This window comes from Ochlerotatus camptorhynchus, unplaced genomic scaffold (genome assembly GCF_037179485.1).
Source record: "Ochlerotatus camptorhynchus isolate MF236.1 unplaced genomic scaffold, CSIRO-AGI_Acam_v1.1 ptg000036l, whole genome shotgun sequence".
Taxonomy (NCBI): domain Eukaryota; kingdom Metazoa; phylum Arthropoda; class Insecta; order Diptera; family Culicidae; genus Ochlerotatus; species Ochlerotatus camptorhynchus.
The window spans coordinates 2,238,074-2,382,252 of NW_027040527.1; the positions used below are offsets into that span (position 1 = coordinate 2,238,074).

The following is a 144,179-nucleotide window of genomic DNA, read 5'->3' on the forward strand; positions in this document are numbered from 1 at the left end:
CCTAGCCTGGACCTCTGCTTCGTTAGCGTTCAGGACACCGCTCCTTTCATCTCCACGGCACCTTCTCCACTAGTAAACCAAGTACATCATCACCCTCCCTTGGTTGTCACTGTTGCTGACAATAACGATCGGGTCTTTGACGACATTCCCACGACCGTGTCATACGATTTCCGGAAAGCCGATCACCGTAGTATCGTCAACGTGCTATCTAGTATAGATTGGGAGAGCATCCTCGATCCTGATAATGTTGAAACCGCTGCGCAAACATTTTCACATGTCTTGGCTTATGTCATTGACAGGCACGTTCCGAAAAGAGTTCACCGTAAAATTTCTCATCCTCCCTGACGAACACGTTACCCTAGCAGCTAGTAATGTTCCACTGTACGGTCAAACACTGGGTGCGATGGATGTCAACGTCGAGATGATTTCCACTGCCGCATCACAACTCAAGTCGTCCTTTAATCCTGGACCCGATGGCGTTCCATCCGTATTCCTGAAAAAGCATATCGCCAGCTTGCTGATGCCCATGCTTCACCTATTTCGATTGTCCATCTCGAGTGGTACATTTCCATCTTGTTGGAAATTCGCACATATGTTTCCTATCCACAAAAAGGGCAGCAAACGGGATGTGGACAATTATCGTGGAATTACGTCGTTGAGTGCAGTTTCGAAGTTATTCGAGTTAGTTATCATGGAACCTCTACTCTCTCATTGTAAGCAGTTTCTAAGTTGTGATCAACTCGGCTTCACTTCCGGTCGTTCTACTTCCACAAATCTGCTGTGTTTGACATCGTATCTTACGGAAAGCATGGCAGAGAGGACTCAAACAGACGTCATATACACCGACTTGTCAGCTGCCTTCGATAAGCTAAACCATGCCATCGCGATTGCCAAGTTGCATAGACTTGGGGTCAGCGGCAACCTCTTGCGATGGTTTCGTTCATATCTCACTGATCGGCAACTGATAGTTGCCATTGGTGACAACCGGTCCAATATCTATCTAGCTACGTCCGGAATACCTCAAGGAAGTCACCTGGGACCTTTGATTTTCTTACTCTACTTCAATGACGTGAACTTGGTCATCGAAGACCCACGACTATCGTATGCAGATGATCTTAAAATCTACCTACGAATCCGCTCGATTGATGACTGTCACTTCCTTCAACGTCAGTTCGAAGCCTTTGCCAGCTGGTGTAATTTGAACCGAATGGTGGTTATCCCCACTAAGTGTTCAGTGATCACTTTTACTCGGAAGAAAGAACCAATAACATTTGAATACAAACTTATCGGTACTGTAATCGACCGTGTCAACCATGTGAAAGATCTGGGTGTTATTCTGGATTCTCAACTTACGTACAAGCAGCACATCTCGTACGTTGTCGACAAGGCGTCTAGGACATTGAGATTTATCTTCAAGGTAGCAAAGAATTTCTCTGATATCTACTGTTTGAAGTCACTGTACTGTTCCTTGGTGCGATCCATTCTGGAATATTGTTCTGTGGTCTGGAGTCCAAACTACAACAATGGTGCTGAGAGAGTTGAGTCCGTTCAACGCCGTTTTTTTTCGATTCGCTCTGCGGAAGCCGCCTTGGAGAGACCCATTTCATCTGCCCAGCTATGAAAGTCGTTGCCAGCTGATTGATCTGGAGCCTCTCCGAACTAGAAGAGACACCTCTAGGGCCCTGTTCATTGCGGACACTTTACAAGGTAGAATTGATTGCAGTGCAATCTTGGGGCAAGTCAACATTAACGTCCAACCCCGTGCGCTACGTAACAACGTTATGCTGAGATTGCCACTTCAGCGCACAAACTATGGCATGAACGGTGCAATAGGTGGGCTGCAACGAGTGTTCAATCGAGTCTCGGGCATCTTAGATTTCCATATGCCTCGACAGCTGCTACGACGATACTTCTCATCGTTCTTTTCTGGCACAGTTAACCGTGAATGATTGTGTGTTTTATGTATGTATTTTATTCTTAGTTTTTATTTTTTGACTTACCTATATAAGCTACTTAAATCATCATTGGGGCTATACACAGTAAAATAAAATAAATTTTTATTCACCAGTTCGTCATCAGTGACCAGTCAGAAGATAGTTGGCCTAATAAAACATTGTCTCTGAAGAATCAACTGCTATTAATTTTGATGAAATTCGGGCACAATTTTGATTACACTTTTTTAGCAATTCTTTTTAAAATTCATCATATCACTGTGTCTGCAATATTCCGATATTGGACTGATTTGATGCACGATAAATTAAATCGTGTCGTTTTTTTGGAAACTGCGAGTAGATGCAGAAGATTTATTCACGGTTATTCTGGATTACACCAAAATACCAATCCAGAAACCAAAATCCCCAGCAGAGCAACAAGCTACATGAGGGTTGTGCTTCCATTTATTAACGTCCTTTTAAACAAACCACCTTGAGAAGGTGGAAATAGTTCATTCAGGACGGCCAAGTCGTAACCAGACCGAGCCGGTTAGCATCCCCAGGTAGCGATAATCACAGGCTACTTAGAGAGTTGGCTATAACCTTATTGCTCTGTCATCGTCATCACGGGCACTACCGATGTATTGGCAGTAGTGCTTTGGCGACAACGATGATCCCCCGTTCTTGTTCGCATTACTGACGGCAAATATCACCGCCAGCAATCCCACCGGGCACCGCGTGGAGGTAAGAATCGGAGTTCAGGTGCACAGAGGTCGCAAATCGCCGGTCAGGGTAGAACCCAACAACCATTGATAGGCGTTCTTATGCACCTGCTTTACCCGGCAAGCTACATGAGGGATTCCATCCAGAATGAGCTGAAAAAAACCTGAAATCGTGCTCGACCATCTTCGATTTGGATGATACTTTGCCCATATTTTCAGTATGATAGACCAAGTATTTTCCGCAGGAGAGGAGACCCTTTTGACCCAAGGGTAATTTTTGAAAAGGGCCTATGTGGTTTTGAACACATACTTTAAAAAAAAATGTAGTTCGAAAACAGTTGATTGTAGAAAAAAATTTACTAAGAAGGAGTTGTAGGAAACTAATAAGGCTTTATAAAAAATATATACACGGAAATTTTTTTTCGTTTTTTTACAAAAAAAAAATTAAAAATAAACCTCAAAATTCAAATAACAAAAAAAAAAAACGTATTTTTGATTTTTTTAATATTTATTTAATAAAAACTTGAATAGAAAGCAGAAGTTTTGAAAACAACTCCAGGATGGACAAACTTTTAATAAAAAAGTTTTTCTAAGAGCAACTTTTAAGGCATTTTTGAAACTTTCATTATTTACGTCAAAATGTTTAGTTTGATGTCAGTATATGATTATAAAAATCATTTAAAACGATAGTGCCCATATCGATAAACTTCCTAAATGTAATCGTTTTCGAGATATTTCAAATTTACTTTCATCATAATCAATTTTTCGTAGAAAATATGCCCTTTTCGTAAGTTATACGTGATTGTCCATCAAATATGATAAGTTTTGCAAGATATGCATGTACTTACCTTCAACTTACACATGCACCAATAGACTATTGGAAAATTGGTTTTAAAGTTATAAGATAAATAAGATAAATAAATGAAATACCCCTGCGTTTTTATTTGCATCTTATATTTATTACTTTCGATCGTCTTTAATAATAATAATTTGTACATAAACCTTTTCGTTGGATATATTTTTAATTGATGAACTTTTGATTGGCATGTTTTTATAGGTTATGAATGGTGCGTTCTTCGTCATTCGAAAATAGTTTCGCTGATATTTTATTTTCGGAAATCGGAACAATACAGTGATATTTTCTTGTACCTGGGATCGTTTTGGCCTTTTCAAAAATGCTTTTCCATTCTGCAGCCCCCTGTTCGTATTCCTTTTGTGACACAAAACAAAATGACATTTTTGTTAAATAATCATTACTCTTCTGGTTAGCCCATGCATATAACTCTGCTGCACTTGTGATTGGATGTTCGTGTTCTACAGCCACACTTGCGTTCCTTGCCATTCGTTTTAATGTGCCACCAATCGCGTCACATGGTCCCTTGCCATGCGAAGTTGCAAAAAAGTGCCATTCAACATAAATATTGTACTTCGTTTTAAATTTACAAAGACTTGCAAATTTTTTGCAATTTTTATATTGGGATGCAGCTTCATCAGACATAAAAATCGCTTTTTTACTTGTATTTTTGTTTGCAAAAATGTCAGTTATTTTGAAATAAATACTTGCTCCGCAATTGTATCGTGTTTTAAAACTTCAGAGATTACGATCAAACTTAAATTTTTAATTATACCTGATTCTGGATAATAAATGTAAAAAGGATGAATAGTAGCTTGTTGATTATTCCAGTAACTGCTTTGAGCAGCATCTTGAAGAACAAATGAATAATTTTCGGAAAAATCACAAGTTACGACAACTTCTCCATTTTTAAGAGTATTTTTTGTATTTCTCAAGAAACTAGACTGCTGAGTTTTAATATAATCATGGGATACCAGTTTATCAACTTTTCGCAAAAATAAGGAACAAACCCATCTACTGGTTTTACAAGTTTCTCTAAACTACATCGATCAGTTGAAACCCATTGTTCAAAACATATTTCAGACATACCCTGTTCCTCGAATTTTTCTGAAAAACTTCTTTCAAAATCTGAGAGACCTGGACAACGTTCGCATTCGCGGAGATAGCAATGTTTAGTTCTGGATGATGAGCTGCATAATATTTCTTTAAAATAATGGTTGAAATCTTTTTCGAATGAATGTTTTCTAAGACAATGAAGCATTAAATTCATATTTTCGTGGATGGTACAAACACAAATATTGTGAGAACCTGAACTACCCAGTAATTTGCAATGCTTTGGTTTTAGTGCTGCAAATGAACTAAATCCAATGCTATTTTTACTAACTTCTTGAAATTTAATAAAAGCTTCTCGCAATGTACAAACTAAATGTCGCTTTTGAATATGAATATTCTTACCTTCCTTCTTCACTGAAACGTAATCGTTTAGTCCTGGCGTGGCTCTGCTTATCTGGTCGCTTTCGAAGAACTGCAATACCTCGTTTTTAATTTCGGGATCCAAACCGTGTCATAACCTTTCGTTGGGGGTGGCCAATACTCCTTTCCCGTTTGCCAAGAATCGAGCTTGCAATACAATGTATTTATGTGTTTCAAACTCGTCCATTACCGTTTGCGTTGACCAAGATTTCGGCAAAATCGTCAGAATCCTTATTTGATCGTCTCTCGATGAACCTGGATCAGCAAATCTCTCCTTCAGTTGTCCGATCATCTCATTGTGTTCCGCAGCTTTCAATTTTAGTTGCTCGAGGTCATCTTCTTCCGCTTGAAAACCGAAGATGCGTTTCTTAATGCCATTGGTAATGTCCATATACTTTCTCCGGAAATAGTTAACATTCTGGAATTTTTTTTGTCGATATTGGTGATACGTTGATACCAGCTATGCCCTTGTTGAATAGCTCAATATTATGCGTCCTGGAAAATTGTTGCTCTCCACTATCCTGAGATGATGCTGATGTTATTGACGTAGTTGATGGTATTTCTTCGAGGCCATGTCGAGTTGTAGATGGCTGCGGCTCCGCGATGTCCATGACTGACGGTTGCACTTCTAGTTCCAGATTTTCAGCACATGGTTCGATTCTATTTAAATTCAAGCGACACGTATCACAGATTGATAGAGATTTATCCAAATTAAATTTCCACTCTAGGAACTTATGTTTTTCAATCAAATTTTCGGATAATTTACGAAGCTTTGACGAACACCGTTTATTAGAAAACGACTTGCAACACTCGACCTTCTTGAATTTCATATTCAAATTATACTTGTTCACTCAAAAAGATTTTTTTAGTGATGTCTGTTTTCAAAAGGATGGTCATGCTTATATACAAACGTAGGTACCATTTGGATATTCAGGTATACATATTGTTTTGGTATTGAAGCTACTCTAACAGAGAAGCTCTTTTGGAATGCCATGGAAGACATTATAATGTACCTAAAATAATAAGATGGACAGGTACATCAATATTAACAACTTAAATAGGATGAAACTACGCTTGATAATGAAAATAAGTGCAACTTAACTTGTGTTGGTTTCTATATTTAAAATAATAGTGTTTTCATTTCCCCTGTAAATTCTAAACGGGTTGTCTGATCGTTCAATCGTCAAAAGACAAATTGAAGGTTAATATATGTGTATCTTGCAAAACTTATCATATTTGATGGACAATCACGTATAACTTACGAAAAGGGCATATTTTCTACGAAAAATTGATTATGATGAAAGTAAATTTGAAATATCTTGAAAACGGTTACATTTAGGAAGTTTATCGATATGAGCACTATCGTTTGAAATAATTTTTATATTCATATACTGACATCAAACTGAACATTTTGCCGTAAATAATGAAAGTTTCAAAAATGCCTTAAAAGTTGCTCTTTGAAAAACTTTTTTATTAAAAGTTTGTCCATCCTGGAGTTGTTTTCAAAACTTTTGCTTTCTATTCAAGTTTTTATTAAAAAAATATAAAAAAAATCAAAAATACGTTTTTTTTTGTTATTTGAATTTTGAGGTTTATTTTTAATTTTTTTTTGTAAAAAAACGAAAAAAAAATTCCGTGTATATTTTTTTTATAAAGCCTTATTAGTTTCCTACAACTCCTTCTTGGTAATTTTTTTTCTACAATCAACTGTTTTCGAACTACATTTTTTTTAAAGTATGTGTTCAAAACCACATAGGCCCTTTTAAAAAATTACCCTTGAGTCAAAAGGATCTCCTCTCCTGCGGAAAATACTTGGTCTATCATACTGTAAATATGGGCAAAGTATCATCCAAATCGAAGATGGTCGAGCACGATTTCAGGTTTTTTCAACTCATTCTGGATGGAATCCCTCAACAGTTAGTTGATAAAAACGACCAACATACTAGCCGCCTAACCATGAAGATAGTTGGGTCCCTTCGATATATTTTTGCTTGTTTGTTTATTTTTCAGATAAATTAATTAAAGCACAAACTTAAATACCAAACCATCATTAAGTTTATACATGTAAGCTCGTGATTTGTGGTTCAATAAACTAAATTAAGTATCTTTCTTTGTTCTTCAATCTCATCTTCCCTAGTAAGGTTCTTCAGAACTGTGTATTATGTTGTAGCAAATCCAAATTCATAGCAGTAGGGGAATTTACGTATTCTCGGCAACCTAAGCAGCGACCATCTTTCTATAGCCTTTTTCTCTCAGGAACGCACACATATGCATCTTCTTTCCTCTCTTTAACGTCGGTCTCTGTTCCGCAATCTAGTGCCAATCACCGACGGACATCGATTACCATCCATTGACGGCAATCGAATGTGCAGGAAGGCAGCTTCCACACCTGCGTAGGATATCGCACCCATTCAACAGATATGGGCCGGGACCAACGGCTTTACTTCCCTTCCGAAGGAAGACGTGACCAGAGATTTTTATGCCTCAGAAAAATCTCACCGACCTCGGCTGGGATTGAACTCAGACCCATTGGGGTGCTAGGAAGCAGTCACGCTTACCACTACACCACCGGCACCGGCATGCACACATATGCAGTATTGGTTTGTTTACAATCTTTTGCTGTCAGCTGCTGTAACAATTTCAGTCGAAATAATTGTCAAAAACTGTTCTGAAACGCTCCAAACTTCTCTAGTGAGAGCGACTATTGTTGGCAACATCTTTTTATTCGGCAACCTTTCTATTTGAGCTGCGTGTTAAACAACTGTGCTTTCATCGGCAACTCGAAATCAGGAACATTTTGTAGTGCGTGTGTTTCATTTCAAGAAAACCCTGCTAGATTGATTTTTCTCAGTGGTAAAAATATAATCAAATTGAAGCTGAAAGCCTAAAGAATCGTTTGAATGCATTCAGGGAAGTGTTTTCGTAAGAAAATCCAGTGAAATTAGCGTTTCAATTTGGGTTGCCGAAAATAGTCTGTCATGCCGAAGTCGTCATTTTCCCTATTCCTTACAAAAAACGTACTTGTAGAAGTCATCAAGTTTTGGCATCAAAGATTCAACGAATTGCTTATCGCTCGGGATGTTTTCATGGTGTATTCCTTTAGTTGTAAAGATGACAAAATGGCATACTTCAGCTTTTACCACATACAATTGAAATTGGGTTAGGTAATAATATTGGTGGCTTTTTTTTAGTTGATGATCATGATTCAAACAAGTCGCTTTGATTGGATCATCATACCTTATGGAATATGGGCATTTGATCTCAATGATTTCACGATGGCAGCAGCAAATCCCATCTGGCGAAGCCGCAAGGAAATTCGTACAGTATCAATGAAGATTCCACACCTTCGAAATTTTCGTGTGCCATGGTACATTTTGATGAAACAATCGAAAGCTTTAGCTTCATTTTCTTGACCCCATTTTATTTGAGGGATATTAGTAAGGTTTGTCTTTCTAAAATTAGCTTTCCCAGGATTGCTGCTGCAAGGGATTCCTTTAGATATGCTTGTGTCAATGGAAGTGAAAATATTCTTTATAGAAGACGCAGTAATTCTTGATTTTCTGGTAGTATGCCACAATTCTGAATTACTCTGATCCCTCGTATTTTGCTCAATTTCAGTTATTTCTTCGATTGTTACTGAATTTATGTTGTCCAAAGTACATTCATAGAGAGAATTTGTCAAGTAGTAGTGGTCATTAGCTAAGCCGTCGTATCGGCTGCCGTGGACTATGAGGTTTAGTCCAACGTTGATTGATCTTTACATAAAAATGTTAGATAGATCATCACATTGAACATAAATAAATAAATAAATGAATGAATAAAAAAAAAAAATAAAAAAAATGAATAATTAAATTAAATTAGTATTTAACTCGTAGATAAAAGATGGATTCTTCAGTGGTGTAGAGTACTTAAAAATAAATATAAATCAGATTGACCGCCCACGGTTGCTGCTCTGTTATTACCAGATCAGCTGCAATTACACAGAGAACCAACAGATGATGTTTGGGACTAACATTCATCTTCAATGTGTAAGAACTGGAGATCTAATATTTAGCAATACCAGCGCCGGCCGTGTCCGAATGCAGGTCAACTAGGGAATGGGAAGGAATGTGTTGACGTGGTACTCGCTGTGAAGGAAACCGAGAAATCCTCTGCGCTTCCACGAGAAATCACTGGGATGTTGGATGTGGGGGAAAGGTTGCACGCACACGCAGGGATCGTTTTTGGTAGAGCGATTACAATACACAAACACACACACACACGCGCGCGCACTCATCCAATTTCTATTTTTAGATCAGGACCCACACTGTGGTAAGTGATGCGATCGGTGTTAAAGAAGAATTTGTTTTTCATTAAAATCTAGTGGGTATAGAATAAGGCAAAGTGAAAAATTGCAAGGAAGGGGACGGGCCTGGGATTGAACTCCCGACTCAGTAAGCAGAAACGGTAACCACTGAGCTACCGAGCCTCGTCGTCTTCAGTGGTGTTGAGTACTTGGCACTGATGAAGTCTGCAAGTAGCAGACGAAATACGCGTATCTGTCAAAAGATAAGCAATCATAACGGAATTTAAAGGAAATAAACCAACACACTCAAAGCTCTTCATAAAGGGATTCCGTTAAGAGGTTCAACAAATTTTAAATATTAAATAAATAAATAAATAAGAAATAAAAAAAAAAAATAAAAAATCGGTCAGATCAAAAGCTGATGAATATTGATTGGGCTGTCAATCAAAAGTGTTATGTATCAAGCATTTTTTAATATGTAATGGTCTTTTTTTATTTTCTTGTAATTAATGTTGTTGACAATGAAGCAATGATTTTTTATTACAATCACAAATATAAGAAATATAGGTTTTCCATGGTAAAAATGATTTGTCCAGCAAACAGAAATTTAATACTTACAATTCTTAGTAGGGGAACAGGGAATAAAATAAAAAATTGACCTTTTAAATGGAATCATTAAAATTAAAATAATGTATTTGAAATAAAATGTAAAAAGTACATTGGTTGAAAGACCTGTGCGTTGAATTTATTGATATTTGAATGAATAAGCACTTTAAATCGTCAATTGTTCACTTTACTACGTATGCCAATGGAAGTAGGGGTATTCCTTTAACAATCATATTTCAACGAAGGGTAAGAATAAACTCATTTAGAATTCAAAAATTTGAGAATTCATTTATAAAAACTGAAAAATTTAGTGAAATCTGCCGGCTGACATAATCGGGAAAAATGCTAACAACATCGAAGGTAGACAAAATTGGGAGCTGACAAAAGCGGGAAAGCACTAGAAAGTATATTTGAATTAAGGTTACTTAAAGATAAAAGTCTGATGCGTGGAGGGGTTGACAAAATCGGGTCATTGCTTTATAAAATTTGTATGTTATGCCATGATTTTCTTTTCAATTACACCATGGGTTTGATCTATTTTCGTGGAATACATTTTTACGATTACTTATATGATGTTCGTCATTTATGAAAATAGCAGTTCTCATCAACACTAGCAACTTTCCGCTGTACACTGATTAAAACCTCCATTCTTGTCCATACATTAAACTCACTGTGCGACATGGAGATTAGCAAGATTCAAACTTAAAAGTGTTCAGGCACTCAGTTCGAAAAATTGACGTTAATTTCTTCGATTTAGAACATACTCGCAATTAACGCTAGTTTTCACAACATTCTACATGATATTCCATGTATATTAACACGAACTATCACGTTAATCGACATTATAGCATACAAGCTTGTGAACAATTGTGTAAGGAAAATAAATTGACACACAAGTTTATATTAAGGTGATTACTAGAAGAGTCGAAAAATGGCCGTCATGATGGCTGATATGCCCTATCACTTCAAGATTTTTAAGAGCAACACCTTTTTGGACACTGTTGCGATATCGCTTATGAAATTGGAACCTCTTCTTTGCTGCACTGCAGCACACATGGACCATTCAGTTTCATTGTTGTATGTGTTGTGAATTTGATATTTGTGCACTTGAAATTTCGAGGGAATAATGAGATTAATGTGAAAAAAGGTTTCCACTGCGATTCACCTTACCATCATGAACATGTTTTCCTCATCCGACACAAATTCATACAAAACAAAGCAAACAAGTGAACCGCCCTCGTTGGGGAGTGGAACCAGTTCGTGAAACTGGTCCGAGCCATAGGAAAAGTGAACTTCCCCCGTAACATCCATTGAATCAATCTCCCAATCACAATTAGCATTGTACAATTTTGCAGTGTACAATCAAACACTTCCTATGTTGCTTCATAGGAGACCCCTCTCACTGCTGGTCTGTATCTACACTAGTCGTAGGCTTTCCCTCAGCAGGAGGAGTACAAACCGCTTCAAGGCTCCACAGAAAACAAATCGCTCACCGCAGCCACAAAGTAAATCGCTCCAACTCCACCGCCAGAGATTTGCATTTAGTAACACTTTCGCGCCCATTCGAGACCCATAAGCTTTCAACGCCTTCGATTTGGATTGCAAACAGGGAGAAAAATTACCCAGCAAATCTCCCAGAATTTATTGAGCCTTCATAATAATAAAACAAAAAGCGCGCGCACCCCCCATTCAGAGGAAGAAAATCGTGGATGCCGCTGGCGAAAATTCGAGTTGTGTGGAAAGCTCTGAGGGCAAAGTTGCGCGCTTCTTGTGGGCTGAGTCGTCGTTTTTCTATGGGGGATTTTTGTTTTCGTTGCTTTCGGTAGAACACACAAGCACAGGGCTGCGGGCGGCGCGGTGGCGGTGCACTGCCTTGAATAATGGAACTGATTCGGGCGAGCGAGAGAAAACAATAAATTTGAACGTATAGAAAACGTTTTTCCCTCCTTCCTCGGGGTTTATGTCTGTTTTTGCCGGTATGTATGTAAGGTACCTACCTATACCTAATAATTCTGTATCGACAAATTTTGTTGCAATATTTGCTAAGGGAGGTATGCAGTTGATAAACGTTCTCTGCGGTGTATGCTGCTGCGGTGTGACAAAAAGGCGACGTATAAGAATTTTCATTTAGTTTCTATTGGGAACGCACATAATAACAAGAATAATTATTTTTATCTGATTACCACATAACGCAATAAATTCTATGTGAGTAATCATATAGATTTAATTGGACACATAAGGTTCATGTGATTTTGTGATGCGATTTCCAATTATGAGATTATATGGAAGTTATGTTGGAGATTTTCCACAGATTATGTATTTTATTTAACTCTTCTTCATTTTTCCAATTGTTCGCTTTCAAGACTGAGTTATGGACTGCATACCATCCTTTTGTGGGGGAAGCACCAACCACCGAGTTCATCACCCCATTTGACGGCAAGCTTAGCCTATTTCAAATCGCTGTATGCGCAACAATTTCATTGTTTTCCGCCTGCTCGCGTTATGCAACCTGTGCATTTGTAAAAGACCTTCGACCTTAACAAAATGTACCGCACCTGCCTCACCGCCCATCACAGCAGCAGATCCTCCAAGACTAAAGAACCTGCCTGAATCCGAAACCCACGAGGGGGGGCCTGCGGACGAAGCCGTTTGCTCTTTTATTGATTTTCCGTCGTAAATCATATCGATTTCCAAATCACGGATCTCTCGATCTCATTCAATCGTCAAAGATCAATCAAATTTAATATACTTGAACCTAGATGATAGCCGCGAGCCGGTACTGAGTTTGGTTTCTGTGGGATCAGATTCTCGAAGCGGATCCTCTCGGTCATCTCCATTACATCTCAGGGGGTCCTCGACGGTGGAGCGGGCACACTTATTTCGTGTACGTGTACGCATCCGTCAGGGTCGACCGGGGGTGATAATTAATAACCCGAGCGTGTCTCAGCGTGCAAGCTGTCAATTATGTTTGCATTAATCGGAGTAAATTATTCAAATTGAATCGTCAACACACAAAGCTTCTCGGGACGCCCGCTGGGGCGCGATCCATTGCGGGTGCTTTGAGACAAAGCACGACAGAAAATCGACGCCGACGACGATTGAGTTTCCGCGAGACGCGAGTCGGCAAATCGCTTCGGGGAGATTGATATCTGCCTTGGTTCATATCTCAATTTTTCGCCAGGAACTCCTAGAGAGGCTATAGGTACATGAAGGAACCTTCGGAGTGCCACACAGACCCCACCGACCATTTGTTATAGTTTATGAGCCTACGCGCCGCTTGAGCTATTGAATAGATCGAACCTGCTGCTGCTGCCGCCGATGGATTTCTGTTAGCTGGGCACTGGCAAAGTGGGGCCGCGGCTAGGGATTGAAAATGGTATCTGATGGCATCGCGGTTCAGAGGTTTGGTAAATAGCGCATAAACAGCTGATTGGCATGGTGACCGCAATCTGGCAATTTATGCTGGCTATTACATTAATTGGCAATGTACATTTACATATGGATCATATACGCGATCGGATAACCATTAATCAGTGTTACGTTTTCAGGATGAGCGAGTGGGAAAATGCAATTGCAGAGGTGTTCCCCATACTGTGGCACTGGGTGTATTGCCATGGATGAACAGATACAATACAATACACTTCGGTCCTCAATTTGCCATTGAGCAACTGAACATCCTTAACGTTTTGTAAACGCAAAAATTAAATTTATTACGCAAACTACAATCAACAAGAATTTGTGTGAATGTTTATTTCTTAATTGCGAAAATGGCAATACACTACCCGTTCGATCTTGGCAACAAGTACGAACATTTAGTGATGCCAAAGTCAAATGGTGTTATTTTGAAATCTAATGTATGATTTCGTTGATTTTGGAGACCAAAACAAACTAACGAACCACGGCATACTCTGTAGAGGAGTATTTCTCGTTGAAACCAGGCCGCCATGGACACATGGTCTTTAAATATTTAAAAATAACCGCTTGATTGGTCGAAACTGATAAAAAAATTAGATTGCCACGATCCTTAGCTCAAATTGACAATTTTCAAAACAGTAGAATCTAGCAATTCTTGAAATATTTATCATGTTAAATCTTTGAAATTTCACATGAAACCCTCCTGAAAACAACACGTTATTACGAAGAGGAAGGATAGGGCTTTAATTAGGAATGGAAACTTTTTGGCGGCCATCTTGGGTTTTATCAGAAAAACGTATTTTTAACTATGTTTGCATCCACCGATTGATTCTGTCACCATCTGAAAGCTGTGAAAAAATGCTATCAGATACACACAACATATTTGGTGAGCAATGACATTCACACTATGAAACAACAATTTTTCTATAACGAAGTTCACAATTTTCCACGCATGATGCTACATCAACGTCAAAGCAGCGCACAGTGGTTTGAATGCTCAATATCACAAACTTTTTTATTTGCGCCTTCAATGTCGGTTTTTTCACTATGATGTCTTTAAAAGAGTTTTTACATAAAATAAGGAGCAAAGACTAGTGATAGGTTTTAGTTCGGAACTCCACCACAGGAGGTGCTGCAAAATCTAACTTTTTACATTTACAAGATAGGTATGTGGTGTCTGGAGCAAAGTTGTAAATAATTTTACTACAAAAATCTTTGCTGAACACACAAATACTCTGTATTCCTTAGTTTTTGAGATACGTAGCGTTTAATATGACTGTTCAGGCACGTAGCCATGGGGGGGGGGCTATGGGGCTGAAGCCCCCCCCCTGAAATTATTATAATCATGTGAAAAAAAAATCTGACCCAAGATAATAGATATCTGTTTCCTGTACTGTACAGGTAATAGATATCCATTACCTGGGTAAGGTTTTTTTTATTTTTCATATTATATTAAAATAATTTATGGACGAGACTTCAGGCCTATAGCCCCCTCTAAAAGGAGACTAGGGCTGTACCTATATAGTGTGCATGAACAATTTATGTTTGCAGCGATTCTGTTAAAGATCATGGGATCATCGAGTTTTTATGAAAGATCAGCCTCGTTTCACTTCCGTAGGAACTAGGGTGTAGACCCAATTTGTAGCCTTCTAAACACAATCCGCCTTGTACCCCTCTTTTTCAAGCAGGATTTCATAGAAAATAGAATGTTTCTACAACAAATGACTTCTTAATTTATTTACCTTTCCATATGTACCATTGGATTTAATAAAGAGTCACACATTGTTTCTATTTAGATTTTAACTATTTAATTGTTCAAAATTCAAAATAAATTACTTTTCGTTTTAACCCAGGTGCTCAAGCCACCTAGTAACTTACCTGCTGTAATTTTTATGATATAAATCTAAGTGATTTTACATTGTTCCTACCTTAGAAATTCAGTATTTTAAACAGGTCTTCTAAACCTGCATGTCAGTATAACAATTCACATTAAAACTAAAAACTAAAACTATATCTTAGCTATGTATAAAGGTTATTAATCGTTGCAATTGAAGATTGCAACGATTTTTCCCTAAAATTATTAATTATTTTATTGGACATTTCTAGATAGAGCTGGAGTTAGGGCATAACAGCTTTTGTAAACAATGGCTTCTCTCGATGATTTTTCGAAAGACATGGCTCTTCCTGGCAAATCAACATTACCATCGAATAGGGGAAGACTTCCCCTACCCGATGGATAAGTTGATTTGTGTAGGGGTGCCTTGAGTTGCTAGAAATCGACGAGAGAATTCATTGTTTACTAAAGCTGTTACGCCCTAATTCCAGCTCTATCTAGATTTGTTCTAAACTCTCAACATTCGAAATTCTATGTACTTCGGTAGTACTGTACCAGGGAGGCAATTTCAAAATCATCTTCAGAACTTTGTTCTTAATCCTTTGAAGTTCTTTTTTCCTGGTAGTGCAAGATCTAGACCATATTGGCACAGTATAAAGCAGGACCGGTCTAAAAACTTATTTAAATATTAGAAGTTTATTCTTTAGGCAAAGTATGCATTTTCTGTTTATAAAAGGATACAGACATCTTATATATTTATTACATCAATGTGATCTTTCAACACAACCACTTTCAATAGGATTACAATCTAAATATGTGGACCTTATATCGGCTCTTAATCATGCGAACAGTATAATACAGGTTTTTAAGGAGAGACGAGCTGACGCTGAAGCAAAATTTGCTGAAATTTTTAATGCAACCTCAAAGCTACATATGTCTGTTTTCGAATGCTCAGTTACGACTACATCCACGAGCATCCAAGCAAACAATACGTGCAAATAAATCAGTAGAAACACCAGAGGAATACTATCGAAGAGCAGTTTTCATTCCATGACTCGATGGATTGATCCAAAACATGATGGGACGTTTCACAAAAAATGATGACATCCTTCCGGTGTTCCAAATATTTTTGCCTGGTTTTAGAGATATTGGAGAGTCATCCCAACTTGACAAACTTAACTGTAATCTCTGTGATTTCACCAGCGTGGTTGCCAGAGTTGCGACCTATCACAATCACGATCGCCAAATTTGTTGATGGTAGTAACGCTTTGTACATTCCTATCATTGTGCTCGTCGAAGCTGACCATCCATCAAGTTGACGAAAGAAGTAAAAAGCAACTGGTGAATGTCGTCTTCTGTTGTGATCCATCACCGATCTGGTCATTCCCGACAATCACGACACTTATCTGTGCTCGTTTTGAAGCAGTTGCTGCTTTGCTTGCTTATTTGAGTGTGTTGGTGAGTGAGCCCAACAGCTTCCGTTTCATGTTGCCTGCTTTGTTTGTAACTCACACAGTCGCACCTGCCGAGACGAACTTGGAATGCGTAGGCATTGTTTTCATTTTCTTCTGTCGCTTCGCTTTTTCTCATCATCGTACTGTTGTGCTTTTCATAATCAGCAGCGAGTGTAACGTTTTGCTTGTGAGCAGCGATCATAACTGGTGATTGTTGCCATAGCTCTAACTCTCAGAGCGTGACAAAACGATCTGTCAGCGATAGTCAGTTGATGCGAAGACGAGTGCCACGTGAGTGTCATGATATTTTGCATCACTGGCTGGTTGCAGGTAAAGGTGGAATACGAGCTCTGGTGCCGGACATCCATAAATATTAACAAGAATTTTGAAACATTTGGCTGCTTGATAAATGTGACTCGACGTATTTTCCAACAATCAATGTTTTGTTGAAGATTTTGTTGACACTACCGGTCACTACAGCCAGTGTGGAAAGATCTTTCTCCACATTTAAACGAATTAAAACTAATGGGAAACCAGCGACTTTCGGGCTTGGCTATAATATCAATTAACTGCTTAGAGTAAAGCTAGAAGATTACTTTTGTAATAACCAGGTATATTGTCCAGGATATGGCTCTACGTTGTGTTTAATTTGTTGCTCAGATTTTTGGACAGCAGTTTGGAGATCGGCAACTGATTCAAATGAAGTAAAAGAATACATTTCTCATTCACTATTTATTACCTCTTTCAGGCAGAACCCTGATCGGAAGTCAAATTCAAACTTAATCTAATTGCATTAAATATTTGTACTTATATAGCTAACTGGAACAATACAAAATATCACAGAATAACGATCAATTCAAAACAAAACAAAAATACAGTGATGCTAAAACAAAAACTTAAAAACATACAGAATGATGAAGGCAACAATATTCGCTGTTCGTGTTTCGTGTGGATCAAATTGCTACCACTGCATCGAGGGATGTTTGTTATTTACCGCCTTCATAAATTTAAATGAATTAGGATCCGGTGCCGGTGATTTTACGATTCAACACCATTGAAATCTTAAAATAATTATGTTTTAAAAAATATGTAACAAATTTTTGTCTTTCTTAACAGAATGCAAATATTGATCATCATTACCAACAGAAAACAATTAAAACTACAAATATTTTTCATACAAATAGTTTCATACATTTGTTTAAATTTTCTCATAACTGCGTATTAAAGAGTTTGAAAAATTATTATTTTACATTCTGATGGTTCATTAAAAATTCTGATCAAAGATTAAAATGAATTAACAAAAAAAAAAAAAAAAAGATGATGACACATGATTTTGGACGATTTTGGTTAAGGTAAAAAAAAACAGTGTATCAATCGATGTTCAGTTAGGCGCACATTTTATAAATTATTGAAGTTTTTATGTCATAAAATTAGCTCCCCCCGAAACCAAATGCTGGCTACGGGCCTGGACTGTTCAACAAAATTATTTTTTTTTCAGTTTTTATAACATATTTAAAAAACTATAGGTTTTAGAAGACTATAATGTTCTAGAAATATTTGTATTTTATCACAATACAAAATTTTGTTAAAGACGTCCAAAAGGTATCGATTACACAGACTGATTTATTCACAAATTTAGTAAAAAAAATTACATATTTTGTGCCCTCACAGACAAAAATCCGGCAAAATCCGGCAGGTGAATCTTTAATAGGATGAAAGCTTGTTCAAAAGTGATCTCAAATTCCATTGAAACATTTGTCCCTTTTAGTATCCTCGTTGATTGTTTTGTATTTTTAAAAGGTCGTTCCGTAGTCCAGTGACAGCGCGCATTTGTCAAAGACTGAATCAAAGTAGGCTAAGTGACAATATAACAAAGTTTCTTCACACATTGATCGGTTTTGCAGCATTAAACGCATATCACTTAGAAAATAATCATTTTATAGTGAAGTGAAGGTTATTTTTTCAACATTTCCGTAGCAGATTCCAAAAGTGAGAAAAGCATGTCTTTCAACAATGAAGGTACAACCATGTAGTTAATAAGGTATTCAGTGTTAATTTCCAATTCATGACATAAATGAGTTATCTATGGAAGTTATTTGTTTGTGACAATTTCAAAAATAGTTTAAATTATAAGTTATCAAATAAAATTTCAGTTGAAATCGACAGGCGAAAGCTTTTTGAAACTGTGAAAAGAATTTAAGAGAAACGACATTGATAAATCAAACGTTGTGTCGAGAGAAGTTTTTGACTGTTACGGCATTGAAACATAATCAATGCCGTAAAAGTCAAAAACTTCTCTGGACACAAGTGGCAGCTGAAATCAACCATTTTGTGAAGGCGACATGCAAATATTAAAAAAAATCTGTGGGAAACCCACAACCGGACTATGCTTGAAAGCAGTCGTGGTTATTTCGATAGCCCCTTCAAACTACCACAGAAAGTTGTTGATCGTTTCCCTTGTACTTCTGGATCTTCCCGTCGTGGAAGAAAATCTTTGGCGTTCGAAGAAAGCAGCGAGGTTATTAAGAGACGCAAGACGTCTGCAATGCGGTCTAACTACCCAACAGATGAACTTGTATTTGCAACCCAAATGAAATTACGTGAGGATGGTAAAGAAGATGCAGCGTTCATTGTAAAACAGGCAACACAAACAAGAGCCGTGAAAATGGGTTCGGCTATGCAATCATCCAAAAATGGCTTTGTACCCTATTCGGAGACGGTACCTCTTGCGTTAATATTGGATCTTAGACCAATACGAAAAGCTTCGTAATGGAGCTCTGGATCGGAATGTGCCTTTGTATCCGTCCTACTACAAAGTGCTGCAAGCTAAAAAGTGCTGTTATCCCAATACAGGGTTAGTAGTTTCGGAAACGTCTGCAGAAGTGAAACTAAAGGATCTCTTGGAGCACACGACAATGAGGATTGTTGATGCAAATGCGTGCATGCTGGAAAAGTTTAGTGATGACGAATTGGAGAAAATGACGATTAAGTGGGGATTTGATGGCACAACTGGATTAAGTGAACACAAGCAAGCACTTGGCGATGATGACGGAACTAAATCCGATGCAAATATGTTTGTTACATCCATTGTGCCGATTAAATTGGAATCAAATGGGAACATTTTCTGTTCCTCTTATCAGCAGCCTTAGAGCATCTCGAGATAAGCCGATTAATGACCTCTGTAGCGATGCGAAATACATGCTTGATGTGGAAGAGAAAGATGAAAATGTTTTTGTTAAATCGTTTAATTATAATATAATAATAACTCAAAATTATATATTACTTTCAAGTAGACTACTGTGATTTATGATTATGGCAATTACTCTGATGTCCGTGGTCAAGACCTTTTTGAAATGCAAAATAATCAACGAGGATACTAAAAGGAACAAATGTTTCAATGGAATTTGAGATCACTTTTGAACAAGCTTTCATCCTATTCAAGATTCATCTGCCGGATTTTGCCGGATTTTTGTCTGTGAGGGCACAAAATATGTAAATTGTTTTACTAAATTTATGAATAACTCAGTCTGTGTAATTGATACCTTTTGGACGTCTTGAACAAAGTTTTGTATTGTAATAAAATCAAATATTTGTTGAACATTATAGTCTTCTAAAACCTATAGTTTTTTTTAAATATGTTATAAAAACTGAAAAAAATTAAATTTTGTTGAACAGTCATATTAAACGCTACGTATCTCAAAAACTAAGGAATACAGAGGATTTGTGTGATGAGCAAAGATTTTTATAGTAAAATTATCTACAACTTTGCTGAAGACACCACATACCTATCTTGTAAATGTAAAAAGTTAGATTTTGCAGCGCCGCCTGTGGTGGAGTTCCGAATTAACCTTTCACTAGTCTTTGCGCCTTATTTTATACAAAAACTCTTCTATAGACACCGTAGTGAAAAAATCGACATTGAAGGCGCAAATAAAAAAGTTCGTGATATTGAGCATTCAAACCACTGTGCAGCGCTAGCGTTCAGTTGTAGCCATCGGGTCGAAACTCTCTGACACAGAGTTTCTGCTTTCCAAGTCGCAATAGAATGTCTGCCATGTTATTGTAGTCTCTATCAGCAACATTTTCAAACATCGATACTTCCTCCACGTTAATCTCATCTTCGTCGTCTGAAACTTCCATAGGCTGACAAGGACGATGCTGCTGCAGGCGATTCGCTTCCAAACAGCAGGTGGCACATATTTTGTCTCCGAGATTGGGATCTGTCGCATGTATGATCGATTCAAAATAAGCCACGAGGTTTGGTGTCACTTTGGTAATTTTCGAAGCTTTTTTCCAGTTTATGTGATTAGTTTTTGCAAAAGAGTTAGCATTGTTGCATTGTTGACGGTTACTCCCGCCTTGAGTTGTTACATTCAAATTGTTTTTATGTTACTTCATACGCACGATGATGGTACAGCACGCAACAACCACCCTACTGCCTTCTCTCTGAGATGACCAAGTTGGTCATGACGAGAGGAGCAACACAATAGTTGGGTAAAGAAGAATTGCATTATAACACACCATCGACTGGAAATGCTCTCGCAACGTGGGGCTTTAGGTAGTGATGAAAACGTCGCTAGAACTATTCCACAGCCGCAGTCAGTTTATGAGCAAAAAGAGGGACGCACATTTTTGCCTGTGGATTTGGAGACATACTTCAAGTCCCCGCGTACATCGTACGGGTTAGGCAAAAATGTGCGTCTATCTTTAAAAACTGTCGCATTAATGGCCCTTCGCTCATTTTCAACTTCTATTCAATTTTCATACTGCCGTACTCTAACGGAACTATCCACCTACGCTCTTCTAAAAGATCATTCTCTAGCTAATAAATTATCACACTAAAGCTTCATGTTAGCATTTCCAAACAACCCTCCATAAAAAAAAGTAAGAGGTTGTATCCAAGACTCGACCGTAGATTTGACGTAGGATTACGTGTTCGGTATCAATATTTGGCGACTATGTTAGGGAAACCACTTTTTGCAGGCAATCAGTGATAATTTTGATAACCATTTCAACAGTTGGACATTTGTGTAATTTTCAATAGTGACCTATTGAAAATTGATGAAGTATTGAATTTAGCAGCTTTTAAGAAAAATTACCTATCAATTGGCTTGTTGAGAATTAAAATCCATCCGCTATTGACCCCTGACCATTTTTGGTAACACGGTCGATTTTGTTTTTTTTTTAATTGCATCCCCAATATGTTGCCAAGAGACGTAATCCTTTGTCAAAATGTAAACTTTGCGGGAGACGATGTCATAACACTCAAAAGCAATTTTGTGAAATATGAAGTGAAACAAATCCTCGTTCTGCATGATGATTTTGTTTGATTGTATTTATTTGTAGAGTCGCCGGGAAATACCAGCTGGCAAATTGTTTTTTTTTTTATGATAACTCCTCACTTGAAAACAGGCAAAAACTCACAAACAGGCTGCTTTTTTCATGGTATATAGAGTGCTAATTCAATAATCAATTAATTACCTCAACATTATGCCTCTAATTTTGGCTCATACATAAATTCAGCAACAACTAAATTTTCAAAAGCAACCAAAAATATTCAATAGTACCGTCCCAATGACGCGTTCATCTGGATAAAATTGATAAATAGCAGATTTTTAGCGATGGGCCCAATCTTAGATCCATAGGCCAACATTAGAGCCAATTCCCCAACAAAATTTCTATAATCCATATTAAATTAATCATTTTGTTCGACCATTTTCCACAGAGATGGCGCTGTTCCGCTGGTAGGAAGTGATAAAAATCCCCATATAAAAATTGAGAGAAGTGGGGATAATTTGCTTTCGGTGCATATTCAGGTCAAAAAAAGTGAACGACAACCTAAAGAAATTTATTAGGGACTTTGTCGTTCAGTTTTTTCCCGGGAATTAATGCTAAACAAGCTACAATTAAATAAAAATGATTTTTCCCCATACAATTTTACCTGCTTTACTACCAGTCTTCAGAGAGCCAAAAAGTTTCAAATTTGAGAGAGAAATTCTCTCTCACGAGCTCAATCTCTCAACATGCCATGTATTTTGTTGACACTCGATTTGTGATTTCCCTTTCACAGATTACAAAATAGAGTACCTGACACTACAAAACATGTCTGGTACTTCTATATATGCATTTGCTTTAACATTTGAAGTCCCTCCTTTTTTACATATTCTGCGCAAAAGATACTTTATGCCCCGCCCCATACATAAAATTCGGCGGGAAATTCGGTGAGGGGTGAGCTATTTTGTGTGCAGAATGTGTAAAAAAGGAGGGACTTCGAATAATAATCTAAATGCATATATAGAGGTACCAGACATATTTTGCACTGCAGTGTCCTCTGTGAACAACTATAGGAAAACAGATTGTGTCTAGTTCCCGATAGATGTCACCGTAAACAACAGCTGTGACATCTGATGGAACATGAATGCAGAAGCTTGACAAAATGATTAATTTCCTATGTAAGCGCTAATCGAAACAAACATTTTGACGTCACTACAAGGTTGATTGAGTAAAAAACGAATCGTACAAATCGAAATGAAAGCTGAGGGAAAAACGGATTAATAATTTTGTCAAGCTTCTGCTTTCATGTTCCATCAGATGTCACTGCTGTCGTTGGCGGTGGCATCGATCGGAAACTACACATAATTTGTTTTCCAATAACTGTTCACAGAGGACAGTGCAGTGCAAAACATGTCTGGTACCTCTATATATGCATTTAGATTAACAACTGAAGTCCCTCCTTCTTTACACATTCTGCACTCAAAATAGCTCACCCCTCTCAGGATTTCCTTTCGAATTGTATGAAAGGGGTGGGGCAGAAAGTAGCGTTTGAGCAGAATATGTAAAAAAGGAGGGACTTAGAATGTTAATCTAAATGCGGTACCAGACATGTTTTGTACTGTCAGATAGGGTTCACTACCCCATTTCCGGTTTATTAAGCACAACCCGCACTTAGTCTTTCTTACTCTAGCGCAGTTTAGCACCAAACGGAATGTTATTATTACTGATGGCTTCCAAATTTATTTACCTTTATGTACGTACCGTAAAATTTGATATAGAGAAACAAATTGTTTAGATATTGTTATAAGTCTAACACTGCTTCTTGATGCCAAACTCGGCCTACGGATTCTAAACTCGACCTTTCGCATTGAAACCGCCAATGAATTCACTTCGGCCTATGGGATAAAGAAAAAAAAAATTGATACGGTCGGAGAACTTCTTTTGTTTGTGGGAATTATGGGTGCAAACCTTCATATCACGCGTTTTCATTGACTTTATTCGGTAGCTTATTAACTAAATTATCGTACAAATTTTTGTTAACTAACTAATTGACTTGTTAACTCTGAAATCATGGATTTATTTGAAGTTTTCTGCTCGATAGGCCCAAAATCGGCTATTAGACCGAAGTAGTTCTCTACCCTACTCTATTTTGTAATCTATGAAAGGAAATCACAAATTGGGTGTCATAAAAACATGGCAATTGAGAGATTGAGCTCGTGAGAGCTAATTTTCTCACAAATTTGAATATTTTTTGGTTTTCTGAGGATTGGTAGTAAACCAGGTAAAACTGTATGAAGAAAAATCATTTATATTAAACAGTATTTTGTCCCTGACTAATAAATTTAACTTGTCGTTCACTTTTTTACCTGAATATGCACCTAAAGCAAATTATTTCCACTTCTTTCAAATTCTATATGTGGATTTTTATCACTTCCTACCAGCGGAACAGCTCCGTCTCTGGAAAAAGGGCGGGACGATATGATTAATCTCACCAATACAATCAGGCCTACAATTCCACACCTTCTAAAGACAGGTTGAGCTGGTTGCGGGAACTGATGACCTTGACAAATGTCCAAATAATACTCTTTAACAATTTTGTGCTGGTCCTGAAAAGGACCGTTTAGTCGTGATGGTTGAGTAATGCTGAGCTATTAGGGTGTTCAACATGGATGAGGCTGGCGATCTGTTAATTGTTTGGAGCAAGGTTGACGCGCTAGGCATTGATGACCCACAGCTTCTTACGAGGAAACTGATTTCGATCGCGGTGCGGCTTCTTCTTCCTTCTATGGATGCTCGCTGCTTTCAGGATGCCTTTCGTGGTGTACAGGATAACGATGTTCAACGCCACACGCCGAAAGCACTGTTGCTACTGATGCTGCTGCTGCGGACACCGTCGACCGGACACCACCACACACGGTGATTAAATGAGCACCGTTTAGTGAGGCAGGATCGAATTCGATTTTTAAATCTGTGTTAGGGAATGCGCTGTTTGCAGGTAATCGGTGATAATTTTTATCACCATTGCAACAGGTGGACATTGTGTATTTTTCAATAGTGACTTATTGAAAATTAATAAAGTGTTCATTGTAGCAATTTGCCAGCTAAATTTCCAATCGTTTGGCTTGCTTAGAATTAAAATCCATCTGCTATTGACAGAGTTATATGCATGTAATCAACACCTGACCTCTTTTCGTAATGCGGTCGAATTTGATTTTCTGAAATTGTACCCCCAATATGTTGCCGAAAGACGTAATCCTACGTCAAAAGGTTCAGATGCAGTCGATTTTGATTGCATTGGCAAGTCTTTTCGTGGCCAATAGTCAGGTTCAGCGCTGCAACTCAACGATGAGACGAATGATGGGATGTCGAGGGTCCCGGGTTGGTTCTACTTCGCGTCGCAATAGCTTGTTAGCGGCAAAGAACAGTGTCGTAGAACTAGATAGAATAAGACGCAGCTCTCACAGGACTTCTTCTGTGTTAGTGAACTCGCGGAAGATCTAGAAATCGTATCCTGGGAATGGGTTTGACTTATCAGCAACTGATTATAGAAAAAACCAAACGTCACGTTCGATCACACGCACTGCCTACTCTCACATTTAATATACTTTCTAAATAATAAAAACTGATTTTTGGATACCAAATGAAGACCTGTGTGGTAATGTTTTGGTATAACCATAAACTTTGGAAAAATACTCCTTTACTGCGTAGCTACTCAGATGTGCTGTCGTGCCCGTGTTTTTTAAGTTAGAGGAGCGGAGTGACGGGCAAGCGTCTTGTAAAGCTTTCAAATGTCCTTTAAAATCTTCTGAATATGCTTTTTTGGAAGCTTCTTTTAGAATTTCGTTTAGAGATTATTTTAGAAGCTTATCCTACACACTTACCCGTCGCTCCGCTCCTCTGACTGATAAAGAAACATGGATAGGACAGTATTTCTGAATAGCTACGCAGTAATGCAGCATTTTTCCAAGGTGTATGAAGCAGTTCATCGTTTTAATGGGTTAACATTCATTTTCTCGTACCAACTACTGAAAAATATTTTTAGTGAAAACAGTTAAATAGCGCAGCGCCGCCGGTGATGTAGTGGTAAGCGTGATTATAAGCCAAGTTAAATGCGCAAACAGCCGGACCGCGCGAGCAATAGGACGTAGAAAATGAGAGGGGCTCCCGTGGTAAACTAAATATTGTTTACTTGCATGCAAGATGCTCGCGCATTCGATGCACGGCTCGTTCTGCGAAAAGGACAGCGTATGATGGGCGAAGAAGTATACGTAATGGATCAATGAAAATGCTGAAGTTTTGACACAGTATTTTACATTTGATCGTCCATATACAGCATGATGTCAAAAGCATGCTGCGGTGGGTTCAAAACTTAAGCATCTAAATTGATCCATTTATTTGCATGATTATAAATAAAAAAAATTAAAGGGTTGTGTCCAAGACACGACCGCAGTATGACGTAGAACTTTATCTTAAAATTTACAAGTATTTCAATGTTTCGGTTATGGTTCACTCAAAACAATTTAAACATTTTTCTTGACAAATATATTAATGTGAAATTCCACATGATTTTCATTTGACCACACATAAACAGAATCCACTCAGAAGTACACATGATATTTATACGCAAATGAATAGTATGTGTGGTCACGCATGGTTTTGTGGTTTTTATATGTACATATATTACGTATGTGGACGACACATGGATATTGATTTGTTGATCACGTTGCAACAATTAATGTGTGGAACACATAAAAACTCTAGAACAAGATGCTTGGGATGATCCTAAACAGCCCAGAACCCGAAATTCTTAGGTACACCGCCTGGCTGGCCTTCAGCCTCTCGAAGAGCGACGAACGGTCTCCTTGGAAAGGTTCAGAGACACCTGTCTGAGATCAGATCTTCAGATCATACGTGATCTGGTACGTTAGTTAAGTTAGACTCGTTATCAAATTTTTCAATTAAAACAAGACACCTCCCAAGGGGTATTCTGTTAACTAGATGAAATACGCAAATACTAAATTAGAATATCCAATGAACAAAGATGAAGAGCCAGATAGACTAATCAATTGAAATGTAAAATCAATGTATACACCATAATCAACAGAAATAAACGAAATTTTACTACTACTACTTTTACAGTGAGTGGTGTGTAATCCATCAACATAATATCATCGAATATGTCTTTCAAGCAATCTTTTTTCTCAAATTTGAAAGTTATGGTGCGGGAAGAAATCAAGGGAAAAACTTCTGTTTTTACTAATAATTGTAGTTTGTTTATTTCCCGGAAAAAATTGATTGTCAAAGTCCATCCTTTCGGGTTATTGGGGGAGGGGAGGTTGTTGTGAAGGGGGAGGGGGTTGTTGTGAAGGGGGAGGGGGTTTACATACATTGCTTTTCCTCATTCCTCATTGTGTCGCATTCTTCATTGTGGTCACGCCGTGATCCACCTTTAGCCACTGACTTGGTCCTGCTTGCTGCAGGACCAAGTGCCACGCCGTCCGAGGCGACAATGAGCAAAAGCACGACAGCAGCGCTGTTTTATATCTTTTCAGGATCAAGCAGAACGATGTGCAACCGAACCTGATAGGATTTCCCGCCTTTTTTATGAATGGGGTGGAGCAGAAAGTTTCTTTTGTGCAGAATATGTAAAATAGGATGGACTTTGGATGTTAATATAATTGCATATATAGAGGTACCAGACATGTTTTACAGTCAGTTTTTGGTAATCCATCGAGTGTATGTCCCTGTTAAGCAATTGTTTTTTGAAAATGTTGGCCCTGCATGTAAAAAATCAATTGTAACTACATAATTGTAGTTTGCTTAAAATTTATTCCCCGGGAAAAATGATCGTCAAAGTCCATGTCTTTTTCGGGTTATTGTTAAGGGGGGAGGAGGTGAGGTTGTTAAGAAGGAGGAGGTTTTACATGCACGTTTTATCAAGTCTCATTCCTCGGGGCACATGAAGACCATGGCAGAGGATTGGCTGTCACCGACTTATCACCGTTAGTGCCTATTCCTGCCACATGGCGGGCAGGAGTTTAAGTTGGATTTGTCAATTAAACTATTCTATGTACATCGCTAGCATGTAATGCTGCTAAGATATCCAAGCTATCTTCAACAAATCAAACCAATCCCACCAAGGTGGTCATACTTTAAAATAGACCTGATAGGACTAGGAAATGTAAATAATAATTAAAATCTGAAATGTACTAAAGTTGAAAAGACGCATCTGTGTCACTTAAAAAATTCATACATGTAACCACACAATCACAAGAAATAAAGATCATTTAAATGGCAAATGGTTTGTTTATTGACCAAAACAGCAAAGATGAGTAACGTAAGGACTACTCTTTTGCAAGTCAAAAAATTTTTTGTTATAAAGTTCCTTAATTTTAATAATTATTTATTTCTTTCTCTTTTCAGTTTTGCCATCGGTGCGGCGCCGTTCAGTTTGGCAGCTATGTACCCGGAATGCATCAACAGCAGCCGCAACCTTTTCCACCACGATTTAGCCAATTTTTTTTTTTTTTTTTTTTTTTTTTGCCATTTAAATGATCTTTATTTCTTGTGATTGTGTGGTTTACATGTATGAATTTTTCAAGTGACACAGATGCGTCTTTTCAACTTTAGTACAGTGAGATTTTAATTATTATTTACAGTTCCTAGTCCTATCAGGTCTATTTTAAAGTATGACCACCTTGGTGGGATTGGTTTGATTTGAATTGGAAAAAGGAGACTACTTATAACTACTATTTACAACTACAACTAACCTACAACTACTATGTACACCTAACCTACTATATACAAATTGCTTATCAAAGCATGTTCTGATAAATTACATTTTTGTGCAAATTTAGTCTTAATTTCGATAATTTTGGAATCTATTTTGGCAATGCCTGCCTCTTCATGTAAATTTGTTATTCTAGTGTCGAAAGGACGATCAAGAACCATCCTCAGCACTCTATTCTGAGCTACCTGAATTTTGTTCCTGTGAGTCTGTGCACATGATTCCCACACCGGAGCTGCGTAGAGGATCGCAGGTGCAATGATTTGTTTGTAGACGGCCAGTTTGTTCACCCTTGAGAGGCGGGATCTGCGGCAAATCAGCGGATACAGACTCCTAACCAAGGCGGAACACTTGACTACGGTTTTCTCCACATGCGAGCGGAATAGGAGCTTTTCGTCAAACAACATCCCGAGATAGGTTACTTCGGCGGACCACTCAACCCTTGTGCCATCCATGATTACAGTACAAGAGGGAGCTGGTTTTAGTTTGGGAGATTGCCGATGGAGGAACATTATTGTTTGGGTTTTGGAAGCATTGATTTTGATTTTCCACGTGGTGGCATAATCAGCAAAGGCGTCAAGGCATCGTTGAAGCTTGTTTGTTATTTCACGAGGCATCCTTCCCTTGACGGTTATAGCAGTATCATCTGCGAACAGAAATAACACGCAACCGTTACCCAAGGGAGGAATGTCGGAAGTGTAGATGCTGTATAGCAAAGGGCCCAACAGACTTCCTTGCGGAACACCTGCTGGGATGGAAAATGTGCTTGAATTGCAACCAGTCAACGATACCCTGAACGACCTTTGCTGAAGGTAGTTACGGGTGATTTTAACAAGATGCAAAGGAAAGTTGAAGTTACAAAGCTTGTATACAAGCCCATTGTGCCAGACATTATCAAACGCTTTCTCAACGTCTAACAATGCCATGGCTGTAGACTTGGATACAGCCTTGTTACTTCGGATGTTATTCATCACCCGTACTAGCTGATGATTTGTGGAGTGCCCCTTCCTGAACCCGAACTGTTCCGGTAGGAGAATGTTGTGTTCCTCGACAAACTTGAGCAAACGATTGAGAATGAGTTTCTCGAACAATTTGCTCAGCGCTGAAAGGAGGCTGATTGGTCTGTAGCTTGAAGCTAGCGTTGGGTCCTTCCCGGGTTTGCGGATAGGTATGATTTTCGCTGTCTTCCAGATACTTGGAAAGTAGTGCAGTTCCAAGCATCTGTTGAAGACAGCAGCCAGCAGAGAGTGAACCTTCATGCTGAGATTTTTCAATACGAGGTTGAATATTCCGTCAAACCCGGGGGCCTTCATGTTTTTGGTGCATTTCAGCGTTGAGCAAATCTGTTCCACTGTGATTCTATCCTCCGGAGGGATGGCACAAGGGGAGGAATCAAGGTTGAGTACGCATTGCTCTACCTGAACTTCGAGCGGACTTTGGATGTTGAAGCCAAGCAAGTGCGATTTGGCAATATGCTCACCAATCGCATTTGCTTTCTCCTGAGGGGTGATTATGAGCCGATCGTCATCATTTTCATCTTTGAGTGGAGGAATGGGTTTGGGGTGCGTCTTTAGGACCTTAGCTACCTTCCAGAATGGTCTGGAGCGGTCGTCCAGATTCTGGACAAGCCGCCCGAAACTTTCGTTCTGGAGTGAGACCATTCTGGAAGCAATCTCCTTGTTCAGATCGGCCATTTCACGTCTCCTCGCTAGATCCCCGGTTCTCTGGAACTGGCGTCTACGCACATTTCTCAAGCGAATCAGTAATTGGGTGTGGGAATCAATGGCAATAAACTTACCCCTCACAGGAACTCGTCGGACGCACGCCTCGTCAGCCACGGTTATGGCTTGGTGGAGTCCCTCCAACGCTCGGTCGATGTCCTCCACGGTGTCAAGCGACGGGTTGTCGATGATGTGCCTGTCTACCACGCGTCCAAACTGGGCCCAGTTTACGCGATGGTAGTCCTTGCGCATGCTTGAAGCAGGAGCCACGTTGCAGCCCAGTTCAGCCACCACCGGTTGGTGGTCGGAGCTGAGTTCGTTCAATGCCACCGGCTTGGACAAGCCGATATTTGTCAGGAACAGGTCTAGCGTCGATGGGTTGCCAGCCGGTGAGATAAATGTTGGTTCATCCGAAAACCAAACGGAGTACAGCCCATGCTGTGAGTGGTCGAACAGCAGACGACCGTTCTGGTTCTGCTGGTAGTTCCGCCAGGCCTCATGGCGAGCATTCAGATCTCCTCCAACTACGAAGCGGGAACCGGTACGGGTGATGGTGGACAGGTCTTTTTTGAATTTAGCCGCTAGTCCACTGCTGGCGGCACACTGTCGAGGGCAGTAGACGGCGATGAACTGGACGTATCCAGTCGACGACTCCACCTCCACACCAAGGGCCTCGATGATAGAGGTGCGGATATGAGACAGAGTGTGGTATTTTATTCCTTTCTTGACGACGACCGCAACACCACCCCCCCTGGAGCTGGTGCGATCAAGCCGAATAATGTTGTGGTCAGGCAACCAGAAGCTGTCGCCGGACTTTAGATGGGTCTCTGATAGGAGGCCCACGTCGATACTATGCTTGCGGAGGAAGTCAGCAAGCTCGAACTTTTTGGCTCGTACAGAGCAAGCGTTCCACGTGACTATAGTTAACGGTTTAGACGCCATACCGAATGATAAACTTACCGAGCACTTGGATCTGTTCGGGTTTGTTGCGGCACTGACGAAGAGCGCTGGTCATGTCGACGAAAATCTTCATCAGCTCATCCGCAGAGAAGAGATCGGGATTGGCGTTTTGTGCTTCTGGTTGTCTCCAGAATCCAGGGGGGGATGGAGAGCTTTGTCCAGCTGAGGCACCAGACGTTTCTTGACGGGGGCCGGATTGCACCCGTGGATTTGCTTGACCGTGTTGCGTACCACGAAGAGGCGGGAAGTCCTCCACCCTGAATGCCGGAGTGTTTTCCTTCTTCCGTCCTGGTTGGCTTCTTGTGGACGCTTGCTTTCGGATCCGCTTGAAATCCTCGCGTTTGGGACACTGTTTGTCGGACCCTTGATGAGCTCCACCACAGTTGGCGCATTTGCATGTTTCCGACTCGTCGACAACGCACTCGGAGGAAACATGATTTTGGGCGCATTTGCCACAGCGCGGATTGATGTAGCAGTTTCGGGTGCCATGCCCGAAATTCAGGCAACGCTGACACTGGGTGACGTCGTGACGGCCGCCACGGTATGGCTCCCATTGAACAATGATGAAGTTGATGGAGCGGATGGCCTTCAACGCATTGAGCGTCACCGTTCCCTTCTGGAAATGAACCAGGAAAAGGCAATCCGGGTACGTTTTCACGTTTTCGTCTCTCCTCGTCATCCGGAAGACTGCGATTGGGGCTAGCTTGTAACGGTCCTTAAGTTCTTCTTCGATCGACTTGGGGTTGAAGTTCGGTAAGCCCCTGATGACTACCTTGAAGGGCTTCTCACCGGGGATGTCATGTGTGAAGTATTCCGCCCTGGAATCCTTCAGGTACTTCACGGTTGCTTCGTACTCCGCTTTGGTACGCAGCATCACCTTGGTGCCGATCCTGCTCAGCTTGAATTCAGCTGCAACGCCCAGCGATGTGAGATCGCTAATGAGCGTGTTGAGTGGCACTTTCATCACCACCAGTGGAGGAAGCTTGACTTTTGCCGTACTCGGGACGGCAGAATTTTCATGCTCGACGGTAACGCCGAATTCACCGATGTCGCTGACGTTCGTCATGGTGTCACGGCCACTCGCACCATCGGACTGGCCCTGATTCTTCTTCCTTTTCTTCGTCCGCTTCACTTCCGCTGGTAGGGCATTCCCAACATCGGTGGGAAGAGTAGCGTACCTATTTGTGATAGGTACGCACGAGCTACCTTCACCACTATTCTCCGCTTTCTCACGGAGCTTGCTCCGGGAGCGCTGCCTTCCCATCACACGATGAAACCGGCACTACGACACGAACAAACGCGCAACTCGAACAACTCGACTGAGCGAGCCAAAACCGGACTAAACTGCTTGACTACTACACTATTCGAGCCTCAGTTGGAACCATAAATGTACATCAACTGGACTGAATGAGTGAAGTGCAAACGATCGACTGAGAGCTATGAAACGATTTAGCCAAACATTGGTTTTCATCCTTTACCTTTGTGCGTAACAGCTCTGATAGCGATGCATATGCTTTCACCTCGTTTGTCAGCTCAGATCAGCAAATGCCGTTCGATAGAATTATTTACATCATCGTTTTGAATGATTTGCGTTATGGGGCTGAACCAATTGACAAATCCAAGTTTCAATCGGCCACCGTGGCGCTGCAATCGCAGCGGTGATAAGTTCGAAATAATGTGTCAAACTGAATACAATTTTGAAATGTTAACCAAAACACTATTATTTTCTATTTATTCTAGCGAGTTTCTGCACACTAATCCAGCATTTATTTGTTCGGTATTTTTTTGTACTGGGTTTACACCGTAAAACGAAAGATTTACTGAAAATTCAGTTTAAATCAGGTGAATAACCGACGTTCTGTAAAACACAAACTGAACTTCGGTATCGTTTGATGCAAAATACTGTACACAGAATATTTATTTACTGAGAAAGTCGTTAATTTCCAAATTTTCGTGATATCACGAAAAGTCAGTAAAAATAATTACTGTGCACAAAGTAGTCTTTATTTTTTACCGACTGGTCAGCAAAATAGACAGCGAAATTGAAGAACTATTTCGTTAGTACCAACAATTATTATTTACTCTTTTTGCAGTTCCTTGATCTCCAACAAATTTTGATTAACAAAATGGATGTTTGCATTGTTTGCTTTCACTGTCGATGCGCGATGCGCTGTTCCAGGGTACGTCAAGGGATTAAGTCGTCATATTAATTGGCATATTATAAACGGTGAATTGCACCAGGATTCGTGCTTTTATGACTGCACATTAACTACTTTAAATATAACTGGGTAACACGGTACAATAATGAACCGAATAACTGTCTTGTAAGTTAAATTGCAGCAAAATAAACAAAACAAAATACTGATTTTCCAGCATACGCAACTCGAACCAACAGTTATTTTTGACAGATTGACTTTACGGACAGTTCGGTAATGCAAATTATTTCTGTGATGATTACTGGGCGATCCGCAATTCAAAAACCCAGTAATATTTTACTGACTCCAGTAATCTAAAGTTAGTGTGTGTGGGAGTCAAAACATGATCCGAGCAAAAAAGTAGTACTCGTAATAATGGTATATAATTCTGAATTTTATCGTGCTTTGTTTCGAAAATATCTTCCAAATAAACAAACATCATCCAGATCACCCGATTCGTCCACCGACTAAATCTATTGCCACTTAAAAATTAATTTAATGCATTTTGTACAAGGTTCATCCATGCTGACAAGGAATTTGCATGAAATTACATTGATATTAAACAATTTTGCAAACAATCAATGAAATTGTCAAGGGCTATCACAGACTTATCACCGTCGGTTAGTGCTTATTCCTGCCACCAGGCGCGCAGGAGTTTAAGTTGGATTTCTCAATTCAGAAATCCAACTTATACTCCTGCGCTCCAGGTGGCAGGAATAAACACTAACTGACGGTGATAAGTCTGTGACAGCCCTTGACAATTTATTTCGGTGATTGTTTGCTAAATTGATTAATTTCAATGCAATTTTATGCAAATTTCTTGATAGAATGGATGAATCTTGTACAAAATATATAAAACTGTTTTGTAGTGCATTTATCCTAAATAAAAAGCTACTTCAAGACCTTTAAATTACACAAAAACATGTAGAGGTTTGAAGTCATCTTCCGATTAAACAGCAGACAAAGTAGGCGAACAAAATCCATCGACGAAAAACTATTAAATAGGCCGATTGCTCGGTGTATCACCAGACGAAAACCGATTTAATCTGTTGATTTATACACCGACAGAAACTTAATAGTTGTTTGGTCACAATTTCAAAAATTTATTCTGTTTGACACATGATTTCGGACTCATCACCGCTGTGATTGCAGTGCCACGGTGGCCGATTCAAACTTGGATTTGTTAATTGTCCGTGATCGTGTTCAAGGAATATTGAACGGTACAAATGTTTATAATATTTCACGGACAAGGAAACCAACTCAAAAGTTAGATCCATTTACACACTTTTACAAAATGTGCAGATCACGGTAAGATCAAATCTCACAAATGTAAGTTTACCTTTACACCCAAAGTGGAGTAAATCGAAATAAACAAACTGATTTAACAAGCTATTTCAAAACTCCCCAAATTTGGGTAGAATCCACCCAGATCGGTCAAAACTGAACCTACCCAAAAATGGATAAACTATGTTGGTAGTGACAAGTTGACAAATAAACAAATTCATATCGATGTTGTCCAGTAGGTTCAGTTTTGACCAATCTGGGTGGATTCTACCCAAATTTGGGTAGTTTTGAAATAGTGTGAACCTAAAAGTGAGTACCGGTGTGTAGTGGCAAAAAGTGGATCTCCCATTTTTTAGTAAGAATTCCCCGGATTGTGCAGGAAGAACTTCTCGAGGCTGAGTTAAATAGTCCTCCCGCATATTCGATAACTTTTTCCAGGAAGAGCAGGATACATTCTTACTCAAATTTGCGAACTCATGAACTCATTTTTATGAGCAATAAACGAAGTAAACGATACTCACTTTTGAATTATTTTTTTGTCTCTGTGTAAATAGAGGGTAAATTAAAAAAAAAAATAAGGTACTCGCAAATTAGAGTGTACAGTCCAAAATCTTTCAAAACTTCGTATTGTTGGTCAGCGGTAAGAAGATAAAAATTTTGTCTCGCGGTGTGTTGATTTATAGTTTTAATTTGTGCTTATTTTTAATTTTTAGTGCGAAATTCAATTTGAGTGGGAAAGAAAACGAAACGCAGGTAAGTACATTTTTTCTGCATACTAAGTTTTCGTCTCTAGAGCTACCGCTACTCACATAGATCAGTGTGATTTGATTCACTTTCAAATGCGAATTTTTTTCACGATTTTATATTTATCTTATCAAGAGCAAATTTTCATTATGTCGTAAGTAACATTCGCACCGATCCGAAAAAAATAAAGTTTTGTTTTGATGACCGAAAAGTTATTCCTATTTCCAATTAAACACATATAATCTCATAGTGATAGCAATGTTTAACATATTTAGCCGGGTTTTAATCATACAAAGGCAAATCGCTAGCTTTCATGCTAAGAAATACTGGTTTTTGAGTCAAAAGTTATTATACGTCGTTTGGTGGCCCCTATTGTTACTTGTCAAAGTGTATTTACCAGGATATTCGGGAGAATTATCAATTACGTCTCCTTACGTGCAGCCCATTCATCATTTTAGGACCACCGAAATCATCTTAGCAACAAACAGTTCGATTTATTCACTTTAATACTGAGAAAGCGAAACGACGAAAGTACACTTTTCACGGGTTTCTCAGTGCTGTTACTTAAAGCAAACAGCATCTCCATAGACATCGGGTGACGTAAGTTACATCGAAAACTATTTTGATCGGAAGGTGATTACGTCAAAAATCAATTTGACTGATAAATAAATTTAAAAATGGGATGTGATCCTATATTCGGACAGTATATAGTGTAATAGCAGGAGCATCGATTGACACTGACACCTCGACTTTGTGTACCTTTGTTACATTCGACGTAATGAAAATTTGCTCTTGTTATGTCGTTTTCGTTTTTGCGGTGTAGCTACACCGGTGCTACACTGCCGTACACCGAAATAATTAAAGGTGTAGATATAGGATGCACCTTTGTTTACAAACAAATGATGTTGAGCTGTCAATAACTCACGCCTATTCCTGCTTACACTACACCGGTGCTACACCGCAAAAACGAAAACGACATTATTCTATTATAATGTACATATGCTAAGCGGCACCGGTGGTGTAGCGGTAAGCGTGATTACCTCTTACCCCAAAAGGCCTGGGTTCAATCCCAAACGGCGCCGCCGGGATGTTCTGAGGCATAACATCTCTGATCACGCCTTCTTAAAGGGGGAAGCAAAGCCGTTTGTCCCCGGTTCATGAGTTGATGGGTCGATAAGGAAGGGTCCAAGGGGGAACTGCTTGTTATGTTAGGAATGGGAAAACGATCACGACAAATTTAGGAATTAAAACGTGTTGTGCGAGAGAAACGACATAGAGCATGAGTGTACGAATACTAAATAACAGACTGTCACGTCAACCGTTTCAACCACAAACGAAGTGACAGACGACTAACTGGCGAAGAAATCAATTAAAATAATGTGGTTCGCTGTAATATAATTTTCTTAGAAGCTTGTGCCATCATCCACCAGATGGGATAGTATTTTTGTTTTGATTTTGCACAAAGTTGATTTTGTGTACAATGATTCTTTGACAGTGTGCAAAGAGTGCGTATCATTTTGTCATTTTTTTATGCATTCCAGTTTTAAATAGAGTGAAACAGATAGAACTAAAACATTCTAGTACTTTTGGTGAAAATGCTAGTGCAATCCAGTAGTAGTGTTGCCATGTGGTACAACCCAGTGGTAGTGGTGTTGCCATGTGGTACACTGAAAAATTGTTAGTCACCAAAGTTTTCGAGCCGCTCCGTCTGTCACTTCGTTTGTGGTTATACTATCCGTTTAATAATTAATAATAAATATAATAATTTATTTTTATTTCAAAAGCTAGAGAAATATGGGGTAATAAGACACAGGGGTAATAAGAAACAATTTCGGTAACTTTTTGCAATGGTAACAATTTAAATTAAATACACCTTTTTCGGTACGCTGAATTCTATTATGGTCAAAACATGGTAAGGTGATTGTTTTCAATAGCATTTAGTTATTGGAAAATAGTTTCTTCAGAAACTTTATAAACGCATGTGGGGTGTCGCACGAGAATGATTTTTAAATTTTTACCTACTGTTTTGTTTTTTTGATCCCTTCTACGAAAGTTTGTGTTTTGTTACAATGTAGTCCGATGTCATTGTTGTATTTGTGACATTAAAAATAAAATGTTTTTAATTGCCTCAACTTTTAATTGCTTTATTTCACAATGCATAGTGGCCAATGAGGCCAATTTAGGATGAAAGATACAGCTCCAGTTAATATGTGTCGCGTAGTGGGTTTGGTATGTTTTTGTATTTAGTGTGAAGGCTCATACTGACCGAAACTTGTTTCCACTTGTTCACTGATAATTTTCCAAATAGGTTGGTGTAAATTTAAAAGTGCGAACATCATTTAAATATATTTGCATTTGTTTTCTTAAAATTCTACATTTATTAAATAGCATTAATTTTTCATTTCTTTTGAAAAAAAAATGTTATATGACAATTGCAGAATGGTGAAACATCAGGTCAAGCCCCACGAGATCGCAAGCGTGCAGCTGTACTGCTCATCGAAGTACGGAAAAGACTGGATGCATAATCCGGATGTGCTTCTGGATGACGATGCGTACGACGCTGCCGGAATGTCGACCAGGGAAGATGTTCTTAGACGCAATAAGAAGCGTCTAAGCAGCCTGATGAGAACATTCGTCAGGAGAGCAGGGAATACCCTGAATGCCAAGAAGGGCCATCAGGGTGAAGAAGATCGAAAGGGCTGCGAGGAAGCCCAGCAAGGTGATGCGAAGGACCAACAGGACGAGGATGCCGAAGAGGCCCAGCAGGCCATGAAAGGTGACGAGGCCCAAAAGGGCGATAACGAGGCCAGGAAGGGCCAAGCGGAGGCCAGGAAGGGCCAAGCGGAGGCCAGGAAGGGCCAAGCGGAGGCCAGGAAGGGCCAAGCGGAGGCTAGGAAGGGCCAAGCGGAGGCCATGAAGGGTGACGAGGCCCAAAAGGGCGATAACGAGGCCAGGAAGGGCCAAACGGAGGCCAGGAAGGGCCAAGCGGAGGCCAGGAAGGGCCAAGCGGAGGCTAGGAAGGGCCAAGCGGAGGCCAGGAAGGGCCAAGCGGAGGCCAGGAATGGTGACGAGGCCCAAAAGGGCGATAAGGAGGCCATGAAGGGCCAAGCGGAGGCCATGAAGGGCCGTGCGGGGGACCCGGACAGGGAGAAGGGTAACGACGAGACCCAGCAGGATGTCGGAGAGGCCCAGCAGGCCAGAAAGAGCCACGCGGAGGTCATGAAGGGCCTTGTGGAAGGCAGGAAGTGCCGTGCGGAGGCTAGGAAGGGCCGCACGGTAGCTAGGAAGGGAAATGACGTGGAGCAACAGAGTGGCGAGGGGGGCCACCAGGACAGAGAGGCCCAAAAGGCTGAGGAAGAGGAGCAGCAGAGTGGCGAGGGGGCCCACCACGTCGAGGATACCCACCAGGTCAACGTGGAGACAATGAAGCGCCACACGGAGGCCTGTAAGGGCAACGGCGAGGTGCAACAGAGTGGTGAGACCCAGCAGGGTGTCGAAGAGGCTCAGCAGACCATGAATGAGGGCGGCGAGGATGAGGTGCTGCAGAGTGGCGAGGGGCTTCACCAGGGCAGGGAGACCGAAAAGGTGAAGAAGGGCAACGATGAGACCCAGCAAGGTGCCGAAGAGGTCCAGCAGGGTGCGAGGAAGAGGTGCTGCAGAGCGGTGAGGAGGCCCACCAGACAGAGGAGACCCACCAGGCCGGGGAGAAAAGAGTCGTTGTCATTGACTATGACATTTCTCTTGCGAGTCAAGAGAAGGAAGAGGTTGGCTGTGACAAAATGAAAGTGGCGTCACAGTCGTTTGATGCTGCGGTAAATCCGCCACCGGAGGTGGAGGAAATTGAGAAGATGTCCTTGGACTGCGAAACTGGTTCCTTGGAGACATCAGATGCCATGCTGAACATGGCATGGGATCAGGAGGAGGGTAATTTACAAGTAACAGGAAAAAAACCTGTTTCACTTAAGTCCACTAATTTGGACATGTATCGGAACCTTGACGATAATGAGTTCTTCAAAATTCGGTGCAATGATAAAGAGCTTGAAATCTGCGGTCTCGATTTCAAATCTCTTTATGATCGTGAGTTGCTATATGCGAGTGCTGTTGAAATTGGCCTCAAAATCGTTTTGTCAGAGTTTTCTGATATCAATTACGTAGCACTCACCGTATTTGAAACGAAAACGCTGTTTAGAAAAATGTGTGGTGAAGATGCCAAAAACATTGTTTCTAGCATCTTAGTGTATGATGTAATTTTTTGCCCCATCCATACACCGAACCATTATTCTCTGGTTATAATTGATGTAAACCGAGCCGTTTTTCATTATTTGGATTCCAAAAATTTGAGTGGAAACCAGTTAAAGAATCTGAAAGCGAACTACTTGAGTAGTTTACAAAAATCACTGAAACATTTTGGTAGCATGGGAGTTGATATAGCTGAAGAACTCAGTGCAAAACCATGGACCATTGGTAATCTCAATAGCGAGAAGCAAATCGATGGATACAATTGTGGTGTTTTTGTTGCTTTCAACGCTCAGCGGTTCATGAAACTGCTAAAGAGTGAGGGAGATCAAGGCATAATAAGCGCAGATTCCTGGAGACGCTCAATTCACGAAAGAATTGTTGAACACATGATTTTTGAAAATCGTGTTAACAGAATTTGTTCGTTTTGTAACAAAACAGTGCAAGTTTTGGACAATGGCCAAATCGATCTGGCAGAGTTCATGTGCGATGACTGTTTGAAAGCCTGCGAACCCAACATTCAAAATGCGGACATAAAGTACCAAGAATTTGAAAACGAGCTCCCTACCGATATGATAAAGAGGAAGTATCCAAAGTCATATCTGGCTGGAGTTTGTTGGGATTCGGTTTCCAATAACTGGAGACACCTCACTACAATACATTTTAGTGAAGAAGATATTAAAATGTGCTATATTGATCAACATGCGCACAGCATCAAAAAGAATAAGCCTCAAAGAGGTGGTCTTTTTGATAAACTAATATACCCAGTTTTGTTGAGAGACAAAATGAACGAATTTGAGAGGAACTGCATTTACTGTGTGGCAAATCAATCCCACAGTAAAGGGTCGATCACAATTTATGGCTACTGCAAGCATCATACGCCAGTAAAGCCATGCAGACTTTTTAAGTATGTTGCCACTCTTCCACAAGCAAATGGCCTTACTTTTGATGTACTGGTTAATCAGAACCAAATTAATCATGAGAAGAAAATGTCTCAACCTTGCAAAGGATTGGCCATGGAGCGTTTGAAAAAACAAACACTCCTAGAGCTTCCGAAACAAATTCGTCAACAACAGGTAGTTAAAGTTGATGATTCAATTGAAGATACGAAAAATTGCACCGAAGCCCAATCTTCCAACATGATTCGATATGCCAGACATAAGGCATTAGCTGAAAATGATGGCCCTGAAGACCTCATCAAAGCCCTTGAAATTAAATACGACGAATCCAATCCAAGATTCGTACAAGGTGGAGAGTTTCGTCCCTTTGGAGTCAGAATGTATTCCGATGCAGGACATGACGTGCATGCTATTACATTACAAGCTGGGCTAGGGTATTATTTGGCTTCATACATGAAGCGCCATAAGCACGATGGACTACCGTTTAGTGGAATTGTTACCGACAACTCAAGAGCAAATCAAGAGCAAATTTTCATTACGTCGAATGTAACATAAGTAAACAAAGTCGAGCTATCAGTGTCAATCGATTCTCCTGCTATTACACTATATACTGTCCGAATATAGGATCAAATCCCATTTTTAAATTTATTTACCAGTCAAATTGCTTTTTGACGTAATCACCTTCCGATCAAAATAGTTTTCGATGTTACTTAAGTCACCCAATTTCTATGGAGATGCCGTTTGACTTAAGTAACAGCGCTGAGAAACCCGTGAAAAGTGTACGTTCGTCGTTTCGCTTTTTCATTATTAAAGTGAATAAATCGAACTGTTTGTTGCTAAGATGATTTCGGTGGTCCTAAAATGATGAATGGGCTGCACGTAAAGAGACGTAATTGATAATTCTCCCGAATATCCTGGCAAATACACTTTGACTTAAGTAACTATAGGGGCCACCAAACGACGTATAATAACTTTTGACTCAAAAACCAGTATTTTTTAGCATGAAAGCTAGCGATTTGCATTTGTATGATTAAAACCCTGCTAAATATGTTAAACATTGCTATCACTATGAGATTATATGAGTTTACTTGGAAATAGGAATAACTTTTCGGTCATCAAAACAAAACTTTATTTTTCTCGGATTTGTGCGAATGTTACTTACGACATAATGAAAATTTGCTCTTGAAATATTCATGCTCTGTGTATGACGTTCAATAAAACGAACTTGTCCGAATACATTAAAAAATGTTATGAATGGTTATCTTTCACCCTAGAGGAACAACGCAATACTTTAAAAGACGTCTGCGTAATTTATCTTTGCGATGCTCATCTAACCAAAAAACAATATCAATTGGTAGATGAATCATTTGTGGGTGTAGAATGTAAGTTGAGGACAACGGTCAAAATTATTGTGGCAAGAATGTTTCATATTGAAAGCTATGAATCATTGAAAAAATATTGGTTCAACGTGTGCTTATTTCTTTTGAGTTCTGAAGAAGATGCAATTTACAAAGATGCTTATGCATTCTTAAAATCAAGTTCAATCAATGAAAATGATTTTGATTTACTGAACATTGAACCTGAAAAAAATGTTGACAATATTGACAAGCACAATGACAGTCAATACAAACAAAGCCCTTTCTTCCAGGATGCTTTGACAATATTGCATAAAGTTATTAATGAAATTCAAACAAAATGTCAAAACTTCTCTGAGCGCATGAAATTTTTAGAAACTTTCATGAAAAGATACTTGTATCTACTTCCACTTTGGATACCCATTTTCAGCGAAGCTGTTGGTATTGATCCTGAACTAGATAAAACAATCAGGAAAAGCAATGCCGCCATTGAAGGTAAATTTTCGGAGATTAAGCAATATCTTGAAACGATGAGCTTGAAACTAGGCCACGGTAGAAAAAAGATCATCAGAGTTATTAATCATTTTGAAAAAGACCATTTCCTAAGTGCAGAAGTGCATGCAAAACAAGTGCCTACAACTGCACTGCAAAGCAGGCGCGTTTCTCCTGAAACTAGTCCTGCTAGTAAGAAAGCATCTACACCCATTAAGAGAGTGGCTATTAAACGAAAGCCTAATCTTTCAACAGTTGAGGAGTGTAATGAAGAAGAATTTGATAAGATTCATGACTTCTTATACACGCCTAATACATTTAAACGCAGACGTCAAAATGCGGTTTCCTTCATGGAAGATAAAAAACTAGGGTCGTCACACACTCTCTTTGACGTTAAGCTACCAGATAGTGCACCAAAGTTGTACTTGAATAATAATATTTCAACAGATACTATCCGCTCAACGTCATTGTCTCTAATGAATAAATCTTCTTTACCATAAGAGGATGGATCTTCGGTTAGAGATATTTCTTTGGATGGCGTTACATTGAAACGAGAAACCCTATTTTTTGAGAATATGGCAATAAAATATCCTAGTTACTACATGTGCTTCAACGACACTGTCAATCTAAGTGTTATGATTGAAAACGAGAAAAGCAAACAATGTTATCCGTTGTCCGTACAAAGTTTGAAAACACTCAAAGACAACAAATGGCTGTCTGACGATGTTTTAGAAATAGGGCTTAAATTGTTGTTGAAATCGCTTCCAAGAAAAGATTTCATTTGTTTGTCGATCGATGAATCCAGAAATAAGCTTTTCATGGAAAGCTTCCCTCTGAAGAATTTAGGAAGACTATATGCAAGAGTTGAGCAGATTTTGAGCTATAATGTAATTATTGCTCCTGTTCACAAACCAGGTCATTTTTACTTAGTAATAATAGACGTTACCAAAAACTCGTTCTATTGCTATGATTCGCTTGCTTATGATCATAAATTAAATACAAGATCATTGCTCAACAGCTTCAAGAAAGCATTGGATTACTATGCAAAATGCGGCATTTCTATTGCCCATAGATTACAATCTGTAGATTGGATAATAAGTGAAGCATGTGGTCAGCAACAGAGTGATGGTCACAACTGTGGTATTATCGTAATGCATAATGCGGAATGCTACTTAAAAAATGAATTCATTCCTGTAAATCCATCCGAAAAAAGGAATGCTATTCAGATGCTAATTATAGAAAATTTAATTATTGATCACAACAAATGCCCTATTTGTAACGAAACATATGACAACGGAATAGCTATGCACTACTGCGAATTGTGTAAAAGATGGCTTCATTACACTTGTGACTATCGCGAAGAAATAACGGAAGATTTACCCAATAACATGGACTACATTTGCAAGACCTGCAAAACATGTTTTGAGGGTCTGGCATTTGGAAAAAATATAAACAATATCGAAAAGCTTGTACAAGTTTAACTTCCAAACTTCCAATAAACTCCCGGAAAATTATGCACACGTCAATTGAACTGTATGTTTTGGCCTCTGTAGTATACCACTAAAAAATATTGCTTATTAATCATAAAATTAAATCAACATCAGAAACCTCCCATCAGCGTTTATAGGTATCATAATTCATAGTAGTATCAAGAACACTTGTAAGAGATTCTGGAGTAATTAGCAGATAGTTTCAGCAATTGCCATCAATTGTGTGGCCTTTTAATTATTTCGATGTTGATTTGTTGGCCAACTTACTAAGTCATTGCGAGGACTGCTATTACAAAAAATAGTTCTATTTAAATCTCCGATCAGTGTTAATTCAAGAATACATGCCAAAGGGTGTATGGATGTTCTATGCAGAACGCTGACTATTAACTTGGTAGAGGTTTTACAATAATAAGCAGTAATTCGAAGCCAATTTAGTAACAGAAGGCCACTTCATATATCTTGTTCGTGTGTATATATTTCTCGAGTAGTCACAATCAATTCTAACGCATCAAACATAATGTAAAATTTTCCAATGTCAACATTGTTTGCTTATTCATTATATGCCATACCATTTCTCATTATACATATGCCATACAAATTATCATAATAGATAACCATTTAAAACGCGATACACTAATTTTTGGAGGTTCAAAGCAATGTACAGCTAAACACAAATGTAATAAATTATAAATGTGCAACATAAGTACAGTTTCTTCCACCAGAATGTATAATTTTTTACATAACTGAATTAAATCATCGATTGATATCTGCAATACGAAATGTGTACATATCACTATACAGTTTCTTCGAATGCTTTGTAGTATATGAACAACTATTAACCAATACTTTTATTAAGGCTATCAATAGTTTACCGCTGTGATTAAAATTCCGGACAGCTTCAAATTCTCCCACTTAAATTTTTTTCAGATGAACATTTGAATCAACTGTGACTAAAAGTCCAGTTCATTGAAGTAAAGGCAATTTAATGCTTTGTAGTATATGAACAACTATTAACCAATACTTTTATTAAGGCTATCAATAGTTTACCGCTGTGATTAAAATTCCGGACAGCTTCAAATTCTCCCACTTAAATTTTTTTCAGATGAACATTTGAATCAACTGTGACTAAAAGTCCAGTTCATTGAAGTAAAAGCAATTTAATGCTTTGTAGTATATGAACAACTATTAACCAATACTTTTATTAAGGCTATCAATAGTTTACCGCTGTGATTAAAATTCCGGACAGCTTCAAATTCTCCCACTTAAATTTTTTTCAGATGAACATTTGAATCAACTGTGACTAAAAGTCCAGTTCATTGAAGTAAAGGCAATTTAATGCTTTGTAGTATATGAACAACTATTAACCAATACTTTTATTAAGGCTATCAATAGTTTACCGCTGTGATTAAAATTCCGGACAGCTTCAAATTCTCCCACTTAAATTTTTTTCAGATGAACATTTGAATCAACTGTGACTAAAAGTCCAGTTCATTGAAGTAAAAGCAATTTAATGCTTTGTAGTATATGAACAACTATTAACCAATACTTTTATTAAGGCTATCAATAGTTTACCGCTGTGATTAAAATTCCGGACAGCTTCAAATTCTCCCACTTAAATTTTTTTCAGATGAACATTTGAATCAACTGTGACTAAAAGTCCAGTTCATTGAAGTAAAAGCAATTTTATATAGTGGGAATTCCGCCGTTAACTGTTATGCAACATGTGTCCGTTAAAAATTGTATAATTCTCACATAACATGATCGCAAAAAAAAAAAATGCGCTTTATTTCGCTTTTCTTTGTTAAAGAAAATTAGTAGAACAATTTACTACTAAGGAGAAAAATTTAACGGTCATATTTGTTACAAATGTTACGCCGGTCACAAGCCCGGATAAAGGAAGAGTGACACTATATTTAACAAGGGGTAGGTCACTCCGCACACCAATATTGCGTCAAATTTTTTCTCAGTGTGCCAATTGGTCATAGGAAGGAAGCTGTGATTTTTTGAAAAATACGAATGTTATGGTATAACTCGGTATTTCTGACAGTTTTGGTTTGCAATCATAAGGATAATATCGGTCTGGCGACAATCAAGGAAGAATGCTGGCGATATGAATCGTGAGCGGTATTAGCCATCCAACAGGCCACAACAAAGACAAAAAGAAGGAGTACAATGTCGAAAAAATAAAATAACATCGAAAAATACTAGGCGGGAGCAACCGCCATCGGACGTATGAGAAGAAAAATGCGCTCATAAATGTGTTTAGTTGCTAGTTCTACTTCTATTTGATCGGTTGTAGACAGGGTTGTTAATCGTTAACGTAAGCATTTTCGCCATCAATGGGAATTTGCGTTGAAGACAAGAAATCGATGAAACGCTCAAAAAGCAGGAAGTGAGCGAAATGCGGATGAGACCATCAGTCAAGTGGAGAACGTTTGGATCGAGACACCCAGCTGGAAGGAGCGAGAGATTCGTCGGGAGACAAAGAAAACTTCACCACTTCCCATCGTAGGACCGTTGTTTCCGGTTAAGGTGAGTTCCCTCCAGTCGATTATAAAATAACCGATGATTACCTCCACAAAGGTGGCCAAAACCTCGGCCAAAACCCTCATTTCTCAAAGGCATGTGGAGGTGATCACGATAATTGATCCTTTTGTAAGTATACATTCTTTGGCAAAGTTGTAGCTCACCTAATTTCAAGCAACTTTGTAGAAAAGAAGATTTCAATTTATTTCAAATTTCTGAGCATAGGTAGCTTCAAATATTTGTTTTAAAGATGCAAATGTTGGCCCCACAGAGTTTGTCGTTATCTTTCGCCGATGATTTTGTTATAAAAATACGCTCTTTTCAAACAAACAAAAACATTTTTATGCCCCCATTAAAAAAAAGGATGATATATTGTACGCCTACCCCCCCCCCTCTTATCTAAGGGGCTACCTCCTATGACCTCCAGATGCCTAATTTGGTTCCACACAGCAAAAAAATAATTTTGATATCACGTCAAAGTGGATGCACTACAATCATGTCGAAAATATGGTGTAATATTACTTGCTAAAAAGGACACAATTATCATTAATACAATGCATGAACTGACATTACGCTGCTTTTACTGCATTTGTTTATTTAAGTGGTCATAAAAATTACATGAAATTTTCGGCATGATTGTAGTGCATCCACTTTGATGTGATATCAAAATTATTTTTTTGCTGTGCACCCACTCGCAGGCCAGGCGAAATGGTGACGTCATTTGACTTTTAGCGCATGCAAATTGATAATTTTTTTTTGTTTTTTTTTTGCCGTGACTACGTGGTCAGCCATAGTTTTATCACAGACAAACATACGTAACTCTTAATTCTGTATCTCCGTTCACGCTTTTAACGGTTAATTTGAATATTATCAGTTTCGCGAACTACTCGCCGCAGCACTGGCATCGGATCACTTTGACGTTTATATACATTATATCGAACTTGTATGCAACATTGTTTTCAACTTAGCGAGCAAGTTTGTTTTCCGCGAGAGGCCCGAGAGATGTCGTATCGATCCGGCCTGAGATGCTAATGATGTTCCGTAAGTATTTGCACTATTTAGATAGCATACATTGTTTTAACATTATTCTCTTCTCTTAACCTCAAAGCTCTTCCAATAACGTAGGAAACAGGAAGAGGAAGACGATTGCAATAGAGCGGCTTAAGCATACATCATCGGATTCGGAGCGACTTTCGTCACATTTAAGAACCACGCACAATTGATCCGGCTGCGATCCGATATGGCAAATGTTTCAGTTATCCTATGGGAATTTGTCAAATTTGCTGGAACAAAACACAACTAGACCCATTATGAGCAGGTAATAGGAATTAATTAGCCGGAGGTGGTAGACACATGTTACAAGAAGTAGAGTAAGTCCACTGCCAGATAGTATCCTGTAAATGGATGGAGAAACAAGACGTGAAGGATTCCGGACGTTGACACGTGTAGCTTCTTCCTAAGCGAAAAATAAACACGGTAATGAATATCAAATTATATCAGGTATGTATCATATTCGGCTTGACACTCGGTGGCACCCTAACATAAAGAATATTCAATATGAGCAGAAATCTAGTTGGTTCAAAATACCTTAAAATGGTAGGATTTTCGCAGAAAGATGCGCTGGTACACATGCGCTGGACCTAAATCAGTCCGATATTGTTTATACAATTTTAATTCCTTACAGCGATTTCGTTTATTATCGGGGGTGAAACCAATTTTTTTGTCAGAGCGAACCTCAACCTGAGGTAGGTTTTATAAACAAACGATCAAACTTACGTTTGTTAAAAAAAACTACAAACCCAATCTTGATACCCGATCCAGGTTGGAACCGAATAATAAACGAATTCGCTATTGGTCTAATAGGTTATCCAATTTTGGGTATGTTAAGTTTTAATTGAGCTGGTATATATTTATTTTCTGTAGTTTTTCATTCGGATATCGGATATCCACGCATCTCTTTCGGTAAACAACAACATCAGAAAAACATCCTGACACAAATCCCAACCACTGGGCGAGATGGATCACACCCCGAGCAAAGCGGAAGATCAAATTGAAATCAAAATTTGCTGTTATGATGTAACTTATTTTGAATACTCCAGTTGATCTCATTTTGGTTGACTTAACGGTTAACACAGCAAAAATGAGAGCAAAATTTTACACTGTTGAAGCAAACGGAAAACTAATCCTGCTTTCAATTAAATCAATTTGATTACTGATTTTGCATTCATAATGTTTAACTGAATACGGGCCTGGAGTAAATGGTTACCATTCATGTTTCTCAAGCTGAAAGACTTGGGCTCCAATCTCACCCCGGGAAAGTCACGAATGACCTAAAATGTGTCAAACAAATCAAATAAACAATAATCATTAGTTCAACGACAGATGAATTTCAATTAAATTTTAAACAAGACGTAAACAGCAGTTTAGTTAAGCAAGTTAAATTGCTTTCATTTAAAAAGTCTTGACTGCATAAAGAAAGCACAATATGATATCAGACTTATGTCGTAACATTTGAAATCAAAATGAGTTTTCATTATGATAGGAACTGCACACTTTAATATCGATTTGCTTTCATTTTGTTAACCGACTTTGCTCGGGACTGGCACTGGACCCAGTCGTTAGTCTGACAACAAAAAAACCCTACACTGTACACAAACATCATCCTCTGATCAAATGTAACCTCAGACCATTCAAAACAAAGACCGAAATCGCTTTTTCGAATGATAGCTGCAACCGGATGACGGTTGTTTTGAAATCAGATGATTTTCCTCTCGAATACTGGATGAAACTTGTTATGAGAAGGGTTGAAATGCGTAATGCTCTCTGCAGAATGACTGTCATACTAAATGGAAATGCATATGGTATTGAGAAATCCAACTTAAACTCCTGCGCGCCTGGTGGCAGGAATAAGCACTTGCCTGTATCACTGATACCTTAGCTTGGAGGAGGTTGCCGGAAGATTGCAGATGGTCTGTAATTTTTTCAGGTATGTATATTTAGGCTGTGAGTGTTGCAGACAATACAAATACAACCTCCGGATAGCTACTAAAAGTAATGATTTCTTCTCTACAGGCCAACGAAGTTCAATTTGACGGAGGCGTGTGAAACCTTGGAGGGTAACAGGTGCAACAGAAGGTACATTGCCACAGGGAGTGGATAACCGTGGCTGCATGGTAGCGTTGACGCCACCAGTCACCACGATGTACTTATGTGGCAATGCAAGCGTTTTATGTTGACGAATGGATTGAAATCGGCGGTGGCGTGGCAATAGGGTCAATAGTGGACTGTGAATATACCACTATGGCCTATTTTACACTGTTCAAACTGTCGGACTGGAATCTTATGGATTGCCGGAAGCAGGGTTCAGGATTGAACTGCCGCGAATTGGGGGAGCGATTGGAGATCACCATACCCACAAACTAGCCAGTTCCGAGATGAAGCCTAAAATCAGTGTAAGTTGTTGTTGTTGATTGATGAATAATGGGGTGTTAATAATGATCATGGTTTATCAGTTTCACACAACCTTGTCCGATGCACTGAAGCGCGATTCACATGGAGAACCTGTCCCACATCGTCACGTTGCTGTCTGCGAAAACCCTTAAGCTGTACAAAATGTCGGCATTGGATTAACAGATTTGTGAGTAGGTCCAACTGTACGATTGTACGTCCTTTTTTTTTATCAACATTTATTTAATAGGCATGTCATACTTCCACACACATGAATTCAGCTCGGAACCGGACGTAGCATAAGGAAATGCAATGAGAATTGTCTTTGGGCTGTAATTTAAAGGTATGTAATTTATCGACTTGTTAATTATTAATCATTCGACATTTGCTTGTTTAAAGAACAATGCCAGAATAATGTACATACGTCAAAACATTCCGTTAAAAACCTTGTTGCGTGTGCACATCACAAACATGTTCAAGAACGATACAGTGTATATCTCACCGAACCGGGGTTCGTTTTCACTTAATAAAAACTGTGATATAAGTGCACGTTTTTATCTAGTCGTCTTGACGTCGTTTGTGCACTTAATCCTCATGAAACAAGCAATAAAAGCAATGAAAATACCAAACAGATTTAACGTGCACTTTTTTAATTTAATGGTTGTTCAGTAATAGTGCGCATTTCACACCAAACTGGAAATTTTTATCACACTTTTTAATAAGCGCGTATTAAAAAGTGTGATAAAAGTGCGAGTTTACGTCTAATAGCCTTGATGTCTTCGGTGCATTTATTCCGTGCACGGAAACGTGCACTTTTGTCACACTTTTTGTATTTTTGGGGCAGTCCAATTTCAGATGCAATCAGTAATATTTTGATGCAGCATTTGAACGTGCATAATGGATTCGGGTGTGATCCGTTCTTGTAAATTTGCCAGGTAACCAATAAGCCTACTGTTAAACAAATCAGTACACGTTCCCTAGTCTCACTTTTTGCTCCCTATCATTTTGCGCGTAACATTGGAAAACAAGACAAAAGCTTATGTAAACAAAAGTTGTAAGGCCCTTTACACGCGAACCGAAGAACGCCCACGCAAACCAACCACATCATCGAGTAGGAGAAATTCTTCCCTTTGTTTTTTTGTAGGGTTGTTGTTCCGTTTTTAAATGTTACGCCTGGTTTTGCCTCTGAGTAACAGAGATTGCAACGAATGGGAGCCAAAACTAACGAGTGAGAGAAGAGTGCGGCAAATCTTCGTGGACTGATGTCTCAAGAAATTCTGGAGAGGATAGAAATTAGGGGCTACGTAGACAGTTTAGGGGGTGTTGGCAATTGTCCACGGTCCATACAAATTTTAAAAATTTTGTTTGGGCATTTGTCTACGCAGGGGGAGGGGGCTGAAGAATGGTCTTCGTAGTTAATGAACAGCCCCTTAGGAGAGTTTCAATAATTTTCAGGATTCTTACGATTCTAAGCATAGTTCAAAATAAATTCCTAAGGAATTCTAAGTAGAGTTTCAAGGGAATTCCGAAAAGAGTTCCAAGAGAACTTGAAAGAATATTCAAAAAAATCCTGAGGAGAATTTCATGAAGTTTATGTCATATTCGAAGATAATGATGGGCAAAACTTCTAGGCGAATTTCAGGAGATTTCCAAGATAATTCTTAGTAAGATTTCAGGACCATTCTGTTAAGTCTAAAGGACTTTGCACTTCCCAAAGGGACAACATTATGGAGAGAAAACTAACCGACTTCTATTTTAAATTGTTGAAAATTAAGCTTCTTAATTCTCATATTATAGAGAAATTGAAGAGAATTGTAGGATCATTACGAAAAATTGAATGATAATTCTTAGAGTCCAAACATTTTCTCACTTCTGTGTATAAAGCCCTTGCAAATACATCGCTAGCGTCTTCTGCATAGTTGTTTCTGATATTGTTTCTGTAATATTTTCTACAACTTTGCTTAATATAACATCTCTTCAAATCATTTTTGGCAAGGTGTAGAATGATTAAGCGCTGAAAAGTTCTGATAATATAAAAATAAAAAATATAAAAAATCCAGACCTACATTTTACAAAACTTTAACTTAACTTCAACACATCTTTAACTTAAATTTAATTAATTATCTTAAATTTGTGCTGAGAACCAATACTACCGACATTACTACCGACTACATTACGCCAGAGAGTGGTTTTCTCATCTAATGGCACAAATCTGGATGTTTGCCTGTTGGAAAAATGATATAAAATTTCTCCCATATAAATGTAAGCCAGCCTAATATACAATTTCGTGAGCTGTTTCAGCAAAACAATTTGAAACTTCGGAAGATTTTCAAGTTGTTTTCTTGCTCACTTGAAAAATAATATCGGCTGAGTTCGCAGTACTCAGGTGAATACCCATATTCAAGATTATGTTTATTATTATTATTATTATTATTATTATTATTATTATTATTATTATTATTATGCGTGTTTGCCACACTGAAACATCTTTATTTAATTTTGTGGATCTAACGTGGACGGGCATATGTGTGAAAATAGTAAGTTTTTTAGTAAGGTGAATATAAAGTTGAAAACATTGAGAAATGTATCGCTTCAGTTTAGGAATTAGGATTTCACTTCACAACAGTTGGGCGTTGTTGAACTTGTGACTATGTGCAATTTTATGTGAGTACCCAAGTAACCATATAATCGCCAAATTACTTTAAATGTTGGTTCAGAGTGAGACAATGTCACTGAGTCACGATGTGGTTAGTTGGGTATTCAGATGAAACAATTACATTAAAAAACTAATCCTGGTTGTATCTCTTTTTCGTTTGCATGTAACACTATTTGATATTACTAACCATATCAAATCTACGATGTAATGCGCCGGGTGATGAGCGAGCCTGAAGAAGAAGAAGTACCATCTTTATCAAAATGTAAGTATTTTTGACAATAATCATAACTAGATGATAAGCAAATTTTGAAGATAGGTAACTGGATCAACCATATTTAAACATGCGCATTCAATCTCGACGATTTCAAATACTGCATTTCAACACCTTTGACTCTCCTTTCTCTTATCCTTCACCTAGGCATCTACGCTTCTATGTTAGGAATCAACTTAACTTCAATCGACTCGCAAGTCATTATCTACGAGCCATCTTATCTATATTTCGTTAATATCTCAGCTACAACAATATTGTTTTACTTTTTGGGCGCTAGATAATAACCTTCTTTATCGAAGTATGTGGCGAAAATAGCCGGGGTTATCAAATGAGAAAATCGATGAATATAATCGATCAAAGCAGATAGGCCCTATTTACAATAGCTATGTTACAAAAGCTTTTCAAGAAATTGGTTTCACTGCAAAAAATGTCATAATAGAGTACATCTTAAATAATATTAACATCTCTATTAAACAAAATTACAGTTCACTCAAGTTCAGATTACCTAAAAATAAATTTTGATGTTGCCTTCAAATAATCGGTAATGTTTTACCGATAAAAACGTTACTTTTTACTTACGATAGGCACTGTTCTACTAATAATATTGTAATTTTTTGCTAAATGTTAGGTAATCGATGATTACCCATAATTTAGGTATGTGCACTTTTTAAAATTATCGATAATCCCCCATACATTGACGAACGACTAAAAGTAGAATTATCCACTATTGAGTTTAAAGCTTTATCATTTTTATACGGTTTCACTTAGTTTTGACTGATTTGTCACTTAAACTTCGTAATGAGTTAAACCACTTTTTTCAAAAATCATTAAGTTTTATTAATTTTTGGATAGTTTTCAACGTCGTGTACGCCCTGTCATGCTTCTGTAATCTACTTTGCAGACATTGAGGGGTAACATGTCAGAAATTTATAAATAGGTAGCATTTAATATACCTTTGTAAAGTTCCATACCTTTTCATAACTGTTGCACGGTCGATGAGAGTAAGTCAAAATTGATAACAACTGAAGCACATCAAAACTAAGTTGAACTTGATTCGAATGAAATGAAATTGCTCACATAGTCATAAATAATGTATATTAACTAATTTTTTAGAACATTTAAAATGCAAATTTAAAAAAACTTAACTGAACACTCAACACCGACTATGCACACGGCCAATGAGATCATCTGAAATTTGAGTTTAGTGTACTCAAAATCGCGAAAAGCACATCAAAACTAAGTTGAACTTGATTCGAATGAAATCAAATTGCTCACATAGTCATAAATAATGTCTATTAACTTATGTTTTGGAACATTTAAAATGTAAATTTAAAAAACTTAACTGAACACTCAACACCGACTATGCACACGGTCAATGAGATCAACCCAAATTTGAGTTTAGTGTACTCAAAATCGCGAAAAGTGCAGGAATTCAGCGATGAGTAAATTTGCCTCATGTTTTCCTGTGGAAAACCTCAAAAATCTGCTGGAAAATACTACAAATACTACCAAATAGACTGAGAGAATCCAATCTTTACTTTATCATATTCGGGAATTTTTTCTTGAAAAAACCTGGAAAAACATGAGGCAAATTAACTACCTTTTTGCGATTGATGAGTGAACTAAACTCAAATTTGGGTTGTTCTCATTCGCCGTGCAGGTATTCCATTCTATACTACCCAAATTTGAGTAGGATCTACTCAATAATCAAAAGTTCATTTTTTATAAAACGTTCAAAAAATTAAACGCAAATTTGAGTTCAGTTTACTCACAAACGGCAAAAAGTGGATTTACTCAAACATGAGTAAACTTTTGCCAGAAAATTTGAGTAAATGACACTCATTCATTCAAAATTATAGGTAAAAGTTAACTCATTTTGGAGGAAATCCACTTTCTGCAGTTTTGAGTAAATTTAACGCAAATTTGAGTGCTTGCGCGAGCAAACTTGCGTACAAGATTATATTATGTTGTATTTGCTCGCGCACTTGCGTGCAAGTTGCCCCCATTCTGGTGCTAATGGAAAATTTGATTGCTCGCGCGGATCGACTGCTCGCGCATTTAACAGCAGTTGATTATATCTCACCCCAGCAGGCCTGGGTTCAATCCCAGTCGGCGCCGCCGACTGAGGCATAACATCTCTGATCACGCCTTCCTTCAGAAGAGAAGTAAAGCCGTTGGTCGCCGGTTCATGAGTTGATGGGCCATAGGTAGGATCCAGGTATGGGAGCTGCCTCCCTGGCGTTGGTAGCATTGGTGTTCAGCACGAAAAACAAGATCGACGGAAAACAAATCAATAAAAAAATCTTTTGGTAAAGTGAAGCGAAAATATTCGATGTTTCTACATTCTACGAATCTACATCTTTCAATATATTAATGTTCTCAAAAAAAAAAAAAAAAAAAAAAATGCCGTGGAATCAAAATACAACTGATGTAGCCGAAAGCTTTATATTTATTTTTGAAAGGAGTTTATTGAGTAAATTTATTTTCCTTAATTAATAACACTAAACAACATGACTTTCTAGGACAGGATTTTGAGAACTCATGCGTCGCATGGTGAGTTTTCCACTTATCGGGTCGCTTCTATAGCCTCAAGACCCGTACTAATCTGAACATTTTCCGGTCATATCTTCGTATTCCAAAAATATTCAATAGCGTTCAATGTGACCATGGTATCTTTCATTTGACGCTTGTTGTGTATAATTTGATGCAGCAGTGAAACATGTGTTACTTTATTTCGTTTGATAAACTGAGTAGATTAGGCTTCCGGGATTAGGCTTGTATTTCAGATGGGTATAAATTCTAGTACCCAGACGGTAAGTTAATAAAAAAGCGAATTTAGACGACTAAAGATAAAAAAAAATCATCACTCGGTTTGAATGATTTTCAAGCCCTTATACCTTCCAGGAATTGTTATTAACCCACCTTGGACCATGAACTACCGACTCTAAAGCATTAATTAAGTTATCAGGCTCCAGTTACCTCATTTTTAAAATAAACGCTGTTAATGCCCTCAAGTACCACCTCTTGCAAAATGATCACTAATTTGCCAATTCGATTCGAATCGAAACGGTAGCAGCATTTTAAATTAAATGATGACAAGGTTCGAAACGCAAAATGTCTTACTCGAAGTGGGGGCAGTGCAAGGCGCGATCCTCTCCGTCACGATTTCCAAATTAAATTCAAAAGCTTCATCTCAAACCCGTCAATTTTGGGCCGAATGGCATTATACAAACCATTGCGTTGCTTCGGGGGGCCACCGGAGATTCCCTCCTGCTGGAATGACACTCACTGACCAAGCGACGTAGCACGGAATAATTAAACCTCCCGTCCTTACCCAATTCGGTCTTAACGGTTATCTCTTTATTTAATGAAATATTTACGAGCGTTCTCATTTTTCGCTTACCGGTCCTGTTGTTGTCGTAGTCGCGACTCGAAATCAATTGAAAAGTTTCAATTTCAGCACATCCTTGGACTCCTTTGCCGGACAGGATCTCACTGTAGCTTCATACCACTGCATTATGCTTTACGATACTGAATTTAATTACATGACGTTCGCTCTCGAATCTCTCGAAATAGTGGCCGGGCACCCAGCAGTCAGTAGTGGAATGCCAGAAAACCGTGTCAAAACCCAATATTTAGGGGCTGTAAATTTTTATTGCAAATCACCACCATTTGGTGGTATGGTCGGTCGCGTTCCCGCATCCTGATGGGCTGCGTGTTGATCGAATTCCGAGTATACCTACAAAGTCGTCGTGCAATTGGATCGAATTCATTCGGCATGGCTACCATTTCAGGGTGTGTCCATCCGCTTGAGACTACTCCAACGGGGCAAACTGCACGAACAACCCCATCCTCATCGGAGAAGATTCACCGATGAAGATTCCCTATATCCAATTCCTCGTGGGAGCCTCTCTGTAAACAGTCATTTGGCTGATTATAGTGCCGGGGTGTCATTTTGGTCAACTCCCTTCGTGCATGCAACAAGTCACTCCGGCAAAGGGGCAAGACTGATTATACGGTTGATAATGTGCAGCTAGGCCACTATGAGAGTATAGTCTTACTCGCTCAGGAGAAAAGGGTTAAATTGGCAACCATGGCGAGATTTCGTTTTGCGGTTAATTGTAAATTAATTGGCGGAAATTTATGAAATGATACGCTTCGATTGTGAACTAATGAAAACGTTTGCTAATTTATTGGCTCGTTTATGAAAAGTGCAGTAACCGTAGCAGCGGTGGTGGGTGATGACTTATAATCTAGATTGGTAGAAAATCATATATGCAGACGGATGGTGACAAACTGGTACAGAATTTCAAGGCAACCTTGTACACGATTCTTGCATTATGATTTCAGGAAGTCATTAATCTTACATAACAAGTTTCTGCGATTGTTGCCAAAAAGTGCCCAATATCAAGCGCAATTTCCGTGATTTCCGGATTTCGTGCGACAAATTCGAGGTTAGTTTTTTTTTCTGTCCCTCTCGAATCGGCTCCAATCCTTTGAATAGGTAGAGTTTGAATGCAGATGCTTGTTGACGAATCACATTCAAATTTGTCACAGTCGTGCGCACTTTGACGCGTGATCCTCGGACGGCGACACACAAACGAAAAACTACATTTAGCAGCTTGTTTAATACATTAGCAACGGATTAGCGGATTGGTGCTAAAACTACCGGATTGTATTATTACAGCACATCAATACGGCTTCACTCAACTTAGTTTTTGGACACAGATGTTAATTGTGTGCCTGTATACATTATCCTCGATAGATTCGCGTATTTCGTCTACAATGTGCAGACTTCTTCAGTGTCTTGTACTAATACTCGACTGAAAATCAATTATTTAATTCATGTGTTTCACTTATAAATTGTATGTTTGTGTATTTATAAATCTCATTTGACACATGGTCTGCATCAACTTTTTTGCAAGGCGTCTGCTTATTAGTCGACTTATACATTTATTAAATCATCAGCAATAGAAATTTGCCAAACGATTGGGTACGGCTGGCATTCAACGGTGAAATCGCTAGTGAAAAATTATCAAAAAATGGTCTCTATTGAATTTGTTTCTAAATGAATTGAATTAGTTGCTACTAGTGAATGTGGTATCTTAATTTAGTCACACATAAAGTGAGAAGCATAATTTTAATCTAGAATTGGAAAAACCTAACTAAGATAATTTGTTACAGTGTCTAAGAGTAGCGAAAACCTAGACCTTTCGTGGACATTCTTTTTTGCTTGCAAACACCGAAAGTGTGAGTTAGAATTTGTATACCTAACTTAAACCTAAACCAAATTTAATCCACTTGCAGTTTAAAGCCATTTCTAGATATTTTTGGAACGATGACGACATGTAGATGCCAAAAATTGTAGTCCAATTCCATTTTAGAATCCAAGATGCTGGCACTCGGGATCAGATTTTTTTCAAATTACCATCAATATGGATATTTACGGCACGGGAACGACGCGTAGATGCCGAAAATCGATATCCGACTCCATTTTGTAATCCAAAATGGCAGCTGTTGGGCTCGGAAATGTTTCAAATATCCTCCAATATGGGTATTATTAGAACGGAGATGACGGGATGCTAAAAATCGATGTCATTTTAGAAGCAATAGAACATGGCGGCCATCGGGTTCATAAAATATTTCAAATACCCTATAATATGGAAATTTTTTGAACGAGGATGACGCGTATGGAAGCGTAGTGTATTTTACACCTTTTTTTTTAAACAGGTGGCCACTATCTTGGATTCCAAAATGGAGTTGGACATTAATTTTCGACCTTCACGAGTCGTCCGCGTTCCGAAAATGCACATATTGTAATGTATTTCAAAGGTTTTTGTAAACTAATGGCCGCCATCTTGTATTCCAATAAAGCAACGTACATCGATTTTAAGCCTCTACAAAACCTTCCCTATTCAAAAATACCTATATTTTAGTGTATTTGACACTTGTTTGATACCAATGGCTGCCATCTTGGATTCCCAAAAATCACATGGGATGTTTTGACTAGTCAAGTTGTACATCAGACATGAAACTTCGGCGAAGGACGTTTCGCCGAAGATTGTTTCGTCCAAGGACGTTTCGCCGAAGAACATTTCGCCGAAGAACATTTCGCTGAAGGACATTTCGCCGAATGGGTCATACCGCAAAATTTTACAACTCGAAAGAACTGCTCATGTTTAAAAGAAGGAAGCATTTCTATAAATCAAAAATATTGATTATTTAAAAAAATCTGAAATCAGCACCATTGAAAGAACTGGTCATATTCAAAAGAAGGAAGCATTACATTTGAATAGCTAGTCAGGTTTAAAAAATCGAACCTTCTTATTTTTTTTTTGAGACTGATTTCAAAATTTGCAGAGCTTCGAGAAAATGGCTTGCTCTTCGGCGAAATGACCTTCGGAGAAATGACCCATGCGGCGAAATAACCTTCGGTGAAATTATCCATTCGGCGAAATAATCTTCAGCAAAACGTTCTTCGGCGAAATGTCCTGCTCGAAGCAACAAGTCTCTGAATTCCCGGGACAGAATACAGGTGGTATTATCCGAAATGACCACTTCTGGTACTACATTTCGGAAGAAACATTGGTCTCGGAGTACAGTGCAAAGTGCACCACTGTCTATTTTCCGGAACGGCCATAACAGAACCCACTTGCTAAACAAGTCCACGATAGAAAGTATATATTGGTTCTGCTTCTTGCTTCTGGGCAATGGTCCGATAAAGTCAATGGGCCTCCCTTAGCTCAGTCGGTAAAGGACCAGCTACAAAGCAAGACCATGCTGGAGGTGGCTGGGTTCGATTCCCGGTCCGGTCTAGGAATTTTCCGGGTTGGAAATTTTCTCGACTTCCCTGGGCATAGAAGTATGATTGGACTTGCCACACAATCATATCAATGCAAAAATGGTACAGGCATCGAAAGCTCTCAATTAATAACTGTGGAAGTGCATCTAGAACACTAAGTTGAGAGCACGCAATAAGCTAATATGCGATATGCAATAAGCTTGAAATGCGAAGGAGAAGAAGTCAAGGGCTATGATCTGCCAAGGGTGGGTGGTAATCCTCTGATTTCCCATAGGGGGTGTTAAGGCTATATTGGGTGCCTTATTTTCCTTGCATATGAGGCCAACAGAAACGGTGCCGAAGTCGCGCCAGGGTTTTATCCACCCCAAAATGCATATTCCTGGATAATTCTTGGGCGCTCTTTAGGTGCAGGAATCAAATTTCAATCAAATCGGGTATCGTGGAGTTTATCTGGACTGGAAACGTATTTATATAATTCGCCATCACGGAGTTGGTAATCCACAAACTGAACAGGAGACTCTGAAATTCTTACAACGAGCTTCTCGAACCAGGTCACCGACGAATCTTCGTAAGTATGAACATATGGTCGATGTGATCCAATGAAATGCTTGGGGAGAGGTGATGATTACTTATAATATATTGAGTGTTTTTTTTTAGTTTTTGGATATTTTTGAAATCTCAGATTGGAAAATATAGATATAGATATAGATTTCGAGTGAGTTTCTATGAGATGTTCTTATTAAATGTGGGTTTCCTAAATCCTTATACGAAATGTATATTCAGCAGATATTATGGAAATTGCAATTGCGTTTTTTGTTTAGTGCAATTGTGTCTTAATGTAGGCATTTTTTTTAATATCACTGATAATTTCACAGAAAATCACTACATTCTAATATTTTACCACAGACAGACAGACATGACACTATCATATTTTTCATCGATCACGCATCGAACGGTCACTTTAAATTGGTCATAGTTGGTACACGGTAATAAAAAATACCCAAAAAATAGCTTTAAACTACTCAAAATTGAGTATATTGCTTAAAGTCTCCCGTTGGGTAAAATATAAACTGACAGGTAAATACTTTTTACTCATAGGTTGAGTAAATATTACATTACCTAGCTTTGAGTAAAACTTCTAATTATGCCCTTATCATAATCATGGTGTGTGTGTGTGTGTGTGTGTGTGTGTGTGTGTACTCCCTCCAACCCCCTCTGGCCGGCAGTGATATTATGGCAGAACTCTCTCTACAATGTCACATTTATGGTCATTGTGGACGGCTTTAGTCCGGGAGTTAGAAAGTGATAGCTCTATTGCAGATTCAGCAACCCATTTCAGAATGTCTGGAGTGTCACACCCATTCCGAGGTTACTTTCACTTACACTAAGCCCCGCATGTATGCATTATCGTTATCAAATGGTAATTATTACATACACGCTTCCAGGTACGAAAATATTCTTTTCAAACCTGGCACGTAGGGTAGAGAACTACTTCGGCCTAATCGCCCATTTTGGGCCTATCGAGCAGAAAACTTCAAATAAATCCATGATTTCAGAGTTAACAAGTCAATTGTGCATTTGGTACGATACTTTAGTCAATAAGCTACCAAACGAAGTCAATGAAAACGCATGATATGAAGGTTTGCACCCATTATTCCCAAAAACAAAATAAGCGCTCCGACCGAATCAATTTTTATCTTCATCCGATAGGCCGAAGTGAATTCATTGGTGTTACAATTGTGTTTCAATGCGTTAGGCCAAGTTTAGAATCCGTAGGCCGAGTTTGGCATCAAGAAGCAGTGTTAGACTTTTGACAATATCTCAACGATTGGTTTCTCTTTATCAAAACTTAAAATACGTACGGAAAGATAAATAAATTTGAAAGCCATCCGTAATAATAACATTCTGTTTATTAAGAAAGACAAAGGGTGGGTTTTGCGTAATAGGCCGGAAAAAGGATAGATAACCCTATAAACAAACTTACCCCTCACAGGAACTCGTCAGACGCACGCCACGTCAGCTACGGTTATGGCTTGGTGGAGTCCCTGCAACGCTCGGTCGATGTCCTCCACGGTGTTAAGCGGTGGGTTGTCGATGATGTGTCTGTCTATCACGCGTCCAAACTGGGCCCAGTCCACGCGGTGGTAGTCCTTGTGCAGACTTGGAGCAGGGGCCACGTTGTAGCCCAGTACAGCCACCACTGGTTGGTGGTCAGAGCTGAGTTCGTTCAAGGCTACCGGCTTGGACAAGCTGGTATTTGACAGGAACAGGTCTAGCGTCGATGGGTTGCCCGCCGATGAGATGAATGTTGGCTCATTCGAAAACCAAACGGAGTACAGTCCATGCTGCGAGTGGTCGAATAGCAGACGACCATTCTGGTTCTGCTGGTAGTTCCGCCAGGCCTCATGGCGAGCATTTAGATCTCCTCCAACTACTAAGCGGGAACTGGTACGGGTGATGGTGGACAGGTCCTTTTTGAATTTAGCCGCTAGTCCACTGCTGGCGGCACACCGTCGAAGGCAGTAGACGGCAATGAACTGGACGTATCCAGTCGACGACTCCACCTCCACACCAAGGGCCTCGATGATAGAGGTGCGGATACTGGACAGAGTGTGGTATTTTATTCCTTTCTTGACGACGACCGCAACACCATCCCCTCCCTGGAGCTGGTGCGATCAAGCCGGATAATGTTGTGGTCAGGCAACCAGAAGCTGTCGCCGGACTTTAGATGGGTCTCGGTTAGAAGGCCCACGTCGATGCTGTGCTTGCGGAGGAAGTCGGCAAGCTCAATCTTTTTTGCTCTTACAGAGCAAGCATTCCAGGTGACGATAGTTAGCGGTTTAGACGCCATACTGGATGATGAACTTACCGAGCACTTGGATCTGTTCGGGCTTATTGCGGCACTTACGAAGAGCACCGGACATGTTGACGAAAATTTCCATCAGTTCATCCGCTGAGAACAGATCGGGGTTGTTGTTTTGCGCTGTTGGTTGTCTCCAGAATCCAGGGGGGGATGGAGAGCTTTGGCCAGCAGAATCACCGGAAGTTGCTTGAGCGGAATGCACCCGCGAATTCGCTTGCCTTTGCTGAGGAGCACGAAGAGGCGGGAAATCCTCCGTCCGAAATGCCGGGACTTTGTCCTTCTTGCGTCCTTGTTGGTTGTTAGTTGCCGCCTGTTTTTGGATGCGTTTGAAGTCCACGCGTTTGGAGCACTGTCTGTCGAAACCGTGATGAGCACCACCACAGTTGACACATTTTAACGCCACGGCTCCATCCGCAGGGCAGTTTGAAGTGGCGTGTTCGTGAGCGCAGTTGCTGCAGCGCGGCTTGATGTTGCAGTTGCGGCTACCGTGTCCAAAATTGAGGCACCGCTGGCACTGCGTTACGTCACGATGGCCGCCATGGTATGGCTCCCATCGTACGATGATGGAGTAGATCGATCGGATGGCTTGCAGCGCATTGAGAGTCAACGTCCGTTTCTGGAAGTGCACCAGGAAGAGACAATCCGGGTACGTCTTCACGTTTTCGTCTCTCATTGTCATTCGGAAGACAGCGATTGGGGATAGCTTGTACCGGTCCTTGAGTTTGTTAAAAGCGGTCAGACGGACCACTTCGCTAAGCCCTCGATCCCTGGTCTAGCCAACGGGGATCACTGAGGGTGGGTTCTACAACAACCTCTTTTTTCTGGCTTGAGCTCGAGCATGAAAGAGGAACCTTTAGGGTAGTCTGCCATGCCTCTACGGTATAAAGGGATGAGATACCTTAACATCTCAAAAACCATGATCCGCAGTGCGCATCGAAGCGTGACTCTGATAAAGAAAAACTCCGTCAAGATAATTGAGGAAACTAATTCATATACATATGATGAAACACTACTATGAAGTAATCAAGGAATTGAAAGCACTTTCTCTTATTTTATTAGCTTTTTATTTCGACTTACTGTGTGTGTGTGTATGTGGGTAGTGTCTCACGATGCGGCCGGATGCAAGCACGAAATGCGGGAATGTCGCCATTGCCTTGACGCTCGGGGTAAGGCCTACGCCGAATCCAAGAGGGACGGATCGTACGCCGGATTGGCGGATCACACTCCTTCAGACGTCGGCGCTGGAAGTCCAATCGCACGCCGGAATGGCGGATAACTTGCTGGACAATTCAGGCGGTTAATAATGGGTCCTAAGGAAAGAACGTCCCAGGGTGGGTATTACGAGGGCTACCGGGTATTTTTTAACTTTATTCTGTTTTGTGCTATGTCCTTTTACTCCATACCTGATTCTTATTTCACTTTCTAATCTAATTAGGTAACGGTGATTTCAAATGAACTTCTCTCTTTATCTCTGCTTTTTATAGGATAACAAACTTAACGCTTCGAAGCTCTGGATAAAAAGACGCTTATCTAGTTATTACCCGGTAGCTTGATCCTCATTTTTCCATACCCTTTGTTAATGTTCCCTTTTTGACGTGTCCAGTCCCGGTATCTGTGGCAACTCTTGTTTTCCCTTTTTTGGCTCACTTCATACTGTTGTGTAGTGTGTGTTGTGGTGTGAAGTGTGTTAACAAATTATGTCCTTATTATTAGCTACTCCGGAGTATTTATCAATTTTTAGCATTAACATTTACTAACATTTATAATTATTTACTTTACTAACCTACTAACAAACAAACATTTAATTAATATGTTACCAAATCTAGGTTAAATAATCTCAACAGTAACAAGTTCTTCTTCGATCGCCTTGGGATCAACATCCGGTAGACCCCTCATGACTACCTTGAAGGGCTTTTCACCGGGGATGACGTGCGTGAAGAATTCCGCATTGGAATCCTTCAGGAATTTGACGGCGATTTCATATTCCGCTTTCGTCCGGAGCATCACCTTGGTGCCGATCCTGCTGATCTTGTACTCAGCTGCGATGCCCAGCGATGCGAAATCGCCAATGAGCGTCTTGAGTGGCACTACCTTCACCACCAGTGGAGGAAGTTTGACTTTCACCACACATTTGGCCGGCAGAATTCTCGGTTTCGACGGTGTCGCCGAAATCACTGATGTCGCTGGCGTTCGTCGCGGTAACATCGTCGCGTCCGCTCGTACCATCGGACTGTCCTTGGTTCTTCTTCCTCTTTTTTGTCCGCTTCAGCGGGACTGGGTTGGTATTCCCAACAACTGTGGGAAGAGTAGCGTACCTATTTGAGGTAGGTACCGAGCTACCCTCACCACTGTTCTTCTTCTCCGCTTGGTCACGAAGTCTGATCCGGGAGCGTTGTCTACCCATCACGCGATGCGACCGACACTACTGACGACGCGACGTGTAGTATATCTGCGAACGTTTGTAACAAACTAAAGGTTTATCAAACAACTCGACAGAGCGAGCAAAGACCGAACTGTACTGCTTGACGTTCAAGCAGAGAATCTGACGTCCTAGCAAGCAGGACCAAGTCAGCGGCTAAAGGAGAATCACCTGTCACATAATGAGGAATGCGATTTGGATATGCAAAATATCCCTCTCCCCCTCACCTATAACTTCAACTAAAAAAAAACATGGATTTGACGATCACTTTTTTCGGGGAAATAGATTTTAAGCAAACTACAATTGGGTATAAGTAAAAACAAAAACCAAAATTTTCAAAACAGTTGCTTAAGAGGAGACATACATCCGATGATATTATGTTGGTAAATTACCAACAACTGCCTGTAAAATTTCATATCAGGTACCTCTATATATGCAATTAGATTAACATTCAAAGTCCATCCTTTTTCCATATTCTGCACAAAAGATACGTTCTGCCCTGCCCCATTCATAATAATAAGTATGATAGTCAAAAATGCATGACAAATTTCAATTTTGCGTGGTTCTACGTCATACTGCGGTCGTGTCTAGGACACAACCCTTTAATTTTTTTCTGTGTGGAACTCTGGAAACCAAGAATTTTTCAAACAGAGTAGTTGTTGCTTGCTGATTGTACTTGCCTGCAGTTGGAGTTTGGAAGACCACCTCTCCTAACTCAAACGCAGGGCTGGGACGACTGTTGAACGCTGGCAGCATAGGCTCGACTGCGATGATAGGATCAGGGGCTTCCACAAGACTAGTTGCAAGTGTGCGTCCGAGTGTCGAGTTGAATAGAGCAGGTTGTGCTTTTATCGGAAATGATCGGCTGTAGGCTTAATACATTTCAGGAAGTGGATTGTTCGAAATAATGTCGTACTTGCCTGAGATAGGGTTTGGAAGACCCCTTCTTCAAATCCAAACACAGGACAGGAACGGCTGGAGGTCGCTGGCAGGAATAACTCGACTGTGATGGATGAATTAGGGGCTTCCATAACACATATGGCAGGCGTGCGTCCCGGTGTCCAACTTGGGTCAATCACGACGGAGTTCATTGTTGAAGTTTGACTAGAAGTGATAATCGTTTCAGGGATGGAATTATTCAGAAAGCGATCATACTTGCCTGCGGTTGGATTTTGGAAGACCCCGTTTCCGGACTCAAACACAGGACCGGGACGACTGCAGGTCGATGGCGGGAGAGGTTTGACTGTGTTGAGGGGATCAGGGGCTTCCAAAATGCTAGTGGCAAGTGAGCGTCCTGTTGATAAAAATGCGGTGTTGAAGTTCAAGTTCCTGACCAGGCAATATCACTCCGTCATAGATGATTGATGACTGGAATTGGCGGACTTTGGAGTTCATTTGTAGCAATCCTTGAGGCTTCCAAAAATTTTCGACTCTGCGGTTGTCCACGAATTTACGAAATAGCATTCCTTTGGGCCATGTAGAGGACGAAAGTGCTTTCGACTTCAAATCTGCTGAGACACCGACTTGAAAAAAATGAAGGACATGGTGCTGACGCCTTTGTTCTTAGAAACCAGTCGGATAACTTCAACATCGTCGGTTGACAAACGATTTTTGGCCATCTCACCAGTTTGCTCAGGAGTAACATCACGAGAAATCCGAGATAGGTAAATCCAAAACTTTTCCACCGGGACAGGCACGGTGAAGTGGCCTAGGCTTGGAGATACAGATTCACCAGTAGCACGCATTAGGTTTGGTACATTATTGTCCTTTCTTGGAAATAACCGTCGGCTTCCTATGGTTTTTGACATAAAACCAGACCGTCTGGAGGAAACGGTAGTCCAATGTCGAGCCAAAAGAAGCCCATTTTGGGTAGTTTTTCATTTTCGTGTTGTACCGTCGCTTGTGGCGGGCATAGACCTTTTTGACGTTTAACCATCTTTCTCTATCTTCTTCATAGCACACATGGATGAATGGACGGTTTGTTTTCCCACTAATCTGTTTCCCTATTGCTCGCACTCGTTCGCTTTAAATGGTACAGTAGTGTGCGCCGATCAAACGTCAAAAAGCTCTGTAGTCAATTCCTTTGCGTTTGACGTTTACACACTAGCGCCATATGTTGAGCGTACTGCCCATGACAGTGTACTCAACAGATAGTGTTTTAGTGACGATGTTTAACAGTGAAAAATGTCTAATGCGTGATGTCTGTTTGTCTGTGATTTCACCAAATTTAAAAAAATATTGTTTTACCTTTAGTCCAATGAAAAATTTTACTTTCATGTTAAGAACAACAATCATTCCAACCCTAAGATTCGTATGTTTGAAAACTGATATTGATTTTTTTCATATCAAGATGGTAGGAGGAAAATACGATAGCGCATTTGAAATTCAAACTTCAAAAGCAGATAATATGAGAACCACCCTAAGAATAGCTACCCCGGGCTTCCCAGATTCTTAATCCGGCATTGATTCCACAGGTTCTTATAAATCACGGAGTAATTAATTATATGCGCAGTCAGTCCAAGCGAAACTTGGAGGCTTTAGATTATATATGTTACAGAAGATATTTCCCAGTGAGCCAATCAATTGAACATTTGACAACATTCCACGAGTCTCAAAGCATATTTAAACAAAGTGAAACATTTCAACTTTCTAAATCCTATTGCTGTACAGTTAAATAACTAAAAGCATTTGAAACATTTCAAAACTCTTTTGCTTAGATCATAATTCGTTTCGATGGACCACACAATTGATTCTATTTTATCAAAAACATACCTTGCCAAGCTGCCAGCCCAACGATCTAGCTACAATGTAGAAAATCACCAAATCTCGCAACTGCTGCCTGCTCCCGGCGAATATAGTTATCGAAAATGATATATTGCACTTCGAGGGGATAATTTAATCCACTTCTCAGCATCGTACAAGCGTCACTTTCGCAGCACGCGACGCCAGGCAACGAAATCTGATCCCGGCATAAGAACACTATCCAAGGCTGCTTGATCGGCGTTGTCCGTGGCAGTTTCAGTGGTAATTTATGACTTGCATAATATTCGCCGACGAATCGGTGATCCATTTTTCTCGTTTTTCATTATATTTGGTCGTCTATTGAAAGTGAATTAGGCTGATTTGACAATTTTATTGCACGATAAATTCAGGAATTTATGTGGTCACAAATGGAAACCGTTAAAATTTAAACCATGGCATTCTTTTTTTGATGGTATATTGACATGATTTGTTATAACATGTTGTGTGGGAGTTCTTCATTTTGTTTTGTAAATTATGATTTCAGCTTAAGATTATGATTTTTCAGTTCCAATTCGTGAGCGTCAATTTAGAATTTCAAATTAACCACAGTCATATCCATTTGAATTTATTGGGTGAAAAGTACTTATCCGCACAGCATAAAAAACTGACAGGTTTCCCTTTTCCCCCTTTGGTGGAAAGGTTTATATAACGTACCATCGGCAGACAACATTTGACCCCGGCATGCTCGTGTCATTCCGCTCTCGTACTAAAACAACAGCAACAGTGTAATCAGAAATGGATTTGTCCCTATGGCTCCGAAACCTGGCAAACAACGAACCGTCATCGTCATGAGCGAGCGTTAGGAACTCGGAACGATACGAAAATAGTCGTGACCAAAATTACACATTTAAATTCGAATTAAATTCTCGCCGTTTTCCTCTCGCACCTTTGACTGTGGCTCGGCCGTGTACGCCGCTGCTGTTGCTGCCGAGGCTGTAGGTGCACCAGGGCTTATAATCATCTTGGCTTGCTTTTTATGCTAACCAGAGAACGAAAGCCGCCTTCTTCTGTCGGTTTATGTTGTACCGAGCGCCGTTTTGTTGTTGATATATGTACTTAGTCAGTTAGGCAGCGCATAATGGCACTCTCCCAGCAGCATTCGCTTCGCATCCCTCCATATCGGAGTCCGTCGTCGTCGTCGTCAGCGGTGACGGTGGCGGCGGCGGTCGGAAGGGGAAAACGTGGAAAGCCTAGTTCACGAAAACAAGTGATAGGTCATTTAAAATCCCATATCCAACGAAAACGGGATTAGGCGGATTGGTGGGGAGGGCTGATGGAGCCGGACAGAGACGACGGAGAGTGAACCTCAGTCAAACAACGATTTAAAACTATGACTACAAACTTTTAAACGATTATTATGTAGATATCACCGTAATCACCATCATAACATTAATGGTTCGTGAAATTGAGAAATATATAATTCTATCCTCCAAATACGTCAGCTTGGGAGAAGAAAGGCTTAGCAGTGCGAATGCGATGGGAACGAGCGAGTTGGACGGAGGGAATTTCGGTGAGAAAGTTTGCACTTCTAGAGCGGATGAGCGTAGCCAATATATCATTTTGCATTACAACAAATTCTAAACATATTGGTACGAAGAGGTTTGAGGCAGGGTTACTTCCACTCACTTGCTATAAAAAATTGTGTTTCCAAAACATGCAAACATTAGATGTTATAATGATACTTAGTACTTGTAAGTTACAAGAAGAGGTCATCAAGTATGTGTTTGACACATTAAACCTGTCAATATTGCTTTCAGTGCGTCACAATCAGCGATTTAACGATTCGTGAGCGCTCACTCAGAGTGAACGCTCGCGAGTCATAAGATCGCCGATTGTGGCGCTCTGAAAGCGAAATTGACAGGTTAAATGAGTCAAACACATCCTTTACACCCTTTTCTTGTTACTTACAAGTACAATATATCATTATATCATCTAATGATCTCATAATTTCGAAAACCATTGTTTTATAGCAAGTGAGTGGAAGCAACCCTGGTTTGAGGTACTTCATTGTAAAAATACTTCGTTTGATAACCCAAAAATGAACTCAATAGAAAAGATATAATGTGGCTGGCCATAAACAACGGAGACAGCTTTTGAGAGATTTTAGACACCCTCTTCCTTTTTTTTGTATTTTATTTCCATTTCGTCAAGCCAGTGTAGACTACATACAATGATTATTACAATGTTTACTTACATACTATGCATTAATTCTATTCTGTTTTAGCTTAGTTTTTATTTGCTGCTTGGACATAGTGATGTCAATAGTTCCGCAATGCAAATTATATAGGCGCATCATTCGATTGATTGGGCTATTTTTTGCATAGTTTGTTTTGTACGATGTTTCTGAAAATAAATTCCGTGTTCTAAGATATCGACAAGGTGTGTAAAAATTTAATTGTGCGAGAATTTCTGCCGAATCTATGCGCATTGAAATAATGTCGTTGATGAAGAAAAGCATTGCAAATTGGCGGCGCTCCTTAAGTGTTTGTATATTGATGAGCATGCAGCGCGCTTCATAAGATGGTAATGGAAATGCAGTCCAATTCAATTTACGTAAAGCATATAAAAGGAATTGTTTTTGGACAGATTCTATGCGTTCTTCGTGTATGGAAATGTATGGATTCCATACTAGGTGGCAGTATTCCAGAATTGGCCTTACATATGTGGTATATAAAAGCTTAATAGTGTATGGGTCTTCGAAATTATGACTGAACCTTTTGATGAAGCCTAGCATTCTGTTTGCTTTACTAATGATAGTATTATAATGTTCTATAAAAGTTAGTTTGGAGTCTAGGATTACACCTAGATCTCTTACAATTTTGCTTTTTTCTACTATTTGGTTGCCTAATGATATTTCAATATGCGGTGCTTCAATTTTTCTGCTAAATGCTATTGCAGTACATTTTTTTACGTTCAGTTGAAGTAGACTTTTACTACACCAGGTGTGGAATATATTGATTTCATTCTGGAATTATTATTATTATTATTTAGCTTTATTTAGGAGGCTTTCATTCTGGAATTCTTCTGCATCGCTAGAATTACTTATTTCCATAAAGAGCTTCATGTCGTCTGCATATACAAGCAATTTTATTTTTTTTTAAGTATGTAGAAAATGTCGTTTATGTACAAAATAAAAAGAAGTGGGCCTAAATGAGAACCCTGGGGTACCCCAGAGGTGACTGAAATTGGTTCTGAAAGTTTATTTTGAAAGCGAACTATTTGTTTACGATGTGTTAGGTATGATTGAAGCCAATTCAAAAGTCCAGGCTCCATTCCTATTTTCTGCAATTTGAGGATTAATAATGGTATGTCGATGCGGTCAAATGCTTTACTGAAGTCGGTGTATAGCGCTTCAACGTGCTTGCCACTATCCAACGCTTTAATAATGAAAGATACATATTCTAGAAGATTAGAGGTAGTTGAGCGACCTTTAAAAAAGCCGTGCTGTTTACTTGTAATTAGATTTTTCACCTGCTGAAAAATATTGCCGTTTACGATAATAGCAATTCCACGATAATTTCGAATGTCTGATTTTGCACCTGATTTGAAAATAGGTACCAAATAAGATGATTTCCAAATTTCAGGGAATTTTCCATTTTTCAGAGACATGTTGAAAAGACGCTCTAGAGGAAATGCGAGTTCTTCAGAAAGGTTTTTCAAAAATATGGGTGCGATGCCGTCAGGTCCAGACCCTTTCGACGCGTTTAAGTTTTTTAGTGCATTGAGGACTTCATGTTGAGAAAGTTGGTTGACAGAGATGTTTTTAGAAATTTCAGGAATGAATGCAAAGAAATCGCGGTCACGATCTTCTTCGGAAAATGTGGTGTATACTTCTTGGAAGAAATTTGCAAAGAGATTGCAAATTTCAGAAGAATTCTCACCTACATTTGCATCCAAATTCATTCGCGAAGGAAAATTGCTGCTTTTTAATTTCGTGTTTACATAATTAAAAAACTTCTTAGGACATGATTTGACTTCATTTTCGACTTTGCGGTTATAGTCCTCATATGCAGAGTTGATGGCTGTATTTAATTGGTTGCATAAGTTGTGATAGTTTCGCAAATTGGTTTCAGTTTTTTTCTTTTTTGTATAGTTTATGAGCTTTCTGTTTTTTATTCTTTAAATTTTTCAGTTGTGGATTGAACCATGCGGGTAGTTTATTGTTTTGTGTTCGTCTTCTTTTTTTTGATGGTACAGTTTCTAAAATTAGGCTTTGAAGAATTGAGTGAAATTTTTCTACTTCAGTATCGACATTTCCTTCAATACTTATTAAATTTTGCCAATTTATTGTACATAGTCTACGTTTGGCTTCTTCGTAATTTACTTTATGGTATTCCGGCACTTCCTCGTATTCCCAGTCGCTGGAGGAAGAAGAATTTTGTACGATATTGAGTATTCAATTGCTGTGTGAAACACTTCATTTTTCCATAAAGGTGCTAATGATGTATCCACACAGAAGTCTTCAGTACAATTAGTAAATAAAAGGTCTAAATATGAGTTTTGTTGATTTTTTACATGGTTTATTTGATTAAGACCAAAATAAGATATTTTGTCGAATAATAATTGTAATGCTTCGTCTTCACCTACGACCGGGAGTAAAAATGATTCATTTTCAATGTCTGTAATAAAGTCTGCGTTTCGTTGATTGAAGTCGCCATAAATATGCAGTTTTACTTTTGGTTCCATATTTGACATTATAGTTTCAACAATTTGAAAAAATAGTTCAAAAGACTGCTTGTGGGCATGTTTAGGTGGAAAATACACAGAAGAAAAAATGTGTATTTCACCGGCAATAAGTGCTTTGACCCAGACATTTTCGAATTCCTTGTGCTGATTTGTTATGATTTCTTCAGAAGTAAAGTCAGCATTGATGGCAATGAGCACTCCACCACCAGACTTTTTATTACAGAGTTGAAAATTCCTGTAAAATACATTAAAATTGTTTCCAAAAATTTCTTCGCTTCTGACGCTTTCGTCCCAGCTTGTTTCAGTTCCAAGAATTATTTGAAAAGAAGAAGATAGAATGTTCTGGTGGATTTTTTTCATTTTAGCTGGGCTTTTCATGCGATTGAAATTTTGGCAATACACCAAAATTTCAGTCGCATTCTGTTGAGGAAGTGAAGAGATTTTTGGAGGGTCAATATTACTTACATTAGCAGGGTCTACCTCATGTAGAGTGTCGTCATTCGATAATAATAATTCCCTTGCATGGGAATAGTCGTCGTTACTTCCTTTAGTAGAGTGCGTCAGTGCCGTTGAAAATTTGGAGGACTGTAAAATTTGCGAGCGGCCTCCCTAGTTTGCTGCAGTCGTTGTGTGCGTTCACTAAGTGGGAACGCGCGGTGTGAATTCAGGTCTGCCAAAGCGTCGGTGCGTGGAATTCCGAGTTCTTCGTGAACGTCCAGGAAAATTTCGCGTAAAAGGCCTGTTTCCGTTGGTAGTCCTTCTGCTGCCAGCATTAAAGTTGCACTTTGTGTAGACAGTCGTTCATATAGGAAGGAATAGCAGCACATATTTTGCACCAATAGAAACCACAATTTCATTCACAATTTGATTCTGCAATCAGCATCCTAAGACGGTTTCAAACCTGACTAAATATGATCCTTCAACACCTTATTTGTGTTGTAGTCTTGCTGAAGAGCAAGCACTCACGAAACAAGATCAAAATGAGTAAACGAGAAAAAGGGAATAGAAGGGATATTTTGGTGTGTACCGCTCGAAAGTGAAAATAAGTGATGAGTTTTTAGTTGAACGTGAACTGAAGTAGGCGTGTTTCCCTTTGCATCTAGGAAAGATACCTACCATATCTCGATGAACATTTCAAATGGTCCTATCTGCTTTGATCGATTCTCTTCATCAACTTTCTCTTTTCATAACCACTGCTATGCAAACAGATTTCACGCTAATTCTACAACATCGTTTGATAAAGAAGGTTCTTATCTAGCGTCCAAAACGTCAAATACAACAGGGAAGGGCTTTGCAGCTGAGTTATTAACGAAAGATAAAGTCGATAAAGAGAATCGATCAATGCAGATAGGACCTTTTGAAATGTTTATATAGATATGGTTTATTGCCTTGTCCTCAGAAAATTGAGACTATTCGTGATGCAAAATCTCCACGAAATACGTCGGAGCTCAAAGCATTTTTAGGACTTTTCAACTATTATTCTAGATAAACATTTCACAAGGTCCTATCTGCATTGATCGATTCTCTTCATCGACTTTCTCTTTCGTCAATAGCTCAGCTGCAAAACTTTCCCCTGTTGTATTTGACGTTTTGGACGCTAGATAAGAACCTTCTTTATCAAACTATGTGGTAGAATTAGCGCGAAATCTGTTTGCATAGCAGTGGTTATGAAAAGAGAAAGTCGATGAAGAGAATCGATCAAAGCAGATAGGACGATTTGAAATGTTCATCGAGTATTGTAAATTTATTCCCATTCTTTCGTCTAGAATACGGTCCCTTTATGGTCTGCTAAAGAAGAACGTCAAGTTTGAATGGACCAGGGAGTGTGAAGCACCGTGCTTCATAAGACGGAAGAGGTAATCTTGTCCAACCTAATCATCCTGCCTTTCTTCTTCTTCTTCTTCTTCTTCTTCTTCTTCTTCTTCTTCTTCTTCTTCTTCTTCTTCAGGGGCGTCCCCCTTTACCGTATCAGCTACCGCTGATCTCGTTGACGCTGCTGTTGGCTGCGCGATTCTGAACGCGCAAGTATTCGAATGCGCTGTTCTGTGAACGCGTGAATGCGCAACTGCCCACCGATGATACACACCCACACTGATAAAAGTATCCTCCTTCGAGCGCACACACTTCGCTACGTCGATAGTCTTTCCGGGCTACAAAATGGTGAGTGACAATCTGGAAGGAGCGATATACCTAGCTCCGGTCCTCACAAGTTCCTACCTCACGTCTCCACGAGTCATATGATCACAAAAGACTGCCTGCTGAAACATGGACACAGCTGGTTGGCGTAGCCTGGGCTATGTTTTAAATCCGACTACAGCAGAGTGAGGAGGTGCGACGCGAACACTGGCGCGGTAACCATAGCACGGTGATAGAGGAAATGCTTCGCCAACTCGAGCGTCTGTTCACCATGGAGGTGCGGCTCAAACAGCATCTGACTGGCATCCAGCGGCTGAATAAGAAATGCTCCTCCCCGGAAGCTACACCTAAGATGGCACCCCCATCACGGCTGATAGGAGACCTTAGGCCAACCACCTACTGTCTCTGAAACCTTTACAATTGTTACAGAAACCAACAGAGAAAGACATCGAACTGATTTAACGGCAACGACTTTTAGCGCAAAACAACGGACACGAATTGGATCATGGAATGTATTGACGTTAGTCCAGCAGGGTAAACTGGCACAACTCGCCAACGAGGCGCGACGCATGAAGCTAGAAATCCTGGAACTGAGTTAAGTTCGTTGGCCAAACTTTGGAGAACACAAACTGCCGTCGGGACAGGTACTACTATACTCTGGTATTCGAGGTGAAAACGCTCGATGCTAACGTGGAGTTGGTCTCCTACTTAGCGTCCAGGCAAGTGCTGCGCTCATCAAGTGGGAGCCTGTTAATGAGAGGATAATCGTTGCCAGAACACGGGTTCGTAACCTTACCATAATCCAATGTTATGCGCCAACCGATGCTGCCGAGCTACAGGACAAGGAGAATTTTTACAGTCCACTGAATGCCGTCGTGGCTAAGGTTCCTAAGGGTGACATCAAGATAACCACTGGCGACTTCAATGCGAAGATCGGCTCCGACAACACGGACTATGAGCGTGTCATGGGACGCCATGGTCTCGGCGAAATGAGCGAGAACGGTGAGCTGCTTGCAGAATTTTGTGGCAATAACGACATGGTGATCGAGGGCTCGCTCTTCCCCCATCGGCACAAAGTCACGTGGGTTTCCCGTGACGGACATACCGAAAATCAGATCGGCCACATCAGTCGAAAATGGAGACGGAGCCTTCTTGATGTCCGGAATAAACGCAGCGCCGACATCGCGTCTGACCATTACCTTACAATCGGCGAAATCCGCCTACGCATGGCGCGGATCCAGCGACGGGAGGAGAGACTCGGACGGCGGTTCAACACACGCAGACTTGAAGATCCAGCGGTAAAAAGGTCTTTTGTTGAAGAACTTGAGACTCGAGCTGCGGACGTTCCAGAAGGTGGTAGCGTAGAAGAACAATGGACGGCCATCAAGAATGCCTTTATAGAAACAAGAGAGAACCACTTGGGTGAGCTGCGCACCCAGAGGAAAGAGTGGATCACAGATGAAACCTGGCGGAAGATTGAGGAGCGTAGAGAAGCAAAAGCCGCGGGACTAGCGAGCGTGGGTGAACTCCCTGGCCGACGAAGGGGAGAAAGCCGCAAACACTGGCGATATACGCCTCCTCTACGATAGCTCACGACGCCTGAGTGGAGCAAGGATGAACCCGAGGATGCCAGTGAAGGACACGACTGGACAATTGCTTACCGACCCCACTGACCAGCTGAAACGCTGGTTTGAGCACTTCGAACAACTTCTTCAAGTTTCGACGACCAACTAGCCATCAACATCTCGGCATGATCCGCCTAGGTTGCGGCGCATCACTCGCGTCAATTCCGAGGCCTTATCACTGCAGGAGATTGAAGCAGCTATCCGAAGCATGAAATCCAACAAGGCTCCAGGGGTCGATCGCATATCAGCAGAGATGCTCAAAGCTGACCCCATGCTATCCGCACAAATGTTGCATCAACTATTCTGTAATATCTGGGACACCGCGACTTTTCCGGCCGACTGGACGCAGGGCATCTTAGTGAAGGTCCCAAAGAAGGGGGATCTGACTGTGTGCGACAATTGGCGAGGCATCATGTTACTGTGTATTGTTCTCAAAGTTCTGTGCAAAGTTATCCTGAATCGGATACAGGAGAAGATCGACGTGACTTTCCGACGGCAGCAGGCTTTATTCCGTACTGGAAGATCATGTGTGGACTATATTGTCACGCTCCGCATCATCCTGGAGCAGGTCAATGAATTCCAAGAGTCCCTTTATTTGGTATTCATTGACTACGAAAAAGCTTTCGACCGTCTCAATCAAGAGAATCTGTGGCGCGCCCTGTAACGCAAGGGAGTCACGGATAAAATCGTCAACCTCATCGAAGCGCAGTATGAGGCTTTCACGTGCAGAGTTCTGCATAACGGAGCCTTGTCCGACCCTATCCGGGTAGTCACTGGTGTGAGACAAGGATGTTTACTATCACCGCTACTGTTTCTCATCGTAATCGACGAGATCATGGTAGATGCAATTGACCGTGTACCGAACCGTGGGCTGCTTTGGCAGCCTATCACCATGGAGCATCTCAACGACTTCGATTTGGCTGATGATGTTGCTCTACTAGCACAACGGAGCTCTGATATGCAGAGTAAGCTCAATGACCTAGCCGAACGCTCCCCTGCGGTGGGTCTCACCATCAACGTCAACAAGACCAAATCGTTGGATATCAACACGGGCAACCCTTCCAACTTTACGGTAGCGGGGCAAGCAGTGGAGAAGGTCGAAAGTTTCCAATATCTTGGCAGCCAAATAGCGTCGGACGGCGGGACCAAGAGCGACATAGGTGCACGAATCAAGAAGGATGGGCTGCCTTTGCGAGTTTACGAAACGTATGGAGATCCAACCAGATAAGTCAACGCACCAAAATCCGAATTTTCAACTCGAACGTGAAACCTGTGTTGTTATACGCCAGCGAGACGTGGTGTGTATCAGCGGAGAACACTCAAAAGCTGCAGGTCTTCATCAACCGATACCTGCGGTATATAATTCGTGCCTGGTGGCCTCACAACTGGATCTCGAATGCCGAGCTCCATCGTCGATGTCATCAGAAGCCGATAGCAAAAGAAATTCGAGAGCTAAAGTGGAGGTGGGTGCGGAAACGAAATCTGCAAGCAAGCTCTGGATTGGAATCCAGCAGGACATCGCAGCAGAGGCAGACCCAGGGGCTCATGGCGGCGGAGCCTCAATAAGGAAATTAAGCAAGTCGATAGGAATCTGACCTGGGCCTAGGTCAAGGCAAAGGCGAGCAGCCGCCCAGGATGGAAGTCTTTCACGTTTGCCCTTTGCACCGCTGGTGGTGCACAGGACCCTTAAGTAAGTAAGTAAGATAGTCTTTCCGCTTTGCGTGGATAGCTGCTCGCGCTGGGCGCATGCTGATCCCGACGCGATCTTGCTCTGAAATGATTATTCCTTCGCTTTGCATGGATAGCCGCTCGCGCTAGACGCGATTCTCCACCGATGACACGCCGTGTGAACACTACGCTACTGGTATAGAGTAGCTTTCGTTCACGCTTAGTTTTCTTCGCACATTCCAGCTGGGATGTCCACCGTAAACAGGCTCGTCACCATCTACGCCCTTTGTCATCCTGTGACGATGGTCGATAAGACACACTTGCTTGATGAATTAATAGGAGACCCGACCGGTACCGGTGTCTTGCGATACAGTAGTCGTCCTCCGTGATAACGTTCGTGGTGGTGTTCAGCCGTGTAGACAAAAGGCCCTAAAGAGAACACATACACATTAGTTCCCGTTACCAATTGGAAAATACAATAAAATGGTGGCCCGTTGTTCCTGCTACTCGTCTACAAATGGGCTGCCTAGAGTCATTGTTGTTAAATTGGGATTCATTGGATATACGGAATATCCAATCGTTTTCAAGTTCTCCTCAGTACTTCCCATTAGAATTCGCAGATCCTTATTTGTAAACTTTTTATCTTCATTTAACGGTCGAGTACATTTGGTCCTTAACAAACCGGTTATCCATATCCTTGTGCTAGTGAACGTTGAAAAAGAACATCAAGAAAAAGATACACAATGTATGTTTTCCAACAGTATTAAATATGTATTGAATAGCAAGCTTATCTTAAAAAGCGAAACTTTACATTACAGCACTGAATAACAGTTCTTCAAACAATTTCATCAGAAAAGACTCACACTGCTTCATGTTAGTAACTGATTGAAGAAATATGCGTATGCAGCTTTTTAAGTATCGGTTGTTGTTACCGAAACAAATATTCTCTATAAGCGGCTAGAAACGTATAATGAGATAGTAATTTGCATACTTAGGTACGAAACACCCAGCTGTCAACGTTTTTTTTCCCGAAACTCGTGAATCTGATTAAAAACTGTGAACTGCATGGTTAAAAGAAAAAAATGCGCTTTTTGTTAAAATTATTTTTAGGATTGGATACTCTGGAATAATATTCGAAAAGGGCGTAAATCTCCCAAATTTAATCTTTTTGAGACTTATTCTCCGAACCATTCAGAAGATCAAATCTGTTGACCTACGACATCAACTACAACTTTAACCATGTCCTTAACGATTGTGTCTAGTAAGAAGACAAACCGCAAAAAAAGTATCAACCCATTTCTCGTCGTGCACTGCTCGCATTACACGCCACCCGTTCCATCATGGTGTAAATTAGTTCGAACCATGCGGAGGGGTGTTAATCCCTTGGTTAGCACCTCGCCACGAGCATCATGACCCCTTGGCCCTTATTGTAGCCGTCGACGATTTTCGTCAAATTCGCATTCGCAAACCGAACCAACCAACAATAACCGGTCAACCAGGTGACGACGACGACGACTTCGTAGTTCGACTTGGAGAAAGACATAAAGGCCGGCGTGAGGAGCGAAACCGATGGTTTATCAATCGCGCGGCTCGGTAATTTTATGAATTTCTTCTCGCGCCCTGAAAATTATTATTATTACTGCTATTATGACCATTACCATTACGATCCCGGTGCAGGCCAGGAGAAGGTGGAAAACAACCAAACTCCAACAAACAACACACCGAGCTCTGAGAATATCAATCTTTAATAAACATTATAAACAATAAGCAAACGAAATTCGTGCAGGTTCTGGCGAGGAGCATCGTGTGCTTCGTTTCTTGCTCCTGATCCCACACCAAGCACTGGGTACCTACTTACAATCCAGACCGCAAGTGAAATGGAAAGTGAGCAAAATAAATATGTTCACACGATTTTCACGTAGTTTCGGCTCGACTTTTCATCGCCTCTTTTTTTTATGGATTGGTTTGTCGAAGGAAAAAGCAGAAAAAAGGGCGCCCCCATCATCGTCATCATCATCTGCTTTGTACGGCACGTCTTTGCCGGTCGTCGTTTGGAGGTTGTAAAATCCGTTTTGAAGAGTTTGTTGCCTTTGTCGAACACTTCCTTGTTAATCAATTTTTGAGACCACTGAATGCCGATGCCGACGCCGCTGCCTCACAGACACACGGAACTTTCGTGCCTTCGGGTCTAAGCATTTTCCAATATTTATTTTAATCATTAACCTTCTGGGTCAAATAATTACACGACCGAACCGATGATGATGACGACGACGACGACGAGGACGATGATGATCATCGTGGTGCCCACTGCACTTTGTGGTTGTTTGGGGTAAAGTGTTTCGCGTGTTTAACTTAGTTTTTTCACTTTCCAGCTATTGTGCGATGGTTGTTTTGGGGAAGGTGATAATGAGATTTACCTGTGCTGATGCAAGTTTAGTACCTTCATATTTATGGGAATTGTATACAGTTTTCAAGCATGCATTTTTTAATATATAAGGAAGTCTTTATTAGAAATTATATACCAGATTTTTGGAATAGTTGTCTGTAGTAAAAAGACTGAATTTATCCACTTGTGGTGGGATCTGACCTTTCTTATTTAATACAATATTGAGGAACTTCCCTGATGGTATCCAGAACATGTCCTGGTATTGACCAATATGGTCCTGAGTTCTTAATGTGGCCAACAATAAGTGGTTGGTGGGCATATTGAGAATAAAGCACCGAAGAGGTTTCTTGAGAATACAGGGAAAGATTCCTGAAATTCTCCATTTTTTCCTGAAGTTCTTTAAATTTTCCTTAGGTTCTCACTTCTCTAAAGTTTCAGCAATTTTCCAGCTGTCCGTAAAGCAGTCCTTAAGGTTCCTTATTTTTCCTGAAGTTCTCAGGACTGTTTTGGACCTCCTGTAACTTTCATAAAAATCTCTCATCTTTCTTGAATTTCAATTTCTCTAGGCTTCGGAAGTTCTAGAAGTTCTGGTCTTATCTGAAGTCTTCAATATTTCCTAAAAGTTCTCGCAATGTTCCAAAAGTTAATGGAATTACCTTGATGTTCTTAGATATTTTTGGAAGTTCCCAATTTTTTTTGATGTTTTTGAATGTTTGATGCTTTTGAAACTTAACCTTCCTACGGTGTACAAAAAAAAGTTACGTTTAAGGTGTTCGATTCAAATTGACTCGGATTTGACCCAACAAATTCGGGGGCAATTTTTCACCAAATTTAAAATTCTTCGTCCCAAACTAATCTTTAGGGCTTACATTTGGTGAATCCCACAAATCCAGGATTGGTCGGAACTGACCACTCAGCATCGGTGTCGGAATGATCAAGATTTGGCCATTTTTGTGCGGGTATGATTTTCATTGCATTTCGAAAGGCTGAATACGTTGTAACTTGCAATCAGAATATACATTTGACGGATGCAAAATTTGACATTTTCACTCCACAGTGTTCAAACGGTTTCAAATCGACTCCTGATTAGCCTCCGAAAGTTTAAACTCATATGATAAGAAACTGACTTGGCACAAACCATTTGAAATAAAAACTTAAACTTAAATTACTATGGGGAAAGAAAACTTTTTATTCATTGTCTTTTAGCCTTTTTACATATTGAACTGTTAACAAATTCTATTGCTATTCTTATGGGAATTTTTATCAGCTACAACTTTGCACGAAATCGTTTTTCAGCGAAATGTCAAATTAAATAGTTATTAATTGTTTAAGAGATTGATAATCTTATGAGATTAACAAGATTAAGCAACTGTATTGTGGGCAACACTGTATTCTGCAGTGTGACATAGTAGCCATGATTTTTGTCCTCTATTCTACGCGCCATAAACACCAATGTTGCCTGCTGAACAGGTGATTGAGCATAATCATAAGACATCAGTGACTTTTTTTTTTTTTTTTCCTTTGGTTTGTTTTTCCCGTCGATCTTGTTTTCCGTGCTGAGCACCAATGCTACCGACGTGCCAGGAAGGCAGCTCCCACACCTGGACCCTACCTATCGACCCATCAACTCATGAACCGGGGACCAACGGCTTTACTTCCCATCCGAAGGAAGGCGTGATCAGAGATGTTATGCCTCATCATCATCAGTGACTTGAATCATTAATAATTTTGTTCCTTACATTTGATCGAAAAGTGGTCTTGAACAAAGTTGTAGCTGAGAAAATTTTCAACAAGCTCAGCTATCATTTTTTAAAGTAGAGTGGACTGGTAAATTTTGAGATAGATATGAATTGAAATTATGGTTTCTTCATAGTAATTCCCATATAAACTTCAAATGGTTTGTGCCAAGTCAGTTTCTCATTAAATAAGTACAAATTTTGAAAGGCTAATCAGGGCCCAATTTGGAACCGTTTGAGCACTGTGGAGCGAAAATTTCAAATTTTGCATCAGTCTAATATACATAACTGTCCATGTGTACCGTCCAGGGAAACATAGGCTATCTGGTGACCATGGAACAGGATCCGCTGGCCCTGGAACAATGTGGTAAATGTGGCCAATTTATAATTTGCATAGGATTAACCCCAGCGATACCCCAAAATTCACAAAATAGGTTCGGGAAGCACCGTAAATGTGGCACCTCAAAATTTGCAGAAATTAATGAAGAAATCATCAGAGCCCAGAGCAACATTGGCCATCCAGTGATCTTGGAACAGGTTTCAGGAACCCCGGAAAGGCGTCCAATTTATAATTTCATAGAACCAATTCGTACGACACATTGGGGGTGCAATTTCAAAAACCAAAGTTGGTCGCGGCATGAAAGTGGTCTGATTTTGATCCAAAGATGATGGATTTTAATTCTTAATACGCCAATCGATAGCCATTTTTTCTACGAATCTGTTAAAATTAAGACTTTATCATTTTTCTTTGGGGGCGACCCCGGCGTAGTGGTTAACATCCATACCTCTCACGCCAAAGTCACGAGTTCAAATCTCATTCCCGGACAAGTCACGAATGACCCAAGCGTGTTAAAGTGACTATAATATAAAAAAAAAAACAAAAAATGTCACTATTGAAAATTGCGTGACTGTGCAACTGTTGCTATGATAATAAAAATTATCACCGATTGCCTGCGAAAAACCATTTCCCTAACACAGATTTCAAAGTTGAATTTCATCTGGTCTCACCAAACGGTGTTTATTCAATCACCTCGTGGTGAGTGGTGGTGTTCTGCAGTACACAACGAAAGGCTGCCTGCAAGCACCGAGCTGCAGCCCACATGAGCATGCATAGAAGGAGGAAGAAGCCGCACCGCTATTTATCGGAATCAGTAGCTCTTCGTGAGTCGCTGTGGGCAATCTATGTCAAGCGCGTCATACTAAAGAGTATAAACAGAGAGAACCCCGCTCAAATTCCTATTCCTACACAAAACACAAGCTCCTGCTGCAGTTTACCAATAAGATTTATTATATAAGACCACGTTGTTCTACGTCACCATCGCGTACAACCCCATAGGGCTGTCCCTTGTAGTTTTTTTTATTTCGTCTTCTGTCTAAGCTTTTGACTAAACCACTAAGCTTTTTATTTTTAACATTGGAGAACGACGCACACACTTGCTTCGATTCCCGTTCAACAGAAAAAGCATGCGAAATTATATTATGGTACTATGAGTGTTTGTTATTCGCTTTTAGCCTATCCATGTTCCGGAGCATAGAGAGAGCAGTGGAGAAAGCACAGGTCTGATAATGGCAACGTTCGTGGGTCGAGTCCAGTCGACACTCTTTTATGTTTCGTGATAATTAATTTCTCTCATTGCATTGGACCGCAGCTCATTCGAATGGAATAGGTAAAATTCACCCATTGTAGGAAGATTTTTTTAAAATAATTTTCAGTTCTTTAGAATGGAAATCAAATGACAACCAAAGCTTAATTGGATTTATTTGGATTAATAGGGTCTTTTGGTGCACCACCAATGTACAGTGCGGTCGGTGATTTTGAGAGAAAATGTCATCCAATCCGCTTGTTTACAATATAATGACGATTTTCTAAACTTAAAACTCTAAACTAATGGAGCACGAACGGAGGCGACGGAGCACAAAAAAAAATGACAACATTGACGCAGCGCACAAGGTAAGAAAAAATACTCAACATTGAATTCCTTTCACTCAACACGTGGTTTCCAAAGGATAGGTAAACTTAAGTTAAATAAAAAACTCAATATTGAGTAATCCTGATAACTAATCCATTGAGTGAAAATTATCTAACGATCAATCGAAAGGAGATGGTAAAATTTATACCATTTTATTACCCAACGTTGGCGTTGGAAGAAAATTTGTATAATTTTCCTTTCTCTAGAATGGAAATCATCGAATATATGGCAACCAAAGTCAAATTCAATTTATTTGAATCAACCTGCAGTTGAGGATTTAAATTAATGGACTCATGGAGGCGATGGAGCATACAAAAATGACAACATCGACGGCAGCACAGGTTGCTTTGGTTTTGTTCCAAAAATAAGTTAAAAGTACGCGACGGTGAAAACATGACAGTTGAGTACTTTTAATGGAAAATTGAGTTCTTTATTACTTTGAATCGCAGCGTGTTTTATTTAAATGAAATATATTGAAAAAAAAAAAATTTCAAGATATTTTTCGTTAGTTATGTTATGCAACACTATTTACAAACATGTCACTTTTAAACAAATACGATAATGAAAAAAAAATGCATTTTGGGCTTAGCAATGATTAACAGAAAATTAACTTAAAATTGAGTTTATCTATTATTACTCAATAGATGAGACAATTTGAGCCAACGCCACTTTTCCGATTCCCTCAATGGTGGACCTCATATGATATAACCCAACGTTGAGTATTTTGAAAGTTAGTTTTGAGTATTTTTCTTACCGTGTAGGTTGTTATGATTATCATCCAAAAATAAGTTAAAAGTACCCAATGGTGAAAACATATCGGTTGAGTACTTTAAATGAAAATTGAGTTCTTTTTTACTTTGAATCGCAGCGTGTTTTAGTTAAATGAAATATATTGATAAATATTCTTAGATATTCTCCATTAATAACTTTATGCAACACAATTTACAAACGTGTAACTTTTAAACCAATACGGAAAGTGTACACGGTACAGAACTGTTCGGTAAAAATCAGGTATTTAATTTAATTAATTTTAAGACTTAAAAACAAGGAAAACTTCACCACAATGGCAAGACTCGATTATTTAAACAAGGTTGACAGTGTTTTGATATTAAAATTTAGTGAAACAGCATTTGAAATGAGGGTCAAAGTTTTACCAAACGTTTTGAAAGTTCGGCAAAAAATTACCGAAGTCGGTATTAATTTGTGTGTATATCAATCGATAATGACAAATGTAGCGTTTGGAGTTAATTAATGATTAACAGAAAATAAACTTTAATTTGAGTTCATTTATTATTATAGAATAGATGAACCAGCGCTGCTTTTCTGATTCACTAAACGGTGAACCTCAAATGATAGAGCCCATCGTTGAGTTTTTATAAGCCTAATTTTAAGTGTGTTTTTTTTCTTACCGTGTGGTTATGGTTTTGAAGATCAATTGTAAAATAATTATTTTCATTTTACACAAACACAGTGCTGTAGAACGTGTCGTGTGGGGTTTTTACACACAGGTCGCTGGAAAATTATTGTCTAATGCTGAATTGATAATAATATCAAGGTTCTAGGTTCTGGGGTCGACAGTATTCAAGATAATAATTTTACCCAAAATGAAGTCGATTATTTTGCACAAGCACTGGTTAATATCAACAAACGCGTATTCTTTGATGTATAATGAACTCATTAGTTCATTTCACTCTAAGCGGCGCCGGTGGTGTAGTGGTAAGCGTGATTACCTCTCACCCCAGCAGGCCTGGGTTCAATCCCAGTCGGCGCCGCCGGGATGTTCTGAGGCATGACATCTCTGATCACCTGCATAGGGAAGTAAAGCCGTTGGTCCCCGGTTCATGAGTTGATGGGTCGATAGGTAGGGTCCAGGTGTGGGAGCTGCCTCCCTGGCGTCAGTAGCACTGGGGCTCAGCACGGAAAACAAGATCGACGGAAAACAAATCAAGGAAAAAAAAAGATCATTTCACTCGTACGTGATAGCGAAGATTTTCAAAACATACACAAGTCATCTACACTGAGTTGAAGTGCTATTGGCGTTGACAGCGACTCTGTAGCTCTTTCTCCTATGGAAAATCGCGTAAGCAAACGTCAGACTTTGCGTGAAACATGGCGGCTTTTGTACTATCGCTTCACTTCATCGAAAGTTCCCGTAAGATACTGTCAATTTTTGCTAGAAGAGACGGGTTTTCAACGGTGCCGTCAACGCCCAATTCCTTGCGTGTGATGGTAAATAATAAAAATAGACCCTGATGAACAGGATTGGATTTGCGTTTTCAATTAGTTTGCAGGAATTTATTGAGTATCGCAGTAAAGGGTGATACGGTCAAAATTTGGTCAAGGGAAAACGCGTGTAAATCGGTGAAATCGTTTATTTAAAAAATCAAATTAAATTTCCTTTTCAAGTTCAATTAGTATAAAATTCAGGAAAAATATTCAGTTAGGCTTCCGCTTTTCCAAATCCGAATTGCCGGGTTTTACGCTTGACCCCTGCCATCAGATTTTGTACAGCCACCTTGTCCACCTTCTTCGCCGCAGAAAGCCAGTTTGCCTTGAACTGCTGCTCGCCCTTAGCAGTTTTTTTGGTCTTCTTTAGGTTCCGCTTGACAATAGCCCAGTATTTCTCAATTGGGCGGAGCTCTGGCGTGTTGGGAGGGTTCTTGTCCTTGGGAACCACCTGCACGTTGTTGGCGGCGTACCACTCCATGGCCTTTTTACCGTAATGGCAAGATGCCAAATCCGGCCAAAACAGTAGGGAACAACCGTGTTTCTTCAGGAAAGGCAGCAGACGTTTATTCAAACACTCTTTCACGTAAATTTCTTGGTTGACAGTCCCGAAAGCTATGAAAATGCTGCTTTTCAAGCCAAAGGTACAGATGGCTTGCCAAACCAGATATTTCTTTGCGAACTTTGACAGTATCATGTGCTTGAAAACATCTGCTACCTTTCCCCTTCCTTTTGCCGTATAAAACTCCTGTCCCGGAAGCTGCTTGTAGTCGGCTTTGACGTAGGTTTCGTCGTCCATTACCACGCAGTCAAACTTCGTCAGCATCGTCGTGTACAGCCTCCGGGATCGCGCTTTGGCCGTCGTATTTTGTTTATCATCACGATTTGGAGTCACTACCTTCTTGTAAGTCGATAGTCCGGCTCGTTTTTTGGCTCGATGCACGGTTGTAGACGATACACCCAGCTTATTTGCGGCATCTCGGAGAGAGAGGTTAGGGTTTCGCTTGAAACTACCGGCAACTCTCTTTGTCGTCTCAGCGGCTTCCGGTTTTCGATTTCTTCCCGATCCAGACTTCCTGGCTGTCGACAAATGTTCCCCAAACACTTTAATTACATTTGTAACGGTTGATTTGGCAACTTTTAGCGATTTTGCCAACTTTGCGTGCGAGTAGCTCGGATTTTCGCGATGCGCGAGCAAAATTTTGATACGCTGCTCTTCTTGCTTGGACGGCATTTTGACAACTGAAGAGTGAATTCCAAAATCAAAATAGGAACAACATTCTACACACACACACCTTCAAAATGAGGGGTGTTCAGGTTTTTTAAATGCAAAATTGAAAGAAATACGTCAAGTTGATATTGACCAAATTTTGACCGTATCACCCTTTAAGTAATTCGCGATTGTATCGTTAAGGCTTATTATTAAAAATGCATGCAGAGTTCAGATCAAAGGCCCCTGCTCAAACTCCTGCTTCCACAAGCACAATGAGGTGAATTAAACAAGCACATTATGGGATTCAATAGATCACATCATTTGAGCATCTAAAATGACGTTTCCTACCGCTCGATCTCTACCACTGAGCAATATTAAGAGATTCTTCATTCTAAAACCTTTAAGGCACACAGCAAAAAATAAATTTTAATATTACATCCAATAGGATGCACTTCAATCATGTCGAAAATCTCATATAACATATATAACAATGCAGTAATAGCAGCGTAATGTCAGTTCATGTACTGTATTAATGGATAATTTTGTCCTTTTTGGCAAGTAATATTACATCATATTCTCAACACGAATGAAGTGCATCCGCTTTGATGTGATATCAACATTAATTTTTTGGTGTGCAAATCATATTTTATTTTGAAACTTTTTGTTTAAAATTAATAATTTAAAAATCAAAACAAATTAAAGGGGGTTTTACAGTATCGTTTTACAAAGGAAAACATTACTGAGTGGTAAGTTATTTGTTGACAGCCCAATTGTCACGTTTTCCTGGACTCATCAGTTATGTAATACCAAATTTTTTTTTAAATTACTGAACTACCACTTTGTGCTTTGCAATGGAGAGTTCGGTAATGAGATTTGGTGATGAACTGAATACTGGGTGTTCCACAGTTCAAAAACCCAGTAAAATTTAACCGATTCCAGCAATCTAAAATGTGTGTGTAGTTCAGGTGAATTAGAATTAGAATTAGATTTTTAAAATTATGCAAAGACACAGAATTGAAAATTGTTCCGAACGATTTTTAAATGTGAGATTTTGGTATTTTTTTCAAAAATCCAGAATTTTTTATTTTTATGCAAGTTTAAGGTTCAAAAAGGCATTTCTTAAATATTTCAAGCTGATTTCATGTATGCAGGTCCCATGCATTTTCGAAGTCCCAGAGTCTTGAAAATCATTTTAAATAATACTCTACACAGCAAAAAAATAATTTTGATATCACATCAAAGTGGATGCACTACAATCATGTCGAAAATTTCATGTAATTTTTATGACCACATAAATAAACAAATGCAGTAAAAGCAGCGTAATGTCAGTTCATGCATTGTATTACTGATAATTTTGTCCTTTTTAGCAAGTAATATTACACCATATTTTCGACATGATTGTAGTGCATCCACTTTGACGTGATATCAAAATTATTTTTTTGCTGTGTAAGCTTGTCAAAATTCGACCTAATGACCCATTCGGCCTAAATGGCCCTACACCAAGAAAATATACTCAGAGAATAACTAGTGAGCGAGAATTGACTGTAGATAGTCATCACGATACTTTCAAGTCATTATAGTATCCCTTTTACATAAATCCCAAACCATGGTACGGGAGAAAGGATGGCAATTACCATAAATGAACCTCACCATCGTCTTCGTCCCATTGAAGCATACCACCCTTGTCAAGAGATCGAGTTCATTAAGATCAACCGTCATGGAAAAAAAGGCCGGACCGCTCAAGACCATACAGTCCAAAAATCCAAACCCAAACCGCATTTGACCATCGGAATTCCCAGCCATCCGGTAATCGTTTGTGACAATATCCCTGATCTACCGGAATGCGCCATTTGCTCGTGATTGAGCCAAATCAGTAGATCTCTCTTCCTTCCTCACTGGAGGCGGCGGCGGCGGCTTGTTTCACACGGTTCAATCGATGCCGCTGCACATGTGACCGGTGATAAAGGAAGTTTGCTGGTTGGTCCGGGGTAGGAGGACTCGTATGTACACATGTAAGTAGCTGCAACAATCCACCGGACTAATTAAGTCGTCCGAAATAGAATTTTATCTCTGATTGTAATGTGACTTTGTGGCGCGTTTTAACATAATCATTTGCATTTTACATGCCACTGTAAGTTTATCTCCGGTGGCATTCGACGGCCGGACGGTGGCGGTGGGGGTTTTTCAAGCCAAAGAGATGTCGCCTTATTGCCACACCAAAGTTACGTTCTGTGTTAGTGCGATGCGCGCGTTGAAAAACCACTCGAACAGCCACCCGAGCAGGAGAAAATAACATATTAATAACTTATTATGACTACAGATTTTTGGTATGGACTAGCTTTACAGAAGAGGCAAAATACTGAAGAATAATATAAAAAAACCACAGGCATATCAGTTTTTAAATAACAAACCATGATAACACTAGTTCATAGCATATTGGAACTTTGTACGCTGATGGTCATTTACCATGCACAATCGAGCGCTGAATTCAAAAACGTAGTCAGAAAAATGGCCTAAGCGCTCATTTTGGGCCTATCAAGCAGAAACATCAAATACATCCATGATTTCGGCGTTAACAGGTAAATTATGCGTTTGGTACGATACTTTAGTTCAAATGCTACCAAACTAAGTCAATAAGAACGCGTGATATGAATGCTTGCACCCAATATTCTCAAATACAAATGAAGCGCTCCGACAGAATCTATCTTTATCTTCATCCGATAGGCCGAAGTGACTTCCTTGGCGTTTCAATGCGTTATACCCTGGACAGACTATGGCTTATATCATGTAATATAGGATGTCTTGCAATGAGCACTCATACAAAGGATTTCCAGTGAAAACTAGATGTATGAGTGCTCATTGCAAGCCAGCCTATATTACATGATATAAGCCATAGTCTGTTCGGGCTATTAGGCCAAGCTTAGAATCCGTAGGCCGAGTTTGGCGTCAAGAAGCTGCGTTAGACTTTTAAAAATAACTCAAAAATTTGTTTCTCTTTATCAAATATGGTACGTACGTACGGAAAGGTAAATAAATTTGGAAGCCATCAATTATGATAACATTCCGTTTGGTGCTAAACTACGCTAGATTAAGAAAGACTAGTGCGGGTTGTGCTTTGTGCTTAATAGGCCGGAAATGGGGTAGTTAACCCTAATTTTAGTTATACAGTACTGGACAAAATAAATCATACGCTGACACCAAAAATTCATTGTGGATTTTCGTTATTTTTAAAATAATTGCAATAGTATTTTCGGAAAACTTTAAGTGTTTTCCTTAATGCATCCAGTTATTAAGAAGAAAATGATCAAAATTGTGTGATACTTCTGCTAGAAAATAAAATATACATCAGTTGATTTCGATGCTTGGACAAAATAAATCATACACGTCAAATATCACATTTTAGGACCATGCCAATGAGACCACCTCTGGAAATCTGGCATCACTGCATCACCTTTGACAGTTCTTACTTCGAGGAGCTTGCGCATCTTACCATCGTTTTTTGTTTGCGTCATTTGAAAAGTCGGATATGTCGGAAAAATAGATTTCGCTTGAGGTAAACAAATTTGGTGATTCGCGATCGTGAAAACGGAATTCCTTTCCGGAAAATTGCCAAAAAGTGTTCTATTTTCATTGGAGCTGTAGATTAAATTTGGAAAAAAAAATACGAAACGCGATGAGTAATGAAAATTTTATCCATATAGGGACGTCATCATGTGACGAGCCATCGTGATGACATCAGGATTATTCGAATGGCTAAGCTAAATCCGAACTTTTCAGGGGAGGGATATTGAGGAATCTCAATGTTAGTCGACGTACAGTTCGCCGGTGGCTCAATTACAGTGCACAGTGGTCCAGAATGCAGATTTAGCTGGAAGGTTAAGATTTGAGCTTGAAATTGAAATTTTAGACAAAAAGTGAATTCTACAAACTTGTTCCTTATTGTAACTAAGGGCCTAAGGCCCTCATTTTTATGACAATGAATTCTAGGGTGGTCCTTATTATCATTGAAATCAAAAATTAAACTTTTTGGTGTGAAGGAATTGATGTATACATTCTTAGGCAACGTTATGGCTGTGCTTATTTCAAGCAACTTTGTTTAATTTTTTGGTATCTCTTAAATTTACCGGTTTAGAGCAATTTTCCTAAATTGCGGTAGGGTGTCTCTAAAAAACAGTTTTTTGTTCAAGTTTACTTATTTCAAATTTCTCAACAATGTTGTCTTCAAATAACTTTTAGAGCTTTTGCAGGTGCAAATTTTTGCTGCACAGAGCTTGTCGATATATTTCGCCGATCATGAGTTATTGACGTTTTTCTATTAAAAATATGTCCTTTTCAAATGTTAATGTCGCTGGTTGAGGCAAAAAAATAACGGCATTTGAAGAGGCGTACGTTATTCTTAAGAATATGAAAAATAAAATAGAGGTTTGTTATTTTTTAAACTCGTATATAATCAATGTGAATTTATTCTTTTTTTTAATATTATTGGGCATATCTTTTTTATTAGAAGATATACAGACAACAACTTTTGCTATTTCACGTGCGTCTTAAAAAGCTTTAACAGTCTTTTCGACATAATGTTCATGAGAAATTTGAACCAAGCCTTTGGGGAATTTCCTTATTAGAGAGTTGTATAGATTTTTCTCCTTGAGCTTACTTAAATCTTTGGTTTTTATTAGTTAGGTAGGTTCCGATTCAACACATTGTAGTTTCATTTTTATACCTATGATCTTGACTTTTTTACCTAGGAGATGAGTACTTAAGGGGGTTAGAGTTTGATAAGTTCTTTAGTGGGAATGACACTGATGAAGACTGCACATTGTAGTCGAAATACGTATCTGTCATGGATACCAAAATTAAGTGGAATTAAATGGAAGATAACCTTTTTTGCTGTTTTATTTTAACTTTTATGTTTTACAAAATAAAAACAAGTGTTTAATGAGAGAGAGAGAGAGAAGGATTAGTAATTTCCATTTAATTTCACTACCTTATTTGCTTATCCTTGACAGATACGCGTATTTAGTCTACAATGTGCAGACTTCTTCAGTGTATTGTACTAATACTCGATTGGTACAAGACACTGAAGAAGTCTGCACATTGTAGACGAAATACGCGTATAAGGTAGTGGAATTAAACGGAAATTACTAATCCTTCTCTCTCTCTCTCATTATAAAGGTATTCCACTAAGACACCCACATTCATCAGGAAAACAAGTGTTGTTTGAAAAAGTTGTAGCTGAGTTAAATTCAAGCAACTATGTCCAAGATATTTTTTTTCTATCTCTTAACGTTCTCGTTTTAGAGTAATTTTTCGAAGTTGGCTTAGGGTGTTCCTGGAAGATATAGTTTTTTAGTACTATCTTTTTTATTTCAAATTTCTCACGAAAGCAGGGCTGGTAGTGCTGATGCGATATAATATTAGTGACTTTAGTGACTAAAATTACGGAAATAGATACTTTTAAATAATGAATAAGTAGCCAATAGTGACATATGTATGATGACTCAGAAACTCAAATAGGGTTTAATATTGAAATAAACTGTTTTTGTCATGGAGCTTAAAATCACATTTCATGAATTCCTCTAATTATATATGGAACCTCTCAACGGAATCTCTTTTTAAGAGCATTTGACGTTATTTGAATAGTTTCTTTTTGATTACGTTATTTATGATGGCCAGCACATAGCAATTTCCGGATTTTCCCAAAGATTGTTTTTAAATGTTACTGGTTGAGCGATATACGTTAAATTTAATGTATAAACCAATAAACCATTAGTAACCAGCTTAAATAAGGTTAAATAGATCATTGCAATGACAGCATTTTTTTTCGAAGATCTTCAATTTGATTCTACCTTTGAAATCTTTAAAATTATGATATTACTTTGATAATTCGCTAAGATTATTTCATATATTTTTTTCAGAAGGATATCAAGAACTTTTTTAGAATTATTCCACTCCTCTTAAACTTGCTTCTAAAACAAGTTTAACAAAAATAATTTTGCATTATGGAAATTTGGATTGGAATCTGGATTATTTTCGTAGTTGAAAATGCTGAACTTCAAATATCAGACATTTTAATAAAGTATAGAGTTGATAGTTCCGTTGTATTATGGCAGTGTGAAAATTGTACATAGAAAGTAAAAAGCGAGCCTAAAACAATTTTGAGGAAGGTACGAATCGGGTAGAGCATCCCTTTTACCAAACTCATCCGTTGATGAGGGATAGTGAGGAGTGTTTCACCCCAACACACTGGCAAAAGGGATGATCGCTGATTTACTCATGTAGCTCTGATGTGCGAAAACAGTTCTATCAATTGTTTTACACTCAAATCGCCATCTGACGTAAGCATCTATCTGATTGCTCTACCTGATTCGTATCTTCCTAAATGTCCTATGCTCGCTCTATACTTCTACTTTCTATATACAATTATAACACTACCGTACTACAACGGAACTGTGAACTCTATACTCTCATCTCCTCGTCTATCGTATAAAATGTTCACTTTAAGTCTGATATTTGACGTTAAGCATCTCCATACATAGTTGATAACTTCACGCATGAATTAATAAATCATAATTAGTTAAAGAAGATTATATTCGATTTTTTAATTATTCCCCCAGGATTGCCATGAAGGTTCTTCCCATAAATCCATTTTAAAATTACTTGAATTCTCATTGGAATTTCCATGAAATTAACCTCAGAAATATCATAAATTTCTGCTTAGAATAATTTTGGACTTCTCCCCTGAATTATATTGGAAATTCAATTCGTATTTTCCTCAGAATTCCCATGGTATTTTCTCAGAATTCCCAAAACAAAAATCCATCTCAGAATATTCTTGAAACTCTTCCAATAATTCCTTTGAGATTGAACCCTCAAAAGCTGATTCCATTGGAATTCTTCTCGGAATTTATTTCGAACTCTTTAGAGTTCTATTGGAGGTATCCTCAGAAATCATCCCAGAATTATTTTATAACTCCCTTGGTGCCAAGTACTCAATATAAAAATGTTGTTGAGATTTTTTCATTTCCCTCTATTTTAGTTGTGAAAAAGTGACTTTAGTGACTATTTTTAGGAAAATAGTGACTTTTTGGTATGAAAAGTGTCTTTTTAGTGACTGACTTCAAAATAGCGACAATGTCACTAAAAAGTAACCTGCTATCAGCCCTACATGAAAAACATCTTGCAGAGACTTTTGAAGCTCTTTAAGATGGATGTTTTATATGGAAGGTGGTCACCTGTATCTCTTCTAATAAAAAAAATATACCCATTAATAGTAAAAAAAAACAATAAATAAATTCAAATTGAATTTATACGAGTTTAAAAAATAACATACCCCTTTTTTATATATTTTTGAAAGTAATATAAGCCCTTATTTTTTTTTGTTTGCCAACCAGTAATATTATCATTTGAAAAGGGAAATGTTTTAGTAGAAAAATGTCAATAACTCTTGATCGGCGGAAGATATCAACAATCTCTTTACAGCAAAAATTCGCGCCTGCAAAAGATCTAAAAGTTATTTGAAGAAATCTTTGCTGAGAAATTTGAAATAAGAAAACTAAAGCAAAAGAACTGTTTTTTAAAGACATCGTATCTCAATTCAAGAAAATAGCTCTTAATCTGTAATTTTAAAAGGTACAAAAAAGGGGCCTCCCTTAGCTCAGTCCCTATGCTGGAGGAACCTGGTATCCCGGGTTCAATTCCCGGTCCTGTCTAGAAATTTTTCGGGTTGGAAATTTTCTCGACTTCCCTGGGCATAGAAGTATGATTGGCCTTGCCACACAATCATATATAAGAGATGAACTAGCCTCAGGCTAAAAATCTCTAAAATAAAGAAAAAAAAAAAAAAAAAAAACACAATCATATCAATGCAGAAATGGTACAGGCATCGAAAGCTCTCAATTAATAACTGTGGAAGTGCATCTAGAACACTAAGTTGAGAGCACGCAATTAGCTAATATGCGATATACAATAAGCTTGAAATGCGAAGCAGAAGAAGAAGAAGAAGAAGAAGAAGAAGAAGAAGAAGAAGAAGAAGAAGAAGAAAGAGAAAAAAAGTTGTTTTTACAAAGTTGCTTGAAATTAGGTCAGCTATAACTTTGCCTCAAAATGTACCTGTAATGTAAAGTATGTAAAGTGTACCTTAGTTTCATCAAACAAAAAAGTTCGATTTTTGATTTCAATAATAAAAAGAACCATCCTAGAATTCATTGTTATAAAAATGAGGGCCTAACTATAAGGAACAACTTTGTAGAAAAGGCTTTTTGTCTTAAGTTCAAATTTCAGGCTCAAAACATATCCTTCCATCTAAATCTGCATTCTGGACCACTGCAGTGGTTTAAATAGCTGTTTGGTATCGAAGCGTCCTTCAGATCAGCAAGCGAAACCAACGGAAGCGGCTGGAATTTGCTAAAAAGTACGTCGGGATGTCTGTAGACTTCTGGAAAAGAATTCTGTGGATGGATGATAGCAAATTTGAGGTGTTTGTACATAAACGGCGATCAAAGGTACGGCGAAGGTTCAGTGACGCATTTAAGGAACCATACATTCAAAAGACTGCTAAGCATGCACAGTTCGAAAAAGTAGTGTAAATTTTTGTTCAATATTATGCACATAAATGGAGCGTCACATATCATATACGTTTATATTATATATCATGTAAAGTTCTCACACATTTCATGCAATGTAGCAAATATTGTATAAAAAAGCCCATGTTTATAAACAACATTGTTTGCAAGTTGCTCGTTTGCGTGAAATGAAATACAAGTCTAGGTGATTGAATGTTTACATCACAATTAAAATTCAGAATTTTTATCTGTGTGGACACGGACATATTATGGTATGGGGAGAGTTCACTTGGTCTGGAGTTGGAAGCTCGGAACATATAAACGGAATAATGACAACATATGTGTACATTGACTAGTACAACGATCCTACCCGAGCAGGAGGAAATAACTAATGAATACCTAATTCTGACCTGATACCAAAATGTGGTATTGACCAGAATGACATAAGAGGTAAAATACCAAAGAATAATGCCAAAAAATTACATGCAAAATACTTGTGATTGATATTTGGATACCAAAAGAATACCTGTGTGGTATTGTTTTGGTATTGCATCATCAAAAATGGAAATGGAACGGTATTGTGGGAACATTTGGTATTATTTTTTGGTATTTTACCTCTTATGTCAGGCTCATCCATACAAATTTAAGGTATCGAGGTATTTGTTCCTGCTCGGGTAAGCATAAAGCGAAGAAAACAACTGCGTTCTTCAAATCTCACCGGATCAGAACACTTGAATGGCCTCTTCAATCTCCCGATATGAACCCGATTAAGAATTGGTGGTGTTACTTGGACAATAAAGTGGACAAAACATTGGTTTCCACCAAAAGCGTCTATTTTGAAGCCATGTTTTGAGGGCTGAATATTGATTCAGGATATCTACAAAAGCTCGTTGAAAGTATGCCACGTCGATTTGAAGCTGTACTGACAGCAAAGGGTGGTCAAACCAAATACTGAGAGTTTGAAGATTGAAGTTGAAAGTTGAAATAAACATAATTTTTTAACAACAAACCAGGTGATTTTTTTTTTTCATTTCGGAATTCTCCCTTTATGGTTAATACATGTATATTGAGAAAGACGTCAATTTATCCAGCGGGACAAACTTAACGAATTTCAAAGTTGTACCTTTTTTTTTGGAATGTACCAATAGTGTACCATACCGTACCTTCAAGGATTTTGGAACGTGCCTCATAGCTTCCCGGAAAACCCGTGTCCTGCTGGATAGACATACGATTTCAGCAATGATCGGGCTAAAAATATACTAATTTCGAACAAAACCGTTAATTTCATGGATAATTATGAAGACGCACGATGCTGCTTGGAAAACTCCATCATGAGAAATGCCTTGATAACTTTCTGATCGGTAATGACCAACGTACCTAACTGGAATTCACTTTCTAATAGAATTTACCAGTGATTTAGGTAAATTCTATCAGAAAGTGAATTCCAGTTAAGTACGTTGGTCATTTATTTATTTATTTGTCTGCATCAACAGGCTGTGTATAGCCCCAATGATGATTTTAGTAACTTATATAGGTAAGTCAAAAAATAAAAACTAAGAATAAAATACATACATAAAACACACAATCATTCACGGTTAACTGTGCCAGAAAAGAACGATGAGAAGTATCTTCGTAGCAGCTGTCGAGGCATATGGAAATCGAAGATGCCCGAGACTCGATTGAACACTCGTTGCAGCCCACCTATTGCACCGTTCATGCCATAGTTTGTGCGCTGAAGTGGCAATCTCAGCATAACGGGGTTGGACGTTAATGTTGACTTGCCCCAAGATTGCACTGCAATCAATTCTACCTTGTAAAGTGTCCCCAATGAACAGGGCCCTAGAGGTGTCTCTTCTAGTTCGGAGAGGCTCCAGATCAATCAGCTGGCAACGATTTTCATAGCTGGGCAGATGAAATGGGTCTCTCCAAGGCAGCTTCCGCAGAGCGAATCGAAAAAAAAACGGCGTTGAACTGACTCAACTCTCTCAGCACCATTGTTGTAGTTTGGACTCCAGACCACAGAACAATATTCCATAATGGATCGCACCAAGAAACAGTACAGTGACTTCAAACAGTAGATATCAGAGAAATTCTTTGCTATCCTGAAGATAAATCCCAATGTCCTAGACGCCTTGTCGACAACGTACGAGATGTGCTGCTTGTACGTAAGTTGAGAATCCAGAATAACACCCAGATCTTTCACATAGATGACACGGTCGATTACAGTGCCGATAAGTTTGTATTCAAATGTGATTGGTTCTTTCTTCCGAGTAAAAGTGATCACTGAACACTTAGTGGGGTTAACCACCATTCGGTTCAAATTACACCAGCTGGCAAAGGCTTCGAACTGACGTTGAAGGAAGTGACAGTCATCAATCAAGCGGATTCGTAGGTAGATTTTAAGATCGTCTGCATACGGTAGTCGTGGGCCTTCGATGACCAAGTTCACGTCATTGATGTAGAGTAAGAAAATCAAAGGTCCTAGGTGACTTCCTTGAGGTATTCCTGACGTAACTAGATAGATATTGGACCGGTTGTCACCAATGGCAACCATCAGTTGCCGATCAGTGAGATATGAACGAAACCATCGCAAGAGGTTGCCGCTGACCCCAAGTCTATGCAACTTGGCAATCGCGATGGCATGGTTTAGCTTATCGAAGGCAGCTGACAAGTCGGTGTATTTGACGTCTGTTTGAGTCCTCTCTGCCATGCTTTCCGTAAGATACGATGTCAAACACAGCAGATTTGTGGAAGTAGAACGACCGAAAGGGAAGCCGTGTTGATCACCACTTAGATACTGCTTACAATGAGAGAGTAGAGGCTCCATGATGACTAACTCGAATAACTTCGAAACTGCACTCAACGACGTAATTCCACGATAATTGTCCACATCCCGTTTGCTGCCCTTTTTGTGGATAGGAAACATATGTGCGAATTTCCAACAAGATGGAAATGTACCACTCGAGATGGACAGTCGAAATAGGTGAAGCATGGGCATCAGCAAGCTGGCGATATGCTTTTTCAGGAATACGGATGGAACGCCATCGGGTCCTGGATTAAAGGACGACTTGAGTTGTGATGCGGCAGTGGAAATCATCTCGACGTTGACATCCATCGCACCCAGTGTTTGACCGTACAGTGGAACATTACTAGCTGCTAGGGTAACGTGTTCTCATTCGTGAAAACACTGGCGAACTTCTCAGAAAACAAGCGACAGATCTGCTGAGGAGTGGAAGCAACTGCTCCATTCAACACCATTGAAGAAGGTAGGCCGGATTCCTTGCGCTGCTCATTTACGTAACTCCAGAATGACTTCGGGTGCGACTTGAGTTTCCTCTGAATCCCTCGTTGATATCGCGAATAGCATCGACGGCTAACTCGCTGACGTCATGACCGATCAGAAAGTTATCAAGCCATTTCTCATGATGCAGTTTTCCAAGCAGCATCGTGCGTCTCCATTATAACTCATGAAATTAACGGTTTTGTTCGAAATTAGAATATTTTTAAGGTTTTTTTAACATTATTTTTGAGATTTTTAGCCGTCATCTCGTCAAATATTTTTTTAAGGTAAGCAATTTAAAAAACAACTTTTGTTGGTCCTCAAATTGGCTAGAATGCACTTAAGTATAATGCATATAAAAAATGAAATCAGGCTAAAATTTTTCGAGAAATCCAATTCCGTGCCCAGAATTTATATATAAACCGATTTAAAAAGTTCAGTATAAGCATTTAAGTGAAAATAAGAGGTACGTTAAAATTAATTACAGATTTTTAAAGTACGCATTTGGTACGTCACATTTCCGTAGAAATCTGATCGATCGACTTGGTCATTGCTGAAATCGTCCATCCAGTGAGGGCAAATACTGTCAGATAGTAGCAATAAAATTGTCACACCTTTTATTTGACGTTTAAGTAATTGATATAACTTTATCACAGCAGGAGATATTTGCATTTTAGTAAAACAAACTTGTTTTTCAAGTGAAATATTTTTTAGCTGTTTTTCGAAAACTATCTTATTGTGATTTTTGTTGGTGCATGATTTAACATACGAATCATAGGTTAAATGTTGACGTTCAGATTTTTACTTTCATTTGCAAACTAGAATAATGATGTACCAAAGTTGAGCTTTAGTTTTGGCATTATAATTTTTTAATTTGCTATTGGAATGGTATTGTGGGAATATATTTTTGTTATTATTCTTTGGTATTTTACCTCTTATGTCATACTAATCCATACCAATTTAAGTTAGCGAGATATTCGTTCCTGCTCGGGTCAGGAAACCTTGACGTCTTCGATGGGGAAAAGGAATGCCGCTTTGCGAGCAAATCAACCCAGAAGATCTACCACTCTTCTTTTTGACTCTCTCTCTCTCTCTCTCACTGTCTCTCGTTCTCCCGCGTAGTCGCTGGTGGAACAATTTAGCACATGTATAATCTACACATTATGCTGCCATCCGAACAACCATCTCATCCTCCTCTCCTTCCCCGCTTTTAACTCTTGTCTCATCAGCTGCAACAACATATTCATACATTTCATTTAAATATTTTATTTATTTCATTTGCATTGCTAGTGCTGGTTCGCTTTCCCATCACTCCTGATGGCTGCAATCTCAAACACGGCAGGCGACAAAGACCCCGATACTCGCGCAGAGCAGCTGTTGCCAGCTACCAAATGCGAGACCGTGGTCGCTAGTGATCCCGGCAGAGGTGATCGGATGGGAAATTGCATGTTTTTCCCGCGCTCCTTGAAATGTGAGCATCGTCTTGTAATTATTTTCCCCACCGGCCGCCAGAGGAAGCGATTTCCTTTTAGATGTGCTTGTAATGCATTAGTATGAGGATTGCTTTTTGTATGATTGTTTTCGTGATTTTGAATGCAAGCTTTTAATAGCATCCAAGTAAATTAAGTGACAGAATACTGAAAAAAGAAGTATTTGCTAAATTAGATGACATGTACATCATGCCTTGTAAACATTACAAACAACAGCTTAATTACCTGTATATATAGTGTTTCCTACCCCTACATTCCGGGATATCATCCCGTTATGTTTACCAAAAAAAACCCGTTTCCCGTTTACCGGGAATCTGTTCCTCTTTCCCGGGAATCGAATTTAGACGGGTTTTTGGGTGAAAGCTAAAAGAAATTCCCCTATTGGCTAATAGAAACTTCAAAAGATCTTCCGGAGGAAGCTGAAGATCTTCTAAGGTAAATCGGAAGATTGTTGCAGAAGAAGCCGGACGAATTTTTCCATGTAAGCCTGGAGAAATCTGCGGGGGAGGCCAGCAAAAGCTTTAGGGGAATTCACAAGGCATCTTTCTATGCGATGACAAAAAGACTAATCAAGGAAGCCAGAACAATCTTCCGGGTATGTCGAATTCTGGGGTAGTTTTAATGAAAGTTTTAAAAAACATGCTGAAGAGGTTGGATGAACCTTCCAGCGGAAGTCAAAAGAAGGTATAATAGAAGTCGGAAATACTTCTGGAAGAAACTTCCGATGAAATCAGATGTAAATTTCTAGGAAATCTGGAAGAGACTTCTGGTACCAGTCATCTAGAACAAGGTGATGCTGGAAATCAATGGCAACAGGCATCTATGGGATAGTGCTGATTTATATTTTAACGAAACCAACCCACAACCTGGTTCTACATACTGAGTGTCCATCAGAAGGCCATCCGGTGACCCGAATCAACGTTAATCTGGAATATTATGTTTTTTTGATCAAAGTATGCCTTAATTATTCTCTGCACCTATATTAAATGAAGTAAAATTGTGATCAGATGACCCGCCAAAAGATTCGGAACATCCGTAAAATTGATTGCTGCGTAAATTTGATCAAAGTAGGCCTTGTTTTTTTTTTCTGCAGCTGTATGGAATGTAGTAAAATAGGGATTTTTGCAATATAACCTGGTCATTGGTTCCCAGTGGTCACCAGATGGTCAACCAGAAAATTCGGAAAATCTGTAAACTTGTAAACTTGCTGTGTAAATTTGACCAAAGTACCCCTTGATTTGTTCTGATACTATAGGAATGTAGTAAAATGTTGATTTCTGATATATTACCCAGTCATTACTTCTAAATGGCCACCAGATGACCCACCGGAAGATCTGTAGAAATGTATCGCTTCGTAAATTTGATCAAAGTAGGCCTTGATTTTTCTCTGCAATTGTATGTGATGTGGGAAAATGGTGTTTGCTGATATACAGCCATTCCATAGCAAAACGATACAGTGGTTCTCATAATTTCGTAAAAATTGGTAGTTTTGTTCCTTATCTTAAAGCATAAGACCCGTTTTTTTTTATTTTGTCATTAGGATGATCATTTCCATGTTAATGTGGTCCAAAAAATCGATTTTTTTTTTAAATGACTTTTTTTTTAACTTTTGAACTACTAGGCCGATTTCAAAGATCAAAGTGTCAACTGAAAGGTAATTAAAAATTATTTTTAGGAACAATATAATAATAATAATGGAGATTTTGTATTGAAAAACATTGATTGTATTTGTTTTTATGGTTTTCATGGTTTGTAGATATAGAGACCGCAATATGTTTTGATATTTTTCCTTGAAAATTTAGGCTTTTTACACATAATGGGCGATGTGTTTTTTTTTTTCGTTTTGGAGTTATATTTTTTTAAGTTATTAAGTTTTGGGTTTTCGCTCAATACTCATATGCGGCTTGACTACCGTGCGTTGTGACGATGTTATAGTCGCTATAAATTGATGGAAACGCATGATAGTCTAGTCGCATCGGAGTATTAGCGTTAGCGTAAATGATTGGATACTAGCGACACTCACGACTCTTTTGAAACTATCACCCAGACATTCAGGAATAATGCTGAGGAGTAAACATTTTTTTTTGCCATTTAAATGATCTTTATTTCTTGTGATTGTGTGGTTTACATGTATGATTTTTTTTTAAGTGACACAGATGCGTCTTTTCAACTTTAGTACATTTGAGATTTTAATTATTATTTACAGTTCCTAGTCCTATCAGGCCTATTTTAAAGTATGACCACCTTGGTGGGATTGGTTTGATTTGAATTGGAAAAAGGAGACTACTTATAACTACTATTTACAACTAAAATTAACCTACAACTACTATGTACACCTAACCTACTATATACAAATTGCTTATCAAAGCATGTTCTGATAAATTACATTTTTGTGCAAATTTAGTCTTAATTTCGTTAATTTTGGAATCTATTTTGGCAATGCCTGCCTCTTCATGTAAATTTGTTATTCTAGTGTCGAAAGGACGATCAAGAACCATCCTCAGCACTCTATTCTGAGCGACCTGAATTTTGTTCCTGTGAATCTGTGCACATGATTCCCACACCGGAGCTGCGTAGAGGATCGCAGGTGCTACGATTTGTTTGTAGACGGCCAGTTTGTTCACCCTTGAGAGGCGGGATCTGCGGCAAATCAGCGGATACAGACTCCTAACCAAGGCGGAACACTTGACTACGGTTTTCTCCACATGCGAGCGGAATAGGAGCTTTTCGTCAAACAACATCCCGAGATAGGTTACTTCGGCGGACCACTCAACCCTTGTGCCATCCATGATTACAGTACAAGAGGGAGCCGGTTTTAGTTTGGGTGATTGCCGATGGAGGAACATGATTGTTTGTGTTTTGGAAGCATTGATTTTGATTTTCCACGTGGTGGCATAATCAGCAAAGGCGTTAAGGCATCGTTGAAGTTTGTTCGTTATTTCGCGAGGCATCCTTCCTTTGACGGCTATTGCGGTATCATCTGCGAACAGGAAAAACACGCAACCGTCTCCAAGAGGAGGAATGTCGGAAGTGCAAATGCTGTAAAGCAAGGGGCCCAGCAGACTGCCTTGCGGGACTCCTGCTGGGATGGAAAACGTGTCTGAAAGCATTCAACGATACCTTAAACGACCTTTGCTGGAGGTAGCTACGGGTGATTTTAACCAGATGTAATGGAAAGTTGAAGTTACAAAGCTTGTATACAAGCCCATTGTGCCAGACATTATCAAACGCTTTCTCAACGTCTAACAAGGCCATGGTTGTGGACTTGGATACAGCTTTGTTACTTCGGATGTTATTCATCACCCGCACTAGCTGGTGATTGGTGGAGTGCCCCTTTCTGAACCCAAACTGTTCCGGAAGGAGAATGTTATTTTCCTCGACAAACTTGAGCAAACAATTGAGAATGAGTTTCTCGAACAATTTGCTCAGCGCTGAAAGGAGGCTGATTGGTCTGTAGCTTGAAGGCAATGTTGGGTCCTTTCCGGGTTTGCGGATAGGTATGATTTTCGCTGTCTTCCAGATACTTGGAAAGTAGTGCAGTTCCAAGCATCCGTTGAAGACAGCAGCCAGCAGAGAGTGAACCTTCATGCTGAGATTTTTCAACACTAGGTTGAATATTCCGTCAAACCCGGGGGCCTTCATGTTTTTGGTGCATTTCAGCGCTGAGCAAATCTGTTCCACTGTGATTCTATCCTCCGGAGGGATGGCACAAGGGGAGGAATCAAGGTTGAGTACGCATTGCTCAACCCGAACTTCGAGCGGACTTTGGATGTTGGAGCCAAGCAAGTGCGATTTGGAAATATGCTCACCAATCGCATTTGCTTTCTCCTGAGGAGTAATTATGAGCCGATCGTCATCATTTTCATCTTTTAGTGGCGGAATGGGTTTAGGGTGCGTCTTTAAGACCTTGGCAACTTTCCAGAATGGTCTGGAGCGGTCGTCCAGATTCTGGACAAGCTGCCCGAAACTTTCGTTCCGGAGTGAGGCCATTCTGGAAGCAATCTCCTTGTTCAGATCGGCCATTTCACGTTTCATCGCTTGATCTCCAGTCCTCTGAAACTGGCGTCTACGAACATTTCTCAGGCGAATTAAGAGTTGGGTGTGGGAATCAATAGCAATAAACTTACCCCTCACAGGAACTCGTCGGACGCACGCCTCGTCAGCCACGGTTATGGCTTGGTGGAGTCCCTCCAACGCTCGGTCGATGTCCTCCACGGTGTCAAGCGGCGGGTTGTCGATGATGTGCCTGTCTACCACGCGTCCAAACTGGGCCCAGTTTACGCGATGGTAGTCCTTGCGCAGGCTTGAAGCAGGAGCCACGTTGCAGCCCAGCTCAGACACCACCGGTTGGTGGTCGGAATTGAGTTCGTTCAAGGCTACCGGCTTGGACAAGCCGATATTTGTCAGGAACAGGTCTAGCGTCGATGGGTTGCCCGCCTGTGAGATAAATGTTGGCTCATCCGAAAACCAAACGGAGTACAGCCCATGCTGTGAGTGGTCGAACAGCAGACGACCGTTCTGGTTCTTCCTGTAGTTAAGCCAGGCCTCATGGCGAGCGTTTAGATCTCCTCCTACTACGAAGCGGGAACCGTTACGGGTGATGGTGGACAGGTCCTTCTTGAATTTAACCGCTAGTCCACTGCTGGCGGCACACTGTCGAGGGCAGTAGACGGCGATGAACTGGACGTATCCAATCGACGACTCCACCTCCACACCAAGGGCCTCGATGATAGTGGTGCGGATATGGGACAGAGTGTGGTATTTTATTCCTTTCTTGACGACGACCGCAACACCACCCCCCCTGGAGCTGGTGCGATCAAGCCGGATAATGTTGTGGTCAGGCAACCAGAAGCTGTCGCCGGACTTTAGATGGGTCTCGGTTAGAAGGCCTACGTCGATGCTGTGCTTGCGGAGGAAGTCGGCAAGCTCAATCTTTTTTGCTTTTACGGAGCAAGCATTCCAGGTAACGACAGTTAGCGGTTTAGACGCCATACTGGATGATGAACTTACCGAGCACTTGGATCTGTTCGGGCTTATTGCGGCACTTACGAAGAGCACCGGACATGTTGAAGAAAATTTCCATCAGTTGATCCGCTGAGAACAGATCAGGGTTGTTGTTTTGCGCTGTTGGTTGTCTCCAGAATCCAGGGGGGGATGGAGAGCTTTGGCCAGCAGAATCACCGGAAGTTGCTTGAGCGGAATGCACCCGCGAATTCGCTTGCCTTTGCTGAGGAGCACGAAGAGGCGGGAAATCCTCCGTTCGAAATGCCGGGACTTTGTCCTTCTTGCGTCCTGGTTGGTTGTTAGTTGCCGCCTGTTTTCGGATGCGTTTGAAGTCTTCGCGTTTGGAGCACTGTCTGTCCGAACCTTGATGAGCACCACCACAGTTGGCGCATTTTAATGCCACGGCTCCATCCGCAGGGCAGTTGGAAGTGGCGTGTTCTTGAGCGCAGTTGCTACAGCGTGGCTTGATGTTGCAGTTGTGAGTGCCGTGTCCAAAGTTCAGACATCGTTGGCACTGGGTCACATCGCGATGGCCTCCACGGTATGGCTCTCATCGTACGATTATGGAGTAGATTGAGCGGATAGCCTGGAGCGCATTCAGCGTCACCGTTCCCTTCTGGAAGTGCACCAGGATAAGACAATCCGGGTACGTCTTCACGTTTTCGTCTCGCCTCGTCATCCGAAAGGCAGCGATTGGGGCCAGCTTGTACCGGTCCTTGAGTTCTTCTTCGATCGCCTTGGGATCAACATCCGGTAGACCCCTGATAACTACCTTGAAGGGCTTTTCACCGGGGATGTCGTGCGTGAAGTATTCCGCATTGGAATCCTTCAGGAATTTGAGTGCGATTTCGTATTCCGCTTTCGTCCGGAGCATCACCTTAGTGCCGATCCTGCTGATCATGCACTCAGCTGCGATGCCCAGCGATGCGAAATCGCCAATGAGCGTCTTGAGTGGCACTACCTTCACCACCAGTGGAGGAATCTTGACTTTCGCCGCACTCGGGCCGGCAGAATTCTTGGTTTCGACGGCGTCGCCGAAATCACCGATGCCGCTGGCGTTCGTCGCGGTAACATCGTCGCGTCCGCTAGTACCATCGGACTGTCCTTGGTTCTTCTTCCTCTTTTTCGTCCGCTTCACCGGGACTGGGTTGGTATTTTCAACATCGGTGGGCAGAGTAGCGTACCTATTTGAGGTAGGTACCGAGCTACCCTCACCACTGTTCTTCTTCTCCGCTTGGTCACGAAGTCGGCTCCGAGAGTGCTGTCTTCCCATCACGCGATGCGACCGACACTACTGACGACGCGACGTGCAGTATATCTATGAACGTTTGTAACAAACTATAGATTTATCGAACAACTCGACAAAGCGAGCAAAGACCGAACTCGAGGAGTAAACATTGATTCCAATCCAAGCAAGTATCATGACTGTCACTATTCCCGGTCACGCCCATCTTTACCATAACTACCCGAGCAGGAAAAAATAACTTATGAATATCAAATTCAGGTAAATAATAGCATACCTGGCAACCTGAATATGGTATTATTGACGAGCCTGACATAAGAGGTAACATACCAAAAATAATACCTTATAAAAGTTCTACGAATAATGAACTAATAAATAATTTAGTTATTATAATAACAGACCTTTTTTTTATGCCAGAATATCATAATTTGTTATTTATAAGGTTTTATAATACTAATCCAATAACTTTTTTAGGTCTAATTGTCTTTAAATTGAAGATCACGTTTTGTTATTTTGGTATTTATTTGATATTTTATAAAATATTTCGATAACTGAATAATATCAAAGAAAGGCTTTATACCACAAGCATACCAAAATGAGGTATCATCCCAAGTAACCAAAAGTTCTGATAAAAGGCTATTTATAGCTTAAGCACCTAGGTTGAAGGTGGTCAATAGAATTCTAAGCAGCCTCATTTTTAAGTCGTTATAAGAACTTGAAAGTTCCTTCACCATAATTGAAGAGCATTCTAAGCAGCCTCTGGCGGAACTTGAACGGAACTTTTAGAAAATAAATTAAAAAAGATTTTTGTCCTCTATACCAATTCTATATTTAGTTCGCACTTTTATGAAAGTTATTTCTAAAGGCAGGTATTAATGTGTATTGATTTATCAGCATTAGTAGTAGTAATGAGCTGTTGGAAGAATTAAACCTTGACCTTCTGCGTGAGAGTCTCAGTACGAACCATCTACTTATAATTTTTTTTTTGATAGAATGTTGCATAAATATAAGAATTATGATTTATTCGGGCCACTGATTATTTCATATTTACATCCATTAAATTTTGTTACAAAAAAAGATTTGTGCGGATTGCTTCATGTGGCTTGAAAGTTCTGTCAGAACTTTATTTGATCTTTATGGAACTTGAAGTTCTGTCGGAACTTTATTAGAACTTTATGGTACTTGAAAGTTCTGTCGGAACTTTATTTGAACTTTATGGAACTTGAAAGTTCTGTCCGAACTTTATTTGAACTTTATGGAACTTGAAAGTTCTGTCGGAACTTTATTTGAACTTTATGGAACTTGAAAGTTCTGTCAGAACTTTATTCGAACTTTATGGAACTTGAATGTTCTGTCGGAACTTTATTTGAACTTTATGGAACTTGGAAGTGTTGAATGCGGAACTTTTGGTTACTGGGGATACCACATTAAGATATTCATATGTTATCGGTTCCTGCTCGGGCAGGGGTAGGGAATGAAATGGTGATGTATTACTTACTTAATGAGAGGCCACCGACTTAGCGACACGTTCATAAGTTCTACGGAGTTGGAGGTTCGGGTAGAGTATTCGGTTAGGCTCAAGTTGGCGATGCAACCAAAAGTATATATTGTTTATGTGTTACTCATTTAATCTCTCGAAAGCCGATTATCGAAAGAAAATAATCATTTTGTTTAGTGATTATGCATTTTGTCATGATGGAGAGCTTGGGATTAAACCCATGATTTTCTGCTGAGTAAGCAAAAACGATCCCTCCAGGGTCATTGAGCATCTCAGAACCATAAAGCTCCGCGACAAAACATGACTTCTTTTTCGCTTGGTATGCAACGAACGACTGAAATACGCGATAATGCAAATAGTTTCCGAGGTTGATGGTTAATCTCAAATATACAAATGACGAAGGTGATGTATTGTGCTGTGGAAAAGCTTGGCGTTTAATCCATGATTTTATGCTCAGCAAGCAAAAACGATCCCTCCAGGGTCATCGAGCATTGCGTTAAAGTACGATTAAATACTCTTCAGGTAATATATGGCTGAATTATCTATGATTGAATAACTTTTATTTACGATAATTACATGAAAGAAATAAAATATAAACTACAAACAAAACGTTACTACAAGCATCTCCAAAGCTATTCTCACAAATGTATTGCACGCAACAATTCTTCACGATACACTATTTTCTACCTATCTTTCTATTAGGTCTATGGACATGTGTTAGCTTCGAAACTTCTAACAAAACTGGGAATCTATCAGATCACAACAAAACCAAAACCAAAAACTTTAAAAGTTGCAAAGTTAAATCAACTGAAAGCTAATAAATGAAAAAAATAATAATAAATATTGATTATTTTACGCGAACACGAGCAAGAAATATTGAATAAACAAAAATAATATGCTAACATAAAATAAAATTTTAGGAAAAATTTACGAGAAGATCGTTATTTTATTGCTGAGAAGATTCTAATAAGCACTGCCAGTTCCTCTGTACACAGAACAAATCTGATACTATTTATAATCAGAATTGCTCAGTGTGCATGAAGCAGCCGATTTCATCATGAAAGTTCTATTAACAACCAAGAATTAATCGTTTGAGGCATACTGAAGCATTATGCAGGTGATATGTTTCACTATGGGAAATCATCGTAGTTGCAAATAGAAAGAGACTAAACATAACACTTTGCTTCAGCGCCGTCAACCTCCATGTCCATGGGAGGGTAATCGCATAGTAGCAGTGTTGGGAAAATATCAAAATATCAAATCCCACCAAAGAACAAGACCACGCTTGATTTTCGTAGACAAAATCAACATGCAAACAACTGCGGTTGATATTTCAAGCAGGCCTGAACATACTCATTAGAGCTAAAGTACTACTTTTCGGAATTATGAAACTATAAGATATTATAATAATAAATTGTAAATGTAAAATGCAAGACGAGGAGGTAAAGTTTGTGTATGACACATAAAACCAGTCAATTTTGCTTCCAGAGTGTCACAATCGGCGATTAGCTATAACGAATAGTACTTACTCATGACGATTACTCATTACAGCTAAAATAGCTAATTGTGACCCTCTGAAAGCAAAACTGACTGGTTTTATGTGTCATACACAAACTTCACCTCCTCTTCTTGCATGCTACATATACAAGTTATTATTATAATATCTCATAGTTTCATAATTTCGAAAGGCCATCGTGAACACCTATCCTGTCGTATTTAGCCAACGCAATGCCACGGTTCATTTTGTCAAATGCTGTGGAGAGGTCTGTGTAGATGGCATCTACTTGATGGCCACGTTCTACTTCGCTTAAGCATGAACCCATGCTGATCCGTCGAGATACAGTGTGCAAAACGTTGAACCAATTTTTCGAGTATATAATCAACTCAAAAAATTTGGAGGTTGCACTTAACCAAGCTATTCCACGGTAGTTTGAAACAATCCTTTTGCAGCCTTTCTTGTGAATTGGGAACATAGTAAGATGGAAAAACCCCAGACATCAAGGAGAACTAGAGGTGTCACGAGAGCAGTCACGCTAGAGGTGTCACGAGAGCAGTCACGCAGCCTAAGAAGACTAACGACGGTACGCCAACTGGACCGGAACCCGTTGAAGTTTTTAGCTGCCTCCCGGCTGAAATAACCATTTCGCTGGAGAAAGTTGAGGGAGAGACGGTACTAGACGCAGCAATTACATCCTGAGTGCTGAGTCGTTCGTTGTTGAACACACTGGTGAATTGTGTGCGAAACAAGTCGGCAATACCCACGATAGAGTCCACTTCCACTACGCCGTTCGTCATACTTGAGGGTAGTCCGGTTTCCTTTTTTTGGGCATTCACATGGCGATATAAGCTCTTAGGCCGATGACATAGTAACGCGTTTAGCGAAGCGTGCGCGTGCGCGTGTGCGTGGACGTCTGAGCTGCTTTGATGAGCGTTCATGCAAAATGCTTGGTGAAACGCTTACACCTGTCATAGTAAACGCGTTGCGATGCGTCTTCAATAGCGTCAAAGCACTCCTTGAAGTGTTTTCACGCGCGTGTGTGTGTGTGTGTCATCCTCTATCCCTCACCCAGCCGGGGGCGTTGGACAAGTAGAACTGCGAATAATTTGATCAAATCTCATGCTCCGTAATGGTGCCCTTTATGTTGTGAAGACTAGTACTTCAAAAAGGGTAACTTTTGAGGCAAGACAGGGTGTCCTCAACAAGTTAAGGGAACAGGATGCACTAGATGTCCACAACAGGTACAGCAAAACATCACATAGACGCCCTTATTCACACTAACTACTCAGGGGGTAGAAGGTCAAGAAGAGCCACCGCCGCCAACTAAAGCTTGAACCGGGTACCTGGGACTCCCACGATATACCCGCGGCAATGGTCAGCAGACGATGCCCTGTGCGTATTTAGTATGTAATATGTTTTATTTGGATACACAAAATGTTTGAAGCCATGCGTCATCTAAACCATAATTTGCATCACCACAAATACACTTGTCAACAATCTTCAACTGGAACGTTCTCACCAAATCACTTCACCCGGGAGCGCATTCCCGATGCTTCCACGCATATTTTTTTCCCTCCACTCCAACCACACAACAACCAAATATCACTTTTCTTCCTTGAAGTGTTTTCACGCGCGTCCGCGCAAAAGACTGTAGTAGCACAGACAAACAGACATAACACTCGCAAGTTGTTCATAGAACAAGCATTTAACGGTCAGTTTAAAAGTATCATAGTTGGTAGTGCCACCACCTGTGGCGCGCATAGTCAATTCCCTTGCGTTTGACGTTTACACACTACTGTCATCTGTTCAGCGTACCACATTGTACTCAACAGATGGTTGTAATTTTTTAGCGACGATGTTGTTCAGTGAGAAATATTCAATGTGTTATGTCTGTTTGTCTGTGGTTGTAGTGCAATTGAAATTAAATGGTGATTGACAAGGTAACTGCGATTTCGGTCGTATTCTATAAAATGAATATAAATAATTACGTTATAAATAGCATCGGTAGATCGTTCAATTTTAAATATTATTTGGTATGTAATATGTAACAAGCTTAATGCGAGGCTTAAGTTGCTAAAGGTTAAATGCTAAATGCTAAATGTAATATTTTAGATGTTACATGTAAATTTGTCAATGTTAAATGTTAAATTCTATATGTTATATGTTAATCGTTAAATTTAACATGTAATTTTTAAAGAGTGTAATGTCAAATGTTAAATATAAAATTTAAAATGATAAATGTTAAGTGTTAAATATTAAATTGGTTAATTTTGAATGCAAAATTTTAAATGTTAAATGTGAAATGCTGAATGTTAAATTTTAAATGCCAAATGTTGGATGATAATTGTAAAAATGTTAGATGCTAACTGTTAAATTTTTAAATGTGCATGTTAAATATTAATTGCTAATGTTAAATGTTTAATGTTAGATGGTAAATGCTGAATGTGTATGTCAAATGCTAAATGCTGAATATGAAATGTAAATTTTTAATTGTTACAATAATACATGTGATATAACGGCGCCGGTGGTGTAGTGGTAAGCGTGATAACCTCTCACCCCAGCAGGCCTGGGTTCAATCCCAGTCGGCGCCGCACGGGATGTTCTGAGGCATAACATTTCTGATCACGCCTTCCTTCGGATGGGAAGTAAAGCCGTTGGTCCCCGGTTCATGAGTTGATGGGTCGATAGGTAGGGTCCAGGTGTGGGAGCTGCCTTCCTGGCACGTCGGTAGCATTGGTGCTCAGCACGGAAAACAAGATCGACGGAAAAAACAACCCAAAGGAAAAAAAAAAACGTGATATGTTAAATGATAAATGTTAAATGTTAAATATTAAATGATTAATGCTTAATGTTAAATGCTAAATAATAAATGGTAATGTAAAATGCATTATGAAATGGACAACATCGACCCTTACCTGACCGATGTTGTGTATTTGTCATCTTGTTAGTACCCAGAAATCTGTAAAATATTACCGAAATCGCAACAGCTGAACGTTCGGTAAACAGTTTTGTAGATTTCCTGTAATTTTTCACAAATAGCTGTGAATTTTTCACAGATATCTGTAAATAATTACAGGAAAACTGTAAAAAAATAATTACCGAACGTTCAGCTGTTGAGATTTTGGTAAAATTTTAAAGAAATCTGTAAAATAATCTTATTGTGTACCAACTTTTAGCACTCAATTTTGAGTAGCCTTCGTTTCGACGGAATTTGAGTAGATCCTACTGAAAGTTGAGTAGAATTAGTGTGAAGACCAGTGATTTCGACTGACAACAATGCGAGCTGTGCTTTCAAAAACGCGTTGAGTATGTCATATCACGCATCAGTCGACGCTTTATTGAAATTCAGGAAACGCGAACAACATGCGCTGCTCGACGCTTCGCGTTATTATGTCATCGGCCTTAGGATTTGATTTCAGGCGACGCTGAAGCCGGTGTTGGTGTGCATGGTACAGTTGGTTTTAGAGTCGCTTGTAATCCGTGTTTGCTTTCGTGGAATCGGTTCGGTATTTTTGCTGTGCTTACGAAGAGCAGCCCTTTTCAATTTTTTCAATCGCCTAAGCTCTGAATTCAATCAGGCAGGTTTAACAGGTACGCGACTGATTGGCTTAGGTACGAATTGATCGATTGCGTACAAAAGAATTTTGGATGTCTTCGATGCGGCGAGGTTAGAATCACAGTGCGGCAGTGCCTCTTCCCAGTCGACATTTAAGAGAAAATCATTCATTTCACTGAAGTTGGCTTCGCCAAAGCTATAGAGGACGCTCTCTACAGTGTCTTTGAAATTACGATGAACGTTGAGCTTTATGCGTACCAGCAGAGGCGGATGATACCTACAGTTTTTAACAAGCGTGGAGAGGGCTGATGATGGAACAATCAGTGCACATCTCCTCACTTACGGAACATAGATCGAGCATGCGGTTGTTATGGTTTGGAATTCCATTCATCTGTCCGAGTCTTGCAGTGCAATAGGCATCCAGCAAATTACATGATGCCTGACCAATCGACGAACGGGATGCACAAGGATAGTGAAATCCACGAGCATTGCGCTTCCAGCAGACGTCGCGTAGATTGAAGTCTCCCAGGATGATTAAGTTGTCATTGGCGCCCATCTGCGAAACAATCCAATCGAGTGACAGCAGGTGCTTTTCGATGAGATTATTAAAGAAGCTTTCAGCCTTTGGCTGGTTTGCCCCTGGTGAAGAGTTTAGGTGAGCCAGAAGGATTACCCCTTATCTACAGAGTAAGCGAAAACGAAGTTTGGTATAGATAATTACAAAAATCTCAGCAATTTTTCAAAAATTTCAAGGACATTGCGGGGTTTTGAGGAAAATTCCTCTAATATCAGCATTGCCGTAGCTAATGGAGGTATCGAGAGGGCCAGCCCCCTCCAGAATTATCTAAGCTCCCCCCCCCAGGAATTTTGGGTGTTTTTTTTTAATAAACCGGTATTTTGTTAAGCAGGTGCAAGGTACTTTACTAAAAGTATCGAAACTTAGGAGAAATTCTGGGAACTTCATAGAGCTTCAAGAAAATTCGTAGCAACTCAGGGTGCTTTGGGTTAAGAAAACTGCGTAGAAGTGGGAACTCTATTTAAGTTTTGGGATCTTCGTAAAAGTTAAGCATATTTTAATTTCAAAGACCCTTATTATTGTTTGGGGATATTCATATAATTTCACGACATTTTTTTGAAGTCTTGTGAGCCTGGAATAGTTCAGGAAAGTACGTACAAGTTCATAAAATGTCATACGTAGAACTTCACGGAAAATCAACGAGAAACGTAGAACTGCAATAAACGTTGTAGACGTTTTGCGAATACCTTAGCATTTTGAGGAGCTGCTCATTCAGTCCAATGTAGTTCGTTCTAGAGTCTTCAAAAAATCTTATGATCCTGTAACTCAGGAATAAAATCATGTTTGACAAAAGGTCGAACGACAAACCGCTGAAGGCATGTAGGCCAAAGATTGTATGGACAAAAGTTCAAATCATTTGAAAGGTAAATAATTAATAAAATTATGCTGTATTAGTCAATGGGACCTTGCATAAATAACGTACCATTTTAGAGGGAGGTGATAATTACAGTAGTTGTTATCAGACGATCATTTATTACCTTTTATGATATCCTGACTTTCGTTGTTGATTTTATTCGCCACAATCGATCATCAGTTTAGCTAAAAAAAAAAAACAATAGGCTTTTTAAACATTATTACATCCCTATAATAAAAATTTATCGTGTTAATGTTAAATTCGATCGATTGTGCAACGAATGCAAACCACATGGCAATAAACTCAAATTTCAAGGACTCGGCAAATCGCTTCAAAAATAGCAACACCTACAAAACGCACTCCCAGCAGAAGGAGATTTTCATTATCACGCTCCGCATTCGATGGGAAGATGGTTGAATCGGCATCCATCGAACTTCGTGAGCTACCGTGTGGTGAGACCACCACCACCGACTGGTAGCTAATTTTAAATTCAAGAACAAACTACAGATGAGTAAAAAAAAAGTAATCGAAAACAGAAAAACTAATCAATTTGTATTGATCGCTTTGCGTTTCGATTGGCCGTGGCTCGCGGAATGGTCGAAATTACTTCCCTGATTACGTTCAATCTAAGCTAACGTCTCTCGGTAGGAATTCATTCAAATGCATTGAACTTCATCTGGAGGGGAGGGGGGAAAGACGGGTAAGTCACGCGTGGTTCGAAGTCACGCAAATGCGCAAAATGTCTTCTAGCTACACCTTGGTAGGGTGTGCAGTGTACTATTGGGTTGGTACCGAGCTGAAGAAAAGTGCACTGCTATCAGGGAGCGCAACAGGGAAGAATCGACTGACACACACACTTCTGAACTGCAACGACGATGACGATGTTCGGCAGTGGAGTCGGTACGGATCTTTGGACAGAGCTACCTACCAGAAATTGTACACGCACAGAACTAACAAGTTGAAATATAATTAGATTTTGATTATTTATAGGATTAGATTTGTTTCGTTTCTGTTTGATTCTTTCGTCTTGTTCTGAGTGGGTCGGGGGTGAAGTTGGTGGTGATGGAGATGGAGAAGAGACAGTGGCTGTGATAAACAGCGTTGTCTCGAGTAATTGCTACTGTGGGATAGTTTGTTGCAAATGGTGCTAAACATTTTGGCAGCGAACATTGGTATTACATAAGGATTAATATTTCTTACATGGTGTTTGGGATGATTCAATAATGACGTCCACAAGGTTTTCGTTATTATTAACCCACCCTGTGTCATTCAGTACCCCTCCTCCTGAAGTTGAATTTCTCTCTCTCAAAACACATATACTGGCAGCCCCAAACAATTCACTATTAATCAAACTCAAGAAGTCCTCAACTAAGTGGCTTTGCTGTGAATTTCATTAGATTCCTCAAAAACTCCCACTGTAGTCACTCTACCAGCAATCCACAGTGCAGCACTGTGCAGACCGCTCATGATCGCACCCCAATCGCCAACCGCAGCCCACTGCTGCACTCGTGAAGGCGGCGGCAAGTAAAAACAAATGAATTAAATATAACATCTTGTCACTGATGCCTGTTGTAAGCAACCTCAATCCCTCTGAAAACCCGAATAAAAGGAGAAAATCGCATCACACTCGAACTTGTAGCGTACGTTGACGCTTTGAACCTCATCGATCTCCTGACTAGCTGCCACCGTCGTCGTCGTCGTCGTCGTCGTTGCTGCTCTACCAAAAGTCCTCCCATCATCAGAGCATAGGCAGTTAGTATCACATGTGTTATCCCGTCTCACCCCTGGCTCCTCTGATGCAAGTAAGAAAGCAAGCACAGTGGAAACACATTTGCTGCAAATCGACACAAACTGTGCGGTGGAGGGCGACCCATGATATGCACAAGGTGCGGGAAAAGCGTGCGAAGAAAATTGAAAATAAGCAGAGACTCTCGCCCGGCTTGGAGCGCTCAACGACGGCGGCAAAAACAAGCCTGGTAATTATGCTGAAAGACAGACATTGTATGCAATTAGAATCTTGTCAGTATTTATTATTTACGAGCCCGGGGCATGCAAGGCAGTGGAAAATCAGAGCCGTCGGGATCGAGAAGGCACGGTTTTTAGATTTAAAATTTTCATTATCGAAGCTTCGTCGTCGTCGTCGTCGTTTTGGCAGTCGGTCGACGACACCTGACGGCATGTGAGCACGACCAACCTGACGACAATTTATGAGGACGATATTATTTTTGATCCCGGAAAATTTTTCCGTCATGCTGAGAAATGTTTCTACGGCATGCCTTAGTTATAGCGGCTCGTGGTTGGTGGTCGTTTCTCGCGCATTTGACCGCCGTCGTTGGCTACCAATCATTCAAAATTGGCAATCGGTTGAATGATTTGCGGAATCATTCCGATGGAGCAGCATCAGCAGCAGCAGCACAATTCAACAAAATAGCCATGAATGAAGTCGATGTGAAGCAAATCCGAAGCGTGCGTGACATGCGTCAGAGCGAAAGAGTCGAGATTGTCACTGTTTTTGGTACGGTGTGGCATGTGGTGTGTAGTGCATTGCCGGCTCGACACGTCCAAGAATAAGTGACGAAAATTAATGTGTTAATTAAGACTTAAATACTCTGATTTCAATTAGACGGAAAAGAGTTTCGGTTCAGAACGCCAGACATATGAATAGCGCGTTGTCGTCGTGGGGTGATTTGATTGCTTGGTTAGAATAACGAAGAATGAATTTTCGCTGCTCATTCAAATGATACAATTTCTGAATTGGAATGGCGGTGGGCAAAAGTAAGCGGTTTGGATTTTATTGTGACTGTAATGTGGGTAATAACTGTTAATTAAAATTAATAAAGAATGCATCAAGCGGGACGGATTGCGTGAAGACATGCGACTGGCATATTATTTTTCTCAAACAATAACTCAACAAGACTTATTATTTCAAGGAATAGAGCTTTAATTTGACTTTTGGGACTCACTCATGCACGCAGGAAAAAGAACGTAACAATTCTACTTATGAATTTTAGCCATAAAAAATGAGTGTGAATTTCATTGATTTGCCTTATGAAAAATAAAGTTGTCAAAAAACTAATAAATCGGAGCAGACTGAAACCGGAAAATGGACGTTGGGGTGAGGGGGCACGTGTGTTGACCACTCGTCTTTCAACGCTCATGTTACCCGAAAATCATTCATAACCCAGACAACCAGAAGTCGTATAACAATGTACAGACAGTATCGTAAATTGCTACAGTTTAAGTCAAAATCGCATATAAGAATGGCATACCTCGCATTATGTTTATGTTAAATCGTATAGAATGCAAAATTCCGACTTATATGCGATGACTCATTTTTCCGTCGTACTGTATCACAAATTAAATCGGATTACATCGTAAGACTTTTCAAAATGAATTTGTTATTACAGATTAAATCGCATATGATGTTAAATCAACTCCTTTAAAATTAAATTAAAATATGCACGTATATGGCCTCCACTTTTGTACGTATAAGCCATTTCTTTGCATTCTATACGAATTGTTTGTTTGTATATATGTTTGTATATCACGAAAACAACTTTGAATACACGTGCATTCTGGTTGTCTGGGAAGTCACGCTTATGAAATTTATATAGGGGAAATGCAGGTAATGTCGGCCTAAGTTTTAGCGATGGGCCCAAATTAGGGACATGTAGGCCGACATTACCTACATTTCCCCTATGTTGTTCATAAGTAGAGCCTTATGAAATTCTTAGGTCTATTTGCCTCAGTGTGTGTTACGAATACGGTAGCTGTTTGCTTTTGCCTTGACCTGGGCCCAGCTTGAAAGATCTTGCTGCACTTGGTCTAACTGTGCTACTCTGCGTCTTGTACCGGCCGAATTGCACCCTTCCAGCTTTAGCAATGTTCAGCATACAGAGTTCGCAATAGAGTTGCGCCAGTTCGTAGTTCATTCTTCTCGTCCATACACCGTTTTCATATATCCCGCCAATGATGGTACTTGCAAAGGTCTTAAATTTCAACATCAATCCGAGTAGGAAATTAACCAGTCTAGACCCCCATACGGTAGGAGAAAATATACTCTCGACAGCTTAGTAGTGAAGTGCCCGGTCGGTGTAAGGCGTTTCGGTAGTAAGCCAGTTGGACGAAGGAGTCTGAACATCAGGGCAGCAATCTGATCAATATCTGTATGGTTTTAATATTGCGTATTTCGCACCAAAATGAACAAAGAAGTGTTATAAGTGCGGTAACGGTAAACGTGCACTTTTGCATGAAATCGTGTTAGTACGTTTTGTGCCGAATACATTAATGGCGGTAAGCTTTAACTCGGATTTACTGTTAATACCGTCTCTGTTTGCAAAATCTGCCAAATGTTTGCTTAAGATTGAATTGGTTAATAGCATCGTCGATACCAATTCAACCCAACAATCCATATCGGGATTTAAACGGAGAATAATATCAGTTGGTGCTTACTGCCATAAGAAGATTCAAGTCCATCGCAAACTTTTAACACAGTTTCTGCAGTTTTAGGGTAGTCGGTTGTAGTGTCGGTTGCAGTTAACAATATATATTGAAAGCAAAATATTTGATTTTTTGTTTATATTTACGCAAAACATGCCCTTAATGACAGTGAGATTATTACTTACTAAAGCTTCACACACTGCGATCCAATTCGTTAATTTTCCCTTCGAAAAGGCATTTCAAAAATAAATTAAGATGTTCTGTTGTTGATCGAATGGTTTTCAATTCAGTGATTGTCAAATTTTAGTTTTTGTCTGTCAGAAATGAACATGCTTTCATAGCAGAGCTATTTTTAAATTTCTCATGTGTAAAATTTAGGTAAATATTTAAAAAGTGAATCAGAGCCTTATTATATAATCAAAGAAAATGTGATTGTGATAAACAAATTTTCGCCTGATGTTGCTTGTACATTTACTTTTCAGTTCATTTGTCAGTTTTACACCCTGACAACCGCAATGTACTGCAACATATGCCTTAGCTCTCAAAATTGAATCCATTGTTCAAGTATTTAGCCTATTCCTCACTTTTGCCTTATTTGCATTCAGAACGTAAAAAAATGCGCTCAACGCTGGCTGAAGAGTGTGATATAATCAGGAAACTGATGATGAAACTTCTCAGAGTAGGGTACGCAAAGCTATCATTCCCTCGCTTAATATTCAGCAGCTTAGCACAGTTCTTCTGGGATGTTAAGTTCCCGTCGGCCTGAACTTCTCCACAGATCAATCTGGTCTTAAGTTTACGGAGCTCATTTTGCAAGTCTTGTTCCTTACCCGATTACAAACAGAACGGGAATTTTTTCGTGACTTTATGTAATGATGAATACGATCCAATTTTTGATACATCAATCAACGAAGCTGCTTTCAACACGTCATCCTTGAAATTAAATCTTTTCTCAATCTGCTTAATTTTAGTTCCACGTAAAAATTGCGGCAAACGGTCCTGAATGTCAATTTCTTTTCTTCGTCTAATCCTTTGGCTTCTGCTGCAGCAGCTTCAATTCCGATGTAGATGTCCTTTGGATTCTTCAAATGTTATTCATATTCACGGGAGACGTTACACAGACGTTACTCAGAAGAGTCAGGTAGAGTGTTCTTGTTTCAGAATAAATCTGAGTAAACTCAGGTGCTTCCGCTTGGAAAGCCCTGTTTAGTTTGTTTATCAAAGGTAAAACATAGTTAAAAAAAAAAGCAACACTGGTTTGGTCACTGGGTCTTTGAGATGACTTAAAATACGACTAGCCGTTTGGTTACGATCGTGATTGACCTGATAGCTGAAGAACATGTGCAGCTCATCAAATCGCTCCAAATTTCGGTTAACTACTGATTCGAGAGATAGCCACTTTGTTGATCAAGAATTCAGTACCTTCAATGGCTTGAGTTCTTAAATTTCTTGAATCTTATTAAACTAATTAGTTCGTTTTGGGATATGGGTCAGGTAAGAGTATATATATTTCATCAGGTGTTCAATGTTGGTCGGAATTTTGCCACATGCATAACTAGCACACAAGGCTAAATAATGACATGTGCGCTTTACAATAATCAAGTTCAGACAATCTTTCGTGAAAACGCGCATAACCGAGTTGTCGTTTCCCATCATGACCGAAGCACCGTCTGATGCAAAACCGATCATTCGTTGCTTGTAGTCAATTCCATCTCTGATAAATTCTTGAACAATGGCGTATGGATTTGTGATCGACACTTTGGAGCTCAACTGACCGATAAAAAATGTCCTGCACTTGGAACTTATTCTCATCAAAAGTGCGAACGACTTTAGCGAGAGTCTTGACTGTTCCTAAGTCGGTTGATTCATCAATCATTATAGAAAAATCGGTTATTTTCATTATCTGTACTAACTCGTCATGCTGGATGTCAGCAATCACCCCACTAACAGCAGAAGAAGTTTTTGCACGCCCCAGTCGAATCATTGGAAATACTTTCGATTCAGAATTAATAGTTTTAAGAACTTCAGCTAATTTGTCCACTGCCGCAAATGAAATATTGTGCCTAAGCAGAAATTTTCAATTCGGTTTCAGAGACCATATCCACAAGAGTGTACTCCTCGATATTTAGACAATCAAAATTTGTGATTTTATTAGCAACCTCGTGATGACGCTTTGTTACCAGATGAGTAGTTAAATTTGACTTACCGCCTCGGCCCATGCCGAGTTTGTCCAGCAAATTTTGCAAAAAGCATAGTGTGGGTCTTTCCTGTATTTCTCGAAGCATACAAATTCTGCAGAATTGATCCACTCTGCTCTGAACTTTTGCTTGATTACCGTCTTCTTCGGTTCTTTCAAAGTTTTTTTTTTTATTTATTCGGAGCTTCATTTTTGTTGGACCAGGCTGATTCCAATTCAGAGCTCGAGCAATTGTCGTTATCCATGTGGTCTAAAAAAGAAAAAAAGGTTTTGAATTCATCGTAAATCCTTCAAAGAACGCTTGCAAGTTGCAAATATTTTTGTACACAACACTATTGAAAACAAAATAACTACTGGCAAAAAATCACAGGATTCTTATTCCGCATTCTGGTCATGTTCAAATCTGTTTTGGCTAGATCCTGAAATTAGAAAAAAAAAAACTTATTTCCATCTACTAGAAAATGAGAACCTGTGAAAATATCTACCAGCATCTGCCGATCCTTGCTGATCTAGTGGGTGGGGATTACCATTACTGTTGTTTTCGTTTGCCTTTTGTGGATTCTTCTGCAACTTGGGCGCTGTAACAAAAATATGTTAGACCATAATAGAAAATGTGGTTGAAAAATTTGATCCACCTTTAGAGAAGAACGAGTTAATCGTTCTTTTGGACTTGTTCGATTTCTTACTGAACTGGAAACGGTTGTTCGACTTATAAATGCAAAAACCTAAAACAAAACGTTTGATTCTCACATCCGGGTTCTCTTACAAGTTGCGATGAGACACGCACGATCAATCGAATAATTAAAACTTTTTTAAATGAGGTCAACACGGAAAACGCAACTCTCACGCAGCAAAATGCTTATTTTTCTCGAATCTTTTGCTTATATTGGTTAAATGGCGATCTGACAGTTTTCCCAGCAATACATTTGCAATGTTTACAGCATATATACAACGGGAGCGAACGAGAAAACTTATAAGTAGACTTGTCAGCTAAGGTGACAGTTCTTCACAATGAGATGCAGAGAGAGCAGGAGCAGATCATGCAATGAAGCTGTATTAGTAATCCAAAAACAATATATCAGTGCCAACATTTCAAAGGGGCGTAATTACTTTTGTAAACAATGGCTTTAGACATGGATTTCTCGCAAAGTCCGTGGTAGTAGTATAGGATTATCAGATAAGTTTTTGTTCTTGTTTCTCTCTTTCGCCCACAGTTAAATTTTAAGTTTGTGTTCTGTGTTTGTAGTTTTTTTTTGTGTATTGTGTCCGAGTGATTATCGTTTCAGTGGTAGAGCGTTTTTCGCTCCCACTAGTACGGCAAAATGGACATTTTGTCGCAAGACGAAATGGACGTTTTGTCGGAAGATGACACCACTTTGCCACGCGATGGCAAGAAGGGTCGAAAACGTACGTCATCTCTCCCTGGTTCATCGTCTCAGTCTGGCAAAGGACAGGCTCAGATAAACCCCCCATCGCGAGCCTATCCAGATGACTCGACTGGCCCATGGGTTGTCTACTTTCAGCCCAGAAACAAACCTTTGAATGTAATGCAAATTACTAATGATCTGACGAAGCGATACTCGGCCGTGACTGAAATCACGAAGGTTAGGCACAATAAACTTCGTGTCTCCGTCTCTAACCTGAAGCAGGCTAACGAGATTGCTGCCTCCCAGCTCTTCACGCTCGAGTACAGAGTTTACATCCCAGCTCGTGATGTGGAGATCGAAGGTGTGGTCACCGAAGCGAGTCTGACCCCCGAGATCTTGGAGAAGCAGGCGGTTGGCCGTTTCAAGAACCGTTTGCTTCCTCCGGTGAAGATACTGGATGTCCAAAAACTGGGCTCAGTATCTGTCAGCGAGGGTAAAAAGAGTTTTACCCCCACAGACTCGTTCCGTGTGACCTTTTCTGGTTCAGCCCTTCCTCACTACATCGAGCTGGGAAAACTTCGACTACCAGTGCGTTTGTTCGTTCCCCGGGTCATGAACTGTAAGCAGTTGGGACATACGGCCTCCCACTGTGGCAGCAAGGCACGCTGTTCCAAATGCGGAGAGAAGCATGGGGATGACACCTGTGCAGCTACCGCACCAAAATGCGTGTACTGTAAGGGAACTCCTCATGGTATCTCGTCATGCCCGGTGTACAAACAACGCGGGGAGAAATTACAACGCTCACTTAAGGAACGTTCCCGGCAGTCTTTTGCAGAAATGCTTAAGACGGCCACGCCATCGACCAACGACAAAAATCCCTTTTCTCTTTTGTCAGATGACGAGACTGACTCTGACTTGGCTGAGGAGGGAACTTCTTTCTGTTTTTCAGCACGGAAACGAAAACGCATCCGTTCGCGGAAAGTTGAGAATGAAGAACCCCAAATCAGCTTGCCCAAATCAAGAAGTGGTGGAAAAAAGGAAGTTTCTACTCCTCCTGGATTCAGAAGAACTGACTATACCCAGGATTTTCCACCTCTCCCGGGGACATCCAAAACCCCTGATGTCCCATTTTTAAGAACAGAAGCCCCTTCTTCATCTGGGTTGTTCTCATTTGATAAAATTGTGGACGATATTCTCAAGTACCTGAATATTTCTGATCCTCTCAAAAGCATTGTTCTGGCAATGCTTCCTACTGTGAAGACCCTCTTGAAGCAATTGACATTGAAGTGGCCCCTCATTGCAGCAATCATTTCCTTCGATGGATAATTTTCCAAACGAGGTCGGGGATTTGATCACTATTCTACAGTGGAATTGTCGAAGTCTTATTCCTAAATTAGACTCTTTTAAGTTTTTAGTTCACAATAATGATTGTGATGCATTTGCTCTTTGTGAAACTTGGCTCTCTTCAGATATAGATCTTCCTTTTTATGATTTTAACATTATTCGACTGGATCGTGAGGATTCGCGTGGAGGAGGGGTACTTTTGGGGATCAAAAAGTGCCATTCTTTCTATAGAGTGAATCTTCCACAATTTACAGGTATTGAAGTTGTCGCATGTCAGGCTATTATTAAAGGTAAGAACCTTTGTATTGCTTCTGTTTATATTCCTCCTAGAGCCATTGTTAATCGAAAACAACTTTCAGATATATGTTCAGTACTTCCTGCTCCACGGTTGATTATGGGAGATTTTAATTCCCACGGTACAGGCTGGGGGGAACTGTATGATGACAACCGTTCTACTTTTATATATGACCTCTGTGATAACTTCAATATGACAATTCTTAACAATGGAGAAGTAACACGTTTGGCTGGACCATCTTCGAATGGAAGTAAATTAGACCTCACACTTTGCTCTAACTCATTATCGTTGGATTGCACGTGGAATGTGATCCAGGATCCTCACGGTAGTGATCACTTGCCAATCAAAATTTCGATTGCCAGTGGGTTCAATCCGTCGGAATCCGTTAACGTCGCGTACGACCTCACCCGTAATATCGATTGGACAACGTTCAAGACCGCGCTAGAGGAAGCCGTGTCGTCGGTAGAAGGGCTTCCACCGTTGGAGGAATATAACTTCCTCTCCAATCTGATCTTGGACAGCGCACTTCGAGCTCAAACTCGGCCGGTTCCTGGAACGTCTTTGCGTAGGAAACCTCCTTCCCCTTGGTGGGACCACCAATGCACTGAGGTTTATCGTAAAAAGTCCGACGCGTTTAAGCTTTTCCGGAAACGTGGAACACCCGTGTATTTCGAAGCGTACTCGGCTCTTGAACGCGAACTCAAGAGCCTCATCAAAGCCAAGAAACGCGGATACTGGCGGCAATTCGTGGACGGATTATCGCGCGAAACGTCGATGAATACGCTTTGGAACGCGGCGCGAAGGATGCGTAACCGGTCTTCGAACAACGAGAGCGAGGAGTACTCAGATCGTTGGATTCTCAAGTTCGCGCGAAAAGTATGTCCTGATTCCGTGCCAGATGATTCCTCGCGAAACGACGAATTCTGTAGACGAGATCAGCCAGCCTTTTTCAATGCTGGAACTCTCACTCGCGCTCCTTTCGTGTGGCAATTCGGCTCCGGGGGCTGATAGAATCAAGTTCAACTTGTTGAAGAACCTCCCAGACGTCGCTAAGAGGCGCATGTTGAACTTGTTTTGTCAGTTCCTGGAGCTCAATATTGTTCCGGATGATTGGAGGCAAGTGAGAGTTATAGCCATTAAAAAGCCTGGAAAACCCGCTTCAGATCATAACTCGTATCGTCCCATCGCGATGTTATCGTGCATTCGAAAATTGTTGGAGAAAATGATCCTTTTTCGCTTGGACAAATGGGTTGAGACGAACCACCTACTCTCAGATACTCAATTTGGATTCCGTAGGGGCAAGGGAACGAACGACTGTCTCGCGTTGCTTTCCACTGAAATTCAGTTGGTTTTTGCTAAAAAAGAGCAAATGGCTTCTGTCTTCTTGGATATCAAGGGGGCTTTTGATTCAGTATCCGTTGAAGTCCTTTCAGACAAACTCCACGCTTGTGGCCTTTCTCCATTAATAAATAACTTTTTGTACAATTTGCTGTCAGAGAAACATATGAGCTTTTCTCATGGAAACTCTACAGCTTCTCGATTTAGTTACATGGGTCTCCCCCAGGGCTCATGTTTAAGCCCCCTTTTGTATAATTTCTACGTCAGAGAAATTGACAATTGTCTAAGTGACAACTGCACGTTGAGACAACTTGCAGATGACGGCGTAGTGTCTATGACAGGGCCCAAAGGGGTCGACCTGCAAGGACCCTTACAGGATACCTTAGACAATTTGTCTACTTGGGCTATTCAGCTAGGTATCGAATTCTCCTCGGAGAAAACTGAGTTGGTCGTTTTTTCTAGGAAGCATAGCCCAGCACAACCAAAGCTTCAACTTTTGGGTAAACCGATCACTCATTCTATGTCCTTCAAATATCTTGGGGTCTGGTTCGATTCAAAATGCACCTGGAGATCCCACATTGAGTATCTGAGACGAAAATGCCAACAAAGGATCAATTTTCTCCGAACAATTACCGGAACGTGGTGGGGAGCCCATCCGCAAGATCTTCTAACGTTGTACCGGACAACGATTTTATCGGTTTTAGAGTACGGTAGTTTTTGCTTCCAGTCGGCGGCTAAAACTCACATCATCAAACTGGAACGTATCCAGTATCGTTGTCTTCGTATCGCGTTAGGATGCATGCACTCGACTCATACGATGAGTCTAGAAGTGTTGGCGGGCATGTTGCCACTATCGGATCGGTTCTCGGAATTGTCCCTCAGGCTCCTCACCCGTTGCGAAGTTATGAACCCACTGGTAATCGAAAACTTTGAAAAGCTTCTTGAGCTGAACCCTCAAACTCGTTTTATGTCATTGTACTACGTGTACATAACACAGGATGTCAGCCCTTCACAGCATAATCCTCATCGTGTATGCTTCTCCGACTTCGGCAATTCAGTTAGTTTTGATTTATCTATGACGCGGGAGATTCGTGGGATCCCAGAACATCATCATTCCATGATTGTTCCGTCAATTTACGCTGCAAAGTTTGGCCAAGTTGATTCCGCAAGATCGTTCTTCACAGATGGATCACTAATAGAGTCGTCTGCTGGTTTTGGTATTTTTAACGAATTTCATAGCGCCTCTCGAATGCTTCAAGCTCCTTGTTCCGTATATGTTGCTGAGCTGGCGGCAATACATTATACGCTAGAAACGATCGCCTCACTTGCACCAGAACATTATTTTATTTTTACGGATAGTCTCAGTTCTGTCGAGGCTATTCGCTCTATGAGGCCGGTAAAGCACTCCTCGTATTTTCTCATGAAAATACGAGAGCTTTTAAGTGCTTTATCTTTAAGATCTTTTGTCATCACCTTTGCATGGGTCCCATCTCATTGCTCGATTCCGGGCAATGAGATGGCTGACTCACTTGCTAAGGTGGGCGCTATGGAAGGCGATATTTACGATCGACAAATCGCCTACGATGAATTTTTCTTCATTTATCATCAACAGTCACTCGTCAGCTGGCAGAATAAGTGGAGTGAAGGGAGTTTGGGACGATGGCTATATTCGATCATCCCTAAGGTGTCGAAGAGTTCTTGGTTCAAGGGGTTGGATGTGGGTCGAGACTTCATTCGTATGATGTCTCGCCTCATGTCCAATCACTATTCGTTAAACGCTCACTTGTTCCGTGTTGGGCTGAAGGACAGCAATCTCTGTGAATGTGGACAAGGTTACCAGGACGCAGATCACATTATTTGGTCTTGTGCTGAGCATCGCGGAGTCAGATCTGAACTGAACGATTCCCTTCGGGCTCGAGGTAGACAACCTAATGTTCCAGTTCGGGATATTTTGGCTAGACGCGATCTGGAGTTTATGAAACTCATATATGTTTACTTTAAGAATATTAACATTAGATTGTAAGTTTTATTAACCTTGTGTTTAGTTTGTATTTTGTACGTGTGGGTTTTTTTTATGTTTGTTTTCAAGATGAATAAAAATTAGTTCATGTTTTAGGATTAATTAAATATTTGTATCGTAAACCACATTTCAAACCTCCCTCTCCCTTTTCCCATCAAAAAAAATTGTAAATCCCCACTAACCTCGAGACAACCGCGAGTATCCGGTCCAGCTCCTTTAACTTTAAATATAAGAAATCAATAATGTATAACAAAAATGATAACTCGGCTCTGTAAAGTTTATTCGATTGAGCCTGTACAAATAAAGTAATTAATAAAAAAAAAAATCCAGTTCATTGAGTTCTACACTCTCGAGGCAAGGTTATGAATCATACGCTAGCATGAAAGTAAGACCGACGCAAAAATTTAGTTGATTAAAGACAGATCTCAAAATATCTGTATATACATCTGCCACAAAAAAATCTGTATATCTGTATATACAGATTCTAGGTTTAAAAACTGCTAAAAATCTGTATAAATACCACTAGCGTGCACAGAAATCTTGTTAAGAACGGGCATTTTTTTTTTCTATGGTGCATTTAATCTGGGGATGGGGAGTACTCCAAAGTGCGTGGGAGATGGTGCTGTTCACCCACCACTGTCTCCCTACGGTTTAATTTAACTAATTTTATTTATTTTTATTAAACTGCTTTCAGACAGCCAATGGGAATTGGCAATTTAATCCCATCGATGATGTCGATAGTGAACCGTCTCAAAGTACCGCCAGTCGGGGTGACAGAAAATGCCGAAAATTCAACATATCTTAAAGATGATATAATGGACAAACCCGAATTTATTGCAACGCACATAAACAGTTTAAACTTTTTAACCATGGTAACAAATGAATTGAATTTTTCAGAGAATATTCTTAGACGATTTTTTAGTAAGACAACAATAGACCAAGGTTCAATGGCAAACTATTACCCAATTTTCAATTAGGGAATACAAAAGCTGTCTTTAATCATTGTACAGTTGCGAAAAATTCCATCCTCAGAATTCCTTGAGGTTCTTTTCGAAATTTTTAGAACTCTATGATCTCTTTTGAAATTCTTCTCAGAAGTCCTCTGGAATTATTTTTAGAACTCTTCTTGACTTTTACTCAGAACACCTTGGAACTGAAATTCCCTTAGAGTTTCAGAAGAATTTCCTCAATAAAGTTATTCCCGGAATGAGCCAGAAATTATCGGGACTCCCTTGAAATTTTCCTCAAAATCCATTTGGAATTTCACTCAAAATTTTCTCGATATTCTTTTCGGAAGTATATTGGAACTATCTGCAGGATTCACTAAAAATTATACGCAGAATTTTCTTAGAATACTCCCCACACAGTTCGAAAAAAGTAGGGTAAATTTCTGTCACTATGATGCACATAAATGGAGCGTCACATATCATAAAAATTCACATTACAGATCGTGTAAATTTATGAGTCATTTCATAAAATATTCTAAATATTGTATGCAACCATCCATCTTTGAAAGCAACATATCTTGCAAGTTGCTAGTTTACGTGAAAAGGAAGTTTACATACTTCAATTTTAGCATGCATGGACCATTATAATTCATATTTTTTTACTGTGCAGAAATCCTTTGAAACCGTCCTCAAAATTCAATATCTTTAAGGTTCTCTCAGATTTTTTAGAACTCTCCTAAAACTCTTTTGAAACTCTTCTCAGAAGTCCACTGGAATTATATTTAGAACTCCTTATGATTATTTCTCAGAACACCATGGAACTGAATGAGCTATTAATTATCCACTGAATTCGCTTGAAATTTTGTTTAAAATCCTTTGGAATTTCACTAAAAACTTGATTTTCTCGGTATTCTTTTTGAAATTATCTTGGAACTATCTGCAAAATGCACTAGAAATTATCCGCAGAATTATTTTTGAATTCTCTTCAGAAATATTTTGGAACTGTCATAAGAATTGAATATCCTTGAGGTTCTTCTCGGAATATCTGCAGCATTCACTAGAAATTATTCGCAGAATTTTAATGGAATCATCCCCAGAAATCTTTTCTTATAGAACTGTCCTCAGAATTCAATACTCTTGAGGTTCTCGGAAGTCAAGTTTAAGTTGCCCGCCCATTCACCAAAACGTTGTAGTTTTTCAACCAGAAATGTTCAATAAAGCTTGCCCCTCCATTCACCAGAACTGTGCAATTTTTACATCAGGAATTTTAAATTCAGCTTGCCTCTCCATGCTGCAGATTGTTGCAAATCTTACACCAGAATTTTCAATACCAACTTACCCCCATAAAATTGCATAACAGAAAATTTAAATTGATCAAAACGATGTAAATTTTCCACCGTTAATGTTCAATAAAAATTTCTTCTCCAATCTTCTGATTGGTGCAGATTTCCTTTTTCCATTTTCCACCAGACATTTTTAATATAGCTTGTTTCTACTATCATCAGAGTGTTGCAGGTTCTCCACTAAATAAAACTTGCTCCTATTTTCAGATTTTTCATCATAAATTTTCAGTAAAGCAGCTTCCCTCCAATCATAAGAAAGGTGCAAATTTTAAACCAGAAATTATTATTAAAATTTGTTTCCCTATTCAGCACAAGGATGCAAATTTAAGACCAAAAATTTTCCAAAAAACTTTCCCATCCGTTCACCAGAACGATGCATATTTTCCACCAGATTTTTTCAATGTAGCTTAATTTTTAATAAAGCTTGTGCCACCAGAAATTTTCCGTTCATTTCATTTATCAGAGCGATGCAAATTTTGCACCAGAAATTTTCAATAAAGCATGCTCCTTCATTCACCAGAACGGTGCACCAAACATTTTTAGGGAAGTTTGTTTCACTATGCACCTTTGTGGTGTAATTTTCAGGTTTTGCCTCTGGATGATGGAACGCATCTGGAGTGCATTCGTCAGCTGGCAGAATAAGTGGAGTGAAGGGAGTTTGGGACGATTGCTATATTCGATCATCCCTAAGGTGTCGAAGAGTCCTTGGTTCAAGGGGTTGGATGTGGGTCGAGACTTCATTCGTATGATGTCTCGCCTCATGTCCAATCACTATTCGTTAAACGCTCACTTGTTCCGTGTTGGGCTGGGGGACAGCAGTCTCTGTGAATGTGGACAAGGTTACCAGGACGCCGATCATATTATTTGGTCTGGTGCTGAGCATCGTGGAGTCAGATCTGAGCTGTACGATTCCCTTCGGGCTCGAGGTAGACAACCTAATATTCCAGTTCGGGATATTTTGGGTAGATGCGATCTGGAGTTTATGAAATTCATATATGTTTATTTTAAGAATATTAACCTTAGATTGTAAGTTTGATTAACCTTGTGTTAAGTTTGTATTTTGTACGTGTGGGTTTTTTATGTTTGTTTTAGGATTAATTAAACATTTGTATCGTAAACCACATTTCACCCTTTTCCCATCCAAAAAATTTGTAAATCTTCACTAACCTCGAGACAACCGCGAGTATCCGGTCCAGCTCCTTTAACTTTAAATATAAGACATCAATAATGTATAACGAAAATGATAACTCGGCTCTGTAAAGTTTATTCGATTGAGTCTGTACAAATAAAGAAATTAATAAAAAAAAAATCTGGAGTGCATTCTTGTTCTTTCGAACAATCCGTTTCATTCCGAACGTCTACGTTCCCACATCCATTAACCAAACAGTCTAATCCCCCGAGTCAACAATCTCGTTGACATCGGTCGCAATGTTGCCGTATAGTGCCGTACATATGTGACCAAGAGTGCTCCTCCAATCAAGCAGCTGCTGCAACCGAGTGAGCGCTAACCTCTGCAACCAAAGTGTCCGCTCAAAATCATGTAGTAGCAGCACGAGAGGTGTAGATTAACACGAAAATCGTGCACCGGCGGTGTAGAATAAAAATCAAATTAGATAAGACAGAGGCACACCACGACGTCTCTTAAAGGGGCTGCATCCAGGAAGCAAGGAAATCGTCACGAGAAAGTTTGGCCACCAGACCACAGAGATGTGTACAAATTTCAAAGTGTCTCCACCTTCTGGGCTGCTCTATCCTGAGAGATACCATACTAGGCACTGAAGCTGTTGTTTCGCAAGAATTTGAACGACAATTGCCACCAGTTGGTTGGAGTGCATCCGAAGCGGGAAGTACATTTTCGATACCATGGGTTTGGGGGAAATAAACAGTCCAAGAGAGATACAGAGAGAGACAGTTAAGTTGTTGATTATCGTCGTCGTCGTCGTCGTCGTCGTCGTGGTCCAGCATCGGAGGAGCGAGGCGCGACTTCACGCTGCGATAAACGACGACGAAATGTAAAATCCAAAGGAATCCGAATTATTGCTGCTTTGTTCTCAGTCGGGATGCTACTGCATCTTTCTAAGGTAGGCTGATACTGGAGGTGGGGGAGTATATGGGTGCCATACCGGGATTGAAAAAAAAAACGAGGGTATCTTAAGCGCCATTTAGCACGCGTGAGAAAAGATTAGTCGCCACGGGCTAAATTGCACGGTGGCGATGTTCGGTTGGAGATCTTTTGACCCTGTGGCTGCGGTGGAGAGGTCCACGATGGCGATGGGACTAATGGGCCCAGCTATGGGATCATCCATTAAGGAGGTAATAACTTCTTTCGGCTCAGCACAGCGGCACAACGTTAATCGCCATACAAAGTAAATAGACTAAAATTTCAACTAATTTACCTCGCCAAATTTGCATACCATGTAGAGAAGAGCGCGTGAGATCGGCGAAACTTTCTTTTCCGTGGTTTTGCATTGATTGGATGCCCGGGAGCGGGGGAGGGACTAGGAGGGTTTTTGGCAGAGACAGATGCTCGATCGGGGAGTCCGAGAGGATTTTGCATAAATTCGCATCGGTTCACTGCATCGCCATCCGATATGTGGATCTATATGTATGCTTGTCGGGGAGATGCATAAACCGGCAGTGGGTATAAGATGCGTTTTGATAGCACAGCAGGGAGATCGCGTCTGAGACAGTCACGCGGAATGGCGAACTCTTCTTTCGGTATGCAAATCGAGGACGGTTATTAATGTGGCTCATCCTTATGCAGTTTCTATTTTCATAGATGGTCGCGTTGAACTGGTGCCTGGTGGTCTTAAATAGAAGGTAAAAACTTACTGTTGATCGTCGTTTCAGTTGGTAAGGGTTGGATTATCTCAAAATATTCTTACATTCTGTTATTATGTCTTACTATCATTGTCGAACTTTTTGGCAGTAAGGAAAGCTGTGGTGAATGCTGAGAGTTTCCTATATCTTGGTCGTTGGGTCGAGCTTCGGGAAAAGTCCTTCCACGATGACTTTCAGCGGCATCGTTGGACCTCTAATTTTCGCCATCACGACTCGGTATGCGTCGCCCAGGGGAGTTGGCATCAGCGTCTGGACACAGCTCCTTAAAACAGGTTGACTTGCTCTGCTTCATCGCTCGTTTAAGTGCGGCCCTGGCTCTGTCTGCTTCTGTTCTTACTCTCTTAACTCATCTTCTGGCTCTGAGACAGCTAGCGCGGAGGGTGCTAAGTGACTCGTTCCACCAGTAAGTGGGACACCGTCTGTTATTTGGCTCCAGTTTCCTCGGCATGGTCATGTCTGTCCACACGGAGTCCTTCACTTTCGGTCGCCACTTCTCCTCCTCCGGACTGCCACAATATTCCGTTGGCCGATGCCATATCGGATCGCCTGATGGTCGCTATGGGTATATCCTTCGCACACACGGACTGCAGAAAGTGACGTCGATAATGCATTTCAGGCCATCTCTGCAAAAAGTGCTGCTGGTGCCTTCATTGGACAGCATAGCTTCAAACTTTGCCAGAGCTTCCAGCTGACTGTGTCCTCTTGCATTGGAACATCTGCTTTCTCACTCCACTGCCTAAGCATTTTCCGTTAATTTTGGCGATCACGAAACCTTCGTATGAGCTTGGAACCACTTCTTGAATATGTTATCTGCCCATAACTTGTATAGCCGCCATCCCAGCTCTATCCGCCACCTAGTTACCGTTGTCGGGAGGGACTCGATGCGGTTCCGCAATGATTGCACCGTCGCACTTTGTTTCTATTGTCGACTACCACAACAGTTGCTGTGCAGTGTCGCACCTTTTTGCAGCAAGTCATTCTTGAAATGTCTCGATAATACACTCTTTAGAACCTTCTTCAGGGTGGGCCAACTAGACAGATTTTAGTCTTAATGAGGTTTTGGTGGATGTAATAAAGGCAAAGCTATCTTGACCAGGGTTTTATGAATGTTGCTTTATAGAAGTCTTGTAGTACTTCATAAAACGTTAAATGTTACTTGGGCAATGTCCCCTCTGATACGTTCAGCGTTGATGCAGGGGTCCCTCAGGGTACATTCCTGCCCTGCCGGGTGGTGGAATCGTGTCAATGTTCACATATGACTCCTCCATCATCTATAAGGGTCGAGTGATCCGTGCTCTGGCGAGTAAACTACAATCAGGCCTGGATGTTCTGTTCATGTCATTTCAAGAGCTGGAAGATTTGATTCAATGCAGCTAAAACACATTCTGTCCCTCAAAAACAAGCTTGCTGTCCACAAGCAGATCATTCTGTCGGCTACTGAGTATGGTTTGCCAATCTGGGATAGTTGTGCTAAGTGCCACCACCAAAAGCTTCAGAGGATCCAAAACAAGATCCTCATAATGATCCTTAACAGTCCACCGCGAACATTGATTCTGCAAGAACGTTTTTCACAGATGGATGTCTAATAGAAGAGCCGCTGGTTTTGGTGTATTTAATGAATTTCATAGCGCCTCTCGAAAACTTGAAGCTCCTTGTTCTGTGTTTGTAGCTGAACTGGCAGCAATTCACTACACTCTGGAAACTATTGCTTTACTTCTTCCAGACCACTACTTTATTTCTACGGATAGTCTCAGTTCTGTCGAGGCTATCCGTTCCATTAGGCCGGTAAAGCACTTCTCGTATTTTCTCTTGAAAATACGAGAGCTGCTTAGTGCTTTATCCGTGCGCTCTTTCATCATCACCTTCGCGTGGGTCCCTTCGCATTGCTCAATTTTGAGCAATGAGAAAGCGGATTCACTTGCGAAGTTAGGCGCTATGGAAGGCGACATTTAGCTCGCAACATCAATGGAGTGAAGGGAGCTTGGGACGATGGCTACATTCAATTATCCCTAAAGTGACGAAGTTTGCATGGTTCAAAGGGTTGGATTTGGGTCAAGACTTCATACGCGTGATGTCTCGTGTCATGTCCAATCACTATTGTCTAAACGTTCACTTGTTCCGTGTGGGGTTGGGAGACAGCAATATCTGTGAATGTGGACAAGGTTACCAGGACGCAGATCACATCCTTTGGTCTTGTGCGGAGTATCGTGGAGTCAGATCACATTTTTATGATTCCCTTCGGGCTCGAGGTAGACAACCTAATGTTCCAGTTCGGGATATTTTGGCTAGACGCGATCTGGAGTTTATGAAACTCATATATGTTTACTTTAAGAATATTAACCTTAGCTTGTTAGTTTGATTAGCCTTGTGTTTAGTTTGTATTTTGTACGCGTGGGATTGTTTTTCAATGTTTGTGTTCAAGATGAATAGAAATAATTTCATGTTTTAGGATTAATTAAATATTTGTATCGTAAACCACATTTGAAACCTCCTTCTCCCATTTTTCCATCCAAAAAATTGTATATTTCCACTAACCTCGAGACAACCGCGAGTACTCGGTCCAGTTCCTTTAACTTTATATATAAGACAGTAAAATTATAACTCGGCTCTGTAAAGTCTATTCGATTGAGCCTGTACAAATAAAGATATAATAATAAAAAAAAAGTTCACCGCGAACTCGTAATTCTGAGATTCACCACCTGGCCGGTCTTCAAACACTCGAGGAACGAAAGACGTCCACGCTGGAAAGGTTCAGAGTTGTCTGTCTGCAATCAAACCAGATCATGAGATCATGGTTTGGAGACCTAGTTAAAGTGGTTAGGTAGGTTCTTGTGCTCAAGTAGGAAGGTTATCAAATTAATAAATTCAAACGAAAACAATCCCTTAAATGGATATCCTGTAAATTAGCGCTAAACTAGAACAAAGATGAAGAGCCAAAGGCTAAACAATTGAAATGTAAAACCAAATGTTGAAACTTTAAAAAATCAACAAATAAACGTTAATTTTACTACTTACTGTCGGTAAGGATATTTTCATACGATTGTCCGTGGTGTTAACGTCAGGTGCGCGTAGTTCAGCGGTTCAAGGTGGTTCAAGATGACAAGAAAGAATGCGAAGAAGTTAGCGGAGTTCGAGATGTGGTGGAAAGGTTCGTCAGCAATTACGACCAGCAACGAGATTCTTCCGAAGTAACAGTGCGACTGGGCAGGATAAACAAGAAGTTCAACAATATTCAATTGGAGACAGAGAACCTGGATGCTGCGAAGCACTTTGAGCGACACATCACGATGCTAACGAAATAAAAAAAATTGGGACATGGCAATTTGCGACGAAACTATTGAGTGTAGCATTTTGATGACTTGTAGAATGTTTCTTAAATTTTTGAGTACTTTATTTGAGTGGTGCAATTTTTTGCTTAAGGGGAGTATACACTAAGATAAAAAAATTACTTTTTTTTTATAAATATTGTACATGAAATCATTTTAAGAAACTTTTCTATCCCTCAAGTGGACGAAGCTATAGGGTGAGGGTGAAAATGGAGTACAAACATACCCCCCTTGAAAACCGCATTTTACCGTAACTTCGTTTTAAGGATTTACGTCCGTTTTTATAATTTCTTAAAGCTTTATTTAAGGGCGTGTATCTTGCTGGTTAGCATGTCTTAGCAGCTAATTTCAACGTTATTTTGTTCAACAACTTATACCATACAATAATGCAATTCAATTTTAGATCCCCCATCCAAAAGGATGCCCGTTAATTTTTTTAATAAAGCACCATAATGTTTCGTTACGTTTGGCTGTTCTCATGATCATTTTTCGAAGCATTTACATTAGACTGGGTTTCCCACTGCTCTTTCAATGCTGATTCAGGTCCCCAACAACTGGGCAAAATTTGATCGAATTTGGTTATAATCTCAATTTGCGAGGGAATTTTAAATTTTATATGGGAAAATGTATGGGAAACGGAACGATCCTATTCATTTCATTACCAATAATCCTAATATTGCTCAAGTTTCATCAAAACTCGGACTTGAGATTGAGAATACTATACCGAACTACTTTTAATTGTATATGTATTTAACAGTAGGGTATTAGTTGATGGATGAAATTACGTTGAGTTAAGCTGCTAATACCTGCTAACCTGCAAGATACACCCCTTTAAAGATAGTGTTAAAAAATTATAAATGAAGATGTAAATCCCTTAAACGAAGAGATTTGATTTTTTAAGAAAAAAAAAAATGCATTTTCATAGCACTTAGGGGCTGTTCATAAACTACGAAGACAGATTTTTGGGATTCTTGACCCCCCCTCCCCCTGCGTAGACAATTGTCCTAACAAAAAAAAATTAAAATTTGTATGGGCCGTGGGTTATCGTCAACCCCCCCCCCCTAAACTGCCTACGTAGTTTATGAACAGCCCCTTGCAGCGTAGAACATTGCAAAAATTGGAAAGATAAAAAAAAATATGGTTAAAAAACGGGTTTAAGGTAGTACTACCGTTTGTACTCCATGTTCACCCTATAACTTCGTCCACTTGAGGGATGGAAAATTATCGTATTCGACAAAGTTTTTCATCTTGACTCTAATGTTTCAATAAATTTTCATCAATTTTAACAATACATAAACGAGTTATTTGTTTTATTTGAGTGTATACCTCACCAATCAAATAACCATTCAAATTAATTACTGAAAAAATAAAGAAACATTCTAAAAGACATCAATATGCTACAGTCAATAGTTTCATCGCAAATGACCATGTCCTACATTTTTTGATTTCGTCCCACTGTGCGGCTTTGAGAACCACTTCTACAGGGCTGAAGGGCTTTCTACTGTCAAAACGGCAACGAAATCATCCTCTTGTGAGCTCAACAATGTCATCATCCTTCGCTTCGGTCCACAACTCAACCAACTTCCATCACCGTCTGCCCAAAATCGACCTTCCGAAGTTTAGTGGGGACGAATCGTTCCGAGATAATTTCCTCTCCAGAAATGATGAAATTCCAACAGTAAACAAGCTTCAGTACCTGCTGCAGTCGTTAGAAAAAGCCGTATGAGAGTGTAGATATTCGAGGAACAACTATGCATGCCCCGATGAAAAGGTACAACGATAAACGATTCCTCAGGAAAGAGTTGTTTAGAGGATTGTTCGATCTACCGATGATGACGACTTTCAGCGGCACGTAAAGGCTTTGTGCAAACTCGGTGAGCCTATAAAGCACTGGGACATTCAACTCACCTTAATCCTCCACAACAAGCTCGATGCATCCACGCTGCGTTCCTGGGAGCATGAAACTCGTTGAAAGGAAGAGGTCAGATATGATGACTTAGTAGAGTTCCTCATCCAACACGTACAAATGCTCAAGTCAGTTTCCAGTGATTTACAGTATCGTTCCCAAGGGAATACCATCAAGGTGGCCGGTGCAATTCCGAAGAAATCGTCTACAGTTAAGTCCATTGCCAACGCTGCAACGAATGAATCTCATTCGAATGCTCTACAATGCCATGCCTGCTCACAGAAGCCCAAACTCTATCAATTTTCAACGTACGTCAACCTTAGTGTCAAGCGACGTTACGAATTGATCTCCCAGCGAAGCTTGTGTTGGAACTGTTTTTGCCCAAATCACCAAGCAACTAGGCACCACACGTTGCTGCATGATCAAGCTGCTTCTCAAAAGGTCACACTGAATTCTGCAACTAAACCAACTCCTGCTAGATCGTCGAATTCTGCTCCGCAACCACAAACTCTTTCCAGGTCGGTGAACGTGGGGACCACTGGATCGTCGATTCCACCCGAAGTGAACCTCTCCGTTCCTACTGGAAACGGTTGTCTGCGCAGCGAGTCCGTCTTCATCACGAAGAAACCTTCTAACACACTTTCCTAAACGGGCTTCCGTGGACATTGCTGTTGCTGGAATTGGTGAATCCATCAAGCAAATCAAACGGCAGATCACTGCCACGATCAAGTCAAGGACAAGCTCCTATTTCATCATTCTCAAATTCCTCATAATGAAGAAGCCAACCGCTAATATGCCACCATACCGCTACGTGTAACATGCCAAACGTTCCGCTATTAAATGACTAAGAATTTAGAAAAATTCTACTATCTATCGCGAGTCTCTCTGAATGGCATCACATCGGATGCTTTCAACATCGGTGCCGGGGAAGCATCCTTGGCCCCATTTTATTCAACCTGTTCACCTCCAATATGCTGGCTCTCCCTGATGGTGGATCGTTGTCTCTGTTCGCAGATGACACATTCATCGTCTACAAGGGTAGGGTCATCGGAGTTCTGACAGCCAAACTTCAGAGAGGCTTGGACGTCCTGTCTGAATATTTCATCTGCTGGAATATCCGTATCAACGCGGCAAAGACCCAGTTTATCATCTTTCCGCACTCTAAATCTCCCAGACTTGTTCTGTCGGAGAATAATAAGATCTGCCTGCACGGCCACTGTGGTGGAATGGTCGAAAGAGGTAGTCTACCTCGGCCTAACACTAGACAGCAAGCTGAAAACCAAGTGTAACATCTTGATAAGATCGCGGTATCCACTCAAAATAAGATTGCTGTTTACAAACAAATCGAGTACGGTATGCCAATCTGGGAGAGTTGCGCCAAATGCCATCACCGTAAACCCCAAAGGATTCAGAACAAGATCCTTAGGATGTTCCTAAACAGTCCACCGTGAACTAGAAATTCTGAGATCCACCACCTGGCTGGAATTCAGACATTAGAAGAACGGAAATTTTTTATCCTGGAAAGGTTCAGAGACACCTGCCTGAGATCAACTCATCAGATCATACGTGATCTAGCACGTTAGGCTAATTTATACTCGTAGTTAGGTAGGTTATCACTTGTTCAATTCAAACATAACACACCCCCCCAAGGGGTATTTTGTAGACTAGTAGAAAAACGTGAATACGTAAATTAGCATAACAAATTAAACAAATACTAAGCGCCAGGTGGATAATCAATTAAAATGTTGAATCAATGTACTATCATAATACACAAAAATAAACATAATTTTACTACTACTAGAAAAAATTGTAAATTTAGGTGCTCCGTGACTGACATATACGAGCGTCAATTATGACATACAATTCAGTCATAGCAGACTCAAAATTCAGCTCAATCAACCGTACGTTAAGCACTTAATTTTACATGAAATGATTGTTTACGTCTCATCGCTTATGTCAAAAATGGATGCACCGGCAGGTGGTTTAGTCAGGGTTTTTAAGATCACTTAGGCAAATGTCATTGAACTATGCACTTAGAAATAACTATGTTTACATGTGACGTTATTCATAAACAAACATTTCACGTAAAATTGAGTGTTCTCAAACCGAAGCAAACACAAAACGACGAAAAGAACGTTTAATTGAATTGATTTTCTCGTATCTTTAAACTGATTCTTATGTCATTAGAGTCGCTTGCATGTGTCGGTCTCAGCGAAATTTACATGAAATTCTCGTAGCGTACCCCAGTGTAGTGTTTGGATTTTAATTTTAATTTAATTTAAAAATTATTGAAAAATATGAAGTAGAGCAATTCCAGATGAATTCGCAAATCCATTAATTTTCATATTTTTTTAACTGGCTGAAAAATTTCAGAAACGTTTCTCATGACCAAAAATTTCACTTTGTATCTTTAAATCACCATTTCAAATCGGGCTTTAATTTTGAAAGGGCATTTAGAACACTGTTAAGCGTATTTTCAGAAAACTGTTTTATTTTAAATTAATTTTTTAGATTGTATTTCTTCCAAGACAACAAACTGATTGGTCAAACATTTTTCAAATAACAGTTTTCTGAAAATAAGCTTAACATTTTTCTATAGGCCCTTCTCAAAATTAAGGCTCGATTTGAAATGGTGATTTGAAGATGCAAAATTGCATTTTTGGTCATGAGGAATGTTTCTGAAAATTTTCAGCCGGTTAAAAAAATATGAAATATAATGGATTTGCGAATTCTGGAATCACTTAGTTGTCATAAGAGAAAAGCGTTCAAGATTGTGGAATACAGTAATGACCCGATTTTTTCAGCCCCTCCGTGCATCAGACTTTTATTTTACAATAATTTCATATAACTGTAATTCCAAATCTTTCTCATTCATCTTCAAAATGGATGTATAAGGTATGCTTTGATGCAAACAGACCACTGAAAAAGCGTAGAGTAGAGAACTACTTCGGCCTAATCGCCCATTTTGGGCCTATCGAGCAGAAATCTTCAAATAAATCCATGATTTTAGAGCTAACAAGTCAATTATGCGTTTGTTATGATACTTTAGTTAATAAGCTACCGAACGAAGTCAATGAGAACGCGTGATATGAAGGTTTGCACCCATTATTCCCAAAAACAAAAGAAGCGCTCCGAGCGAATCATGTTTTATCTTCATCCGATAAGCCGAAGTGAATTCATTGGCGTTTCAATGCATTAGGCCGAGTTTAGAATTCGTAGGCCGAGTTTGGCGTGAAGAAGCAGTGTTAGACTTTTGACAATATCTCAACTATTGGTTTCTCTTTATCAAATCTTACGGTACGTACGGAAAGGTAAATAAATTTGGAAGCCATCAGTAATAATAACATTCCGTTTGGTACTAAACTGCGCTAGATTAAGAAATATTAAGTGCGGGTTGTGCTTAATAGGCCGGAAATGGGGTAGTTAACCCTATGGGTTTCGTAGAACATTAGAAAATGTTTTCAAAAAGGGGACTGACAAAATCAGAATAAGTTTTTTTTTTAATATGACATGGCTTGGACAAATGGTCTCGTTAACTCTCGTTTTTGAATTCCGTCCACGACGACTGTCTGTGTACAGCAAAGGATACCCAGGCTGGTAAGATAAGGTACGTAATTCCCAAATTATTGTTTCAAATCTGACTTAACAGTGATGGATTTTTATTTTCCCCCTTAAAATCCGTTCGGAAAGCTTTGTAGTGCTGTCAGTAACATCTCTATCGGTGCCACATATATTTTCTTCAAACACCAGTAATCGACACCGACGCCGCTCCTTCATCACCAACAATAGACAATTAAATTAGCCACGGGTTCAAATTTCCTACGATCCCCCCTCGATGAACTCCGATCTATAACTGCCTGCCATAAATCATTTCTCCGATCCCAATGTTCGAAACGGTGCAAAACGATTCCCATATATCTTATTTCTTACTTGTTACAAACAAGCGAAAACAAAAGACACACAACCGATCTTAAAAACCTAAGAATTGATATTCCCTAGCATCGGACAACCGCCATCATCGACTTCGGCATGCCGCGGCAGCATCAGCATCAGCGTCGATGGAACGGGATCCTCACAGATATCTATCTGCCGATTGCTCATCGACTCTCGTTAGATCCTTATCTGCATTCATAGAGCATTGTGTGCATTTCCATGTTGGCTGGCTGGATGGCTGGCTGGCGAAGAGAGTGCATCAAATGTGCAGCAGTCAAGAATCGTAATAATAAAAAAAAACTCGATGCTAGCAGGATATCTCATTCCATCCACAGTTCCATTCACCAGATACGATCTGACCATCGCGTCATCGTGTAGCGCGGGGGGATCTGCTCGATCGCGTGGAGATTCGATTCAAATCATCCGATCCGGGGGAACCTTTCCCTTTTGTCATGATTCGGTGCATTTTGTCGTCGAACTGTCGTTCGTTGTTTTTTTTTTCCTTTATCGTTCGTGCTTTTATTGTAATAGCCTTTTCACTCCAATCTCATAAATCACATCGACATTGGCGCGCACACGAGGGCCGGGGCGGGGGAGTAGGGTCCGGATTCTGCTGTGATTTTGCTGAGTGGAGACTGTATTGGACTGCGAGGGGATCTCCTTGTGCCAAGTGCTGCTGTTGCTGCTGCTGCTGCTGCAGGATTGCGGGACAATGTTAGTGAGTGCAAGTAGCAACAGGTAGGGCAAAAGTGTTGTTCATGAGAGGGAAAAACGAGCGAAAACATTCGTAACGGTTTCCTTACCGTAGAATGGAGGAGGATTGAACGTGCATAGAAAGTATAGTTCCATTTATCCATATTAAATTGACTTTGAGTCGGAAACCTGCAGAGCCTCAGCCGACAGCTTCACTGCCCAAGTTCGTTACTGAACTGGTACATTAACCCGACTGAAGATTTGTTAACAACTACTAGAGCTGAAACAAATCCACCCCACCAGCCGGTACTTCCCAAGAAGCATTCATCCGATCGCATATGGTCTGTGGCCACCCTTGATCAAGATCGACCCGATGTGTCAAGCAGTTATGGTCCATTAAAATTTGACACCCGACACAGACTGCAGTTGTCGATAACATCCGAAGGCAGGGAAGTCCCATTCCCATCAAAAGAACGAAATGTAGCAATCCCACACCTACCAAGCAAATGGACGACGACGACGACGACGACGGACGCAGTGCAAACTGGCAGACCTTGCATGCGATTGCTCCGGACTGATTAACAGCTCGCGCCTGACGGAGAAAGAAATTACAGACCCAACCAGCTCAGCCCGGCCAGCGTCTCGCAAGATTCAGGGGCACTGTGCTCTCTACGCTCGGCTCGCCTCAATCCTGCTGTTCTATGTTGCCATCTTGCCACAGGCACTAGACATGTATGTGTCGGCCGCCAGAGATCTTCTAAACGCTAAAATTATGTTAATTTAATGAATACAATGTTTCAAATCGTAATTGAAAGGTGATTATAGACAAATACATATAATTGATTGGTAATTTTCGTTTCAGAGCGAGTTTTTCCCAACGCCCGGCACTAGCGCGGTAGCCACAGAGTGGATCGTGTCTAGGCACAGCCCAAAGCTCTCCGTGAGCTCCGGCATGATGTAGTACTAGGAAAAGTGGTAATTCAAACGTCAGACAGTCAGAGCACATTCTCGTCTAGATCTCACTCTGAGGGACCGGCCAACCGACAAACCGACCGACCGATCGTGTGGCTGTCGAGGACCTGCACTCGGGATTTATTTATGGGGGTGATATGCATTACCGAGGGATCGATGGCCCCGTTGACGTGTGGTTGGTTGGTTGGTTTGTACCGAGACGGGCCCGCGAGAAAA

The 144,179-nt window shown here is 39.9% G+C and overlaps 2 protein-coding genes across 2 annotated transcripts; one reads left to right on the plus strand and one right to left on the minus strand.

Moving 5' to 3' along the window:
* Positions 1 to 20,553: 20,553 nt before the first annotated feature.
* Positions 20,554 to 32,578, minus strand: LOC135709835 (uncharacterized). Its single transcript, XM_065232250.1, has 2 exons — positions 31,828 to 32,578; positions 20,554 to 20,792 (listed from the first exon to the last, which is right to left on the minus strand). Exons 1-2 carry the CDS (start codon positions 32,576 to 32,578, stop codon positions 20,554 to 20,556), a joined length of 990 nt encoding a protein of 329 aa, XP_065088322.1.
* Positions 32,579 to 37,976: 5,398 nt separating this feature from the next.
* Positions 37,977 to 59,092, plus strand: LOC135709844 (ribosome-binding protein 1-like). The gene is made up of 3 exons (XM_065232260.1): positions 37,977 to 39,174; positions 39,291 to 39,461; positions 58,920 to 59,092. The coding sequence occupies exons 1-3, from the start codon at positions 37,977 to 37,979 to the stop codon at positions 59,090 to 59,092; spliced, it is 1,542 nt and encodes a 513-aa protein (XP_065088332.1).
* The last annotated feature ends 85,087 nt before the right edge of the window (positions 59,093 to 144,179 follow it).

Bases quoted from the DNA above. Each gene is read 5' to 3' on its own strand.
- LOC135709844 (XM_065232260.1), top strand. From the start codon at position 37,977: ATGGTGAAACATCAGGTCAAGCCCCACGAGATCGCAAGCGTGCAGCTG. The intron at 39,175-39,290 runs GTGCGAGGAAGA...TTGCGAGTCAAG, and splicing joins TGCCGAAGAGGTCCAGCAGG to AGAAGGAAGAGGTTGGCTGT. The intron at 39,462-58,919 runs GTAATTTACAAG...TGTTTTGACTAG, and splicing joins GGCATGGGATCAGGAGGAGG to TCAAGTTGTACATCAGACAT.
- LOC135709835 (XM_065232250.1), bottom strand. From the start codon at position 32,578: ATGGGAAGGCAGCGCTCCCGGAGCAAGCTCCGTGAGAAAGCGGAGAAT. The intron at 20,793-31,827 runs GTCAGCGTTGCC...TACATGCGACAG, and splicing joins CCGTCACGACGTCACCCAGT to ATCCCAATCTCGGAGACAAA.